The sequence below is a fragment of the Schistocerca cancellata genome, chromosome 1, assembly GCF_023864275.1.
Source record: "Schistocerca cancellata isolate TAMUIC-IGC-003103 chromosome 1, iqSchCanc2.1, whole genome shotgun sequence".
Lineage (NCBI taxonomy): Eukaryota > Metazoa > Arthropoda > Insecta > Orthoptera > Acrididae > Schistocerca > Schistocerca cancellata.
The window spans coordinates 773,600,393-773,744,571 of record NC_064626.1 but is presented as its reverse complement, the minus strand read 5'-3'; the positions used below and the strand labels follow the sequence as shown (position 1 = coordinate 773,744,571).

General features: G+C 41.9%; 1 protein-coding gene and 1 pseudogene across 1 annotated transcript; both read right to left on the bottom strand.

Moving 5' to 3' along the window:
* Positions 1-76,310: 76,310 nt before the first annotated feature.
* Positions 76,311-134,903, bottom strand: LOC126162249 (U-scoloptoxin(19)-Sm1a). Its single transcript, XM_049918632.1, has 3 exons — positions 134,805-134,903; positions 85,138-85,314; positions 76,311-77,175 (listed from the first exon to the last, which is right to left on the bottom strand). Exons 1-3 carry the CDS (start codon positions 134,896-134,898, stop codon positions 77,042-77,044), a joined length of 405 nt encoding a protein of 134 aa, XP_049774589.1. The 5' UTR covers positions 134,899-134,903; the 3' UTR covers positions 76,311-77,041.
* On the bottom strand, positions 84,718-84,835 carry LOC126098376 (5S ribosomal RNA; annotated as a pseudogene).
* Positions 134,904-144,179: the final 9,276 nt, after the last annotated feature.

Genomic DNA, 144,179 nt, shown 5'->3' with positions numbered 1-144,179 from the left:
ATCATTGAACAACTGAACTAAATTTGCCTGATTTCTCTTGATTTCTATCAGAAATGAATATACACAATAATTTTTGTCAATTTGTTTTATTCTTAATTTTGGTCTCTATACAAATGTTTGTGTTTTACAATTTAACACTTTCTTGAAAAATTAGTGTAAGTGGATACGTCAGCTATTCTGTTTGCTATTCTGAAATATGAATACTAATGCTGAAAGAAACTCTGCATTTTAATGTTGTAACATAACACTGATGGATTTTAGTGTTTGTATTGCATCATATGAACACACTGTTGCATTTAATACTTTGTTGCTCCACCACGCGCCTTAATCACCTCTTGGCATCTTGAAGGCATTGAAAGAATTAAATTTTTAATGTACTCCTCACTCAGTTTATGAAACCACACATGCGCAAGGGTCTCCAACAGCTTCCGTTTATTACGTGGCTTCTTTTTGGTGATAGCATTTCCCATAACCTTCCAACAGTTCTCAATAGGATTGACATCAGGGCTGTTTCCAGGCCACTCTAATACTCGAACCCCATTTTGTCGAAGGAAAGATTTTACCTGAAATGTAGAAGTATGTGATACTTAATCAAGAAAGTAATCTGCTTCATGTTTGGTACAAATATTAGTCATAGGACTCACCTTCAAAGCACTATGGCAAGGAGCGGAGTCATCCTGAAAAATGCAGTTGGAAACATCTCCAAACTGGTCTCTAATGGTTGGCATAAGCTTCCTTTCAAGAATGCTTTTGTAGTCATCTGCGTTGACAGTGTCATTGATGAAATCCAGACTACCTACTCCGTGACTGGAAATGCACCCCCAGACCATCTCCTCTTGTGGGTGTTAGTATGTGTTATGCATGATGGCAAAAATTCTTCACCTTTCCTTCGACGCACGAACACTTTTCCATCTGAGACATGCAGATTAAATTTGGACTCGTCTGCATAGATTACTTTGTTCCATATCTCTGGTGTCCATGTCGCATGTGCCTTTGCCCATTGTAGTCGCTGTTGTCGCATTATCTTGGTCAATAAAGGCTTCCTCCTAGGACGACGGGCTGAGTGTCCAGCATCCAGTAGCCTATTTCTTACAGTTCTACTGGTTACTGAGGCGTCGCACATTTCTTCCCAGTCTTGCTTTAGTTCAGCTGATGACAGGCGACGATCGTTGAGCGAAAGACTTTTCAATACCCTGTCCTGTTTGGCAGTAGACGCCCTTTTCCGACCTCTTCCTTTCTGACAATCAACTTTTCCGTTTACCCTGTATTTTTTCAGTAACCTCAAAATCGTAGACTTATTAAATCCAGTCTTAGAGGCTATCTCTCTGGTACCGAGACCAAATGATGAATTAGCAAGTATAGCAGCTTTCTTTTCTGGCGTTAATTCAACTGACCTGCCCATCTTCTGACTGCAAATTCTCAACTCAAAATGGCAGTACAAACACTACTTTCATTGTAAAACCAAACGACAACATCAAAGAGTTGTGTATTGTTGGAAAACATGCTTGAAGAAGTCAGGTTATTAAGGCAAGAATATGTCAACAAAGCTTAGCATCAACGGGACTGGTAAACTCTGAAGCAAACTGCTGCAAAAGACAAAATCACGAAGTAATTCATGGCGATGCAATAAATATTTCCACCACTGTAATACTCTTGCTTCCATTGACCCACTAACCTAATTTATGTTTACTTATTTATTTCCCCTGAATCTCTTTATTCGTGGCATTTTTATAAGGATATGCGAAACCATATAAAATCTGAATCAACGCTTACTTGACTCGCACTAAGTACAAACAACAGGAATCAACAACAATAACAAACATGACCAGAAGGAAGATAGTAGATAAAAGGGTAGGAAACCTTGACATGATAAAACAATAAAAGCAGAAAATGGCGTACAAGGAATATCGAAATGAGTGCATTTTTCTCTGCATAGCGCAACAAAGAAGGTGTAGCATTTAAATGCCAAATCGCACGGAGCATCAAGAAAACAGTTATAACTCACGATGAAATTGTGGTATTTACATGAAACAACAACTGTTTTACGCAAGGAATGGCGAGGTTATCAAATACACAAAAATCAAAATATCGATTTTTTGAGCCTGTTTTCCTTCCGTCCCCCCTTATCTTAAGCATTTATCCTTCTGAGAAACCTCCATCTCTCCCCCTACCCCTCCTACTCCCCATCTGTCTGGGAAATAGCCAACTCTCCCCCTTCTCTCATCAATACAAGCCCATATTGCCTATGAAATTATTTAACTAACTAACTGAATTGATCAAATAATTACCACCTCACCTTCTGGGAAATCCCCCAGTGCTTCCTCCTCCTCCTCCCACTCCCTTTCCCCCACCCACAAAATAAACTAGCGGTAAAATAGCTCAGTCTGTGCACAGCTGCTGGTGTGGAAGGTACAAGTATGATCTTGTCCAGCAACAAAAGGCCCTAATTGCATAATTACATTGCTGCAGATTGGAAGTGTTGTCTACTTGAAAACTTTTAGCATGTGAGCTCACCTTGATGTGCAGGGATCGACTGAGCTAGTGCACAATGCCACCACCAGTGGACGTCCACCCTCACAGAAAAAAAGTGGGGGGAGAAATCGCCGAGCTAGTGGACTAGAAGGTTCCTGCAACAGGTGATTCAACTAACTGCAGGAGTACAATAATATATCGTTTATTTATAAAATTCAATTTTCGGGGTTTGAATCCCTTATTACTTTGTGGGAAAAGCTCATCTTTTTTGCTGTATTGGAAGATGCAGGTCTTATGAAATACACTGAAAACAGTAACTAAACACGTAAATATATCGCTTTTTCCGTTCGTGCAAGGAATACCATCATGAAATCGATATCAACATAACACACCGAATGTAATTACACTGTTACTGATCGCACTGAGCATCACAATATCATCAGCAGATGATGCTGGGAGAGGCAACCTCCACACCCCCCTGTCCTTCCAATTCGCACCTCCCGTCCCCCTCGCAATACTCTCTTTCAAGTTCTAAAGGTGGCAGGGGTAAAATACAAGGAGCGAAAGGCTATTTACAATTTGTACAGAAACCAGATGTCAGTTATAAGAGTCGAGGGACATGAAAGGGAAGCAGTTGTTGGGAAGGGAGTAAGACAGGGTTGTAGCCTGTCCCCGATGTTATTCAATCTGTATATTGAGCAAGCAGTAAAGGAAACAAAAGAAAAATTCGGAGTAGGTATTAAAATCCATGGAGAAAAAATAAAAACTTTAAGGTTCGCCGATGACATTGTAATTCTGTCAGAGACAGCAAAGGACTTGGAAGAGCAGTTGAAAGGAATGGATAGCGTCTTGAAAGGAGGATATAAGATGAACATCAACAAAAGCAAAACGAGGTTAATGGAATGTAGTCGAATTAAGTCGGGTGATGCTGAGGGAATTAGATTATGAAATGAGACACTTAAAGTAGTAAAGGAGTTTTGCTATTTTGGGAGCAAAATAACTGATGATGGTCGAAGTAGAGAGGATATAAAATGTAGACTGGCAATAGCAAGGAAAGCGTATCTGAAGAAGAGAAATTTGTTAACATCGAGTATAGATTTAAGTGTCAGGAAGTCATTTCTGAGAGTATTTGTATGGAGTGTAGCCATGTATGGAAGTGAAACATGGACGGTAAATAGTTTGGACAAGAAGAGAATAGAAGCTTTCGAAATGTGGTGCTACAGAAGAATGCTGAAGATTAGATGGGTAGATCACATAACTAATGAGGAAGTATTGAACAGGATTGGGGAGAAGAGAACTTTGTGGCACAGCTTGACCAGAAGAAGGGATCAGTTGGTAGGACATGTTCTGAGGCATCAAGGGATCACCAATTTAGTATTGGAGGGCAGCGTGGAGGGTAAAAATCGTAGAGGGAGACCAAGAGATGAATACACTAAGCAGATTCAGAAGGATGTAGGTTGCAGTAGGTACTGGGAGATGAAGAAGCTTGCACAGGATAGAGTAGCATGGAGAGCTGCATCAAACCAGACTCAGGACTGAAGACCACAACAACAACAACAATTCCCCATCGCCTCTCCAGTTACTTCCTGTCAAATAAAGCAGCAATTTGGCAGCAACTCTTTGACATTGGTACATGAGAAAGTCCTCTCGAAACACAAGCCCTCCCTCCCTCCCTCAACTGGTAATTCCTGCTCAGCGAGGATCTGTCATGTGTCACACTATTTCCTTCTTTGTCGGCAACAAAGTAGCTGTGGATGTCTTTGGAGTATTCCTTCACTATCAGATTGTTTGAGAAATCGATACATTTTGTGTGCATGTAATTGTTCCTAGCATCGTATTGGTGGATACTAGGCCTGGTATACTTGGTGGGATTCGATCCTGCAACTGCCTGGTTTCCAAACCCTACTCCTCCCACTTCAGGAATTTGTTTCCTGCCTCTTATTGGTGGCTACTGGCATAGTTAGGCCATTTGGCAGGAAGTACATTACGCTGGAAGTAGCTGAAATTTTCGAATTTCAGCTCAGTTGCATGCTATGTCCTTAAACAATTTGCAGAGGGGTTGGACCGGTGTGTGTGTTCACAAAACCACTATCAGAAACAATAAATTGATCAATCGGGATTTTGATGTTGCGATCGGGTTTTTAAAGCACTGTATAATCCTTAAGTTGGTTCTCTTAGTTACACCAAGACGAAGAATGAGGAGGAGGAAGAGGAGTCTTATCACGTAGTCATTCGATAGTACACTGTTTTTGTTTTGTGAAGTGCAAAATTTTATTTTTCTGAAGATTTGAAGCAAAATGCCAATATTTACACCACTCTGAAACCTTATCAATATCTTACTGAATATTTATGCAGCTTCTTTCAGATATTATTGATAACTATAACACTTGCGAAGAGTCTGAGATTACTATAATATTGTTTTCAAGGTCATTAATATGCAATAATAAGAACAAGGGCCCCCTGGGGCACACTGAAAGTTACTTTTACATCTATCGACGACTCTCCGTTCGAGACAGCTTGCTGCGTCGTCTATACCAAATGGTCCTCAGTCCAGTCACATTTTCTTTTTATATCCCATACTATCGTACTTTCTATAACAAGCGTAAATGTGGTGCTGAGTCAAATGCTTTTCGGAAATCGACAAGTATTGTATCTGCCTGCCTGCCTTGATCCATGTTTTCGGAATCCATGGTATTTGGTATGGAGGAGGTAATTCTCTACGAGATACTTCATTACGTTTGACCTCAGAATATGTTCTAAGATTCTACAACAAAGGGACCTCGAGCATATTGGACCTTAGTTTTGTGCTTCACGTTTGATACACTTCTTATAGATAGGTGTGACCTGTGCTTTCTTTGAACCAGTGGGTTCCGTTGTTCATTCGAGAGACCATGATATCTTAAAATTTTAAAAATTTAAAAATTATGATAGGGGGTAACTCAGACGGAAATCTGGTATCGGATCTGATAGGTTCCATCGGGTCTTGAGGCTTTGTTAAATTTCAGTCATTACAGATGTTTCTCAACACTGATGAGCAATATTCACGTAGCGGTAAGCTACCTCGTAGATGGACTATACTTCCGACGATTCTCTCACTGAATCTGTCTGGGATCTGCATTCCTACCTTTCTTTTGTGTGGTCGTTCCCCTTTGAATCGCTGTTCAGCAAACGTCGATCATCCGCATATCTTCCTGTATATCATTACAATCTTCTAGTGCTGAGGCTTCTCTATGTACAACAGCATCATCTGCAGAGAGCATCATGGGGTCTCCGAAGTTATCCACTATGTAATTTATATACGTGTGCGAACAGCAATGGTCCTAGCTTAATACTCTCTTAGGATTTTCCAGAATTACTTTTAAGTCTGAAGATTTCTCTCTGTTAGAACGACATATGATTTTCTATTTGATAGGAATTCTTCAGTCCAGTCACAAAGCTGGTCTGATATTCCGAATTCTAGTATTTCGCTCATTAGACGACAGTGTGGAACTATATCGAACGCCTTCCAGAAGTCAAGGAACGCATCATCAACGTGGATTACCATATCATTTGCCTGTTGGTATCTTGTCGACGACCAGGGTGAATCTGTGTTGATTCCTGCAGAGGATAATTCAGTCTCGAGATACGAGTGCATTAAACATGTTTTAAAATTCTACCAGAGACCAGCGTCAGAGTTTGTTACATCCTAATAAAATTTTCTCGGGCTTCCAACCGCGTCAGCTGGTTAAAATCTCACGAGCTTTCGACCGAGCTTTCCTCGGTCATTGTCAAGTGGTAAGAATGACTGCTCTGTCGCCGTGGCCGCGTCGTTATAGAGCCGCACTGCTGGCTGTGACGTCACTAGTGCTCTGTCCCTTGCCATATATGGTAATGTTTTCATCCCGCGTCCGTCGCACTCGTTTTAACCTCGCGATGGGTGGGTCCCATGCTGTGCTGAGCTGCAACCCGCCGTCCTTGTTGATGGTGTTTTCAGAGGTTTTTATTTCAGTAGCTTCTTTTATGACGCTATTCCAAAATCCCTTCGTCCTCATAACGAGAGATGTTTCGTCGAATATAATTCGGTGTTCATTTTTTAAGGCGTGTTCTGCCACGGCTGATTTTTCTGGATAGTGTAGGCGTAAGCACCTCTCGTGTTCCGTACTGTTTGGCCGACGTAGTAACAGCCACACTGACATGGTATCTTGTACACTCCAGGCGTTCTAAGTCCTAGATCGTCCTTCACAGGCCTCATGAGCTGTAGAATTTTTGCTGGGGGCCCGAACACCGATGAAATTTTATATCTCTTCAGGAGCCGGCCAATCTTTCCCAACATTGTATCACAGAAAGGCAAAAACACAAATTTCTTGCTTTCTTCTTCGGTGGTGTTCTCTGCTCTGTTGGTGTGTTTCTTGCGTGTGACATCTGACGCGGCTGGAAGCCTGAGAAAATTTTATTAATTCATATCGCCGCAAAACCATGCATTCATACATTTGTTACATCTACTCGACGATCCTTCTTAAATACGGAAATGACCTGAAAACTTTTTCATTTATTATGAATTCTTTGTTCTTCCAGCGACCTACGGCAAACTGCTACTAGAAGAGCAGCAAGTTCTTTCGTCTAGTTTAAGTACAATCGTATAAGTAGCCCTTCAGGTCTAGACGCTTTTCTTCTGTTGAGCGATTGCAGTTATTATTCTGTCCTATCGTCATTTACTGCGAATTCTCTCATTCCGACTTTGTTTTGACAGCTGAAAGGCATACGATCTTCCTCGGTGAAACACTTTTGGGGAAAGATGTTTAGATATTCAGCTTTCTCTGTCATCCACATGGTCACAGAGCCTCGACAGATTGATTTTATCCGTTGAATCATTAAACAAGAGAAGAAAACTTTTTAGGACTTTCCTGCCACATCAGTAGGCAGAATCGTATTTTCGCATTACTTGACAGCTTCACACATGAGTAGCAGGGCAAAGAGAGCAAGAGTGCATCTTGTTAACGCAGGATGCATAGATTCAGGGACAAACTTGACTGAATTACGGCCCCCTCGCCTTAACCTATATGTTATGCTAATTGATTTATGACCCACTGGAGATAATCTATCCTTCTGAGAAGTCCCCACCACTCTTCCCCCTCGCCCATCTCTTTGGGAAACACTTTTCATATCAAATTGACTAACTAAAAAAATTGGTCTTTTAATTACCGCCTCCCTTCTTGAGATATCCCCTAGCCCTCCCCTCTCCCCACTGAGGAAAAAAAATTGATGGGAAAATTGCTCAGTCTGTGCACAGCTGTTGATGTGGAAGGTGCAAGTATTACCCTGTCCAGCAACTACATGTCCTAATTACATAATTACACTGCTGCAGATTGGAAGCATTATCCCCTTGAAAATTTTTTGCATGTTTGCACACCTCAAAGTGCAGGGATCGACTGAGCTAGTGCACAGTGCCACCACCAGTGGATACCCCACCCATCACCCCCTGGCCCCCCTCCCGCAAAAAATTGGGGGGAAATATCACTGATTTGAAAGGATCTCATGACAGGTCATTCAATTAAATTGCAGAAGATATAATAATATAGTGTTTATTTATAAAATTCAATTTTCAGGGGTTGGATGTCTCTTTTATTTAGCAGGATAAGCTCACCATTGTCTGCTGTTTTGGAAGATGCAGGTCTTGTAAATTACATCGGAAAAAGTAATTAAATACGTAAACAGATCGCTTTTTCACGATTGTGCAAGGAATACTGTCATGAAATCGATGTCAACATAACTCACTGCATGTTATTACACTGCTATAGATCGCACTAAAAATATCTGGTGAAAAAATAAACTTCCCAATTACACACACTTGCTGTTTCACACATGCCATCCACAGACTAACTTCTTGTTTGCATCCAAACACACATCTTCCATACAAGGTCGGTGGATGCAGATGCTGTATGTGCTCGCCCTGCCGTGTAGATACTGAGTTAGTTCACAATACCACTGGCAGAAGATACTGGGAGAAGCAACCTGGCCGACCGCTGTGGCCGAGCGGTTCTAGGCACTTCAGTCCGGAACCGCGCTGCTGCTAACGGTCGCAAGTTCGAATCCTGCCTCGGGCATGGATGTGTGTGATGTCCTTAGGTTAGTTAGGTTTAAGTGGTTCTAAGTCTAAGGGACTGATGACCTCAGATGTTAAGTCCCATAGTGTTTAGAGCCATTTGAACTTCCTCTCCACCCCTCCCTCCCTCTCTCTCTCTCTCTGTCTCTCTCTCTCTCTCTCTCTCTCTCTCTCTCTCTCTGTCTGTCTCTCTCTCACAAGTGGCCACTTCCTGCCCAGCAAGCATATGTGGTGTGCTACACTAACCACTCATTTGTCCTGCATAAAGTAGCTGATACCTGGTAAACCTCCAGCTGTGGATGTCTTGGAAATATTCCCTTAGTCTATCTGAGTACGAAATTGTTAAGGCTTTCGTGGCCATTTGTTGACAAACTGCCTATTGGCTTCTGTCTCGGGTTCTTTGGCCGGTGTTCATCTAATGATTTTACTGACATTTCGATAGCACGAGTGGCTGGCATTGTCAAAGCTTCACCCTCCATTGCCGATAGTGAAATGGCAATGGAGGGTGAAGATTTGACAATGCCAGCCACTCGCGCTGGCGAAACATCAGTAAAATCATTAGTGAACGTCGGCCAAAGAACCCGAGACAGAAGCCAATAGGCAGTTAGTCTATCAGATTGATTGACTAATTAATTAAATCGATACACTTTGTATGTGGGTAGTTGTTCCTGCCATCGTATTGGTGGATACTAGGACTGGTATGTTTAGTGAGATTCGATCCTGCAGCTGCCCAGTTTACAAACCCTTATCTTCCCCCTTCCGGATTTTTTCCCCTTTACCTCCTATGGATGGATACTGCCATAGAAGGGCCATTTGGTAAGAAGTACATCACGCTGGAGGTAGCTGACAATTTCAAATTTCAGTTCAGTTCCATGGTAGGCCCTCAAACAATTTGCGGAGGGATTGGACTGGTGTGTGTTCTTGCAACACCACTATCAGGAACAATAAGTTGATCAACTTGGAATTTGATGTTGCGACTGGGTTTTTAAAGCACTATATAATCCCTAAGTTGATTCTATCAGCTACACCAAGACAAAGAATGAGTAGGAGGAGGAGGAGTAGAAGGAGGAGGAGGAAGGGTCCACCATGTCACTGGATAGTAAAAACAATGAGTACCACTCCCACTTTTCCGCTGCAAGACAGTCCACCAGACTGTAATGAGGAGCAGTAAACATCACAGACTTAAACCACATTCCATTCCGTAGTCACGCATAGCCTCTGGAAGTTCTCCAAAACATCGCAAGCAAGCACACGTCTGTGTCTGTATAAAGCCATGAATACACTTCTAACGTGGAGATGTTCAATTTCCGCCAGACATTCACTGCATGCTAATACTCTGCATCCGCTATGCCATCGCCTGTAAGGATACTGGAGAATCCTGTTATGTAGGGTAGCCTGGTGTCATTGAGTTTTGGTATACTATCCAGACACTCCAGCCCCTTGCTAGTTACAAGTTGAAACTTTTCTCCACGGGAAATGCAACTAGTGCGATCTCCATATCCTCCTGAGGTAGAGTTTCAACGAGTTTCTGGAGTGGCACCTGCATTAAGCGTAGCTTATCAAGAAAGCAGAGCTTAATTCTCTTCATCATTCGTTTGGAGAATGAAACATAATTATCGCCGCCCTCAGGCAGGACATTGACGTGATTTTTCTCCCAGCCGAAATTAGTCAAGTGCTCAACAAGAAAGTGAGTGTCATACCTGCTTAAATTATGGAAGACAAAAGGTAATGGGTATGTGCCTTGGTAATTGATACTTGAAATTGAACATATTGTGACTATGCCACAGAAGTTGCCCATAAGCTGACAGTGGACTTTACGAAGAGTTTCCACTTTTCTATCTATCGGTAGCCCACAAATATGACAGTCAACCGCCTTTTTTGACAAATCTTCATTCATCTTTGATTTGGTCATGGTAACGTTGTTGCTGTAAAGCTTATCAACCTCCCATGAAAGTTTTTCGAGCTCAGTGAGAAGCCAAACCGCAGGATTATCCCTGACATAAGATTTGTGCAGTTAAGAATTGGATCACTGGACAATACCCTCTGGAATGCAGCTGCATATGGTACAAGCTTTTCTGTGAAGGCATGAGTAGTATGTGAGGCGGTGGGGTCGCCTTCACAATGGGTCACAGGAGCGAGGAGGCACTCAAAGTAGGCATTTTAAACATTATGACTTTGTTTTTATCTGTAGGTATAACAACACATACCCAGTCCTTGAAAGTACAATCTAGCTTTGCTAATACTTGTCTGACGGAAAGACATTTAGGCAACTTAAGCAAATATGCATTCTACCACTGTGATTACTCAGTTGGGAGGAGAGGAGTCTGTATATGTCTTTGATCCATACATAATGATAATTGCCTTTCTCTTTATTTTTCTCACTGGAGAATAGCAGGATGTTCACATTCATCTTACTCACTGGAAAAGTTTGCGAAATGGAGGGGCTGACAACTATATACTTGTTCTGCTCATCTGACTTGCATTTCTCCAGGCCATAAACATGAACCAATATTCTGGTATTCTGCGCCACAAATTAGGGTATGTCCTGGATCTTGATGAGGAACTGATTACTGTCAAAGTTATAACATCCACAGATATCAAGGTATCTACCTTATGGAGATGTGTGCTGCGGATTTTTCATGTCATTTTTCTCACAAGCCAGGATTGGCCTTGCAAAACAAGCCTGATCCTTGGACATGTGTACGGATGTCCAGGTGTAGTATTAAGCTGACTCCGTAGCATCGATACTGGAAAACTGGTCCAGAATAGTACTCAAGATGAAGTCATGAAACCATCCAGTGATTGATGTGGTCCCATTATCACACCATTTTCCGCCTAACGATAGTGAAGTCTCTTCAGTGCAAGAGGTCTGTTTGGTGGACGAGGGGGGGGGGGGGTCTGGGGTGCGACAGTACAATGTACAGCACTGCAATGCATTTAATGGAAGGATACTGCAAATCATTAATCATCTTAACGAACTCTGTTTTTACGACAGGAAGACATGCTTGTAGAAACCCTGCAAGGATGTGGTACCCTTCTGCTGCATTCTCTAAGCACTATGGGATTTCACATTTGAGGTCATCAGTCCCCTAGACTTAGGACTACTTAAACCCAACTAACCTAAGGATATCACACACATCCATGCCTGAGGCAGGATTCGAACTTCGATCCTGCGACTGTAGTAGCAGCGCGGTTCCGGACTGAAGTGCCTAGAACCACCCGGCCACAGCGGCCGGCACCGGATTCTCGATTCTAGTAAAAAAAGTTTCGCTCCTCAAAGGCGTCTGTAATCCCCGAGTATTCTAATTGTGGTATGATGCCACTGATCTGATGTTCTTCATAAAAGAACAGGAGAGGGAACTGCGACTGGCCACAGCATCATTGCTATTACTAGCACTATAACTAGACAATGATTCCATACTTCCTGTGGACGAAGATGTTTGTGCTGAGGTGTTGAGGGGTATGTGCCGTGGGTTGAAATATCGGGAAGGACGGGAAGGTAGAGGAGGGGGCGCTGCAGTATCGAGCCAGTACCAGCGACCTGGTTGCGGTTGCTGCTGCAGCCTTGAACCATTTCCAGTGAGGGGGTGGCCAACGGATGCTAGAGCGGAGCTGGTGTGGAAGGAGAAGGATGGGGTGGGGGTGGGGGTGGAGGCAGCAGCGGCAACTTCTTGCATGGCAAATAGTGGCGACAGTGCCAGGAAGGAACTGTGGATCCCATTTTGGCGAAGCAGGCTTTGCCACCCCCAGTATCCACGCCACTGCATACTCCATTGACAGCGGTGCTGTAGACAAAGACTAACAAGAGATAAATACATCGTTCCATACATCATCTGCTGCTGCAAGGAAAAAAAGAATGCAGATTATTACTTTCAAGTAGAATAAATACATGTATATAAATTACCTATATTACTCTGTTTCCATGGCATCTTCCTCAGATCATCGAGCATCTCCTCATGGCGACATACTCCTCTCCATCTCCTCCACCCACTCTGACATTTTGTCCTTGATCGAACCAGTGCCGAGCCCTTGATCCATATTATTGATACTACATATAATAGCAAAATATTGATTTTATACAAAAAAATGTACACACATCAAACTAAGAAAACTTTTTTAGAATGTGCACTTACATGAGGTCTGCAATGGCTCCTGCTTATCCTTGGTGCATACCCCTACCCTCTTTTCTTCCAGGAAATCACCAACAACAAAGAAAGTGCATCATAGTATATACATGATAACATGATATTTTTTAAGGAATATGTCTAATAGAAACATGCTACATACACAGGTAGAAAATATATATACCACTTACAATGCAGTCGCTGCCCCTATAGCTCCTTCTTAACATCCAACTGGTCAGTTATGCACTGGAAAAATACTGAAATAATAAGACGAAATGTATTCATTACGAAGTTCTTAGTGTAAAAAGTTATCCTGAAAAATCATCTAAATTAGCACTGAATATCCTATATATTGTGTGTACCATGAAATTTTTTTAGAAAGAAATTACGTATACTACGAAGAGGAAGAAAAATATATGTACCAATTCCGCAGCTGCTGCTGCTGCTGCTGTTGCTGGCGCTCATGCATCTCAGTACTTCGTTCATCAGTGAATTGGTGGATGTACTTTGAAACAATAAGATGACATGTATTCAATACTACGAAATTCTTAATGAAAAGAAAAGTTCAGTTTCCTATTTGAAGTTATGCTTACCACGATTAAAGCACATGAGAAAGTACAAGACAATCGACCTCACACAACTGTGGCAGATAAAGGCAAATTGAGACAGAGTGGAGGGAGTGCACTTTATATACCTTCACTGATTCAGCATCACACAATAGGAACGCGCTATTCTGGAACACCTGTCTCAGCATCAGCCTATAGAAGTGCAGACTTTTGAGGCACATTGGTCGCAACAAGCTCAATTTTGCCAGCTGCCACAGATCCGTCTCAGGGTGTTCCTTCTCCGAAGTGTTAAACAGGTATGGTGCTTAGATGCGATACAGAACAGTTCTGTGATAACATTATGGTATGCAAACGTTTCTCTCCCTTGTTACTTGGCCCTTGAAAATTAACCCTGAATGGACGTACTCTAGAATTCCGCACTCGAAATGACGTCTTAGTCGAGAAATTTGTATGATGCGGGTGTTAGGTTTATGATAGTTAAGCATTTAAACATGGCATAAGGCTCTAATGCACTAATGTGAACTGCAGATTTCCAGTCCGAATATATAAGATGCCACTATGTTGGGTGGATTTACAATTTTTAAAAATACGAAAGGGTTTCTTGTAAGTGTCGAAATTGACAAGATAAAAAACAATGACTTTTTTTAAACGGAGTTACACACCTAGTCATCAATGAATAGGTGGACGACAACGAAGATGTGGCGGTGGGGGAGGGAGGCGGGGTGCTTGCTACTGGGCAGTGCATAACGGCACCCAGCTTGTGCGAGTATGGACATGTGGTAATTTAAATGTAATTCGTATGTCTAGTCGTAAGGAAAGGATAGATTTGACGTGCGTAACTCTGATTTCAAAGCATTGAGGAGTATATCCGACTGTAAAGGGTAACAGATTCATTTCACAAACAGCTGCATAAAATTCCAGTGTGAGGGTTCAACTGGATCTGCTACAGTTTACAAACGGGTCGGCAATACGGCTGAACAAAATGGATACACAGAACATCCTGTCATCGGCTTCCCTAAGCAGATCATCATATGTTCTTTGTTGCACTATCGACTACAATGTTTATTACAGTACACCAGCCCTTATCGGTGATGACTTTGTAGCCCTTTCGTCCGTGTGATCGCTGTTGAATATCACATAGTGCCGACATCAGTGCTTTACAATATTTGTTTCAGAGTGTTTTGGCGAGATGCAGCACCTTCCAGAAGCGCTGACTGATAATACCAGCAATCTGTTCTCGAATATGACTGGCTGCAAGACTTAAATGTCAAATAATTTCCTACAACTGTGTGTGTGGACGTATCATAATTTTTTAATAATCGGAAATGTGTGTGTGTCAAAGTGTAAAGTTACTGTGGTCAGTGTTCCGACATGTGCAAAGAAAATCACTATGTCCGGTCATGAGGCCGGCATAATATTCATGTGGAAAATATCGATTTCAACACATAGATAGCCGTGAAGGGAATGAAACATTTTACGTGGAAAATTATTATGTCCAGTCATAATAATGGTATAGGTATTGAGATTTCCAGAGCCAAAGTCGTCAAGAGAAGGTGTTTAAGATACTTCGCTCATTGTTAAATCTCACCAGATTGGCGCTACAATCATATTTAATTGTAATTACACTCACAAATATGTGGCTGTGTTCCTAGGACGACACTTCCTGGATTCCGAATGTGTGGCGGAGATAGCCAGCGACTGGAACAAATGGATATTTCTGGCCTAAAATGCGAGCTACTGCAGCGCCTCCTGAAGTAGTCAGGCGGCGTGCACGCATGCACCTGACCTAATTGTGTCGCCCTCTGGGCAGGTGAATAACGAACTAATACTCAGTATGTATTGGGTAGCTTTCACGATCACGTGTGTTGTGAGTATTCTCCGATTTTTTAGGTGGACATTTGAGAAGATTCAGTATCCATCACTGAAAAGTGCTGGAGCTGGATTTATTGATAACATCCGAATTCCTACCACTCCAGTCATCCTGGACACCCTCCATGGCTGGGCAGTCCTCTCAGGTGGGCTGGGTCCAGCTGAAGGCCTAGTATAATGACTGAGAAGCGTGTCCACAGAAATGCTGATGTTAATGAAGAGCCAGGCGCTTGAAGATCGAGGCAAACTATCCCGAGAAAGATTACTTAGGAAGCTTCGAGAACCATCTCTAAGTTATGATTCTATGAATGTGCTACAACCCACTTCTTATCACTCACATAGGGGTCCTGAGGACACATTTAAATTAAACACTTCTCCCACTGAGGCGTTTAAGCTATATGTGAATGGAACAAAGAAACTTAAATAACTGGTACAATGGAAAGTATCGCCTGCCATGTATTTCACAGTGATTCGCACAGTATGGAAGTAGTTTTAGATGTAGAATTACTGTTATCAAGAAAATCGTTTTTTGTTTCAAGTCCCATATAGAGGATGCCTACACATAGCGCTAAGAGCTATGAGTGGGAGAAGAGGCTACGTAAACTCGTATCATCTACAGGATGAACTAAAACCCCATCGAGAAAATTTCTAAGGCTGATGAGGAATATTTTCCGACTATCTTGGTATGTTATTGTTACACACTAATGATGTAATTGCGATTTATTTGACTTTGTTGCCAGAATTATGTTTGTTTCTGTGAATATACTTTCGCAACAGTGGAAAAATTCTGTAATACTCGACCACCAAAACGTAGTAACATGAATGAATCCAGTTATTTCTGGGCGTCTGTGTACAGAGGCAAAACTATTGTTACGTGGTTGCCGTCCCTGTAGAAACAGCTGAGCGTAGTTTTTCCATTGCATTCAGTGAACCCATAGACGAAACGCACGTCGGCCCTTTCTTCATCAGTAAAGCTAACCGTACTGTTGTGTATCATTGTTAACGTGCAACTAACACTGCCGGAGAAACTAACCCGACAAAGGACCGAGCAGTAATGAATGCTAGTTTGAGGGCTAACACCCAACCCTTCAGATGTCAGACACTCAGATCGGTATGTCGATAGAGTATCAACCAAAATTCAGACTTAGTTCGTACTATGTGCTGTCGTCCAGCAGAACGGGCGTACACGTTAATTAATGGTAACACCAGAACAACGGAGAACATCAAAAGCATAACTGTGAATCAGTCACTTACTTTGCTCCCGTGGGGAAGCTGGTAGAGCATAAGATCGTCGTACCAAGAGCCCGAGTTCAAAACCCCAATGACGACAATTTTTTTAAAGTATTATGCATGAGTGTTATATGGGACAAAGTGTCTATGACATTAGAAAGGGCGTTTTGGACTTTACAGAAATGTTCTCTTGGCAGTCTGCTATCGCTTCGTTTCTTTTAAAAGAGTAAAACTGTAGAGTACATTTATGGTTTCACAGAATATACGATCAGAACAGAAAAATAAAGGAACAATTGCATCACGCGCGTGGAAGTAATAGTAATAATAATTAATAACACAAAATAATAAGATCAATAATAAGTACATAACGTTCAACTAACGAAGCGAAAGCAGACTGCCAAAAGAACATAGCTACAAACTCCGAAAAGTCATTTTACGGGACAGAAAAATATTTTCCTATATAACAGTTCCACGCGTAAACAGTTTAAAAAATCTGTGGAGTTTGAACGCAAGACCTTTCGTCCGACGACTGAACGCTCATCCTCCCCACCCACGCGAGATCTACAAATTCAGTCACTCACAGATACGCTTTTCTTGTGCTCCGTAGCTCTGGTGCTACTTTTAATTACGGTTTACGCACGTTCTACTGGACGACTGCACACAGCACGAACTAAATCGATGTTTTGGTTCATACTCTATCGACATACGACGTTGGGTACCGCACTGAGTGTCTGACATCTCGAGGTTTAGTTGTAAGAGTGAAGCAGGCCTTGTGCTGTCAACAGCAGGTACCGTGACTAAGTGGAACGTGTTTGTTTTCAAACGAGACACACTTCGCATGCCGTCGATATTTTCATTATTGTGCAGATGCTTTCAATGCAATAGCAAGGGGCAAGAAATCAAACGAAATGTAATTACTCTCTAACGAGGCAGAGGAGCGGACGCATCTGTTATACCAAAATATTCTGGAAATATTCCTGGACAACATCCGAAAGTTTGTCGTAGGAGCTCTGTTTTATCCTGTGGACATGCATAATAGCCTTTTCGTCATAATGACAACGCATCTTAGGTACAGTACATTACATGTACAATACGCTGTTCAACGAGTACAGGCCACATTTTATTTTAAAGTGTCCTCTATCGAGAAGAAGAAATACAGATTTTAAAATCTGTGTTCATAATTAGGTTTTAACGTTTCTCATTGCATTTTCTGAAGATCTGGTCATAAGTAAAAATTTGTTATTGGGTTCGACAGAAAATTACGAAAAATTATAATCACTTTCGGTTGTGAAAATTTAGGCAATGCATGCTAATTTCCAGGAGTCTGGACGGCATAATGTCAGCAACTGAATGATTTACCAAATTATGTAACAAATTGCAGGGAACCGCCGAAGTTGCAATTTTACTTTTCTTTATTACATGATGACTAGTTTCGAGCCCAATCTCGTTATCAAATCATCCACTGAGCTATGCAACAAGATCAATTACGACAGCCAAATGTGTGCACATTCCAGTAAAACTCCTCTTGTAAATCTGTGCAGGGCTCAACTTCATTCACCTGTCTAACTAAAGAATGAAGTTCGGCCCTGCACTAATTTACAAGATGCGTTTAACTAGAAATGTATAGCCACGTGGCTGTGTGATTGATCTTGTTGCATAGCTTAGTGGATGAATTGATGAAGAGCTTAGTCTCGAAACTAGTCATCGAGTAAAAAAGTAAGTAATATTGGAACTTGGACAGTTCTCTGCAAATTACACTACTGTCCATTAAAACTGCTACACTACGAAGATGTCGTGTTACAGACGCGAAACTTAACCGACAGGAAGAAGATGCTGTGATATGCAAATGATTAGCTTTTCAGAGCATTCACACGAGGTTGGCGCCGGTGGCGACACCTACAACGTGTTGACATGAGGAAAGGTTCCAGCCGATTTCTCACACACAAACAGCAGTTGACCGGCGCTGCCTGGTGAAACGTTGTTGTGATGCCTCGTGTAAGGAGGAGAAACGCGTACCATCACGTTTCCGACTTTGATAAAGGTCGGATTGTAGCCTATCGCGATTGCGGTTTATCGTATCGTGATATTGCTACTCGCGTTGGTCGAGATCCAATGACTGTTAGCAGAATATGGAATCGGTGGGTTCAGGAGGGTACTACGGAACGCCGTGCTGGATGCCAACGGTCTCAATAGCAGTCGAGATGACATGCATCTTATCCGTATGGCTGTAACGGATCGTGCAGCCACCTCTCGATCCCTGAGTCAACAGATGGGGACGTTCGCAAGACAACAACCATCAGCACGAACAGTTCGACGACGTTTGCAGCAGCATGGACTATCAGCTCGGAGACCATGGCTGCGGTTACTCTTGACGCGGCATCACAGACAGGAGCGCCTGCAATGGTGTTCTCAACGACGAACCTGGGTGCACGAATGGCAAAACGTCATTTTTTCGGATGAATCCAGGTTCTGTTTACAGTATCATGATGGTCGCATCCTTGTTTGGCGACATGGCGGTGAACGCACATTGGAAGCGTGTATTCGTCATCGCCAAACTGGCGTATCACCTGGAGTGATGGTATGGGGTGCCATTGGTCACACGTCTCGGTCACCTGTTGTTCGCATTGACGGCACTTTGAACAGTGGACGTTACATTTCAGATGTGTTCTGACCCGTGGCTCTACCCTTCATTCGATCCCTGCAAAACCCTTCATTTCAGCAGGATAATACACGACCGCATGTTGCAGGTCCTGTACGGGCCTTTCTGGATACAGAAAATGTTGGACTGCTGCCCTGGCCAGTACATTCTCCAGATCTCTCACCAATTGAAAACGTCTGGTCAATGATGGCCGAGCAACTGGCTCGTCACAATACGCCAGTCACTACTCTTGATGAACTGTGGTATCGTGTTGAAGCTGCATGGGCAGCTGCACCTGTACACGCCATCCAAGCTCTGTTCGACTCAATGCCCAGGCGTATCAAGGCCGTTATTACGGCCAGAGGTGGTTGTTCTGGGTACTGATTTCTCAGGATCTATGCACCCAAATTGCGTGAAAATGTAATCACATGTCAGTTGTAGTATAATATATTTGTCCAATGAATACCCGTTTATCATCTGCATTTCTTCTTGGTGTAGCAATTTTAATGGCAGTAGTGTATTACACAACTTGGTTAGACAATACAGTTCTCGTTAGAGCATCTCCAGTCCTCTTCAACAGCACACCACGTAAGGGCAGGAAGTGGGGGGTCCTCAGCTGTTCTACCTGTCGGGCAACTCATGGAATTGGGACGGGAGTATTAGTCAACCCTTCCTAGACGGTTTCTGGGTGCAGATTTCACTGCGTGCAGTTTACGTGAGACCGATCTCAGCTTTAACTAACAGTCTCCGCTACAGCACTGGCAGAGAAGAGGTGAGGCGTCTGATTTGTTGGGCTGCACCTGACCCTCCCGTGGACGTCCGCCGCCAGCCCACGTCGCCCCGGGCGCTGAGCTGCCGGGAAGTGGAAGGTGGGAAGTGGGCGGCTGGGGGCTGCAGGAGGGAGGCGGGCAGCGCCTGCGGCTGACGGGCGGCGCGCCGCGCCGGCAGACTTGCGAGTTGGCCATCACCGGCCACCGCCACGTGCCTCCTGGACGCCCGCCGCTGACGGCGCTCTGCAATCTAAGTCTCAGCTGCGCCAACTCCGTCCGCCAGCACGCTTACCACACTATTTCCCGACGACCGCTCGATAGCATCTGAATCCCGTTCTACCCGATCGACTTTCTGGTTAAAATCGACTACTCACGGTGGGCGCGCCTCACGTCTCTCCTGCCACCCACGCTGCGAGTGAATCAGTAATGCCAGTGATCAATTGATTGTACCGAGCGTGTTCTAAAGACGGGGGACCATGACAACGTCTGCTAACGTCGTAAGTTAAACGCATTCTCACCGTGCTCACTCCTACTGTAGTGGTGAATTTTGTCATTTTCCGTCTTCGTAATTCTTGTTTTGTAGGACATGAAATGTATTCGCAATTGCGAATACGAACAACTATCAGCTGCGTAAGTGAATGACGACGATAAAAGTTTGTGCCGAACCGGGACACGAACCACTATTTCCTGCTTTACGCGAGCAGTCGCCTTGACTTTTTTTAGCCACCAATGCACGACTCACGACCAGAACTAAACATCCATATGCCGTCTTTTCTGCGTCACAGTCTGTACTCTTACACACACATTATGTAATTCCCGTACAGGGGAAGACATTTTAATTGAAAGTCGCAGCTTGGTATTGGCGGATAAATACGATATTGCAGTGTCTTCATTGTTAAAAAGAACGATGCAGTGTTTCTTCGGACACACAGCATGTACTTATTTTATACTTTTACTGTCCTTCCATAATAGATACCAAACATCTGAACTGGAAAACACATTTGGTTTTCACAACAGTTAGATAAAAAGCCTATACGATGAATAAATGAGAAAGTCTTCTTTATTCGTGTCAGAGGTACACTAAAATGTACACATATACAATACATACAAAAAAATTATACAGTATTCACCCAGAATTGGGCAACTTTGATAGCATTGGGTGCAGGAGACGTTAAGTCCTTCATGGTACAGCTGGTTGGGCATGAGTTACACTCCTGGAAATGGAAAAAAGAACACATTGACACCGGTGTGTCAGACCCACCATACTTGCTCCGGACACTGCGAGAGGGCTGTACAAGCAATGATCACACGCACGGCACAGCGGACACACCAGGAACCGCGGTGTTGGCCGTCGAATGGCGCTAGCTGCGCAGCATTTGTGCACCGCCGCCGTCAGTGTCAGCCAGTTTGCCGTGGCATACGGAGCTTCATCGCAGTCTTTAACACTGGTAGCATGCCGTGACAGCGTGGACGTGAACCGTATGTGCAGTTGACGGACTTTGAGCGAGGGCGTATAGTGGGCATGCGGGAGGCCGGGTGGACGTACCGCCGAATTGCTCAGCACGTGGGGCGTGAGGTCTCCACAGTACATCGATGTTGTCGCCAGTGGTCGGCGGAAGGTGCACGTGCCCGTCGACCTGGGACCGGACCGCAGCGACGCACGGATGCACGCCAAGACCGTAGGATCCTACGCAGTGCCGTAGGGGACCGCACCGCCACTTCCCAGCAAATTAGGGACACTGTTGCTCCTGGGGTATCAGCGAGGACCATTCGCAACCGTCTCCATGAAGCTGGGCTACGGTCCCGCACACCGTTAGGCCGTCTTCCGCTCACGCCCCAACATCGTGGAGCCCGCCTCCAGTGGTGTCGCGACAGGCGTGAATGGAGGGACGAATGGAGACGTGTCGTCTTCAGCGATGAGAGTCGCTTCTGCCTTGGTGCCAATGATGGTCGTATGCGTGTTTGGCGCCGTGCAGGTGAGCGCCACAATCAGGACTGCATACGACCGAGGCACACAGGGCCAACACCCGGCATCATGGTGTGGGGAGTGATCTCCTACACTGGCCGTACACCACTGGTGATCGTCGAGGGGACACTGAATAGTGCACGGTACATCCAAACCGTCATCGAACCCATCGTTCTACCAATCCTAGACCGGCAAGGGAACTTGCTGTTCCAACAGGACAATGCACGTCCGCATGTATCCCGTGCCACCCAACTTGCTCTAGAAGGTGTAAGTCAACTACCCTGGCCAGCAAGATCTCCGGATCTGTCCCCCATTGAGCATGTTTGGGACTGGATGAAGCGTCGTCTCACGCGGTCTGCACGTCCAGCACGAACGCTGGTCCAACTGAGGCGCCAGGTGGAAATGGCATGGCAAGCCGTTCCACAGGACTACATCCAGCATCTCTACGATCGTCTCCATGGGAGTATAGCAGCCTGCATTGCTGCGAAAGGTGGATATACACTGTACTAGTGCCGACATTGTGCATGCTCTGTTGCCTGTGTCTATGTGCCTGTGGTTCTGTCAGTGTGATCATGTGATGTATCTGACCCCAGGAATGTGTCAATAAAGTTTCCCCTTCCTGGGACAATGAATTCACGGTGTTTTTATTTCAATTTCCAGGAGTGTACATTTGAAGAGATGCCGGGTTGTCTGCAATTCACTGCATTCGCTCAGTGTTGTGTTGGCATTTGGCAGTTGGAAGTTCCATTTAAGGAGATTGTCCCTCGATCTTGTGACTTCGGTCTGTAGTCTGTTCAAGGACTTCCAGATGACCCACTTGTCAATTTGTCCAGGCGGCAGGGATTCTCGAGGTGTCATCCAGTTTGACAGATGTTGGCATCTTTCTTTCCACTTGGTGAGTCGGGTAGCCGCAGCTGATCCTTCTAAGGGCTGTGAAGTTGTTAGGAAACTCTTCCTGGACTTCAGTCTTGGCTTGGCAGGTTGATGTCCGAAGAGTGGATGTGAGGTCACTGTATTTGATTTATGCCTCTCGATGTTAGGGGCGGCATCTCTTCTGATGTCACATGGAGCAATCCCAGTGAGACATTCAACTTTGTCCATGGGGTTTGGCCTTAGGCAGCCGGTAGCAATCCTACAGCTGTCATTTAAGGCTACTTCAACCTGCTTTGCATGTACTGAATTGTACCACACTGGGTTAGCATACTCTCCTGCAGACCAGGATAAGGCAAGAGCTGTTGTTCTTAATGTTTCTGGATGTGTACCCCAGTTCGATCCCGCCAGTTTCCGAAGAAGGCAGTTTCTGGAGGATACTTACTGCATGAGCTTCAGACGATGTTCCTTGTCGGTCAGTATGCGGTCGAGAGTGACACCCAAATAACTGGGATGGGAATAATATTCTAGTGCAACTCCATTCCAGAATATGTCAAGTTTGCTGTCAGCTTCTTTATATTTAAGATGCAATGAACACACTTGCGTTTTCTTAGGATTGGGTGCGACTTGATTCTTTTCATAGTAAGTACCAAGCTGTTGTAGACCGTGTGTAAGCATTATCTCTACATCTTCAAACCGATTACCCTGGGAAGCAAGAGCAAGGTCATCATCAGCATATATGAAACTTTTGCATCCTTGAGGCTGTAAAAGTTTCATATATGCTGATGACCTTGCTCTAGCTGCCCAGGGCAATCGGTTTGAAGATGTAGACATAATGCTCATATGAGAAGGTAAATAGATAAACGTTTTTTATAGAAAGTAATTTCAACATTGAAAAAGTCTATCCTATTGAAAGAGAAAAATAGTTTTCGATGTTAGTTTGTTCTTGTAAAGAAAGAATGCCGCCAGTAAATTTATAAGGCGAATGTTTAGTGCTCTTTCTCTTATTTCCACTCAAATGATACACCTTATTTCATACATAAACCACATTTATTGTATCAAATGGCAATATACAAAGCATTCTGCAAACTGCTGAGTTTTCGAGGCTCAGACATACACTATCAGATCAAATGTATGTGGGCACATATATTTAATGTGGAACTGACCATTAGATGTCACGAGAGGCTGACCTGCCAGTGTATAAGAAGGGTGGCAGAATTGTATTGTGAGCAGAGAAGCGGTAACGGTAGAATGCATGTCAGATCAGGAGAGCTCAGTGGCTTCGAACGAGAACTAGTCACTGGATGTCACCTGAGTGATAAGTCCATCAGACATTTCAACCTATCTAAAGCAGCCGACTGTTTGTGACATGTCTGAGAAGTGGGAACGAGAAGGAACAACCACAGCTAAAACGAATTCGGGCACACCACATGTACTGATGGACAAGGACTATCAAACATTGCGGATGGTGGTTGTAAAAAAATTACAGAAAACCAACGGAAGGAATCGCTCGTGACCTCGAAAAGCCTACTGAGAGTTCAGCTAGCACGTCGACTGTGTGTAGGGGGTTAAGAAGTGTGGGGTACAATGGTCGTGCAGCTCCTCGTAAGTCTCACGTTTCTGCAGTCAGTGCCAAGTGAGAGCTGAGGTAGTGTAAAGAGCGACGACAGTGGCTGAATGCAAACGAGCGGTGAGGAGTGATGAGTCACTCTACACCCCGTGGCAATCCGATGGAGGGATTCGAGTTAGGCGAGTCCCCGGATAACTTTACACAATACCACGTGTAGAGCCAACCGTGAAGTTCAGAGGAGGTGGCGTTACAGTATGGAGGTGTTTGTTGTGGTTAGTGTGGTCCCCTTACTGCTCAAAAAAACACTAAATGCAGAAGAATATGAACACACTTTGAAAGGGTACAGTACCGCCCGACATTGAATATAGGTACAACATACTTCAGTATTTTTGTCAGAACAACACTTTTTTTGTAAAATAACTCAATTTCAATTAATACAGCGAAGCCGGATACCAGTGTAGGAAAGAATGACAATTTATTTCTTTAATTTATCATATGTGCACTCCCACAAAATAAATCCCTACATCCAGTTTGGTGAGATCTTTTGAAATGAATGAATGTATGGTCGTCTGCTAACCACAGATAGTGAATGTGAATATATGATCATCTTTGAGTCGATCCTTTGGCCACCTTTGGTGGAACCAAAGAGATGAAATTTACCAGAGCTTTGAGCGCCTGAAATGTAGCTGGCCAATAGGGTAGTAAGGTGCTCCCCCACTTCAGCAGAGGTGGAGAGGACCTCGAAAACGGCCATGTTTTAGGTACTCTGCCGCTGGATCCTGTGCTGTTAACACCTGTTTTAGTTGTGCTACGTAATGACGAAAGAATGGAGGCATGGTATGCATGTGGAATATTTAAGAGTAGTTTGAAATAATAATTTCTCTATTTCAGGAACTTTTGTGGGGAGAATTAAATGTCAGGCAGGTAATATTAATGGGATTGTAGTAATCTTCGGAAGTGACCAACGGTCACAAAGAAACCACGTGTAGCAATAAGTTGAAATACTTCCGTGTGCTTAAGCTAAGCTGAATTACTAGCGTGTGTACAATAAGTTGAAATATTTAAGAAATAGCGTGTGTACCATAAGTTGAAATATTTAAGAAATGGCGTGTGCAGGACTTGAAATTAGAGACGAGTACTTCCACGTGGTGAGTACTGGGTGAGTCTCAATCTGTGTATGAGACAAAGGATAAAGAGAAGTACTCGTCCATGGCATCAGTTCGCGTGTGTGATGAATACATTAATACTACATTGCGTGTGACGCTAGATTCAAACTCTGAGAGAGAAGTAAGGTGAGTCGGCCGTCTATCCAGCAACGCCACATGGCTTGCATTGCACAGGAAGACGTGCATTTATCTCCAGAGTTCACAGTAGGAAAGTAGAATTACAAAGTGGGGCAGTGTCGTGTGAAACTGGGATCAATATTAATTGAAGTGGGAAAGCTGAAAGTGATAATGTTGTAACCATTCTCTGTGTAGTATTTCATATTGTTGTGTGGTGTATGTCATGTAATTTGGGTATGTGTGGTTTCCATGGGTGTGTGGCGAAGTAGTTTCAAAAGATTAGTGGGTTATGCTTGTTCCTTCTGTACCGCTCGGTCTGGAGGAAAGTTTCGTGATGATGATTGTGAGAGTCGAAGTGTGAGGTATAATAAAAGATCCACCATCCTATCCAGAAAGTGCACTGTAGCGTTAAATAAATTACGAGACCATAATATAGAGATTCACTAATGTAAAGCCATGCCCACTGGGCGGAATTTCTCATATGTTATTCTTGTAGGTTATAGAATTTGTGTGTTTAGGTTAGGGAATTTGTCAGAATAAATCAGATAGTGAAAAGAAAGAGATTGGTAGACTATTCCTTCAAATTGTATGTTGTCATAATGTCCCGAATATATAATGTGTGCGCCATTCATATTCAGTGGGATGGCCACGTGTTAATAAAAGCCGTCAAATAAAGGACAAAAAGAAAATGTGGTACTGCCAGTGCGTAGTGTACAGTCAGAGTTCTGTAAATCACTGATAGTCAGATATGCGTTTCCGTTGCGTAGTAATCATATAGGAGGATAACTTGTAACTTAAGTGTGAGTACTAGAGCTAATATTACTCGATAACTAAGAATGAAACCACTCGCTTGGCAGACCACTCATCTTGCAGGCCTGACTGCTTGATGCCACAGTATGAGCAAGGCATGTGGGTGCCTCTCAACTTTACAGCATTGTTTAGTGTGTACAGTAAAGGAGTAGTTCGGAGACGATGATTGTATCAGCATGACAACGCACCCTCTCATAAAGGCATGTGTGGGACAATGGTTTACAGACAATGACATTCCTGTCCTGGCCTCCCTAGAGTTTTCCGATATGCACCCACTGGAACTACCTCCTCTGGTTTCAGCTCTGGACGAAGAATGGGCTATCATTCTCACAGACATTGAGACATCTCTTTGAAAGTGTTACAAGAAAGTTCAAACAGTTATAAAGGCGGAGGGTGTACACACCCCATATTAACGTCCTTTAGAAGGTGTACGGATACTTTGATCACAGTGTTTATAAAGATAATATAGAGAAATTACAATGAAATTAATACCTCTACCTGCATACAGGCGTTGATATAAGTCAACGGGGACAGTTGAAAATTTGTGATCCGACTGGGACTCGAACCCGCGATCTCCTGCTTACATGGCAGACGCTCTATCCCTCTGAGCCACCGTGTATACAGAGGAGAGTGCGACTGCAGGGCTTATCTCTGCCACACCTCCAGTGAGACCCACATTCCCTACTTATTGTCCCGCACTATGTTAATAGTGCCCCCGCGCATTATACTCATTATACGCGGCTTTTTGCCGATTCCCGTAAGAGTTCGGGCACTGTTTGTGCATCCTCACAAAAGAAGATAGTCAAGTAATTGATACACAGTTACTGTATGGGGTTGTCTAGGAGGGGAAGGACTAGGCCTAAGTAATGGTTGAACATCATTCGTAACCAAAATATTTGTTTAACATTTTGTGCTTAAAGGATCAGTCAAACCAATAAAGAAAAATTTACTTGTAAGCTTTCACCAATTGATTAAAAAACACGTTAAGAACAGCAAGAAAAAGTCTCAAATGAATTTCATAAATATGTACTTCCCCAACATGTGCGGAAGTACTTACTTTGCATTTAAATAAGACTTTAATACACTGTCACAACGTCCCATATTATTCCTTTAAAACATAGGAAACCCAAATAACTATTTTCATAGACAACAAATAAGTTTTGCACTTAACAATCACAATTATGAAAGCCAATACTTCCAACAACACACATTACAGAGGTAAGGAAATTTGTTGTATTTCATTGAGAATTAATTGCTTATAACTAATTTTCAGTTCCTATAATGAGGTAATATATAATTATTAGGTCATCGAAAAATTTTAGTACAGAAGAACGATGCAAAAATTTCGTACAATACCTATACTTCAACACAACAGTTACAACAAGGAGAATTAGTGTGACAAACAACTTAATAGTTTAGCTTATCGTTTTTTCTGACAGCCATTTTACTGATTTACAATTTGCTTGGTATAACAGAATGTTCCACAACACCACTCGCCAAAGAAATAAAACCATATTAAAACAATAACCTTAGAATTTACATTCATTTCCCCCGAAGCACACACGGCCTCAGAATCCAACCGACAGCACCCAGGTAATTACTCAGCGTAAATCAGATATGGACACCTTACGGATAATCGAGACAATTCTGCGCAGGCGCTAGTAAGTGTTAGCATTACCTGGCAAGAGAAAGGATCTTGAAGTTCGACAAATAATTAAATTATAAATGATCTTTAACCCTTCAATCATTAAACTGAACATAATATGACTAAGAGCGTAATTACACACCTGCGTACCAACAAAGGGGCCGAAACCAAGCCCTCCAGTATTAATAGCAAAAACCAGTCGGGCCTTATTTCCGAACACACAGCAAAATCTCAATAAGGAGATATGATTCGCACGCCAATCGAAATTCTATTTCACAACAACGCCCGATGGCGTAACGGTAGCAAGGGGCCGCCATGCGGGACGGAAAATCAACAAGATTTGAATGGATACACACGGCTGGCCAACGAACTTATATTACATTAGGAGACGGTACCTTAAATACCAAGCAATTGGAACGAATCCTGTTCTCTCAGAATTAAAAAGTTAACTACCAAGCATCAAAGCCATTCACAGCAATAAATGAGGTAACTTAAAGTCGACAAAGCTATCATGTATAAGAAAGCAAAACACAGTATGTCTTAATTACAGAAAATCACAAATTTACTGGTGAAACAACGAGCAGCTTGTACAGACACGTGTAGCCCTCTTGAACTCGCACTAAACTTACCTACGACCGGGGCTTAAGTAAACACTCGTAAATAGTCGTGAAGGCGAGTAAGGTTCATAAGCAGACGGCGACGCACAGGGGAAGACAATAGAAAGGAACACTGCGATCCTCACGCCGTCACAGAAATCACTCAATAGAAGTTAGGTACCACACCACAGTTCTAAGACGCCACTCTTACATCTTAATCGAGGCATCACAGCTACAGACTTCCACAGGAGTAACGTCGGCTGCCTCGTGACCTCCAGACCGCCAGAATGAAAACGTTCTCGGCCACGCGGCCCCATGCGGAATACTGAAGCCCAGTCGTTCAATAGAGAAATTGCACGGCTCAACTCGCAACACGGCGTGCCTGAAGAGCCCTTCCTGTTCTGCTGCCTGCCGCCGTCCTGCTGCCTCGTGACACTGCCACTTGTTTGCGTCAAAACGGCTCCCTCTGCGCCAGAGGCAAAGATGGCATGCAGAAGACGTACCGCGAACCATCGACAGGGTACGGCTCAGTAATGCCTCCGAATTTTTTTATTCTGTCCTCAATATCGGTTGGGGTATTAAAAGTCATGCACATTACTCGGTCGACTTTCCCGCTTCGCTGACGCATGTTGCAATACTTTGCCACTACAGACTTCTGAATTGTAACGTCTCTATGGTGGTTTGTGACGTAACTACACCATGTGATCAAAAGTACCCGGACACGTGGCTGAAAATGACTTAGAAATTCGTGGCGCGCTCCTTCGGTAATGCTGGAATTCAATTTGGTGTTGCCCCACCCTTGGCCTTGATGACAGCTTCCACTCTCGCAGGCATATGTTCAATCAGGTGACGGAAGGTTTCTTGGGGAACGGCAGCCCATTCTTCACGAAGTGCTGCACTGAGAAGAGGTATCGATGTCCTTCGGTGAGGCCTGGCACAAAGTCGGCGTTCCAAAACATTCCAGAGGTGTTCTAGAGGATTCAGGTCAGGCTCTGTTCAGGCCAGTCCATTGCAGGGATGTTATTGTCGTGTAACTACTCCACCACAAGCCGTGCATTATGAACAGATGCTCGATCGTGTTGAAAGATCAATCACCACTCCGAACTGCTTTTCAACAGTGGGAAGCAAGAAGATGCTTAAAACATCAGCCTGTGCTGTGATAGTGTTACGCAAAACAACAAGGGGTGCAAGCCCCCTCCATGAAAAACACGAACACACCATAACACCACGCCTCCGTATTTTATTATTGGCACTACACACGCTGGCAGATGATGTTCACCGGTCATTCGTCATACCCACACTCTGAAATCGGATCGCCACATTGTGTACCGTGATTCATCACACCACACAAGGTTTTTTTCTCTGTTCAATAGTCCAGTGTTTACGTTCCTTACAGCAACCCGGGCGTCGTTCGGCATTTACCGTCGTGATGTGTGTTTGTCAGCCGCTCGGCCATGTAATTCAAGTTTTCTCACCTCCCGGTTAACTGTCATAGTACTTGCAGTAGATCCTGATGCATTTAGGAATTCCTGTGTGATGGTCTAGATAGATGTCTGCCTATTACACATTACGAATCTCTTCAACTGCCGGTGGTCTCTGTCAGTCAACAGACGAGGTCGGTCAGTACGCTTTTGAGCTGTACGTGTCCCTTCACATTTCCAATTCACTATCACATTGGAAACAGTGGACCTAGGGATCTGTAGGAGTGTGCATATCTCGCGTACAGTCGTATGACACGGGTGACACCCAATCACCTGACCACAGTCCGTGAGTTCTGCAGAGGGCCCCATTCTGGTCTCTCACGATGTCTAATGACTACTGAGATCGATGATATGGAGTACCTGGCAGTAGGTGGCAGCACAATGCACCTAATATGAAAAACGTATGTTTTGGAGGTGTCCGTATACTTTTCATCACATAGTGTTTGTAGGTGCGTGCGAAGACAACGAGCTGTAATCTAGTTTCTAATTGCAGGAAACTTCTTCCACACATGTAGCACCATTTCCTTCAGCATGACAATGCCTGACCACAGTAGAGCGCTGAGACATCTAAAACAATCCGACGCCTTGGGTTGACTGTCACCGATCATTCTGCGTGCAGAGATGAATTGGCATCCGACGTTCATCTGTTTCCAAAACTTAAAGATCGCCTTAGAAGACTTCACTTCGACAGTGATGAAGTCTGTAAGCAGAGGTGAGGTTGTGGCTCCGCCAAAGAAGTGCAGCATTCTACAGTGACGGTATCAACAAACTGATCTCTTGTTGGAAGAAATGTTTTCGTCGAAAGAGAGACTACGACGAGGAAAAAATGTAGACTAGAAGAATAAAAATGTAGAATGGTAATAAAGTTTGTTTTACTAAAAAAGGTTAGAGTTTTCACATAAAAAGTTCGGAGGCATTACTTTTCAGCTTGCCCTTGTAGATATTCTCGCTTCCCCCTGAACTTAAATGAATGTAACGTATTGTGCATAAGAAAGTAAGGAAATCCACTACTGTTCGATTGCATTATTGGCAACAGCTGATTGTAAACAGTAAATGTCGTAAAAACATAAGCTTAACCGTCTGGAGACACCTAACGTGCAATGATCGCACAAAGCAGATGCTAGGCAGAGAGTGATTGGAAAAATCTTAACGAAATGTAAATCACCCACGAAAGAAGTGGGTTACAAATCACTTGTTCCATCGCTCTTAAATATCGTTCGTCACTCATCAGTCTGGGACCGTTACCAACTTGGATTAACTGAAGAGACAGAAGAGCTAAGGAAGAACGACACGTTACGTCACTCGATCGCTTCTTCGGCACTAGATCGTTGCAGAGACGTTCAACAAACTCCACCGCAGGCGTTGTGTATCGTGGGGAATTTTCGAGAGCGTATGCCCCGGGAAGAAGGAGGCAACATATTAGTTTCTCCCACATTACGTCTTGGGACACGATCACAATAAGAAAATTCGAGAAATTGAAGGTAATACTAAAGTTTATTGACAATCATCCTTCCCACACGCCATTGGCAATGGAGCAACGAAAGAGGGAAAGTGTGTGTATGTGTACCAGAAGTATAGTCCGTCACACACCGCTGGATGGTTGCTGGGTATAGATGTACAAATAAATATAAACTCTGCAAAAAATACACAGCCTTTTTTGCGAATAAAATCGTCTAGATCGCTATTAAAAAGTTCTTTATTTATGACACAGTTTCCGCTGTCATGAATGTTTTTCTGCAAATTCAAAGCTTTTTGATGTCTGGCGACGGCGGTAGCCGAATCGGCGTTATAGTTAAAGAATATTTTACCAGTGCCCTAGAAAGCTTTAGTCACAAAACATTCACAATGATCGAGGAATCATGCAGGAGTCATTTCATTTAATAATTCATTGCTTTTGTTTGAGTATCGGTATGACAACAGTACGAGTAGATACCCTAGAGACTGTATGTGATACTTTTTAATACATTGGGTATAGTTAAATGTCTTTTGCTTTATGTTTTAACAAAAGTAACTACTCATGCACCCGTACCACGAACTTGAGAAAGAGCGCTAATGACCACACTCTTTAGCGCCAAACAATTATTTTAAATCCATCCATCCATCCATCAATCTATCCATCCATCAGTTCCTGTTGAGCCATGTGTCAGCTGAGTTGTATGTCTACCCACTAATGAATTTATATCTATACTGCTAATTGATTTCACGTCGTAGTTTCAAACATACGACAATTCGCATTCACCGACAGTGCTGAAGAACGATTGCTGGTTGAAACACGTTTCATTTAGCTCGACATTTCAAACACACTGTCCATGTACCCACTAGAAAACACGTCTTTCGTGATATGAAATTTGTTCGACGCCATGAACCAATTAACATTTTGCCATTTCTCTACAATTTTACAGAGTCTTAGAAGAAAATTTAAATCTAATACTAACTTCTGCAGAAATCACCCATTTAACTTCCATTTCAATTCGACTGATAATTGCATTCTAAATTCATCAATATACTATTTGCGGAAGGAAACACTTATCCATAGAATTAGTCTCTTAAACATGTTACGAAGTTGTCCCCATAGTTTTATATACATAAATCTATTCAAAACCCTTCCAAAATAACGTATATTATAGATTTACTCCACAAAATATACCCCCAAAACTTTGCTTATACTTTGTACGTAGCTTCAAGTCCAACTCCCACAAGCAGTTAAAGTTTTAATGAGGTGCGATGATCACACACCAAATTTTGTGCAGACAGAAATTAAAATAAACTATACATATTACACGAGAATTCGATAAAAAATAGTGGAAGTAACACATTTAACTAACCCCTTGAATTTTCCCCCCAAATCTTGCTTACAGTACAATTTATAACGAAATTAATTATGTTCTGTCAACACTCTTGCTTCCATACATCTTACATACATCTTAAAATCATCAAGTTTATCCTTTACACCAAACAGAAATATACCCCAGAATTCTTAAAACTACACATGAAATTACACTTATCTACACAGTATTAATACATATGACCCTCTTGTTTTACAATGTGCAATTCTGCCGCCGTTGCCGCTTACACTTACACCCATCCTCCCCCCAATGTCAGTACTTTTTGAATCTCACTTCCTTGCGTTTTTTCACCTGCTCAAATTCAAGCGCTCTTTCCTCGTTCACCAAGGGGCTCTTACTTTCACCGATAAAATTTGTGACTACTGTTGGCATACCACTTTTCAGTTCGAGAAACGCGCCCTTTTTTCATCAGTATCTGTTATTTCGCTAACGGGCTGCACATTTTTAATTTCACTCCTCTCTAAACACTGTTCCCACGAAAGATCTTTTTTAATGTCCCTTCCTTTCTCCTTCATATCTATTGCAACCATTACAACATCAGACCAACCTTCAATTTCATTATCACCATCAAACAATTCATTAAACACTTCCTTCGCCCTGGTTTCGTCTTTCCTCCGTTCAAGGCCTCTTGCTACTTTACATTTTTCCTGTGCCCACTAGTGAGACAGTAATTGACTTCAATATTTTTGCATCCCATCTTCAATCATTTATAGAGTAGTCAATTTCTTCCTTGACGTACCATCCAGTACTAATATAGTCTCCTAAACAAATACTTTCCCCATTATCCAATTCTATATTCCCATAAGCCTCCTCGAAATCATCTGTAGGTTTTAAACCGCCCTCAGATCCTTCATCATCCTCATGAGCATCAAATATACCGTCCTCTTCCTCCGAATTACTATATCGGTAGTTGTAATGTTCTCACAACTAACCACACAACTTAAAACTTCGTCTGTCTTACAGAAAACCTCACTTATTTCCGCCGAATAACTACAAATTTTAGCAGAAGTAATTCCATTAACATCTTCAGATAACTCATAAGATTCATTACTTAAAACATCTGTTACATCCGTCGATACATTTTAGAAATCTCTACCAAGTATTTCGTCAGCCTCATCCGATACGCCACTCAATTTTCCGTTACTGCACCGCACCAAATCATAATTCACAGTGCTCTCGAATTCCTCCAGAGTCTGAACTGTCTGTGTCTCCATAACATTTGTAAGTAGGCTGTTTAGGTTTTTATATTGGTAACGCCACATAGCGCTCTGTATGAAAATCACTGGCTGTGCTGTGTGCAGTCTGTGGCTTGTTTGCATTGTTGTCTGCCATTGTAGTGTTGGGCAGCTGGATGTTAACAGCGCGTAGCGTTGCGCAGTTGGGGGTGAGCCGCCAGCAGTGGTGGATGTGGGGAGAGAGATGGCGGAGTTTTGAAATTTGTAATACTGGATGTCATGAACTGCTATGTATATTATGATTTTTCAACACTATTAAGGTAAATACAGTGTTTGTTCTCTATTAAAATCTTTCATTTGCTAACTATGCCTATCAGTAGTTAGTGCCTTCCGTAGTTAGAATCTTTTATTTAGCTGGCAGTAGTGGTGCTCGCTGTATTGCAGTAGTTCGAGTAACCAAGATTTTTGTGAGGTAAGTGATTTGTGAAACGTATAGGTTAATGTTAGTCAGGACCATTCTTTTGTAGGGATTTCTGAAAGTCAGATTGCGTTGCGCTAAAAAATATTGTGTGTCAGTTTAAACACAGTCATGTATCATTTACCTAAGGGGACGTTTCATATGTCGACCCTTAGCTGAGGATACCTCACTGGAATCTTCTGATTTTTTCTTGTAGTTTGTGTAATTAGTGTAGATTTTGTTTATTGCTAGCGCGTAATTGTAGAGAGAATCTCCTTTGTAGTTGCAGTCTTTCATTGTTGTACAGTAAAACAGTTGTGGCATGCATGTAGATTTGCACCAAGTATTTCGCAGCTGCGCTTGCAATTAACTAGATATTATTTTCAATGTTATGTTAATGTGTTTTCTTATTTTGCTCTTCAAATTGTGCTTTTCTGTGCTGTCGTGTGAAATATTGTGACAATAATGGCGTGTGAAAAACGTAATACTAGGCTCCAAAGGAAACTGAGAAATGACAGTGAAGACGTAAGCAGTGTGTTAGCGCCACTGTGTAATGAATTAGGTAATGTTCAAAGTAGTAATTTGGTAATTGTGCATAGGGAAATGGAGCGGGCTGCAAATAATGGCGTAGACAGTCAAACAATTAGTGAACAGGGAAGCATTATCGATCGATCGGTCGGCAACAGCTCGCCTCAGGAATCCGAAATGACAGGACACAATCTCGCAAATATTGTAGATTCAGGTTTTGGGTCCTCACCATTTTCTCAAATAAGTCAAGACACATTTTTTGCTTGTCAAAATGTGAATGTTGCCGGTGCATATTCACTGCCGAAAAGTACTGAGGAACATGTTTCAGACACCAGTGCATTGTTATTACAATTAATACAACAAATGGGACAAACACAGCAAAAGCTTCAAAAGTTAGACACAATGGAACAAAATCTTCAAAAGTTAGACACAATGGAACAAAATCTTCAAAAGTTAGACACAATGGAACAACACCAGAGACAAACACAGCAACAGTTAGATGCAATGGAACAAAATCTTCACACCACGCTTGAACAAACACGTGAAGATTTAACTATTTAACTACTGAGTTACATAAAATAGAATCGAAATGTCAAAAAGTCTGTAATGACGTAGAAACACAAATTTGTGAGCATTTCCAACCTATTTTTTTCGTGTCATGAAAATGCATTACAGAATCACGAAGCAGCCATAAAAGAACTGCAAACTATTGTTCATGAAAATTACGATACCTTGCAAGCTAAAATTGACTCAGTTGCATCTACTGATTCGGTTACGCAACTTGCAAAAACTCAGGAAAACTTAAAGGACACAGTAGATACGATTTCAACACAAATGGACACTCTGAAACTTGGTTCAGAAAAACACACAGAGGAAATAATTTCACTACCGGATAAAGTAGCTGAACTTTCAGATCAGTTCACTAACTTATCTACAAAGGTAGATGATGATCTGAATGACACAAGACCTGTAGCCTTCACGGACACTGAAGAGTATGAACAAATTAGAAAATTCAAACAATATCAAAATCAAATCAATACACGGTACAAAAGAGAAATCCGGGAAGTACAAGATCAGTTGGCACAAGTAATACAAGAATTACATATTTCAGAGGACACTTGCGCTCCAACACGGGAAGAGGGACATAGAAATACGGAACAACCACAAAATAATAACTCAGGGCACTTCGGAAATTATGAAAGAAATTGGCAAGGTACACCGAATTTTGAGATGGAACCGCCGAAACGACGTAACAATGACCGACATGCGACTCGCCGACATGATGATTTTGACTACAAGCTGTTCATTACTACACGTAAATTTAAAACATTTAAGAATTCTGGCAATGACATTCATCCACAAGCGTGGCTCCATCAATTCTCTCATTGTTTTCCTCCCAACTGGTCATTAGAGCACAGATTAGAGTTTATGTGTGGCTATTTAGAGAATGAACCAGCTGTAAGAATGCGATCGGTCATTCACAATTGTCACAGTGAAGGAGAATTTTATCATTCCTTCCTCTCAGCGTATTGGTCTCAAGCTACACAAGACTGAGTAAAACATAGCATCATAATGATGAAACGTTTCGAACAATCTGAATTTTCCAGTCTTGTGAAATATTTTGAAGACATGTTGCATAAGAATCAGTACCTGTCAAACCCATACAGCCCCTCAGAACTCATCCGCATTTGCTTAATCAAATTACCTGAACATTTACGACATATGATTTGGGCAGGACGTTGCAAAGACGACATTGAAGCTTTTCAGGGACTCTTACAAGAATTAGAAATTGACACTGACAATCGCGGAACGCGAAAACAGGAACACAACAATTACAGGTCACATCCATCGCAATTCCGTGATGAAAGAAATAATAACTGGACACGACAAGGCTATTCTCACAACACAAATCGTGACCAAAACAGACACCACATGTATGACAACCGTTGGCAGAGTAGTAATAATTACAGGGAAAGATCACCTCTCCGCGATAGTGACTATCACAGAGACAATCAGAGAAATAGACAATTTGGGAACCAAAATAATTATTATCAAGAGCAACACAATAACTTTAGACACAACGGTCCAGCGGGCAGTTACGATTCAGGGAGAAATTCTCCACCACGTGACCGACAAGAAAGAAACTATGGAATCTACCGACATGACGACAGATGATATGATCGTAACGACAGAGCTGAATTGCATCAGAACTAGCAGGATTCAAACAGAGCAGGGCCCTCTCGACAAAGTGAATTTATAGAATTTAGGTCTCCTAATCCCAATAACGATGCACGCCAACAAAGGAACAGACAATGACTCGCACCGCAGGCAGCCGCATGCGCCGGCTGGCTCAGAGAAAAATAACATAGACACTAACCATAAGAAAAATTTTAGCATTCCTCACCGACGTATACCGCATGATAATTCCGTTCAAGTTGAACCTCTGCGTACTAGGAAGAGTTTACACCACATTTCACATGTAAAACCGTTTATTGAAAAATAATCTGCTTTTTAACTTTGTCTTTGCCATATAACTTTTCATTTTACATTACCAGTATGCTTTGTCAGACTTAGAATCTGTTAACATGTAACAATGTTTGAAGTTAAATATCCAGTCAAGAACCAAGAGAACTTATTTAAACAGAAATTACGAATGCATTGTTATAGTGAACAGATGACACAGTGTTGTTATTTGTACATTCCTGCTTGTTAGTTGCACGATCACATAACGACTATAAGGCTCACATACTTAGAATATTTGCCAGTACTGCTAATGAGATTTTAATGCAACCTTTTGGTTTACTTGAAAATACATTCTGGATTTAAAGTACTTTCTGTGAGATACCAGATGACACAGTGGTTAGTTTATTTGACAGATACACGATTATATCACAATGCTACTGATGAGTGACACAATTTATATTATTGCTTTTGCGCTGTATCTGCTTTATATCTGCACAGTTTTTCTGAATTATTCTGGAAAGCAAAACATGTTTTAGTAGTAACTTTTGTGGTATAGCTACAATAAGACAGCCTTTTTTTTTTGTAGCACAACAATACGTTACAGTGTAGTACTTTCTTGATCACGGTACTGTACGTAATAACTACGATATCTATATGCAAAGCATTTCACTTTTGTTTATTATGAGGTGAGTACATTGGCTTCTGCAGAACTTAGCTTTTGGAGGACAATAACTACGACACTTCCACAGAGATTATCTTACAGCAAGACGCACATTTAGCGCTACAGGACACGTATTTGAGTGATTAATTTTATACTTAAAACATTTATTTTTAAAGATTTTTGAATTACAAAGAAAGTTTTCCGTGATACATTTAATTCCATTGTTGTAATCTGTAACACCTGAGGGTATAATTACATTAATCCTCAGGGGGGGTACACGCTTACTTTGTGTACCATGTGTCTGGCAAGCACAAGGAGCCCTAACTAATATGGTATTTCCTTATACAACTTTACACGTCGGTACCATATTTCTGTAACACAGAATTACACAGCTATTTGATCATTTAACTGGGAGAGACAAACATTTATTTAACTACATCAGTGACAGATGTTTATGTAATTACACAGTTAAATAACTTCACACTTATGAAACTGTATTTTGTCTGTACTTTGTGAACTGTTCATATTTTTTCAGAACCATTGTGATACTATGAGAGCTTTGAATGATATATTTGGTATGAGATCATGATTTTTAAAGTACGTTTGAGGTAGATGACACTACTGAAATGAGTAGAGAATTTTTTTTAGATTTTGAAATTATTGCAGAAAGCTACGACGTTTTTGAGATTTGACTGAGGTTTATGATGATATTTTTACGACGACGATGTGTATTATGCTGTTGAGGTATGTTTATGATCAATAAGCTGATGCTATATGAGGAATTTGATTAAGCTATGTATTTATTATGATGAAATATTGAAGTGTCGTCGCAAGATTGATGTGTCGACGAATATATATGTGTGTAATAAGGTAAGGAGTAATTAATAGTGGTTAGGGACTGTGATTTTTGAAAAAGGATGTTGGAAACCAAGAACCGTACTTTAAGAGTTATGAAATGTGTGTAAATGCGTGAATGTATCACAATGCCGGCGAAAACTTTTTGGACACTGTTATATTTATAAGATTTTGTTTCTACACATTTGCAATGAAAATTCTCGAACCGTGAAATTTTGTATATGAGACTGCCACTGTAGCGCAGACTGGTGTTGTAAATATTTCGGTAAGAAAGTTAAGTGACCTTCACGTAATGCGTCGTGGGCATGACGCATTACGTGGGTATCTGCGCGACAGTCACCTGTAAAAAAGCCATTAGTGTGTGACTTTCAGAGACACAGGTGGAGAAAAAAGGAGGCCATTATCCTCGCTATTGACATTTCTTTGTAGAAAGCATCCTAAATACGACACGCTCAAACTTGAAAATATATGATAACACTGTGGAGCTCTTAATTTATGATATTTACTAAAATGCCTAATGAAATGATGAGAAACATTTTACATCTATTGTCTTTCTAGTTGAGAGATTGCTCATTTTGTTTGATATCTAGTTCCTAGCTGCACTGCAGCATTGGTTAAAATAAAATTTTATAGGTGTACTAATATAGTTATTTTATGCCTATAGATCCAGTCAATTATAAATTTATGATCTACTTCCAAGAAAACGAGGGCACATAAATAAACATTTCCCTTCACAGGAATTGCATAAATAATTTTTTTACGATTTGGTAACTTATCTGCTAGCGTAAGTTCTCATGATGCAGCACCCTAGTGTTAAGATGTGACATAGGTATTAAACATGGCCATTTTTACTGTAATATTTTTTCTGCTTGAGCTTTGTCATGTTTAGATATAAGTTACTGCATTTGCTGCTGCTGTTTGCCAGGCATAATGTTACAGAATTTGACTTTGTATTACGCTGTTAAGCCAGTTTTACTACAGATTTATTTTTCCTGTTTGCTGGACAGTGCTTTATATTAGTTGTAATATTGCAATTGCTTTGCCAATTTGTATTTTTTTGTCCTTGCGGTTTGTGTTAATTTGTTATGTGCTGCTGCATTGCCTCGTCCATTAGTATATATATCTGAGCTCAGTAGATTTAAGTTAGCTTAAGAGGGGTAGACTATATAAGAAACTAACTATGATGGATTGGAAGAAAAGCATTGAGAAGCTATAAGAAAATGGTTTGGCCAAAAAAAGGAGTGTACAGTGGAGAAAAACTATTTTTGAAATAGGATGTGAACAGAATACAGAAAGCATGCTTGGATAGGATTTTTTTTTGGCTGAAGCAAATGTCGAAATAAGAGGAACGATCTATGGAATCAAGTTTTGGGTTGGACTGCAGTACCAAATGTTACACTGAAAACAAACCCTGTCCTTTCCTTTTGTGTTATCCCACTATGTGTTTGTGTACCCTTGTGTATTTGTTTTCTTCCTGTCTCTGGGTAGTTTCATAGAATTTTTTCTTCTTCTAATACTAAGCTACATTCACTATGATGAGGAATACTGTTATCCTCAAACATAATTGGCATTAATAATATGTTATTTACCTCATAAATATGCTTAGACATTATTTATTCTGTTTTGTTTTAATGCTCATGTGTAAAGTTGATGTTTCAAAAGTTATTCTGATCTTTTATGTATTTACTTATGTCATAATTCCTGTAACACTGATGTATATGTTAGTTCGATTCTTTTGTAAAGCCTATACTACAAATGTTTCTGTATTGTTATGTTTTTAATGATGTATTTTGTACCTTTGTTATCGTATTCTTATGTTATAAAATTGTAATTGACACCAGTTCATCAAATTAAGTAACTTGTAAGTTACATTTCACTGCACACGTTTCTGTTGGTCATAGTATATGGACAATATGTGAGAAGTAGGGACTGATAGTGTTTGCACGTGTGTTAATAATTCAGCAAGGGACTGGATAACAGCATTGCTGGTTCGAAGGACATTTCAAAAAAAATTTGTGAGTGCACAAGTGGTGGTTCATGAACTTGCTATATTATCCGCAAGACTCTTCAATGGTGATTGTGCACCTCCACAGTCACAACAGATGGCTGCTGGCCATCTCTACAAGGACTCAGTGTGTGTGCATCTTTGATAACCCACCAATACCATTATTTCTACAAGGACTACAGTGGGTCTACACCTTTGCTGACTCACCAGTACCATTATTTCTACAAGGACTACAGTGGGTCTGCACCTTTGATGACTCACCAATACCATACTCTCTACCAGAACTACAGTGGGTCTGCTCTTTGATGACCTACCTACCAATATTCTTCAAAACTTCGACTGACTCTGCTGTGGGTTTGTTGTGTTGTGGCCCATTACCTGCCTGCATGTCAAGAGTCAACACTGTCTTTCCGTTGGAAGGACAACACTGCTTCTTCAACACTGCATGGAAATCCACTACTTCCATGTGCATTTTCTTTAATGCTCAGACTTTGAGGAAAAAAAACTGCAATTTTACTGTGATGAATGATCAGGACTGTCTTTATGGACTGTGAGAAAATTTTAGCTTTTGATGAACATTGTATTAATAAGTGTGTGCATTTGATATTTTTCTTACTGTAATTATGAAAATTTTTTTCAAATCTGTATTGGCCAGTGCCCAAAACAATTTGTAAAATTTTTTGTGGGGAGCATGGGGGCTATGTAAGTAGGCTGTTTAGGTTTTTATATTGATAACGCCACATAGCGCTCTGTATGAAAATCACTGGCTGTACTGTGTGCAGTCTGTGGCTTGTTTGCAGTGTTGTCTGCCATTGTAGTGTTGGGCAGCTGGATGTTAACAGCGCGTAGCGTGGCGCAGTTGGAGGTGAGCCGCCAGCAGTGATGGATGTGGGGGAAGAGATGGCGGAGTTTTGAAATTTGTAATACTGGATGTCATGAACTGCTATGTATATTATGATTTTTTCAACACTATTAAGGTAAATACATTGTTTGTTCTCTATTAAAATCTTTCATTTGCTAACTATGCCTATCAGTAGTTAGTGCCTTCCATAGTTAGAATCTTTTATTTAGCTGGCAGTAGTGGCGCTCGCTGTATTGCAGTAGTTCGAGTAACCAAGATTTTTGTGAGGTAAGTGATTTGTGAAACGTATAGGTTAATGTTAGTCAGGGCCATTCTTCTGTAGGGATTTCTGAAAGTCAGATTGCGTTGCGCTAAAAAATATTGTGTGTCAGTTTAAACACAGTCATGTATAATTTTCCTAAGGGGACGTTTCACATTTTCTCCCCTCTCCTCAGATTCCTCTGACATTTTAGATTCTGATTCACTACCTAACACTTTACTGTCACATTCATCCTTCCACATCGTCTCGTTACTCATGCTTTCATCGAGAGTCAGTGGTTCATTTTCATCAACAGAAATGCAAATATCCTCCGGCATATCTCAGTCAGTAGCCTCAACTTCCGCAACGTCTGCCTCTAAAACATCACCTTTGCTTCCCTTTAAAAGTAGATCACTTACTTTTGCCGATACATAATAAAACTCACCAGCAGCTGCTGTGCCGCGGTCTTAGGCGCCCTGCCACGGTCCGCGCGGCTCCTCCCGTCGGAGGTTCGAGTCCCCCCTCGGGCATCCCGTCGGGCATGGGGTGTGTGTTCTCCTTAGTGTAAGCTAGATTAAGTAGTGTGTAAGCCGAGGGACCGATGACCTCAACAGTTTGATCCCATAGGAACTTACCACCACCAGTTGACGGGACTATTGCTACGCCGCCTTCACAAATACCTTCACAAACTTCCGTCGATGCACCACAAAATTTATCTCCAGCAGATGAGACCACCGATTAGCCGCCTTCGCAGATATCCTGATATATTGTCGCCAATACATAATCATCTCTGTTGCTTTCATCTACGTTACAATAACTGATGCTGCTGACTAGTGCCTCATTAGAACTCATGATACATTTCACCTCCACCAAATTCAGTTTCACATCTGCTTCTCTTTTGATCAGTCTTTTAACAAACATACATTCATTTCATCATTCATTTTCCAGTCATAGAATAAATTTTTCATCCCCACAGCCTAATTATCAAATTTCTTTACATATTTTATAAGCTTTCTCGTGCCGTCTTTACGGTTGCGTTGCTTAAAATTATTCCTAATATTATTCTTACTTGTTACAACCTGCATTTCGACATTTTTTACACCCACAAAATTTTTAAAATAACATGTCCTTTTCAACGCCTGTTTATTGCGCTACCTTTGACGTGATCTCTAATTTCCCTACCTCGTATTCTGGCGTTGCATTTCGTGACGCTCCTGACCCTTCCATGTCTAAAATTTGGTATGTCCAGGAACTCATCCTGAAGTCGTATTTGCTTCGCTTCACTCCAGAATTTGTTCAGGGAACAATTCTTAAACAATTCATAGGAAGTAACTGAAGCACTCAGGCAAATGCCGGGATGGTTCCTTTGAAAGGGCACGGCCGACTTCCCTCTCCGTCCTTCCTTAATCCAATGAGACCGATTACATCGCTGTTTGGTCTCTTCCCCAAAACAACCCGACTGAACCACTCAATAAATTTGCACATGGTTGCGCATTGCCCTCGAGATGTCTTATAGCGAACATAATCTTTGCCTCTTCCAACATTCCTCTCACAAAACCATCTTCACGTGTAGCAAGGAAATCAACTGGATGATAATTTTCATCGTTTCTGAGTTAAACTATCAAATACTTATCACAGTAGTAAGCTGATTCGCTATTACAGAATTTAATCCTGTCCTCATGTCTAAACTGCTGTTCATGCTGCACAACTTCTTTATTTAATCTCGATTCAAGAGGTTCCCTATTTTTAAGCACCTCCTTTTCACTTTCTGGTACTCTACCTGGCAAATTGTTAAAGAGACTTATTGGTCACGTCCTCAAGCTCATTTTGCCTCTACACACATTTTCACTTCGCCGCCCAGTCCGTCCTGTATTTTTTCCAGCTTGTCCACGAAATCTTTTTTCCACTGTGTCGACTCTGGTGTTACCAACCTCTTCACAAATTTTGCCTACATCTGCTCTTGTAGTTTCTAATTTGGAGCTATCTTCCCTTCTGTGACGGATTTAATTTTCCTCACCTCACCTTATACATTTCCTGCTACACTTGTCTCTACAGAACCTATCTTTGTTATTATTGTACCTATCTCTGTATCCAATACAGTGCAACCTCGCATAACGAGCACCTCCCATAACGCACAATTTGCATAACGAGCAGAACAAATTGTAAAAAAAAAAATAACTCGCTTTTAAACGAGTTATGTTTCGTATAACTAGTGACAACGATTTAGTGCGACGTCACCAGCCGTTACCGAGCGGCGGGGAAACGTTCAACAATATGAACACCTCTCACTGCAGCCGCAGCGGTCTATGAACAATGTCTTTAGTATGTTCTGCAGTATGGGTTCAGTGCTCTTTCTGATACCATCTCAGAGCAGCTTGTGATCTCACTTTTTCTAAACTTGTGTTCACACAGTGTTATTTGTGTATAAATTTTAATAACCTTCGTAGAAATGTCCCCGAAGATAAAGCAGCAAGATGACCATAACAGAAAGAAAATGACCCTAGAAATGAAACGTAAAATCATGAAACGTGGTGTGAGCGTTGCTGATTTAGCACGCACATACAGTCGCTCTTCATCGACTGTTTGCGCTGTCCTCAAGAACAAGGCAAAGATTAAGGAGATATAAGCTTCAAAGGAAGTGACAAGAGCATCTAAACAACTGTTTCGTATCCTGGAAGATATCGAAATGTTGCTCTTTAAATGGATGATTGAAAAGCAATTGCAAGGTGACACTCTTAACGAGAACATAATTTGTGAGAAGGCGATAATGATTTTCGCCGACCTCGTTAAGACAACACCAGGATCATCAGCTGCCGAAGTAGTCTTTAAGGGAAGCCGTGGGTGGTTCGAGAAGTTTAAGAGAAGGACCGGCATCCATTGCGTTGTGAGGCACGGAGAAGCAGCCAGGTCCGACACAAAGGCAGCAGAGAGTTTCACTAGCAACTTCAAGATGCTCGTAGATTCTGAGGGTTATCAGCCGCAACAGGTTTTTAATTGTGACGATACAGGTCTATTCTCGAAAATGATGCCGAAGCGTATCTTTATAACAGCAGAGAAAATGAATTGACCGATAACAAGCCAATGAAAGACCGTGTCACCCTGCTATTCCGTGCCAACGCTAGCGGTGATTTGAAAATTAAATTTCTGCTTGTTTACCACTCAGAAACTCCACGAGCCTTCAAGAAGTGTAAAGTCGAGAAGAGCAGGTTAAATTTAATGTGGAGGTCCAACAACAAGACTTGGGTGACACGTGATCTTTTTGTGACTGGATCAATGAAGTATCTGGTCCTACGGTGAAAAAACATTTGAAATGAAAATGTTACTCCATGTCTTGCTTGTTATGAACAACGCTCCTGCCATTCTCCAGGGCTTCAAGACCACCGTGCAAGGTGGATTCGCATTCAGGAGGACGATGGTTCAAACCCGCTTCCGGCCATCCTGATTTAGGTTTTCCGTAATTTTCCTACATCGCTTCAGGCAAATGCCGGAATGATCCCTTTGGAAGGTCACCCCCGACTTACTTCCCCATCTTTCTCTAATCCGATGGAACCGATGACCTGGCTGTTTGGTCCCCTCCCCCAAACGAAACAGTCAACTTACCTACTAGACCACCACCTTGAAAAATTTCGATTCATCGAGATTCAATTTCTGCCTCTCAACACCACACCATTACTCCAGTCTATGGACCAGCAGATTATCTCTAATTTTAAGAAGCTCTACACTAAAGCATTCTTCGAGCGTTGCTTTGAGTTGACACAAGCTACCAATCTCACCCTCAGAGAGTTTTGGAAATATCGCTTCAACATCGTTCCCTGCGTCAAGATGATCGGAAAGAAGTGGGAACAGGTTACCACGAGAACTCTCATTTCTGCTTGGAAGAAACTTTGGCCAGGCTGAGTTGTCGAATCTGACTCTGAACCATTTGAGTCAGTACCTGCAGAGATTGTGTCTTTGGCTAAGAGCATGTATCATGAATAATAAAGTACGTAATACTGTATGTGTAATTTTCTTTGAATAAATGACATGAATAAGATAAAACTTTTAGTACTTTTTCTGATTGGAATACATTATCGCATTTTACATTAATTTATAAGGGATAAACTTTTTCGCTTAAGGAGTGTTTCGCACTACGAGTAATATTTTGGAGCAAATTATGCTCGCTCTTACTGGTTCCACTGTATCCCCATTTTAGAGTTCAATTTCGTCAGAACTTCCCTTAATCACACCACTGAATCACTCGCAGTTACATCTCCTTTCTCTGATTTCAGACTATGTGCTCCATTAATATCGTCCCTGTCAACACCAAAACGGTCAGATTTTGGACTAACTGGCCCACTAACATTATCTGAACTACACAGACTGGGTGACAGTTCAGTCGTTGGAAACTCCATGCCAGCCGCGGTGGTCGAGCGTTTCTAGGCGCTTCCGTCCGGAACCACGCGGCTGCTACGGTCGCAGGTTCGAATCCTGCCTCGGGCATGGATGTGTGTGATGTCCTTAGGTTAGTTAGGTTTAAGTAGTTCTAAGTTTATGGGACTAATGACCTCAGTTGTTAAGTCCCACAGGGCTTAGAACCATTTGAACCATTTGAGACTCCATCACTAACGACGACCCTGCGGTTTCACATAATTATGTTAACACTATCTGCGCAAGTACTTAACTTGTGCGTCATGCTGACTGCTTCTGCTGTACTGCTGTTTCGGACAGTGTAGATGCAGCCAATAAACTCTAAGCCACGCCGGTGGACCGCGTTGCCGTGGCCGCTGCAGACTCGAACACAACCAAAATGTAGCGACTGTCTCTCTGTGTACGGGCAAAGGACCTACATAATCGACAATCAATTTTTCCACAGGTCGTAGGTCAACATTCACGGGTGGACTGCAGTGAACCTCGCTAAGGGCTGGTATCAGGTTTCACCTTCTTACCTGGCTCACATTCCGCTACCAATCTACGAATGCCATGGTCCATACCATTATACTCTCATCCGTGATTTATGATACCCCAAATGCCCCCCCCCCCCACCCCACACATGGACTGAAGGAAGAACTTGATCATGCTGAGCGTTAAACTACTGGGTACAAACAGCTGAGGTCTCTTGCTATAACGAGGCTCAAAACGTAGCAAACCCTTCTGCACAGAGTAGCCCCCAATGGTTTTACCCTCATCTGAATCATTATAGATGAACTGCAATTCTTTATCACGTCTCTGGTCCTCCTGGCAAGCAAGGATGGTATCGCTATCGTGCACTTCACTTCCCTCTGTGGCTCCGGCTCTTGCTCGGCCTCAACCGCTTGGAACATGTGGCTTAAGGCATCGGAACTTGGTTTTGTCCATCTCTAACATGGAAGACATCAAACTGAAAGGCGGAAATCCTCACAGCCCACTGCACTATCCATCCGGTCTTGCGAGCGCAGACCCAACTCGACGCCTGTTAGTCCGTTTCGAAGCGAAACACGCAATGTTCCAAATAAAATTTGTACCTTTACATGGCTAAAAGAGCAGCCAAAGCTTCTAACTCATATACAAAACATTTAGACTCAGCCCACGATAACAACCTCGACACATACGCATGAGCCCATCTTTCGTCATCCCTTTCTTGTACTACCATGGCTACCACCCCTGTGTTGGACACGTAAGGGGGAGAATGTTGAAATCGGGAATCTCTAACACCAGAGCCGCGCTTACGCCCTGCTTCAACCCTTCGAACACTGCCTGTCGTGACTCCACCCACACAGGCTTGAGGCCCTTCCTACGCAGCTGGTTAATTAGTGTCACCAACTGGGTGAAACAGAGTAAAAAAAAAATTATCATGCCAATAAAATCAGCAATGGATTTGTTATCCGGCGGCACCAGAAACTGTTTGATAGCCTCAATCCGGCTTTGATCACCGACGGCTCCCTTTCGCGAGCAATGTCCTAAGGCTGAAATCTCCCTCTGAGCCAAGGTGATCTTGGTAGGCTTTACATCAAACCAGCCTCTCTAAGCCGTTCAGAAACTTGGCGTAGGTGATCAAGATGCTCATTAAACCTGGCGCTCTACACAACTACATCGACTAAATTGTTACACAGGAACTTGACTTGATAGTCGCCTAGAACAGAATGTTCGCACCTGTGGCCAATTCAAAGAGGACTCTGTTAAATTCAAAAAGATTATAATCTCTACAGAATGCAGTAATCGGTTTAGACTCTTCTGGAAGGGGAATCTGGTAGTATGTCTGGTTTAAATCCAGGACCTAGAAAACTTTGGCTGTCGCAAACCAGGTAAAACAATGATGTAACTCCGGTAGCGGAACAGACACCAAAACAATCTTCTGGTTTTTAGGCACGGTAATTAACCACAGGCCAAACTCCTTCGTCAGGAGGTTTAGGGAGTATAAAAACATTGGGCTGCATAGAATGACACTGAAGGTCGAATTGCATCGTCTGCCAGCAATTGATTAATAATCTTGCACAGTTTCTCCATTTTACGTGGGACAATTGATACAGGGTCTGACACACGGTGTTCTGTTCAGTAAGTCTTATATGATACTTAATTTTATTTGTCACGCCTTAACGATTGGTAAATACTTCTGGAAACGTGCCCAACAGATGGAGCAGCTGGGAGGCTTGAGCTTTCGGTAAATTACAAACGTAGACCTTAGCAGTTTGAACGCCCACTTTACGCACCTTGATACCTGCCCCATGGGAACACATTTAAAAACTTTCGCCAGGCCTGAAATTAAAGGAAAACTGATCATCAGCGTAGTCCACCAAACACTTAGTCAACTGCAAAAAATCTCATCCTACAATATGTTTAGCCGACAACCTCTTGACAACCCAACACTTGAGAGGACATGTAAAACTCTGAATTCTTAGCTTAAGCGAGACTGACCTACTATCTCCAGAGGCCGCCCATCAGCAGCGATACACAAATGATCCTCTGATTTTAGCCCCGACAACATGGCGATTCGCCTATATCTTTTATACCAGGCATAATTAAGAAGAGATACACCACTGCCGGAATCCGGTATGGCACAGACAAGTTTCACACCCAGTAAGATACACGCGTATGGTAGCGTCCCACACTTTACCGCTCGTACCCTCTGACAGCCCGCCATAAAGCCTCCGACACAACGCCGAAGACGCCCCTTTCTTTTGGCTTCAGCTGCTTCTTTGTCTATTCTTAGGGACTGGACATTCCTTAACAAAATGCCTTGGTTTGCTCCAACGATAACACATACCTTTAGTAGCCAAGGAAGACCTACCAGGTAGAACATTAATATCATTCACCCTTTGCCAACAAAAACCTACTTCAAATTCTCCCCGCTTACTGTTACCATAATGAATATCTTCAATGCCAAGCAGTAATTTGTCTAAGTCAGTGAAACACAACAGCTTGTCACAAAAGAGAACCCTTGATCTGTCTTCTGGTCTTGCCCCTTCGATGTTATTAGCCATCCCCTCAGCTTCAGAAATTCCTACACACAAGGCTAAGATGGCAAAACGTGCTTCATTGATATAAAGAGCTAAGGATTCATTTTTGGCTTGCACGCGATACTAATGATATTTTATCAATTCTTTCTTCTCGCGACTCCCAAGGCATTTATTTAAAAGCGACTTCCAGAAATCCCACAACGATTCCTCACTCTCTACTGCTTCTCTAATAATCCTGGCCAAACGACTCATGGATAACAGATAAACAAGTCTCAACACAAGGACCACCCCGCAACACGTTCACCTGTTCATGCAACTTAACTAATAACCACGAAAGTTCCATTAATTGATCAGTACTGTCAACAGATAAGCTCATTTCTCCTTTGAGAGTAGCCATTAGAGGATTAGGTAACCTATCGAACAGACTCTCAAGTTTCGGTTCATGTTTATCCTCTCTGAAATCAGTACCAGTATTCGGTTCATCATCGTACCAACTAGAGGATAACATGTCTTGTAAGGAGAAAACTTAATACTGCAATTTCTGAATTTCACTTCGAATGCGCACATCATCCTGGAGACCCCTAACAAATTTTTATACCTCTTTCACTGATTCGACCGAAATGTTTACTCGCAGGATGAAGGCAGCTCTCAAGCGCTGACCGAGTTCACCAACGCTGCCTTCCTCATCCTGTTTAGGTATACGCAGCTCATACTGGAGACATGGCTTTCTGGGGCTGGCCATACCAATGAATTTCCTTGCTCCAAAGGTACCTTCACTGAAACGTAACAGAACCAGAGCTCAGCAAGAGAAGAGCAAATATAAAATACAATAACAACCACACCAATGTTGTACTGATATGACTGTACAATTTTGTATCCTTAGCGCCATGAAACGGAACCACGCTCTTTGCTACCATTGGTAGCTAGGTAAGGAGGGCACAGGGACTGCTGGAGTAGAAACACAGAGTCCAGTAGAGAATAAGCGCTTTAATTTATTCCAAAAGATATAAAACAAGCTTCACTGGTATTACCATAAAAATTGGCTAACATCTAACATGATTAACTTATTACAATTAAATCAACATTAAATAAAGTGACAAGGCAACAATCTTACAAGAGCCTGCACTCTTAAAATATTTTCTCCTCCTTTTTTTAAAAAAAATAATACTTTGACAGCGGTTAAACAACAATATTATTGTTTCTCCCTTTTCTTTGCTCCATTACCCTTTAGCTAGATACAGTTGTTGCTCAATTTTATAAAAATAATTTCAGGTAGCTGTTAGCACCAAAGTATCAACTAACAACAAAAAGATTTCTGTTGATTGCTCAATTTAGCGAGGCATTCATTCTGAAAGATTTGAACATGGAAAATAATAATAAAGGAAAATTTTCTCACAGGCGTTGCGTTGCTCTGATCTCAATCTCAATAAGATCAAATTAAGAAGCAGGGAAGCAATCATTTTACAACTAGACACAAACTTAGTTCCAAAAAGCTTTCTGGTTACCCCACCACTTCGTGTTAGTTAAAAACAATGAGACCCTTTTCCCTTTTACAATTTTTCATCTTATGGACAACCTGCAATTACAAATACTACCAGCAATAGCGAAAACCTTCCTTAAAGAAAAAACAATCAAGAGATCGCAGGTTTGTTGTGCAAGGCTGGATACGACAGCACAACCTGTTTAGCCAATTCTGTCACACAACCGGACACTGCGACCTAGGCATGACACGTAGACGACGACTAGCTAGATCTAAAACATAGAACAGTCCTTTCTATATTCTTAACGCTGCGTTCAGAACAGCCAGGGCACAGTCAGAACCAAACAATGAGCTCGGATGAGGGATCAAATCGATACAACTGTTAATGCTAGACACAACGGCGTTAACATCCTAACAGCGTACAGCACGAGCCCACTAGACAGAGCCGGCCGGTGTGGCCGAGCGGTTCTAGGCCCTAAGGTCGCAGGTTTGAATCCTGCCTCGGGCATGGATGTGTGTGCTGTCCTTAGGTTAGTGAGGTTTACGTAGTTCTAGGGGACCGATGACCTCAGAAGTTAAGTCCCATAGTGCTCAGAGCAATGTGAACCATTTTGAACCACTAGACAGAAGTGGAACAATGAATGTGGTTCCGTTTGATATCAATTCGATCAGCGCAGCAAGGCAGGAACTCCGCCTCTTCCCTGGACTAGCTACGGCGGCCGCAGACAAACATTGACAGTCCTCGTAACAACCACCTCTGCTTCACACCCCTAGCTATACACCAGTTCTGCTATTAGGAAGACGCCAAACCATGTCGTCCCACAGAGCCGTGCTGCCACACCAACCGACGTGCCACTCAGTGTCCAATGCTTCGTACCGACCGCCATTCTCGCGAGCCGCCGCGCCCTCTCTTTTAGCCGCCGCCAACCAGCCACAACAAAATTCTGCGCTCGCGCAGATAAACTAGCGCGAACCTCGGTGACCGCTACGGCTCAAAACGCACTCTTCTGTCTTTTTCTGCTCGCTTCTCGGCCTTTTCGTGCCGTTAATGCTTCTTCTTTTGATCTTGTTGCAATACCGTGAACTGCTTTTGTATTTGCTCAACGTTTTCGATTCTACTGTTTACTTTCTTCACCTCTTCCCATGATTCCTTCATTTGTTTTCCAGTAATGATGATGCATTCTTTTGCTGTTTTCTTGGCTTCCTTCGTTTCTAGCTCGCCCTTCCATTAACCTAGTATTTTCTCACTTCTTTCATAGGTTCCTATACTTCCTATTGTTTTTCATCTATCTATCTTTGTATTTCATCTGCCTATTTCTGTGTTTCTTTTATGTGTTTTTCTATGTCGTCTGTCCATTTCCTTAGCTCATCTGCACTCTTCGGTGAATTCTCATCCATTTTCTTTAAAAATTCAACTATTCCAAAATTACCTTGGCTGATTACTATCTGTCTATTTGGAGGTGTGTGAACTCATCTGAGCATATCACCTCGTCAGCGTATCTGACCTACCGCTATCTTCTATCTCGTAATTTCGAATTATCACTATGGCTTCGAATGTCGTGAAGCGACCTTGTCTTCCTCCTCATTATTATTACCACGGACATCATGAAAGATAAGAAAGGAACGGAAATATTTTGGGAAGTACTGGGCCAACTGATATCAAGTGTCCCTGACATCCATATTAAAATCATGCTTGGAGATTTCAGTGAAAAAATTGGGAACGAAAGAAAATATCGCACTGTTGTTGGTAAATGGCCAGTACATAAACTGACAAACAAGAATGGTCAAAGACTAATTGAACTTTGCGTAGATCATGGACTTATTCTCGAAACTACAAAATTTAAGAGAAGACCGCACCAGTTAATGACCTGGAAATGCCCTAATTTTAAAATTGGGGAGTGTCAAATAGACCATATCGCAATGGGTCAAAAATACCACAAGCAATTCTATAACGTCAAAAGCCCTTCGTGGGGTGAACATCGATTCAGATCATTACACTCGAAAGATAAAAATTAAGTTAACCCCAAAAAAGAAAAACAAGCCATCAAATTCCACTAGGAGGAGAAAATATGACCCCAGCTATTTAATAAATAATGTGTTGTATTCAGAGAGATCCAAAACACTTCCAAGAGACGAACTGGGAACGATTATTGATAAACTGAAAAACATTGCTGAAGAGATTGCCCCTGTCAGAAGAAGAAAGAAACGTGCCTGGTGGAATGAAGATCGTGGTAAAGCAATACAGAAAAGGCACAAGGCGTGGCTGAATGACCAGAAAAAGAAAACTGAAATATCTCGAGAAGAGCTAACCATTGCCAGAAGAGAAATGGCCAAGGAAATCAGAAGAATCAAAAGAGATCATCAAAAAGAAACGCTAAACCTCATAGAGGAAACATTCAAACAACATAAAACAAGGAACTGTTATAAGACATTCAGAAAATATCAGTCAAAGTATACTCCACCTAAAATAAAAATGGGAAACCAGTGCACAATAATCAAGACAACGTCAACATTCTAGCTGATCACTTCAAAGAATTACAAAATGCCGAGGAACCAAAAGAATACCTAGATTTCGAACCACATCAAAAAAAAAAAAAACACATGCAGAGAAGATTACACCACCAGATCTGAGTGAAGTGATCGAAACAGCTAGATGGCTCAAGAATTACAAAGCAGCAGGGGAGAATCAACTGGTCGCAGAGATGTGGAAGAACGAAAATAAACAAACACTCCAGAAACTCCATAAGCACATAGTAGACATCTGCAATTCTGAAAAAATGCCAGTAGCGTGGAATACAGCTATAATCCACCCAATGCTCAAAAAGGGTGATAGATCGGATCCAAACAACTATCGGGGGATTTCGATGCTTGATGTCACTTATAAGATCTTGTCTAGAATTATCTTTACAAGAATTCAGGAACAACTCGACCAAGAAATTGAATAATATCAAGGAGGATTTCGTCCTGGAAGAAGATGTCCAGATCAAATTATCAGCCGTAAGTGGATCATGAAACATCAAAGAGTGAGAAACAAGAAGTTGGTCACCACTTTTTTGACTTCAGGAAAGCATATGACAGTATCCATCGTGAGTCATTACTTAAAATCCCTGCGGCATTTAGATTGCACCTGAAGCTCGTTAATCGTATTGGATTTACCCTTAAGAATACTAAATCAAAAGTTAAATTCAGAGGGGAAGTATCTGAATCATTTGAAATCCGGACTGGACTTCGACAGGGGGATGGTCTCTCACCACTACTATTTAACAGGGCACTGGAGAAAGTCATGCGAGAGTGGAATAAGAAATACCAACCAAACATCAAGATTGGCAGAAATATCAAACACAATTGCCTGGCCTTTCCTGATGATCTAGCGCTGCTCGCAAATAGTGTGGAAGAGGCTAAACACCAAACTGAAGACCTCAAAAAAATAGCAGCAAAAGTCGGACTACAGATCTCGTTTGAAAAGACAGAAATGATGCCATCCTTCAAGGTTGAAACACTAGCTATTACACTGAACGATAACAAATTAAAATTGTAAATAAATTCGCCGGCCCGTGTGGCCGAGCGGTTCTAGGCGCTACAGTCTGGAACCGCGCGACGGATACGGTCGCAGGTTCGAATCCTGCCTCGGGCATCGATGTGTGTGATGTCCTAAAGTTAGTTAGGTTGAAGTAGTTCTAAGTCTAGGGGACTGATGACCTCAGAAGATAAGTCTCATAGTGCTCAGAGCCATTTTTTGTAAATAAATTCAAATATCTTGGGGAGGTTATAAGATGGAATTCAAACGAGAAAATGTCAGTAGAAAGCAGAACAACTAAACTGAAATAAGCGCAACTCGTCACCTGGTCAACATAAAAGAAGAAATGTCTCTCGATAAATGCAAAACTCATACACTACCACTCTGCTATTAAACCTGAAGGAAGCTATGCTAGTGAAACACTGTTCAAGATGAACACCAAATCAACCACAAACTACAGAAGGCAGACGAAAGAATTCTTAGAACAATAACAGACAAAAATTAACCAAGTAGAGGGACAGTGGCGGCTATTGCCTGACGAAGTTGTGTACCAAGAAACTGAGTCAATAATTGACACAGTGCGGAAAATGAGGGTTGCTTTTTTCTGCCACATTTCCAGACTGCCAGAAACCAGGAAACTGAAACAACTGTTCACCTACTTTTGGAAAAGTAAGACCAAGAACAATTGGTTCAAATAAGTTCAGGATGATTTAGACGAGTTAGGCTTGACAATGCAATAAATTGAAGGCAGAGGTGAAAGAAGGTCCTGAAACACAGTGACACGAGGTTTAAACTAAAGACATTTACACGAAAAAATACGCCATAACTGATGAAGAAAGGACAGCCAGGTCGGAAAGGATGAAAAAGTTTTGGGAGCAGAAGAGGAAAGTCAAATCTACAACTAGTATTAAGACTTAAATGTATATGGATTGAATAAAGTGCTCCATGTGAGTGTAAAATATGTTAATAGATTAAAAAAGTGGCCATGAGGAGTCAAATCTTGTCTGTAGAGGTTAAGAACGATGTATTTTTGGGTGGGGGTGGCCTTCAGCCAATGAGAGTTGGACAGTGGCGGCACAACGCTGGAGGCGAGTAGAGACTGGGACTTCCCGAATGAAGCGCTAAAGCGAGTGGTTTTGGACACTTTGTGGCGATTTCTGTAAGAAGGCAGACCTGTTTAGAATAACGTGCGCGATTCAGTCGTATACGTGATTCGTTCTGGACGGTGAAAGGCCGCTACAATACTCTAACTTTTGAAGGGGCGTTATATTTTGAGAGGACTGTATGTGCTCCAGAATAGGACTAACTTCTTCCGATTGTGTTAAGAAACTGAGGACAAACAGAGTATCAGTTACTATTCTATGTATCGCGTGTGTTAATTTGTGAAACATCATGCTGGACTCTGAACTGTTTTGAGCTGGTTAATATTTCGTGTGTTGTGATTGCGAAATGGACTTAGTTTTCGCGAGTCTTTGATGACTTGTTTGAGGGATTTTGTTACCATTCTCGTGAAGTTCTTAACGTAACTTTACTACATTTAATAAGGGTTTTTCTGTTTGTATTTTAACTGAATATCGTAGGAACACTTCCCGTTTATTTGAGATGGCCTTTCTCGAATAAACGTTATTCAACATAATCTTTGTCGTCTACATCAATTACAGTCGTTAGAATAGAAACCTTTTATTAAATTATTCATTTAACTTTTATTCTGTATTTCTGTATATTTTATTAATTCGCAGTTCTAGCCAATGCATAGACTATTTGACTGCACGATCACAGCTACAGGTTTTTGTTTGCAGCTAATTAGCTAGTGGGGATTAAAGCAGACGTGCGCGGTTCGACCCAATGACTACGTCGAGCTATTCTTTTTAAACAGAGCCTTGCGTAGCCCAAGTATCTAAAGTACGAGTAACAGCAGGTAAAGACGCAACTGGTTTGTTCATATTATGATACCTCCGGCCGCAGCCGTTTTCGCGAACTCGCCAGTGGCCCAAGAGGAGGGGAGGGAGCCGGAAATCCTGCCGCGAGTGCCCGAGCAGATGACGCCCTCTCCTCGCTCAAGAAGGAACACAATGGGAAGGGCGTGGATCACAATGAAGAGTGTGCCGAGAACAGACGGACGCCTGCAGCCATTAGAACGGAACGTCAAGCGTGTGGGTTCTTCTGGCCTGGCGGCAGCCATTTTACCTGGCTTAGAAAGCAGAAATGTGCCGACAATTCGGACATCCCACTGGCACAAGGAGGAGCGTACACAAATCGCGGAGAATCCGTGCAGGGAGGCCGACGAATGATAACTAATAATGATGGGGCGAGTCGTCCCTCCCTCTTTTCCCTTAATAACTTAGTCGTTTCCAAGCCCAGTCAAATCGGTCCTGAGATTTGAAATTTTGTTTTGGTTTGTGTAAACAGCACTAAAATAAATACATTTCTTTCATGTTTTGATAATATAAACAATCTTTTACATTCATACCTGATCCTCTTAATTTCGTACCCTTATTCTTTGATTTTATTTAATTATTGACATAAATTAGTTGTTAGGTCATAACGGGGGAAATCTCATTAGTCATCTACTCGTTATTTCATGTCCGACAGCAGAGAAGAAATCTCAGTTCACCACAATATGAAATGCTGTTTAGAAGCTTCACGATAAAGGATGACAGCCAAAACAGTTGCAGGATAAAAATTTATTAAAATTCTTGACCGAGGTTTCGGCATATATAAATATACCTTCATTAGAACTAAAAAATCTAAAATTACATCATGCAATGGACATTAATAAAACAATTGTGCCAAAGGCGTCGTCTGTTTAGAAGAGCAACCACTGTGCAGTAACCGTTAAGTACCATCGCAATTAAGCTTTTCGTGTCCAGGATGCGAACCTAATCCATTTAGAACAGCAACTGTAATTCTAACATGTTACAGCATTCTGTGGTCCAGTTGCCAAATCTACTGCATGAGGAGTTGCTTGTGGGCTCTGAGCGTAAGGTTTTTCAGCAGTTATATGAGTGAGAAGCGGCAGCAAAAGTTAGGGTTGGGGAGGTTAGCTGCAGAACTTCAAGAAAGAAGAAAAAGAAGGTTACGCAGTTATTCTGAATTACGATGCGATGTTCCTTCGGCCATGCGTGCAGTCTGAAGGAACATTGCATCGTAATTGGGAGTAACACAGGCACTGCAACATTGTATTTATCCGTCGACACTGGGCAAGCGACTTTCGAGTAATATGTCTCCCCTGCACGGAAATATACATAATGGATGTAAGCGTCAAGGTTGTAGACACATAGATGACGACGTATGGATGTTTGGGGTCTGGCCGTGAGTTGCGCTCGGGTAGACAAATGGTGAGGCAATCACTCGCAATAAGCAGGAAATCCAGTTTGAAGTCCCGGTCCAGCATAAATTTTCATTGTTATTCCATTACAAAGCTGATGGTTGTCCATATTCGCAACTGCGAATACATTTAATGTATTTCATAACGGTTGTAGTCCCCGCAGTGCCCGTTCTTTCAGACATATATGCATGTCCAAAGAGACATTGCACCAAATGCGGAATAACAATACGGTGAAAATATCGTATTTATTCGTCGTCTCCGGGCAAAAGACTTTCAACTAAAATTTCTCCTCTGTAGAGGAACATACACATTGTACGGCGACTGCTCGTGACAAGCATGAGCCCGCATCTCGTGGTCGTGCGGTAGCGTTCTCGCTTCCCACGCCCGGGTTCCCGGGTTCGATTCCCGGCGGGGTCAGGGATTTTCTCTGCCTCGTGATGGCTGGGTGTTGTGTGATGTCCTTAGGTTAGTTAGGTTTAAGTAGTTCTAAGTTCTAGGGGACTTATGACCACAGCAGTTGAGTCCCATAGTGCTCAGAGCCATTTGAACCATTTGAACAAGCATGAAAACCGGTTTCGAGCCCCAGTCCTGCACAAAATTTCATTGTCGTCATTCCACTATGCAGCTAATGATTGCCCACATTCGCTACCTAAATACATTTAATATATTGCAGCAGAGTCAGTGAGCCGTGCGCGGGTCGTATTCATGCCGTTTATTGCTTGGCATCTTGTCATTGCGGTTATGGCATCTCGTTTCTTTCTGGCGTCACTAAGTTGCTGGCTTGCCTGCCCGTGAGTGGCAGCAGCAGCACTTATCGATACGAGTCCTGTGGTACTATCTTAGGAGCGACAGCTAGTATTTCCGGGCCACGTTGTGTGGAGTGGGTAGTTGCGAACCGACATAGGTCAGTTGGGGGCGCAGCAGCGAGCAGGTCCGTGCAGAGCAAGGGCAAGCCGGGGCCGCTGGAGGCGTACTGCAACTGCCGCATCGAGGAGGGGTAGCTGCGAGAGCGACGACTTCTTTGCACACCGAACCCTAGACGTTTAAGTTGAGTGAAGAGTTAATTGCTAATGCAACCTCGACTATTCTCACATCTCGCCTTTGGCCAGTGGGTTGTCGCTCCCAGGGCCGCTGAGCCTGGCGGCAACGCGAAGTGTTTTGAGGCGGTGAAATATTGCAGTCGTCTTTCTCTATTTGTTATTCATCATTGAATTTAGTATAATTCTTATCAGTGAAGTGCAACCAGCCACATTTTCTGCCTTGTGGCCGCTAACGCCGCAGTTACCTGCCCTGGAGATTAGCGTACTGTTCCGGCAGTGTACCTTTCCTCGTCGTGTTGATGCCGTCCAACATGGCGTGTTGTTCGACAGCCTCTTGTATTGTACTGTGCATATTTTTTTTTTTTTTTTAGAAATCTTCCTTGGTTCTAGTGTTTCCTTCGGCCTTAGATGTTTTCTGAAGACGTAGTGCTGTCTGTCTCTTCGCCCTTGCCTAAAAATATTCCATCGCGGTAACGGTGATCGGACGTTAGGCGGATTGGTTAGTCGGTCGGTCGGCGCTTAAGCTGCCCCTAGTTTGAGTTGCCATCCTGTTACGTGAGTACAACTCTTGGCTGCCTGTCTCACCTTACCTTATGTTTGAGTTACCTTCCCAGGCCGACCTTTGGAACACTTGCTGAGAACCGCTTGTCCTGATTCCTTAGATTGTGATGTTTGTTTTAAGGATATTTGTAATTTTCTAATTATTGTTGATGTGGCCTTCAGCGAAGCAATAGTTTCACTTCTTTGGTCATAAGGCCTTCAGCCGCGTAACAGCAAATTTTTTTAAAGCAACCCTTTTTTTAAAAGCAAGGTATTTATTTTAAAAGTGCTATTTGGAATTGTTCTTCTGACCTCTAATTCAGGCCTTCAGCCTTTTGTGACTGAAGTTGTGTGTGGCCTTCAGCCAAGCAATAATTTCTTTCATAATAAGGCCTTCAGCCGTGTTACAATAAGTTTTTTTTAAAGCAAACTTGCTATAAAAGCAAGGTATTTGTTGAGATGTGTGGTATTTGGAACTGTTTTCCGGACTTCTAATCCAGGCCTTCAGCTGTTTGTTATTTGAAATTGTTTGTGGTCTTCAGCCGAGTGATAATTTCACTTCTTTTATTATAAGGCCTTCAGCCGTGTTACAGTTGTTTTAAAACAAAGTATTTATCTTAATATGTGCTCTTTGGAATTGTTCTTCTGACTTCCAATTCAGGCCTTCAGCCGTTTGTTGTTTGAGGTTATTGTTGGAGGACTTCGGCCCTAAAATTGTAGATTTTTTTTCTATGATAAGGCCTTCAGGCATCATACAGCCAGTTGTCTTTTCTAAGAGATTGTTATAAAATTTTAATTTCTTTAAATAAAATTTACGTATTTGTTGGGCAACCGAGAGTAACTAATTACGGCCCCATCCACAATCGTAACCGTATCCTGCCCCATCCTGAGAAACCAGCTCTCAGTCAGGGTAGGAATTACTGAGAAGTTGTTGTCCAGATTCGTGGGACCTTAGGTAAGGTCTAAAAGGCTCTCACCGGTGAGCTCAGTGCTCCGCGATACCCAGTCTGGCAAGAGAGCACCTGAGCCAAATCAGGAATGGCTGCATGGGCGATGCACCTAAACCTTCGAGAGATGGGCGCTAGGACAAGAGATTTGCTCACTCCCTCCCTTTCCGCTTTAAGACGGAGAGGTTGAGCTGTAGCTCCCTCGATATCGTCTTTATCTGCAAGTCTGTAGAAGTTTGCTGGCAACCGCTGTGGTTGGTTGGTGCCGGCTAAAAGGGTGGGCGCGCCGCCTCATGAGAGATGCAGCCGGTAGCGAGCATTGAGCAGTGAGTGGCTTGGCGGTCAGTTTGTCAGCACGGCTCTGTGGGAAAACGTGGCTCGATGTCTTCCCGGATGCTGAGCGCGGTTAGGCCGTTAACACCGTTGTGTTCAGCATTAACAGTTGTATCGATTTGTTACCTCGTCCAAGCTCATTGTTTGGTTCTGACTGTAACCTGGCTGTTCTGAGCGTAGTGTTACGAGTAATAGTATTTCTTTCTGTGAGATCCCGGATGAGAGTTGTAAAAAACTGTCCCAGTTAACATGTTAAACAAATGCTGCTGAAGCAGACCAGAACTGTTTGGTGGGTTAACATTTATAGTGGTTATTTAAGTCATGTTTAAAAGGTGCTGTTAAGATAATACAATATTTGAAAATTGGAGGTGTAAAATTTGTATTCGGTGGCACGTTTAAGGGTCGTGCTTTTCTCTTCCTTTTGAAAAAATTTTGGAATAGGGACACTAACTATAATTTTGCAGTTAATTTAACCAGTAGTGCCCTTGTTCACGACAGTGTCCAAGCTTGTACATCATATAAAGATTGATATAGCAATGTTTAGCTGTTGAGGCAACTTTTGTGTGTTTTAGATCTAGCTGATCATAGATTAAATGTCCTTCCTAGGGCGCAATGTCTGGTTGTGTGACCAGGCTGGCTAAGTGGCTTGTGCTGTCGTAACCAGCCAGGCATAACAAGCCTCTGATCTCTTGATTACTTTTTTAACGAATTTTTTTCTGTTGTTGGTAGTAGTAGTTATTGCACTCTGACCATAAGGTGAAAATTTGTAGAAGGGGAAAGGGGTTTATAGTTTTTAAGTTACACCAAGTGGTGAATTAATTAGAAAGGTTTGTGTAATTAAGTCTGAGTCTAGCTGTAAAATGACTACTACCCTGCTTCTGAATTTGACCTTATTGAGATTGAGATCAGAGCAAGGCAGTGTTTGTGTGGAGATTTTCCTTTATTACTAGTTGTCGTGCACAAATCTTTCAGAACGAATGATTGATTAAATCGACTTATCAATAATAATCTTTGTTGCTGTTATCTGGTAATTGGGTGCTAATAGTTCTCTGAAACTATTTTTATAAAACTGAATAAAAATTTTATCTAGCTAAAGGCTAATGGAGCAAAGAAAAGGGAGAAACAAATAACATTGTTGTTTAACTGCTGTTAAACTTAATTTTAGAAAAAAAACGAGAGCAATAATTTTTTAAGAGTGCAGCCTCTTGTAAGGTTGCTGCTTTGCCGCTTTATTTAATGATGATTTAACCCGAATACGTTAGTCAATGTTTATGTTAATACCAGCGAAGCTTGTTTTGTGTCTTTCGGAATGAAACTCAGTGTTTCTTCTCCAGCAACCCCTGTGCCCTGCTTACCTACCTACGAGGTACGAAAGATCTAAGAAGCCACAAACTAATTACAAGTTCAGAATAACAGAAGAAGAGGTACAGAAAGTGGGAGTAGGCGCAGCTATTACTAGCCCAGTATCAGCAGGAGAGAGCCGGGAGGTACAGTCGCTTCTTGTGTTTCAGAACAAACAGGAAAGGATAAATGAACAGCAGTGGAGAAGAAACAAGGATTTGGATATAATTCACAGCAAAGTTCAAAGGACAGTTTCACTAGCGGTATGAGTGAAAACAGAGTCAAGCGAAACACATAACTGTATACCACTGAGCAGAAACGAACGTTTCTGAACACAACAACAGTGAAACCTTTTACGGAGAGTTCCAATGTGAACAAATATGAACATTAGAAACAGATCTTAGGCAGTGTGTAATAGAACATGAGACAGTCGATCGTAATAACGTTATCTCAGTCCAAAAGTTCCAAAATTAGCAATAAATTGGAAAATGCATCACCATAAAACTTTAATTGCAGATTTTTATGTATCTTTACCACCTTCTTGGTCTTTGTTATATAAATTAGAGTTCGTTTGCGCACATATTGAAGGAGCAACAGCAGAGAATATGAAGAGCATAGCTACAATTTGTACCTCATATCGTGAAATTAGAGACGCTTTCCTCATGAATTACTGGTTTGAGAAGTGCAACAACGTTGTAAGCACAAAATGATAATGTGCAAAACTTAATAGCATCAGATGCAAGAATCCAGTGCTGTCCTTTGAAGCTATGTTGAGAAAGAATTAATTCTCAGGCATTCCTTCTAGCGCAGGCGAAATCATTCGGTACCACTACATGAAACTGCGGAAGAATTACCAACAGCAACTAGCAGGACGACTGAATGAAGATATAGAAGACAAATGTTGATGGTGTTGAGACAGCAACCAGCCACAAATTTATTTTCAGTTTTTTATTCAGAGGGTACCGTTACCGGTTTCGAATCGTTATGATTCACGGTATTCATACTTTCATTACATGTGGTGCGTTTTTTTACAGATTAATTGTCCTAAAATATAAACACAGATGGTTGCGTTACGGATTTTCATTGGATGTGACCTACGTGAAATGTCGGTTTGGAGTGTTTGTTTTCATTAATTTGTCCAACATATGTGAAAACATTCCCACCGCATTCTTATCGTTACACGCGTAAATTTTTCTCACTGAACACTTTAGGTTTGTCATAGGCGAGATTTCTAACGCGCACCACGTGTTCTGATACATACAAAGTGCTTACAAACATATGAGTGTCAAAGATGCTACGATGTATCGTAACATTATGAAAATGTCCCATGTTTGGAAAAAGATCATATATTCACTTATGCAACTGAAACGCCTTTTACACTAGTACAGAGACACATTGATTTGTGAGCTTTAGAGCGAATACTGTTACATTAATTATATAATTGTTCAGTATTTTTATAGGTAAGACAGTACATTATTTGAAACTTCCTGGCAGATTAAAACTGTGTGCCGGACCGAGACTCGAACTCGGCACTTCTGGCTGTCTGTCCAATGTAGAATTTTGGACATGTATCGCATTTGAGTTTGCATATTCTTGATTTACCGTAGGAACTCTTGGAGATATTTACATCATGGATTACTTTTTGTTGTAATTTATTATTTGTGGAAAATCTGATTGTGCACTTAAGAACACACTGCATGAATTTGAATTCGGTTTCAATGAGTAAAATGTTAAGGAAAGAAATGGAGAGCGCGAACACAATTTCAATGGACCTTCATAACTATATAATAATATTAGGAATATAACAGAAATGGAGGGAGTATCAGCACAATTCTACCGCCAGAAGCGCTTGAAATTGGCAGGAGCCAATAGGAGAGCAGCATCCGATGACATCGCGACAGGAGCTCTGCAGCCTCAGTTGCAGTCAGTCAGCACGAAGTGCCAGCCGAGATCGTCCAGCACTGCCCAGCCGCAGCAGCAGCAGATTAACAAGAAGCCGCGGGTGAGTAAGTACCGCTTGCTTAATGTCTGTGTTTACTACCGTGGGAGGAAGGTAAAGTTTTTGTGCTTGTAACGGTTTTCCTCCTTAGCTCACGAGTGGATGCGACGTCCTCCAGCATGTTCGAGTCTCAGCGGCGGCAGCAGGATCCTGTCGCACACCTGATCAGCTTCATGGAGCAGGCAATCAGCTGTTATTGTCGGTTGAAGACATCCAGCCAGCCCCTGACTCGCTGAAGTGCACCGGGGATCCTCTTCAGTATGACGCGGGTCGGTACTGGACCCCACCATACGCGCCATCGCAGAATATTCCAATTATACTGCATGGACAAAGTGATGATGTAGTGGATGAGAAGATACCAATTAAGCCCTGTGCACAACTACTGTTCTCTTCCTATAAGTAAGAGAAGAGGGTCGCTACGCTTTCAGCTACCTACCAATTCAACTACTTTTCAAGGCCATCCAACCACCCTCTTCCACATCCAGAATACCTTCACATAGATCATTGTGTATAGGAAGTGTCTTAGGATTTTTGGTAGGTTAACGAATAAGACAGGTAATATTCTCGTACGAAACCTTTATTAAGTTTTGCATATACATTTACACATGGAAAACAACTCTTTCTATTTTTTTAGGTGTAGTTTTAATGATGTCCAACTTAATTTTCAAATTCAAACATAAATCCACATCTGAATTATCTATTTCTTTCTCCAACCAATAATGTGACAAATACAGAGAAGGTATGTTCTCGAATTCTAATATGTATCTAATTTTCTTCCTGTAAAATATTTTTTATGGCTTTAAATATTAAATCAGTTCCTTCGTGAAACTCTTCTAGGCGACAGCATTCGGGGATTTTAATTTTTCCTCTTATTTCCACCATAGCGCTATTGTTAAGCGTTCCATATCTTCCATTGTGTATGTCGGAAATTCTTCTGCTCCACATTCTTGCGAGATTTCTGTAAATAGCTTTAAGTTTACAACTTTTGCAAACAAATGTCCCTTAAATGTAGTTCTTCCATCATGGCTGTTCTGTTGCTAAGTGGACAACATCCAGCTCGACACACTTGGAATACAACTATCCTTTTTAAACCGATCCAAATGGGAACAGAACTTAATAAACACAGTTTTTGTGTATCCATTAATATAGTAAACATTCTCGATTCCATTGACTTCTGCCAGAACTCCAGCACATTACCAGTTTTCGTTGCTGTTTACTATAAATGCCAATATTTTATATTCCACCTTCGTAATCAGATTTCTTCATACAGTGTGTTTAAAACCATATGTAAATCTGGCCTGCACATCCGCAGTAGCTTCTTCCTTTCCCAGTTGCAGCTTATGTTTTTCCTTTATCGCAGCTTTCTTCTCCATATACTCCAGTTTTCTTTTCTTTACTTCGACATCCTCCATTTCCAGTTTTTTTTCCGTACACTTAGTACATTAACTAAACTTAAAGGAATAATTTATTTATTGGGGATTGGTTTAAGTCTATTTAATGCATTGGTTCTTTTTCTTTGTGGTATAATATTATTTGTAGGAACCAGTCCAAATTCGGTAGTATCTATTTCGGACGATATTATGGAGAACAGTGTTCTAGACTGAGAAAGATGTGTTTCTCCTGCTCTAACATAACACTTCTGTGTAATACCTATATTGTCTTTGTTGGAACCAGAGTTAAGAATCTCCACGTAGATTATTAAAACTGACCTTCCTGTCACACATTCTAAATTTGATTTTACTTGCAATCCAATTAGCTCGTAGCCGAATGCCGCTATGTTGTGAGCAAGGTGTCCGGGGGTGAGGGAGGGCTCCTGCTCCTCACGATACCACCCGCGCCGCACTATGCATCTATGATGCTCGGACACTACGGTACATTAGTCCGTCCAGCTATTGCGCTGAACCATCCCACCGAAAACATGTCCTGATACGGTGCTATACTCCACGGTACGAATACTGCGCTATACCACACCGTCCGAAGCCGAGTTCAGCTACAGCCTCCTACTCTACTGTGTCGATGTCGCGCTGTACTGTCCCGTCCAAAAACGCGTCCACATACAAAGCTGTACTATATATTCCAGCTGATGCGTTGGTACTACCCCATACACAAGGGTGATACTCGTGAGGGGCAGTCGCCCTCCCTCCCACAGACACCTGGACTTCCTTGTTCATGCTACTCAACAACTGTAAACTATTGAGCTATCGATGGAACCGCTGCCATCTCACTGCCATTGTACACTCAAGTTAACAAACACAAAAACATCCGTTAGTAACTCACAGACGTTTAAAACAAGCTGCAGACAGTCTCTGTGGACACAAGCACAGGCTACCTCCGTGCCAATACTGACGAGACACGATGCCTCAGACTTGTCCTCAGTGATGCACACTTGTCGCCACTGCTTTGATAGTCTCACTGTCACCCTGTTGTGGAAGATGCCTGCCGGAAGCAAGAGGTAATCCGCCGACTGTATCCAGCCCAATATAAGCCTGCCTGTCACACTACACCATGTCTACAAGCCATGACCGCTTACACGCTCTCAGTGTTGATACACACCTGCCGTATAAATGTATGGTAACTATGCGAAAACCTCTTTCTCGTGTGACAAAGTCAACAACTCTTTCTTGTGTGATGCCGTCTAAATGTGTGGTAACTATGCCAAAACCCCACGGTTCTCGCGTTACAGTGTTGCATTTGCAATCTCAGATCAGGTTCATGTTCACAGTTGTGTATATCTTTCTTCCAGCCGGCTCTTAATTATTCTCACGTCAATTTGATTCTTTTAACTGATTCATGTGCTTTATATTGTTCATTGTGTAATAATAATAACGAATGTTGATCTATCCTAAGAACAATATATGTTGTGTGCAAGTAATAACATTACATACTTCTTGAACGCTATTTTTTGTGTTAGCTTTACAAATAAATCTATACACCATGTTTTCATGGTCCACATATTAGCTTTAAACCTTCCATTAATTTTTCAGTTTTGTTTTACTACTTTTGTTCTGGAAGACATAGCTCACATATGAAATAAAGAGCAGTTATAAGAGGACAATATATCTATTTGTATAAATATTGAAATATTTATGTGGTACATTTATAGATGAGTACCCCATGACAAATTTGCGTACTACACGTTTTAAATTTTATCTTGTTTGTGATGGCTTAAATTCTTGTTTAGCAAGTAGTTAGCTAATTTATGCATTTATCTCGAGAGATATTCTAAGAAAAAATATTGTTAAATTTCTGTTCTACGAGGGTCGTCCACAAAGTAAGTTCCGTTTCTATTTCTGCCCGCAGCAGCGCTACGATCGCAGTTCCGAGCGTGCGCGGCAGCTACTCTGACTCAAGGAGAAGACATGTACGCCGTTCTCAGATCGCTGCTGCCGACGTGTGCTTTGTAGTGCTACTTTATGTCAGCCGTAATTGAAAATGCCGCCGCGTGTGAAATCAGATCTGTGATTCGTTTTCTAAATGTAAAGAAAGTTAAACCAAAGGAAATTCATTGGCATATCTGCGAGGTTTACGGACAAAATGCTATGAGTGATTCGTGGGTCAGACTGTTCAATGAAGGACGTGGTCAAGTGCATGACGAAGAACAAAGTGGACGCCCGTCTGTGGTTACTGATGAACTGGCTCACACAATTGAAGAGAAGATTAAGCATAACCGTAAGTTTATACTTAGTGCCCATACTGTGGAAGTTCTGCATATCTCACGATCCCTAATTCATGAAATTGTTACTGAAATACTGAAATTTCGAAAACTTTGCTCACATTGGGTACCCAAAATTCTTACTGAACAACACAAAAAACAACGGATAGGCAGTGCACCTCAGTTTTTGACACGGTACAATGGAGAAGGCGATGGTGTTCTTTCTCGGATAGTCACGGGGGATGAAACTTGGGTATCGTACGACAGCCCTGAAACAAAACGGCAATCAATGGAATGGGGGCACACTTCAGCCCCAATGAAGGTTAAGCCTAAGCAAATCTTGACATCTCGAAAAGTCATGTGTACCTTTTTCGGGACAGAAAAGGCATTTTGCTGATTGATTTCTTATCGCGAGATCCAACAATCAATGCACATGGTTACTGCGAGACCATTAAGAAATTGCGCCGCGCAATACAAAACAAGCCCGAGGATTACTGTCGAAAGGTGTTGTTTTTTCCCACGATAATTCCCGACCTCACACGGCGAAAGTGACCAAACAACTCTTACGGGAATTTCACTGATCACCCTCCATACAGTCTGGACCTCGCTCCTAGCGACTTTCATCTCTTCTTGCACCTAAAATCTGTCCTTGGTGGTCAACAATTCAACGATGATGACGAGCTGAAAGTACATGATACCACATGGTTGAATACACAGGCGGCAACCTTCTATGAAGAAAGCATACAAAAACTTGTGCCACACTATGACAAGTGCCGGCCGCGGTGGTCTAGCGGTTCTAGGCGCTCAGTCCGGAACCGCGTGACTGCTACGGTCGCAGGTTCGAATCCTGCCTAGGGCATGGATGTGTGTGACGTCCTTGGGTTAGTTAGGTTTAAGTAGTTCTAAGTTCTAGGGGACTGATGACCACAGATGTTTAGTCCCATAGTGCTCAGAGCCATTTGAACCTTCTATGAAGAAAGCATACAAAAACTTGTGCCACACTATGACAAGTGCCTACAAAATTTCGGAAGCTATGTAGTAAAGTAGTTTAACAGTTGTATATTTCTGTACACGTTTGTTTTATATAACCAAACGGAACTTACTTTGTGGACATACCTCGTAGTAATAATTGTGTTTATTGTAAAACAATTACATCTGTTATAATCGTTGATCCAGAATAGATATCAACATAGTATTTAATGATTTGTCTACTTAGAAGGCCAATCAGAAAACCACAAGTTGATAACATTTTTGTAACATGGTTCCAACTCTTGTCTTAATAAACTAGTGAATGTCTGACCAGCTGGGCATCTGATATGCATATTGTTAAATTATTGATGATCGCTTAACTGCCTTAAGAAAAATGGCCAGCTGTAGGGGTAAGTGGACAAGATGGTTTCCCTACGGTTGAATGTGTTTTCGTTTATCTTAATTTTGTTCTGGTTGGCCAAGATACCTTTCGCTTTACCCTCCGCTCTGCCATTGACTTTGGTGGTCTACTATATTAACTTGTTGACCTCTACGTATAAAGCCCTATGTAAATTTCTGCTTGTTGATGCCTCACTATTTTTCTGTAGAGGAACACCTCATGCACAAAAGCTTTGTGCAAGCAGGAAATAAAGCAGCAAACGCTTCGGCTCTTGTCTTCCCATTTATGCATCTTTAATTACAAATTGGAGGGGAATTGATTTAGTTCAAGAGGAGTCATTAGCTCACACTGATTACGTGAGATGTTTCCATTTCCTCTTCTTAACGTTCGGTAATTTAACTTGGTTCTGGGTGTATCAGTTTTCTTTATGTGCAAGCTTTGGAAGTGCTGTGAGTATGAGTCAGGCAACTTGTAGCGAGGCGCGGCGAAACAAGCCACGAGGAACCTTTGGCCCACCGGCTTTTGCAGAACTGTAGGGAGGAGAGCAGTGAGTTCAGATGCCTCACCATGGCAGGGGTGAAAGTCGCACTGCTGAACGGTGAGCAGGCAGACAGGCTATTCTGCACTTTATAGCGCGGTGTGCGAGACGGCCGGGATAAAAACCTTTGTTCCAGAGGATGGAACTCTGTCAGCGGCTGGTAGGCGCTAGGAGGATGTTAAAAGAAATACTTGAGCAGATAAACATCTCCTGGCTTTCCTAACAAGGGAACCTCCCCATCGCACCCCCTTCAGATTTAGTTGAAAAACTGAACACAGATCAATCGAGAAAACAGGAAGAAATTGTGTGGAACTATGAAAAAAATAAGCAAAATATACAAACTGAGTAGTCCATGCTCAAGACTGGCAACATTAAGGAGAATACTAGCTCAGTAGCGCCGAGGTCCTGTGGTTAGCGTGAGCAGCTGTGGCATGAGAGGTGCTTGGTGCAAGTCTTCCCTTGAGTGAAAATTTTAATTTTTTATTTTCAGACAATTATCAAAGTTCAGGCACACACACATAATCAACTTCGCTCTCCAAAATTCCAGGACATGTTCAGATTTGCTTGGACATATGCAGGATTTGACGGTGTACACACGGAAAAATTTGGAAACGTTAAAAATATATGTTTTGACAGAGCACAGGGAAAACTGTGCGACTGTGAAACTGTTGCATTCATTTGTTGGAGTTTATGTGACAAACTCTTATGTTTTCATCACTTTTTTGGGAGTGATTATCACATCCACAAGAAAACCTAAATCGGGCAAGGTAGAAGAATCTTTTTACCCATTCGCCAAGTGTACAAGTTAGGTGGGTCGACAACATATTCCTGTCATGTGACGCACATGCCGTCACCAGTGTCGTATAGAATATATCAACGTGTTTTCCTGTGGAGGAATCGGTTGACCTATGACCTTGCGATCAAATGTTTTCGGTTCCCATTGGAGAGACACGTCCTTTCGTCTACTAATCGCAAGGTTTTGCGGTGCGGTCGCAAAACACAGACACTAAACTTATTACAGTGAACAGAGACGTCAATGAACGAACGGACAGATCATAACTGCGAAAATAAATAAATTAAACTTTTCACTCGAGGGAGGATTTGAACCAAGGAGCTCTTGTTCCACAGCTGCTCACGCTAACCACGGGACCACGGCGCTCCTGATCACACACTCTCCTTGATGTTGCCTATCTTGCACATAGACTACTCAGTTTGTATATTTTGCTTATTTTTTCGTAGTTCCACACAACTTCTTCCTGTTTTCTTGATTGATCTGTGTTCAGTTTTTCAAGGCCTATCCACTGTGCCAACTTATAACTAAATCTGAGGGGGGTGCGATGGGGAGGTTCCCTTGTAAGAAAACTTGGCCAAACAGCTGCGACCTACCTAATGTTCGGAAGTTGCAGCAAAGTCGGCGACTAGCTGCATGGACGTTTCACAGGGCCTGGTATGTGAGTCTACATGGTGACTGCATGAGTACTGATTGGCCGGATGGAAGAGATGTCAGGAGGACGTAACACTTAGCGGGAAGTTGTTGTTGTTGTTGTTGTTGTTGTTGTTGTTGGAGGGGGGAAGGAAGAAGGAAACTCAGTTAATTGTCCTGTTGACATTTCGCCTTTTTTTTTTTTTATTTGACAAGATATTTTGTCAAGGAAACACTTACTCCACAGGCAGGTTTTAGTAACTTTTCAGGGGACTGGTGCACTCATTTAGTTGGCGGAAATAAACGAGCAAGCTGTGTTTTGGATTCTGGAAAATGTGTTGCGGCAGATGGTGAGCAGAAGTTGGGGTGTGGAAGTTATGGAGCTTAGAGGTGAACAGATCGGTGCTCTACGGGTTACGCTGTCAACTGGCGGAACTGCTGGAACTCGAGTGTTCGAGTCAACTGCAGGATCGTAGCGCTGCATTTCATACCAGAGAGGCGCGCTGTCTATACTCCGTACATATTGCTTAGAAGATTATGATAAATGTCGCTTACAGCTCTGGCTTATTAGGACAGATAAGAGTTTGCACATCAAATTCATGACAGAGTTCAATGTCTCATATTCATCAGCACATCCTCACATCTTTGGGAGTCGTAAGTTCTTGTTGCATACAGACGGTCAGGTGATCGTTATAGTCATTTTACAAAGCATATCACAGAGCCATATACGAAACGATTAAGCAATTCCACGTCAATGACTAACTTTGGCCACTCATAGTTTTAGTTTTGCAACTCTAATCGGAAAGTATGTCATTGTAACTTCAATATTCAAAATTGTTTTCAATGCTTTATTTTTCCATATGTCTTTTATACTAAACTGTAGAGTGGAATTAAATCTTGAATTTATTATCACAGTCTATCCTTTTTAATGATAAATATTATGTCAATTCCCCACCTTCATATTCACTGCTAGGGCTTAAAAAATAACTATAGCGTTAGCAACTCCGTTGCGTACACTAAATTCAGCGCTGAGTCACAAGGGTATGGCAGTTTCGCGATTTACTCAGATTCAGCTAACTTCACTTACACACGCGGGGTTTTGCAAGTCGAATGTGGTTTCGGACTGAATGAATGCTAAAATTCATTTACAATAAATGCTCAAAAGATTTAGTTTATCGTTTAACGGGGTTCTCAGACCATAAACCATGGCGGAAAGAAGGCCTAAATACGTCATTCAGTCAAGCGTTAGTGTTTCTTCGAAGAAAATCGTACCTCGATCACTCATTGTGAAGGTAGCAAGGTAAGGTGATAGATAAAAGGGAATCGAGGAACTAAAAATCAACTGAAATAGACCAATAAACGAGAAGCCACTAAATATGATGCTACACTAATACGAATCTGTACAGATTATGGGTAAGAACTTAACAACTTCAAGGGACAGTTTAGCGTACGTCGATAAAGTGACGGGTGTCCCAAACAACTGAAAAACACGCTGATCAAAACTTTTATTTAAAAAAAGGACGGGAATTCTAAAAATGCACTAATTGTGTAGCTGTTTCAGAGAGAGTGTGGTTACTCTAAATAAGTGCTCTACCCGCACAACTGAACATTATTCAGGTCTACGCTCCAACAACAGACAATAGTGATGAAGAAGTTGCAGAATTTTACTCCCAAATCTCAGGTGTTTTGCAACAACTACCGATGAAAGATCTTATAATAATTATGGGAGATTTTAAAGCCAAAATAGGAAGTGGATCCGAAGGCAACATTATAGGTCACTATGAACTTGGTGAAAGGAATTAGAGAGGCGAACTACTCAGTGCATTTGCAGGAGAGTGGAGATTCGTAATAACTAACAGATTCTTCACACTACCACCCAGACGTTTCTGCACCTGGAAGTCCTCAAGAGATTCAGACGAAAATATTACCCGGAATCAGATTGATTATGTCTTGATAAATCTAAGATATAGAAGCAGCTGTCTCTCAATAAAAACTTACCCAGGCGCCGACATTAACTCAGACCACATTCCTAGTTGGTGTCTTTAAAACCAGAATGAAAAGAGTTCAAACGAAAAAATTCAGAATGTATGATATCCGCAAACTGAAAGAATCTTCCACAAGAGAAAATGCAGGAGTCCATCTTAATAATGAACTAAAGTCTCTGCCAGGTAACTTGTGCACCGAAGAGAAAATTAAAAAGATAAACTCTATAGTGGAGCCAGTTAAAGAAGAACATCTAAAATCCATTGTCACCAAAAAGAAGTCATGGATGACTGAAGAGATACTTAAAATGATGGACAGAAGGAGGAAAGTGAAAAGTAATCCTGATGAATACAAGAATATCAACAAGGAGATCAGGAAACGGGTACGAGGAGCTAAGGAAAGGGAAACACAGGAACAGTGCAGTGAAACAGAGAAATGACAATTGAAGCATGATAGTTCGAATATTCATGAAAAAAGTCAGGGAAGTGGCAGGAAATTACAGAAAAGGGACAGGAAATAGGTTGGTGAATAATGAAGGAAAAATAATAGTTGGACAAGATGAGCTTACAGAAACATGGAAAACATACATAGAACAACTCTTTTATGGCAACCGGCCAGAACTTCCTCAAATGTATTGCGAAACAGGACCTAGAATTCTGCTGGAAAAAGTACAAGCTGCGATAAATGGAATGAAAGACGGTAAATCACCTCGTCCCGCCAATGTGAATGCCGAAATTATCAAGCTGCTCTGTGAGGATAATTTAAAATGGTTGAGTGCAATATTCAGTGACATCTACGACTCTGGTAACATTCCACGGGAATGGCTTAAATCCGAATTTATTACAATGCTCAAAATGCTCGGAGTTAAGACTTGTGGTGAATATAGGACCATCAGCCTCATGAGTCACGTGCTAAAGATTTTTCTGAGGGTCATTCATCAAAGAATTTACAAGATCTGTGAAGAATAAATTTTTTCCACACAGTTTGGTTTCAGAAATGCAGTTGGCACGCGCGAAGCATTATTTAATATCCAGGTACTATTTCAAAGGTGCAGAGACGTGAATTGCGACATTTATGCCTACTTTATTATCAGAAGGCATTCGACAGAGTAAAACACCAGAAGATCGTTGGCGAAGCACTGGTTTGGATGATAAAGACCTACGTATAATTGTGAACCTATGTTGGAACCAGTCGGCTTCTGTGAGGCGGGACAGAGAAAATACAGAAGACATAGACATTCTATGAGGTGTAAGGCAGGGTTGTGTATTATCCCCACTGATTTTCAACATCTATTAAGAACACATCTTTAAGGAAGCTCTTGATGAAGTAGAGATGGGAGCGCTGTTAAACGGAAAATATATCAACAACATCCGATATGCTGACGACACTGTAATATTTTCTGATAGTGAGGATAGTATGCAGTACCTTGTCGATAGCCTTGCACAAAAAAGCTCTGAATGTGGTCTAGATGTCAACCCTCAAAAAACCAAAACAATGATAACCAGTAAAAACAGAGTCCCTGCATGTCACATTAAGGTAAGCCAAAATTACATAGAGCAAGTACATAGTGGGATCTTTCTGATGAGGTGAGAACTCGAATTGGAAAATCCAGGGCTGTCTTCTATAAGATGAGTAACCTTTTCAGGCATTATGGCTTAGCAGTGACGACGGAGATCAGACTTCTACGCTGCTACGTGCTTTCCACCCTCTTATATGGTGTTGAAACATGGACTCTGAAAGAATCATTGGATAAGCTGTTGGAGGCTTTTGAGATGTTGCTGTACAGGAGAACGTTAAGAATACCGTGGACAGCGCATGTCACAAATGTCGAGGTTCTACGAAGAATGAAGAAAGATAAAGAAGTACTGGCCACCGTGAAAGCAAGAAAGATCCAGTACCTGGGACACATCTTGCGAAACAACAACAGATACCATCTCCTCCAGTCTATCTCGCAAGGAAAAGTACCAGGGAAGAGAAGCGTTGGCCGGAGAAGAAATTCCTGGCTTAAGAACATCAGAACGTGGACCTCTACAACATCTTCAGAGCTATTTAGAGCTGCAGGTGACAGAAAATCATGCCAAGATGATTGCCAAAATCCGGAACGGATAGGAACCAGGAGAAGAAGAAGAAGAACTTTTCAAGAATAGTGGAGAAATATTAATTTCTTTCCTCTTACATATCACGAGATGGCCACGGGGTAAAACCACAGAAGTTGTAGCTGATACAGAGTGAAACAAACCATCACTAGCTCTTTCCGCGCGCCATTTGTGAATGGAGAAACAGGAACGTCATGAGAGTCCTTAACGATTTGTCATCCACATACACTATGAGATAGCTTGCGGAGTACAAATCTTCATGCAGATCATTGGAAACTGGGATCTAGTTCAGTTATATCTTCCTACAAGTAGCCATCACAGCATTTGCAAACATGGAATAGGTTGGCTGATATCGTTTCCAATTGCTGTTTCCTATTGCTACGTTCTACGCTATAGAACATATGAAATGAGGGCATGGCAGGGAAGAAGGAATAGATGTAGTTACAAACACATGCCATTAGTATTATGTACGGCTGATTTTTCTCTCTGGCCAGTTAAGCAGCTTCTGTAAATCTTTTAGAACACCATTCATTAGTCATTGTAGCGTTGGAAACCTTTAAAAAACTAGTTTTAAAGGAGGGATAAAAAATATTCGGCCTTTCTGTCTGCGTTTCTTGCTCTCACACAGGTAATTACATTCATTCCTTATGGATGGCTCTCTTGTAGCTGTTCTTGTATGTCAATTTTTTTTTATGAAACACGTATGTATGAATCAAAAGATACTGATCTTTTCTACTCGTTGAAAACTAATCCACTTCGAGGCTGTATATTCTGGAAGGGATTCAGATGGGCTTTACCATCTGAGTAGCCATATTTGAAAGAATTACTATTATGCTCACGTCATTTATGTTTATTATTATTCGTGTGTTATCATATTAGAGCAACGATTCGTAATGTAGAGACTGAAGATTCATTTTTTCAGTGTCTGCTTCAAATATGGACTCGTAAAGAGCAGTACAGCAACAGGATGAAAACATTCAAACACTCACAACGCACAAATGCAGCAGAAGACAGCTTTCGTCAGCAATTTGGAACCGAGTTTGCTCTTTGTGCATAATATTTTGTAGTGCTGTCAAAAGAATGGGTAGAAAAGGAGACATGAGCGAGTGGTTCATGACCAGTCAGACCATGAAAATACATTTCAATGGAAGAAATACAATTTAAAATTAGGTTTTTGTCATTTTTATAAGCACATGTATACTCTTCAGGTTGGATGGGAGTAACTGGAGTTAGAAACGAAAATAAATATATGAATAACAAGAATATTATATTTTCTAAATAACAATTAATTACAAATTGTAAATAATAAAGCTATTATATTCTAATCTCTAACTAATAACATTATTATTTCGCCGAGCTTCTAATAACGTCACAGTGGTACAAAATGAGGGCGAAGGATGCAATTGGTTGTAATTTTGTATAAGACATACCGCGAGCAAGATTCTCAAATTGATCATAAGACTGTCTGAAGCATCGCTTGCGACAAGAGGAACAGAATTGTTTACTGCGCAGTATTAATTCTGAAGGGAATTAGTTGTACACTCAGGGCACATGAAAAATGAAATACTAGGTAGAGTTTCTTTACAGACGATATTTTCTCCTGGGTCAGAAAGCAAATGAATAAGAAAGAACGGCATCTGGTAGTAATGCATCTCAAGTGGCTTCAAAATAGAACCATTGCCCTGTTCTCTAACTTCGCTAGTTTAGGGGATACTAGAAGAAAAGAAAATGACGTAGTCTCTGTTACACTGCTAATTCTAAAATAAATGTGAACTGAGCCCCAGGCATTAGTTGTAGCAGACATGCTAAGGCATCTAAATTTCTGCAAAGATTAGGTGTACAGATAATGATTTGGTCGTTTTGCAGCAAACAGCAAATGTATTCGTACTGAAGAGCAAGAGTACTGTTAGCTTTGCTAGAGGCAGTCTGCGTCATAGACGGCCTGTGCTGAGTACAGCTGGACAGGTGGGAGTCCCCGTTGCTAGGAGACGAGTATACAACAGGTGTCGGTGGGCCCGCAGTCCTCAGCTCTCTCCTCCCACAGCTGGCGGCCGCACTTGTGTTTGGGCCTGCACACGCCCCCGCGCGCCGAGCAGCGCCGCTCCTGCACCGACACTGGAACACGGCACGAGGAACCACTTCAGTTCATCTTACTTCAGAAATCTAGCAGATAGTTCGAATTCTGTGAAAATTACCACTGACTTAAACGATCTTCATGTCACAGCTCACGTACGTGACAAGACACAAACAGCTACGATTCATTAGTTAGTTGGTTACACCTTTCATACATCATTTGAACGATTCTTCTATCGAAACGACATCGGACGAGTCAATTTACATGATATGTATATGTGATTAGTGTTAGCATCAATTACCACACTATTATTTTTACTCACACACTCGTCTTCAAGTAGAAATTCGTCAATGAATAGAAGGAGCTGTCCAGAAGAAATAATTTTAAATTAGATTTACAACTTTCTCCACTACCGGTCAGACATTTTATGTTTCTGAGCAAATGATCAAAAAATTTTTGTCGCTACATACTGAACATCTCTCTGAACTATTGCAGCTTTCATAATGGGTACCAAAGGTCATTTTTTCCTCTGGTGTTGTAGGTATGTACATCACTGTTATTCTCAAATTGTGATGGATTATTAATGAGGAATTTTACTAGCGAATATATGTACTGTGACGGTGCAGCTAAAATGCCTATCTCCTTGAAGAGGTACCTACATGACGTCAGTGGGTGAGCACCACGTATTATTCTTACTGCTCGCTTTTATACAGTCAATACTTTCTTTCTATGTAATGAGTTACCGCAAAATTATTCTATACGACATTGTTGAGTGGAAATATACAAAATATGTCAGGTGGTTCATACGTTTGTTTACAAGATTAGCAATTATACGAAGAGCAAAAGTAGCTGAGCTTCATTGTGTGAGAAGTTCAGTTTTTCATTAGTAGGTACATCCAAAAATTTGGAGCATTCTACCCTGCTTACTGACTACTGCTCACGTGCTGCATCGGTTGCTGGTACCGCACTATCTGTTCTACAGAACTGAATGTAGTGCGTTCTTCCAAAATTTAGGGAGAGTCAATTTTCAGAGAATCACTTAATAATTCTTGGGAAAATATCATTTACCAGCTCTTCTGTTGCTTTCTCTTTACTGGAATTTGTTATAACACAAGTATTGTCTGCAAAAAGTACCAAATTTGCTTCTTGGACGTTAAGTGGAAGGTCATTCACAGATACAAGGAATAGAAGTGGACCCAAAATTGAACCCCGTCTGACTAATTTTGTGACTTCTTTTCCCAGTCACTAAAATTTTCTACCTTTCCAACATTATCTGAATTATTCAGCACAACATTTTGCATTCTGCTTGTCAAATATGATTCAAATCAGCTGTGTGCTGTACACAATCAAACGCCTTGGAAAGATCACAAAAAATACCAACTGGCAATATGTTATAACGTAATTGTACTATTTGATGAGCGGTTGTATAATTAGCATTCACAGTGGTGCAGCCTTTCTGAAATCCAAACTGTGATATGTTAAGTAAATTGTTTGCGACTACTCTAGAGTACATCTCTTTCTAGAATATTTCTTGGAGAAAAGATCTCATAAAGGAAACTGCACGATAATGGTTTAAGTCTGTCTTGTCACCTTACTTATGAAGTTATTTAATAATTGCGTGAGATGCATTGCACATATCAAGAAGGACATCACTCATTAACCTGGAACAACTTCTCACAATTCTGTTTGAAATTCTATCAACCCCAAAAAGAGCTTTTGTTTTTTTTTTTACAATTTTTATAATTGTATTGATTTCAGTGAAGGATACTGGTGCTTCTTCTAGTTGCGTACAGAACAGTAGAACAGTACACGATTTTTGACTCGGTGTGTGGTAACCCCTCCCCCCCCCCCCCCCCCCCCCCACGTACTACGTTCAGGATCTCTAATCGTCATTATATGAAATGATGGAAGAGGGCCTGGAGACGTTTCTAGGTAATTTCTCCCCATGCGGTTTGAGCATGCGGGTTCGCAGAACACTGACAGTGGTTTCTGGAGGATTGTCACACAGACATACTCCTTGAATGACGTATCGGATGAATGTGTAGTGAAGAGAAGCAGTGGTACCTTAATTCGTCGATAACGCTGTAATATTTTCAGAGCTACAGGATTTCGTTACGCGGAGTGTTGGTAAGTTCACTTACTTTCGCTGACGCAACGTCAGTAAGTTCATTTTGTGATTTTGGAGTGACGCAGATAATGTTAGTTTTCTATTTGTATTTTCTAGAAGCAAATTTTGTCGGAATTACAAATATGTACTGTTCTGACGCATCCTAGTCATTTTCTTCGTAATATCTATAATTTCGTCACGTTGTAGGGCTTCTATACTGTTACCGGTGAGTTTGTAACACAAAATATTTCGAGGGAAATCCAAAATGTGCTCGTAAACAATAATGTTAAAGATGTTATAATTGCAATAGCTATGGTTTCCACGCCATCTTTGACAGTGACATACCTTCTGTGTTCGGTACAAGTAGTGAACCAGATTAGCTAGGAGCCGATTAGAAGATGGGATTGCAGGTTGAATAAATTTATTGCGAAGAATAGAAACAAATTTTGTATTTACCGCGAATTTAATCAGAAACTGTGTCTGTTATTTAAATGTGAAATATTTCCTCACTATGACAGATGTGAATTTAGTAAGGTACCCGACTTTTCTTGGGACGCTGTTCAACGACTGCCTATAATTAACTATTGTCATCAACAAGAGAAACCAGATAAGCGGAAATTTAACTGTATTACATGTTTTCAATTATTCTTTAAAATGTGTATAATATTTGTCATACGGAAATTAAATGCTCGTATAATTGATAAATGCTGTATGGTTAAGTGACAATGAATAAGGTTACAACATCCACCACTAACGCTGGACACCGTAGTGTTGAAATATGGCTTATGAAGTTGCATGAATGTGGCGAAATGTCTCGAGCTCTAACACCACACCGATGTAACTGTGCAGTTCAGATCACCCTTAATAGATGGAAGTCCAGACCACCGTGCTGCATATAATAACGCCAACCATTACAGTTGCTATTTCTTTCTGTATCAGTTTCACGTCACATTTATTACCGAGTTATCATCAAATGATCTGTTTAAAGAGGAAGAAAAAAGGATACACTAAAATAATAGGAAACTTAATTTCAAGTCAAAATAAGTTCTACATACAACCATGTGCACTTCAGTACGTTATATTGTAACTCGTTAACTGACGAGGCCCGAAGAGGAGTTTACAGTATAACATGGCGCCCTGATTCTTGGAGCTGAAGACTACAGCTGACAAAGAAATTCCTAACTCGCATCTTCATAACTAAGAATATTCAGAACAAAAATTAACCATAAGAGAAAGACTTCTCAATGTCAAAACTAGAAAAAAGTTGCTGAACTAGTGATGAAGATAAGCTAGATGCGCACTAGAAGCAAGTAGATGACGCCCTCATGCAGGCGCCATCAGCGCTTAGTACACGGCAGTCGTAAGTGTAACTAAACAGCCATTAAGAATGAACTGATAAACCACGCTACTGTTAAAAAAGTGCAATGCGGCAGAAAAACGAGACGCCAACATAGGAATGAGACAAAATACAGGAAGAAGAAGACACATCCTAACAGATCAGAAAGTGCTACAGAAAATCTTTTGTTACGGAAATCGCACCGTACATTTAAGAACTGTTGTAGATATTTTTTTAATCAATTATGTTTTTCAGTTCTTCGCGGGTGTCCACGCTGCACGCTTTTGGAACATAATGACAGATATCAGGATGTGTAAATGGCATCATTTAAGAACATAATGAGAGATATCAAGACGATCTACCTGTATAAGATGGTTGTCTACAACATATAGAGGGTGAGCACAGTATACTGTTCTTATGGCACGATTTTGACAACAGGATACTGTCCATTAAAAACGAATTATCCCAGAATGCTTTTCCGTATGATATTACTGAAATGAGAATAAGCAAAGTATGTTAGCTTACGAATCTGTATCTTTCCCAGGCGTGCAGTAAAATGAAGTGCAAAAGTAGCTGAAATGAGCTGTTTAAGAAACTCTTTTTTTTTTAACTAAATTCTGTTCGAAACGTGTTCTCAAAAAATTGCAAGACTCTGCCATGCTCACTAACTGCTGTTCATGCTGTAAACGTATTACGATCTGCTGTTCAGAGTGGAATATTCTGTATTTTCTTAAAATTAAAGGTAAGAGAGATGTATCTTGCAGACAATATTTAACAGCTCTTCTAAAAAAATTTTTTTCTACAATTTTCTATGTTGCTTTATATCTATTAGTGACGATTATAACGGTTGCATCGGTGCAAAAAGAATTGCAGGGGTTTGACAAAACTTGGAAACAACTCGACAAACGCATTCTTGGACATAAATGCAGACGCCAGACGGGCCAAGTAGCGCTGTTGTATTTGACCACGAACGACACCTGCGCAATGCCCTCAATACGTAGCAAGTTCAAATTGCTCTGAGCACTATGGGACTTAACATCTGAGGTCATCAATCCCCTAGAACTTAGAACTACTTAAACCTAACTAACCTAAGGACATCACACACATCCATGCCCGAGGCAGGATTCGAACCTGCGACCGTAGCGGTCGCGCGGTTCCGGACTGAAGCGCCTAGAACCGCTTGGCCACCGGGGCCGGCACGTCGCAAGTATCAGCCGTAGTCAGAACAGTATTTGCGTAGTTGTGAGTGCATTATGGTAGAGCTAAGTGAATTCGAACGCGAGCATGTTGCTGGTGCGGTTGTGGTGTGTGCTTCCGTAACCAAGATAGGCGAAGTGTTTGTTCAAAACGCGCCGTATTTAAGAAGTGTTTGCTCTATTAAGAGACAGCGTATCGGAGATTTACACTAGATACAGGGAAAACAGGGAAACCTCATTCGCTAAGTCACAACGCAGGTGAAAGTGTGTGTTGAGTGATCACGACGGAGTGTGATTAAACAGGATTGTGACGACAGCAGCAAAAGTCACTGCAGGAATGCATGTCGGTTTCGTGAAACTTGTCAGCACCAAACTAACACTACACTATGTGATCAGAAATATCCGGACACCTGTCTGAAAATGACTTACAAGTTCGTGGCGCCCTCCATCGGTAATGCTGGAATTCACTACGGTGTTGGTCCACCCTTAGCCTTGGTGACAGCTTCCACTCTCGCAGATACGTTCACTCAGGTGCTGGAAGGTTTCTTGGGGAATGGCAGCCCATTCTTCGCGGAGTGCTGCACTGAGCAGAGGTATCGATTTCGGTCGGTGAGGCCTGGCACGAAGTCGGGTTACAAAAATATCCCAGAGGTGTTCTATAGGATTCAGATCAGAACTCTGTGCAGGCCAGTCCATTGCAGGGATATTACTGTCGTGTAACCACTCCGCCACAGGCCGTGCATTATGAACAGGTGCTCGATAATGTAGAAAGATGCAATCGCCATCCCCGAATTGCTCTTCAGCAGTGGGGAGCAACAAGGTGCTTAAAACATCGATGTAGGACTGTGCTGTGACAGTTCCACGCAAAACAACAAGGGGTGCAAGCCCCCTCCATCAAAAACACGACCTCACCATAACACCACCGCCTCCGAATTTTACTGTTGGCACTACACACGCTGGCAGATGACGTTCACCGGGCATTAGCCACACCCACACCCTGCCGTCGGATCGCCACATTGTGTACCGTGATTCGTCACCCCATACAACGTTTTTCCACTGTTCAATCGTCCAATGTTTACGTTCCTTACACTAAGAGAGGCGTCGTTTGGCCTTTACCGCCGTGATGTGTGGCTTATGAATAGCCGCTCGGCCATGAAATTCAAGTTTTCTCACCTCCTGCCTAAGTGTCATAGTACTTGCAGTGGATCTTGATGCAGTCTGGAATTCCTGTGTGATGGTCTGGATAGATGTCTGCCTATTACACATTACGACCCTCTTCAACTGTCACGGTCTCTATCAGTCAACAGACGAAGTCGGCCTGTATGCTTTTGTGCTGTACGCCTCCCTTCAAGTTTCCACTTCACTATCACATCGGAAACAGTGGACCTTAGGGATATTTAGGCGTGAGTAAATCTCTCGTACAGACGTATGACACAAGTGACACCTAATCACCTGACCACGTTCGAAGTCCGTGAGTTCCGCGGGACGCCACAGTCTGTTCTATCACGATGTCTATCGACTACTGAGGTCGCTGATACGGAGTACCTGGCAATAGATAGCAGCACAATGCACCTAATATGAGAAACGTATGTTCTGGGAGTTTCCGGATACTTTTGATCACATAGTGTACATATGCTTGGAATTGCAGGCCGAGCTGGAATTGTGAAACCACTCATCAGAGATGCAAATGTCCGTAGCAGGAAAACATCGTACCGAAGCCATAAAATGTGGACTATGGAGCAATGGAAGAATGTGATGTGGTCGGATGAGACTTGTTACCTACTGTTTACAAATTTTGGCCGAGTTTACGTCCCAAGAGTTAGACATGACGGATAGGGGAGGGGGTCGGTGACGATTTGAGCAACCACATCGCGATATTCCATGGGCCTCACTGTTACTCTATAAGATCGTATTACTGTCAAGAATTATGTGCTCATTTTGGCCAATGAGGTCCATGCCAGTGTTTATTCCCCAATGGTGATACGGCGTTCTGAAAAGACAGGGCCCCTGTTCACCTGTTCGCAAATCTCAAAAAATGATTCAAATGGCTCTGAGCACTATGGGACTTAGCATCTGAGGTCATCAGTCCCCTAGACTTAGAACTACTTAAACCTAACTAACCTAAGGACATCACACACAGCCATGCCCGAGGCAGGATTCGAACCTGCGACGGTAGCAGCAGTTCAAAATGGTTCAAATGGCTCTGAGCACTATGGGACTTAACTTCTGAGGTCATCAGTCACCTAGAACTCAGAACTACTTAAACCTAACTAACCTAAGGACATCACACACATATCCATGCCCGAGGCAGGATTCGAACCTGCGACCGTAGCGGTCGCGCGGCTCCAGAGTGTAGCGCCTAGAACCGCTCGGCCACATCGGCCGGCCGCAAATCTCACATCGTCCAGCACTGCTTTTGTGAGTACAAGGATGAATTGCTGCATCTCCCCCGACCGCCATAGTAATTACGTCTGAATATTATTGAACCTCTGTGGCGTACTTTGAAAAGAAGGGTGCGTGATCGCTATCCATCTCCATCATCGTTACCTGAACTTGCCACTGTTTTGCAGGAAGAGTGGTGTAAGATTCCGTTAAAAGCCATAGAGTACCGGTACCTGTATTAGCGTCTTCCGAGAAGACAGGAAGCTGTTTTGAATACCAACGTCTATTTCTACTCCTTATTAGAAACGGTAATATTTATGCCCTGCCCCTGTAATTCGGCTTGATTTATACGAAATGAAAGATGATGAAAACAGCACTCCGTCGTCAGGCCACGAGTGGCCTACCGGGACCATCCGACCGCCGTGTCATCCCCATATGAGGATACGGATAGGAAGGACGTGGGATCAGCACACCGCTCTCCCGGTCGTTATGATGGTATTCTCGACTATTCGGTCGAGTAGCTCCTCAATTGGCATCACGAGGCTGAGTGCACCCCGAAAAATGGCAACAGCGCATGGCGGCCTGGATGGTCACCCATCCAAGTGCCGACCACGCCCGACAGCGCTTAACTTCGATGATCTCACGGGAACCGGTGTGTGCACTGCGGCAAGGCCGTTGCCCAAAGATGATTAACATACGTGATAAATTAGAAGACCCCGTATTAAATCTTTTGTGTGGAACACCACTAATCGAGACCAACCCCCGCCCCCCCATCCTCCCCCCTCTCCTGTCTACAGCTGATAAACTACGAAGTACAACAACGTACTCTCATTTAGCTCAATAACGCGTGAGTCATCTGTTTTTTATACCTTTAATCCCATAAAACCTCGGGCTAAGCTGTTCGCATGTCGGGCGCCAGCATTGCAGCCGGAGAAAGAGGTGCGGCTCGTAGTGTGTACCGTGTACAGTGGTGTATACTTACGGCCGTAGCAGCACTCGACGCCCTGCGGCTGCTGCTGCGGACAGAGGCCGGTGGTGTTGTGCAGCGAGCCCGGCGGGCACTCCGCGGCCAGCACGCACAGCCCGCCCTGGCGCGAGCACGCCGCCTCGGGGTGGAACGTCGCCGCCGTCGCCACCGACGCCGGACGTGGCGTCGCCTCTGCGAACACCACGACAGCCTCGTCTCACACACTCTGCACGCAGCTCAAGTGCACTTCATATCGGCGTCAGTACAGGCGCCGATCCCGGATTCAGTTCTCACACGCACATACACACATGCACACACACAAACACACACATGAATAAACAAGCGGCCCCGCCGTTACACCCACTTTTAACGACTACAGATGCATGAGGTATTGGTAATAAAAACAATAAAATATTTGTTTTGATATAATAATAACAATTTCTTGATACTTCCTGGGAGATTAAAACTGTGAGCCGCACCGAGACTCGAACTCGGAACCTTTGCCTTTCGCGGGGAAGTGCTCTACAAACTTTTTTTTGCGTTTTAGACCGTTTTTTTTTCTTAATCTCAGTTTGTTCGCTTTATCTGCTCTGAGCGGACGTCGTAAGCCATCCATCCGTTTAAGTTCTTTGTTGATCGATTAACTCTTTTTTTTATATATATACATATATACAGAGGGCGACTGACCCTCTGACCGAACACGCTGAGCTACCGTGGCGGCAAATTGCAAGTCCTTTTTAGCTGACGCCAGTTCGGTGATGATGAAATACACACAACACCCAGCCAGTCATCTCGAGGTAGAGAAAATCTCTGACCCCGCCGGGACTCGAACCCGGGAAGCGAGAACGCTACCGGAAGACCATGAGCTGCGGACTTACCTCATTTTGCTCTATATTGGTCGATGAATCTGTTCGTGGCGGACGTCCGCTGACAGCCGTTCAGGTTCTTTGTTGATCCGTTCACTCCGCTTTTTTTATTACAGCGGGTAGCTAACCCTCTGAACGACCACGCTGAGCTACCGTGCTGGCTTTTTTAAAATCTCATTTTGTTCTACATCTACATCTACATCTACATCCATACTCCGCAAGCCACCTGACGGTGTGTGGCGGAGGGTACCTTCAGTACCTCTATCGGTTCTCCCTTCTATTCCAGTCTCGTATTGTTCGTGGAAAGAAGGATTGTCGGTATGCCTCTGTGTGGGCTCTAATTTCTCTGATTTTATCCTCATGGTCTCTTCGCGAGATATACGTAGGAGGGAGCAATATACTGCTTGACTCTTTAGAGTCGCGACTCAAATTGACTTGAAGTGACGTGACGATCAGTGTGAATTGGCCTTATATGCCACTACTTGAAGTGCTCTGTGGGATGTTTTGACATTATGTGACCTGGTATGATGTGACAAGTGTGAATTGGCCTTCACAATTCATTTGTTTTGTATTGAGTTAATGTGCTCTTCCGAAAATAATGATTCCTGTAATTCCCTCTAATAAATAGTTGTGTTGCAGAACCATTTTTTCGTCATTTAAAGCCATAAAACCTTAATTATTAAATAAGAATCATGACATGCGAATGTGAAGCTATAAATATATTTTGTACTTGCAAATTTTTAAACTAAAAAGTCAATATAAGCTGACCGTCACGCCAAAACATTCTGCAATGTTTCAAATGGCGACATCCGCATTGGCCGGCCCGTCCCGACACGTAACTGGCAAGGTTTCTCGGGGAGAAAGTTTTGATGGATGGTGTTATCCCAAGTTCATAACCTCCCAATACATGGCCATGCACAGATCTCCATATTTCGTTTCATCGTGGTTGTTCGCTTTCGTTCGTTACATCTGCTCGAGGCGGACGTCGTAAGACATCCGTTGAAGTTCGTTGTTGATCGATTAACTCAGTTTTTTTTTTTTTTATTACAGAGGGCTGCTAACCTTCTGACCGAACATGCTGAGCTACCGTGCCGGCTCCTCACAGCTTTACTTCTGCCAGTACCTCGTCTCCTACCAAACTTTACAGAAGCTCTCCTGCGAACCTACGGGGACGGGGCGTGAGTGGTGCTTGGGTAGCTCAGTTGGTAGAGCACTTGCCCGCGAAAGGCAAAGGTCCCGAGTTCGAGTCTCGGTCCGGCACACAGTTTTAATCTGCCAGGAAGTTTCATATCAGCACACACTCCACTGCAGAGTGAAAATCTCATTCTGGAATAATTTCTTATTACTATAACAAACACAAAAATAGTATTAAACAGCAAACACTTTTCATTGTCCCGAAAATTATTTTTATTGTGCCACGAACCGGCTTCGGCTTCGTAGGCCATCGTCAGCCGACAACTGAATGTCGCAAACACAGATAAAATGACGTGCGACTTACACAGATATTATTTATACACAAGAAACAAATCATAAATTATACACTGAAGAGCCAAAGAAACTGGTACACCTGACTAATATCACGCAGGGTCCCCGCGAGCATGCAGAAGTTCCGCAACACGACGTGTCGCGGACTCGACTAATGTCTGAAGTAGTGCTGGAGGGAACTGACACCATGAATCTTGCACAGCTGTCCATAAATCCGTAAGACTACGAGGGGGTCGAGATCTCTTCTGAACAGTACGTTGCAAGGCATCCCAGAGATCCTTAATAATGTTCATGTGTGTGGAGTTCGGTGGCCAGAGGAAGAGTTTAAATTCAGAACAGTGGTCCTAGAGCCACTCTGTAGCAATTCTGGGCGTGTGGGGTGTCAGACTGTCCTGCTGGAACTCCCCAAGACCGTCGGAATTCACTATGGACAAGAACGGATGAAGCTGATCAGGCAGGATGCTTACAAACGTGTCACCTGTCAGAGTAGTATCTAGACGTATCAGAGGTTCCGTATCACTCCAACTGCACACGCCCCACACCATTACAGAGCCTCCACCAGCTTGAACAGTCCCCTGCTGACATGCAGGGTCCATGGATTCATGATGTCTCCACACCCGTACACGTCCATTCGCTCGATACAATTTGAACCGAGACTCGTCCGACCCGGCAACATGTTTCAGGTCATCAATAGTCCTATGTCGGTGTCGTCGGGACAAGTCGAGGCGTAAAGCTTTTTGTTGTGCAGTTATCAAGGGTACACGAGTGGGCCTTCGGCTCTGAAAGCCCACATTGATGATGTTTAGTTGAATGGTTCGCACGCTGACACTTGCTGATGACCCTGCACTGAAATCTGCAGCAGTTTGCGAAAGGTTTGCGCTTCTGTCACGTTGAACGATTCTCTTCAGACATTGTTGGTCTGGTTCTTGCTGGATCTTCTTCCGGCAACAGCCACGTTGGAGATTTGATGTTTTACCGGATTCCCGATATTGGCGGTACACTCGTGAAATGGTCGTACAGGAAAATCCCCACTTCATCGCTACCTCGAAGGTGCTGTCTCCTATCGCTCGTGTGCCGACTGTAACATCACGTTCAAACTCACTTAAATCTTGATAACCTACCATTGTAGCAGCAGTCACCGATCAAACAACTGCGCCAGACTCTTGCTGTGTATGGTCTTTCCCGACCGCAGCGCTGAATTCTGCTTGTTTGCATATCTCTGTATTTGAATACGCATGCCTATACCAGTTTCTTTGGCGCTTCAGTGTATGTAAGTGTTTACAAAGGAAAGTATTACATTTTTAATACTACGCAAAAATAGTTACACTAGCTAAAAGTGAAAACATAAAGTTTTTTTTTCATTTGCAGATACAATTAACAAGTGTTGAAAAATAGAGTGGAATTTAAATAGTAATCCAATATTTGTATAACTGAAACTTAATTTTTCAATAGTAGTTAAACGTACCTGCACAAGGAAAAAAACTTCGTTTTATTTTTTAGTTAACGTAGCTATTTCTGCGTAATGTTAAAGAAATGTAATACTTTCCTTTGCAAGCACTCTATACATCATAGTTCTTGTATCTTTCGTATCTACTGTATGGAGATAAAACAAAAGAAGGGCGATGGCACTACAGACCTACGCTGTACGTTGTTTTGAAAGCTGAGTGGTCTGGACCTGCCGCCATTTTAAGTAGCCCAAAAGATTAGCAGACTACTGTTTATCATTGCTCCTCGTTCATTATTTCAGTTGTGTGCGCGCAACAGCTATTTTAAATACTAAAATTACAGTGCTTAATGAACAAAATAGTGTAAGAAAGGCAATTTCAAACGTTTTCTGTTCTTGTATGCACAACATTTTTAGGGTTCACGTTTGCAAAAAACTTACCTAAGTGTTCTTTGCTAGCTCATAAACGTGTGCAATTACTAAAGAAGCAAGCGATGCTATCGTATCTTGGGCACGTCTACAAAGTGAATGATTACTGAAATGTCAAAGAAGACATAGAAGAAGGTATAGATCCATGCAGAATGGAGTTATTGTTTTATTATATTGCCACTGTACTAGTCTCCCTGTAGTTTAACCATCTTCTCACTTTGAAATCTTACCTATGACGTGTCATTTAGTGTGTGGCCAATAACAGAAATTTACAAGGTAAAAACAGACATAATTTTTTAAACATCTTCCAGCATTGTGGAATGCTATAAATGTGATGAAGGGAATGATCGCAAACGCTTAACACCTCTTAAAATGGATAGTTTTCTTTAACATGTTTGTCAATAGCTTTTTAATAATGCTAGCCTAGCCTGCATAAGATGTAGGCCTACCTTGCCAACAGTAACCTATTTGCTTCTTTTCCCGAAATATTTCTCGCCTGTAACTCTGTCAGTTTTTCAAGAATAGCACAATTGGAATGTGCTTCTACTTTGATCATCTGCTTCACTTTAGCATATAAGTCTATACTTTGCTTTGTAATATACCAATAGTTAGTTGCTTAGTTTCATGTTCCATGTATCTTTTGCACGATAAATAGTAATGATATGGAACCAGTAATTATATATTGACATCATTTATTTTGTTAACATGCCCGCTGATCATTATAAGTTTTACATTTTCTAATTAATGACAGATAGACATTAGGCAGTAATTCCTACCCATCACCATTTGCATATAACAGTAATCTTCCGCGAAATAGGACGAGTTATCAAAGAGAAACGTTTTCAGTTCAGTTTCTAATTTTACTTTGCTGGGTGTCAGGCATTTTATATCAATGGCTAAGTGATCAACACTTTTGGTTGCAGCACTGTGAACCCCTGTTTGTGCTACAGACAACCTTAGTGTGGCGTAATGAATGACATTTTTTCTCCTGGTATTGTAATTGTTCCTGCTGAAGTGCAGTGGATTATTTACAACAAACTTCAAGAGGGAATAACTACAGTGTGCAACTGGTAGATTGCTACTCACACGCCAAGCATAAAGCAGGCACAACGAAAAGAGTGTTCACATAAATTTTCAGCCAAAGCATTCTTCGGAAAGGAAGCACAGCACACATACACATTCATATAATAACATAGACAAAACTCACGCACACATGACCGTTCTCCGGTTGTTCTAGCCAGAATCTTTTTTAAAGGGCGGGGAAATGTGAACAGTGAATGATAATAACGGGCGGGTAAGTTAGGCCATGAGATGCTGCCCCAGGAATCAGCGCGGTTATGGAGCCGTGTGTTGTGCGGGGACGAGGCCGTTGATACAGCGTGGCTCGGATGTCGGAGCGTTTGGGACTTGGAAGGCAGTGAAAAACACAGGAAAAAAGAGAACGAACGGACAATGAGTAAAGTAGGACAAATCTAAAGTCAAATGGCAGACATAAAATCATTTCAATAAAAGTAAACAGTGCAGCAATAATTCATGTATACAAAATAAGATACTGCTTGAACCGCTCCACTTGTGGATGAAATATGAGCAGACCGTCAGCAAGCAAGTGGAAAGCATTCTGTGATTCATTGGCATTTTCGAGACCTTTGGTTTTCATTCTACACCCCCTTAGCCCTGAGTTGACACCTGCGACAGTGGAAACTACCTCATCAATTGATGGGCACCTGTAGCTGTTAACAAGCATTTAACTAGTCGATGTCATTACACTTATCCCACCATCGAGGCAGGTTATATAGAGCAGCCGGAGTGGCCGTTGATGATATACTCCCTGATAAACTGAGAGCTCAGTTTTTAAAGTTTTTAATTGTCCAGTACTTCTTCCGGTGAGTGTTATGCGTAAGGTAACGTTGTAGGTCGTTTTAAAGCCACAAATAACAATCAAGTGGTATATTACTTGCATATGGAAATAGGGTACGTCTTACAGCACTGTTTCGTGTCTGTCTCCATTCCATTCTACATAATGTTACATCGATATAAACTCGTGTTGTATGCTGGGACTGTGGCGACAGTCTGTGAACTAAATATTCGCAGCAATTTTTATAGATTCGGTTCAAGGTGATTTACTGATTATAACTGTTATGACTTACATGACATACATAACTTGTAAAAGCAGAAGTAAAAATGACTTCAAGATGCAAGAATTTTAACTCTAAACGGTAATAGTGGACTATGGAAGTTAACAGGGAATACAGAAACCGTATAGCTGCCTGGTGGAAACCCAAATAATGTCTGTAAAGCATATATTTTGTTCTGTGATTAATGGTGTCAAATCAATAAAATTTTGTAGTACACATTATAGAAGCTGTTGTTGCAATGTAGAGGGTGGTCCATAGGTGTAGAATTGAATTTATAAAACAGAAACAGGTGCATAAATAGAATCACGTAGTACGAGATGCGAGAGGAGGAAACAACGCGTTGCTATGTCGTCAAAATGGGGGCTATTTTGGAAGCAACAATCTTGGGTTCAACTAGTAATTTTCAAATGGAAAGCGGTCCAAGTGGCATACCAGACAGCTAGAGAATTACGCGTAGGACATTATGGTGTCTTTCATTTGAGCACAGATTTATTCAGTTTCGATTTATATCGAATTTTGTTCAGAACAGGGCAAATGTTGGTGTTATCTAAAATGGCTACAAGATGTGCTCCACGTGTAAATGTTAAACAATTTTTAGGAGTTGCTCGTAACTCACGAAATCTAGAAGCTGATTGCTCCTCGAGGACAACAGAGGGCACATTTTAACAGCCTGTGAGAAGCAGCATGGAGTCAGACACCAAGAACGCCTGCAGATGGCAAGAAGTCGGCTTGACGAAATATCGCGCCATTTGGACGACACTACCCGGCTGAATACCCGAGAAATTTTCAAGATTTATGTGCGCCGGGAAAACCTCAGATCACACAAGAAGCATGGAGATGTTCATTTTCAACTGTTTGTCATGTTGTTAAGACGAAACATGAAACTGATAGGGACAGGCAAAATTACGAATCAAATTGTGATTCTCAAAGACAAGTACACAGAGGTGAAGTCATAGGACAGTGATAAGCACATATAAAGAAGGCGGTAGTATCTCGAACATAAGGTGTAAAAAGGCTGTGCATTGACGGAGCTGTTATTTGTACTCAGGTGATTCACGTGAAAATGTTTCCGACGCGACTTGACTGTCCTTGAACGCGAAATGGTAGATGGAGCTATACGCATGAGACACTGCATTTCGGAAATCGTTACGGAATTCAGTGTTCCGAGATCTACAGTGTCAAGAGTGTGCCGAGGATCTCAGGCGTTACGTCTCACCAAGGACAACGAAGTGGTCCAGCTGAACCTATCATTGATCATATGCACCAATTCATGGACTTCATGTTTCCAAATAACGATGAAATTTTTGTGGATGACAATGCTCTATGTCACCGGACCACAATTGTTCGCAACTGGTTTAAGGAACATTCTGGACAACTCAGGTGAATGATTTGACCACCCAGATCGCTCGACGTGAATCTCGTCGAACATTTTTGGGGCGTAATTGAGAGGTCAGTACGTGCACAAACTCTGCACCGGACCACTTTCACAATTACGGACGGCTGTAGAGGCACCATGCCGCAATATTTCTGTAGCGAACTTCCAACGACTTGTCGAGTCCGTGCCACGTCCAGTTGCTGCTCTACGCCAGGAGAAAGGAGGTCCGACACGACACCAGGAAGTATCCCATCACTCAGCGTATTATGAGTCAGTCCAGGGGTGCGTAATTTTTCAGCGACTTCACAGTATTAGGCTGTAGAGCTAATAGCTAACAGAAGAAAGTCTTGGTCAACGTATCGTGCTCGGCGACGGTTGTTGAAGCCGATGTAAATCATGTCTTCTTGGCAACTTAAATGTTTGATTTCGTGTGAGTTTGATTCTCTCACATCTGAACTGGGGCTATTATTACGAACTTTTATTTTTTGTTGCAAAGGACTTTGCAAGGAACCAAAGGATAGATCAAAAGAAGACTTTTCGCGATGTACGATTTGCGGTCCAGTGATTGGATCTTGGAGTTTCTCATGCATAATCAGACAGGGTTCATACAAACTGTAGGGAGTTGTGACCATCTAAACTTGCCTCGTTAGTCAAAGAGATGATGACGACCTTTATCCAAGCATTTTTCCAGAAGATTGACATAGGACTGCAAATAATACGTTTTCTTCGTCGTCAATATTGTAAACACGTCGTCGGAAATTGCCTGTAACATTTGTAAGGGACAGGTGGAAGTTTTTCTCACAAATGGGCTACAAGAAGAGAGAAAACAACATGACACTAGTTGTTGCTTTTCGATGGGTATTTTTGGACGACATGCTTCTCTTTCAACGCCAGTCCAGACGTTGTGCAGACATTATTGCAGTCCTGTAGAAAGCCAAGCGGTAGTTACTATTATTAATAATACCTATGAGGAGCCGATTGTAGTGCATCCCGTAACAATTTCTACTGGTGACGAACTGCAGCGTAACTATCTCTTACAGAGACAGTTTCTTGTGAGAATTTTCTGCCGTTTACAGAGCAGAAGTAAGATTAGTGCGGAACGAATTGTTATGAGTCACGAGGCGACGTGTCAATAGACACATTATACGGATGTGCGGATCCGAAAACTCTGGGAGAGTAGTAATACATACTGTACAGCGACTGCATCACTCATAGACGCCGCGCGGATTGGCCGCGAGGTTTGAGGCGCCATGTCACTGAGACATACCATAGCAACAAAAAATAAGTTTCTTTTGTTCCATTTACAAATGACTCCTTCGCCTGTGGGACATGGCAGCATCACACCGACAGACCAGTGCGGACAGAAGGAGTGGTGACAAGACGAACTCAAGACGAGTGGTCGCAAGAGCGGCACGGGTCTTTCCAAATGGACCTCACCATTAGGAGATCGTGCTGTTCGTCTAGCTGCGACGATTAGACGAATGACAACAGTCGAAATACGGGTAAAGTGGCACCGCGAACGATCAGGTGACTGGAAATTGTGTTGAATTTCCGAAGTGTCATGCGTTGTTTATCGTTGATATTATCCCGCAGACAGTAGAGGGTTGCGTTGTGTAGACCCAGAGACTTTTGGGACAGTGAGTGTCATCCTGTGACGTTGATCGATGACTCCTGTTACTGTCTGTGTTGGTCAGCAGGTGCCAAGGTACCCATAGACGACCTGGCGAAGGATCAAATAAAGTAGCGATCCTCGAGACCTATACCTCTCCATCTCCTGGGATTATGATGTTGGAATCTATATGATTTGAGAACAGGACTGTTTTGGTAGTTGGTGAAGAGTACTGAATGGTCGACAGTACGTGACAAGAATGGTAAAGCCCTCATGTCTTCTCTTCATGACCAGGGTACCAAATGGCATATTACAGCAGGATAATGCAAGACCCGTACACTGCAGCTCACACCGCAAACGCGTCGAGGAACGTGCGTATCACTGAGTGAGATGCTCGATCCCCTGAATTGCAACCTATAGAGTATGTCTGGGATACAGAAGAAACGAGTATATTGTCGTAACATCCTCCAGCCAGCAATCTACATGACTTGGCACAGCATGTGCTTCAGGCGTAGGAAGATATTGTTCAAGATAACATTCAGAGACTGTTCTCATGCCACACTGAAAACAAGAGTACATTTGTTCCTCATATTAATGTTGATTGCGGATTGGAAGTTTAATTATTAATATTCGTCACGTGATAAACATATCTACAAATGACAGACTAATATCTTATGGTGTAGCACTTCCGTTTTTGCCAGTGGATCAACGGACATGCATAACTGAACTAGATGGAACATCGTTTAAAGTCATATTTCACTCTGGAGGATGAGGTTAATACGGCTAAAGTAGAGGGTATCGATGTAAAGGAATCTGGGAGAGTAGTAATACGTACTGTACAGCGACTGCATCACTCATAGATGCCGCCCGGATTGAGTGGCCCCTCCTGCCGAAGGTTCGGGTCCTCCCTCGGGCATGGAAGTGTGTGTTGTTCTTAGCATGAGTTAGTTTAAGTAGCGTGTAAGTCTAGGGACCGATGACCTCAGCAGTTTGGTCCCTTAAGAATTCGCACACATACTGACAGATATGTCCGTATTTGTTGTAAACTCGCGTGAAGTGCCTAACATCGTTTCTTGCGAGACAGATTGAGGTCCCAGCGCACGCTGCTGGAAGCTTCGGTCTCGTGACGCCAACACAATGCGTGCTGCGCCAAGAGGGTCTAGGCCGCGCTTTCACTGAGCCCCACCAGTCCGTCCCGTGCTTGTATAGCTCAATGCATTCGCCGGCCTCATTCGCGAATTGAGACGTAAAACGCGGGGACGCTGTGACCCTTTGTAGCAGACTGTCTTCTCCCACCCCAGCTGTAGCTAAGAGGCTCTCATGAATACCTCCTCGGCATAGAACCAGGGGCAATATATTAGGGCGTTCCTCAGATAAAAATTGAAACGTCTGTCCTCTAGGATCATGGAGAGCGATAATGAGGCACTATTAAGCTTGGTTCGTCCACGGGACAGTCATGGTGCAGTCATGGTCTAGGCAAAGGACTCTTCCTCGAGAGAAACGTGGTGCAAATTTCCATCAGACGATCCTACCGTAGATTTTTCTTGATTTCCCTTATTGTTGCTAGCAAATTCGAACATAGTTACTTCAACAAACAGTCGATTCATTCTCACTTTCTTGTCCAATGGAGCTTTGTTTATATTGAGGTCGACGTCAACAGATGCCTTTGTTTCGTCCGAGCGGACTAGGTTCCACCCTCCCTGCCTCGATACACATTATCGCAGTAATAAAACTTCGCGATATACTTCGTGCCGATATTCGAATGCAACCCACAATGAAAAGTTACATTACGCCAGTGTTTAAAAGCCTTCCACCTTCAAGACCATACCCTCCAATGGACAGAGGAGGGGCTGTCTTATGGTTTACTGCACAGGAATTTTTGTCTGTATTATACACCTGGTAAGTCTGTCTTACAATGTCTCTCAAGGAGTGACGTTTAGATAACAGCACAACAGCTATCAAAAATCTTCAAACATGGCCCACAAATTGGATCCTGAAAATAAAAAAATGTTTCACATCTGTGGAAAGAAAGTGTGGTGATAATGACTACAGCGATGTAAACAGAATTAATTCTTCTTTCGTTTGCGAATGTTTGCAGTTATTGATTCCTGTGAGTTGAAATTTGACTTCTCTGTCTGAATAGGCACTAAACTTGAAGACGAATTCAGGTGCATGTCTGTTAGGCAATTTCGTATATTTGGAGATGCACGCGTTATTGTTGTTATTGTTGTGGTCTTCATTCCAAAGATCGGTTTGATGCAACTCTATATGCTATTCTAACCTGTGCAAGCCTCTTCATCTCCGAGTAACTACTGCAACCTATATCCCTGTGAATCTGCCTATTGTATTCATCTCTTGGTCTCCCTCAACAATTTTTACCCCCCACGCTTCACCCAGTACTAAATTGCTGACCCCTTTATGTCTCAGAATGTGTCTTACCACAAATTTCTCTTCACCCCAGTTCTATTCAGTAACTCCTCATTGGTTAAGTAATCTACCCACCTAATCGTCAGCATTCTTCTGTAGCACCACATTTCAAAATCTTCTATCCTCTTCTTGTCTAAATTGCTTAGCGTCCAAATTTCACTTCCATACGTGACTACACTCCACACAAATATTTTCCGAAAAGACTTCCTGACACTTAAACCTGCACTCAATGTTAACAAATTTCCCTTCTTCAGAAACGCTTTTCTTGCCATTGCCAATCAGCATTTTTTTTATCCTCCCTACTTCGACCATCATCAGTTATTTTGCTTCCCAAATAGCAAAACTCATCTACTACTTTAAGTGTCTCATTTCCTAATCTAATTCCCTCAGCATCACCTGATTTAATTCGACTACATTCCATTATCCTCGTTTCGTTTTGTTCATGTTATTCTTATATCCTCCTTTCAAGACACTGTGCATTCCGTTCAACTGCTCTTCCAGGTCCTTGCCTGTCTCTGACAGAATCACAATGTCATCAGCAAACCTCAAAGTTTTTATTTCTTCTCCATGGATTTTAATTCCTACTCCGATTTTTTCTTTTGTTTCCTTTACTGCTTGCTCAATATACAGATCGAATAACATAGGGGACAGGCTACAACCCTGTCTCACTCACTTTCCAAGCGTTGCTTCCCTTTTATGCCCCTCGACTCTTCTAACTGCCATCTGGTTTCTGTACAAATTGTAAATAGCCTTTCGCTCCCCTTATTTTACCCCTGCCACCTTTAGAATTTGGAAGAGATTATTCCAGGCAACATTGTCAAAGGCTTTCTCTAAGTCTACACATGATATAAACGTATGTTTGCCTTTCCTTAATCTATTTTCTAAGATAAGTCGTAGGATCAGTATTGCCTCGCTTCTTGCTACATTTCTCTGGAATCCAAACTGATCTTCCCCCAGGTCGGCTTCTACCGCTTTTACCATTCTTCTGTAAAGGATTAGTGTTAGTATTTTGCAGGCATGATTTATTAAAGTGATAGTTCGGTAATTTTCACACCTGTCAGCACCTGCATTCTTTGTAATTGGGATTATTATACTCTTCTTGAAGTCTGAAGGTATTTCGCCTGTCTCATACATCTTGCTCATCATATGGAAGAGTTTTGTCATGGCTGGCTGTCCCAAAGCTATCAGTAGCTGTAACGCTACGTTGTCTAGTCCCGGGACCTAGTTTCGACTTAGGTCTATCTGTGACCTGTCAAATTCTTCACGCAGTATTATATCTCCCTTCTCATCTTCCATTTCCATAATATTGCCCGCAAGCGTATCTCCCTTATATAGCCCCTCTATATACTTCTTTCACCTTTCTGCTTTCCCTTCTGTGCTTAGGACTGGTTTTCCATATGAGCTCTTGATATTCATGCAGATGGTTCTCTTTTCTCCAAAGGTCTCTTTAATTTTCCTATAGGCAGTATCTGTCTTACCCCTTAGTGATATATGCTTCTTCATCCTTTCATTTGTCCTCTAGCCATTCCTGCTTAGCCATTTTGCGCTTCCTGTCGGTCTCATTTTTAGACGTTTGTATTCATTTCCGCCTGCTTCATTTACTGTATTTTTATATTTTCTCCTTCCCTCGATTAAATTCAATATCTCTTGTGTTACCCTGTGTACTAGCCCTCGTCTTTTTACCTACTTGATCCTCTGCTGCCTTCACTACTTCATCTCTCAAAGCTACCCATTCTTCTTCGATTGTATCCTTTTCCCCTGTTCTTGTCAATCGTTCCCTAATTCTGCCTCTGAAACCCTCTACAACCTCTGGTTCTTTCAGTTTATTCAGGCCGCACCTCCTTAAATTCCTTCCTTTTTGTAGTTTCTTCAGTCTTAATCTGCAGTTCATAACCAATAAATTGTGGTCAGAGTCCACATCTGCTCCTGGAAATGTCTTAAAATTTAAAATCTGTCTAACCATTATATAATCAATCTGATACCTTACAGTGTCTCCAAGTCTCTTCCACGTATTTTACCTTCTCTCATGATTCTTAAAGCAAGTGTTAGCTATGATTAAATTATGCTCAGTTCACAGTTCTACCGGGCGGCTTTCTCTGTCATTCCTTTCCCCCAATACATAATCCCCTACCACTTTGCCCTCTCTTGCTTTTCCTTCTATCGAATTCCAGTCCATCAAGACTACTAAATTTTTGGCTCCCTTAACCAGCTGAATAATTTCTTTTATCTCATCGTACATTCCCTCAATCTCCTCCTCACCTGAGGAGCTAGTTGGAATATAAACTTGGTACTACTATGGTAGGTGCGGGCTTCGTGTCTATCATGGCTAAAATAATGCGTTCGCTTTGCTGTTCATAGTAGCTTGTCCGCGTTCCTATTTTTTTACTCATTATTAAACGTACTCCTACATTACCCTTATTTGATTTTGTGTTTATAACTCTGTACTCATCTGATCAGAAGTCCTGTTCCTCCTGCCGCCGAATTTAACTAATTCCTACTATATCCAACTTTAACCTATCCAGTTCCCTTTTTAAATTTCCTAACCTACCTGCCCGATTAAGGGATCTGACATTCCACGCTCCGATCCGTAGAGCGCCAGTTTTCTTTCTCCTGATAATGACATCCACCTGAGTAGTCCCCGCTCGGTGATCCGAATGGGGGGATATTTCACCTCCGGAATATTTTATCAAAGAGGATGCCGTCGGGAAAAATTATCACTGTAGTTTTCCCTTGCTTTCGGCCGTTAGCGGTACCAACATAGCAAGGCCGCTTTGGTTGATGTTACAAGGCCAGATCACTCAATCATCCGGACTGTTTCCCCTGCAACTACTGAAAAGGCTGTTGTCCCTCTTCAGGAACCACACATTCGTCTGGTCTCTCAACAGAAAGCTCTCCGTTGTGGATGAACCTATGGTTTGACTGTCTGTATCGCTGAGGCACACAAGCCTCTCCACCAATGGCAAGGTCGACGGTTCATGGGGGCGGATGTTCTTCATAAGAAAGAGTAAACGTTTTTCGTTTTACCAAAGCAATAAAACTTTCTGCAAAACTTGGTAGCACACTATTCTACGTAGAGAATTAGGCTTTCCCTGCATGTTCTACACTCAATGTCTTCTTTTAACGAAACGAAACTTAACTATTTTTCATTCTGATACCTTCTCATTTATGATGCGCGCTACATCACTGTCGGCGAATCTCTCATTCTGCCCTTCTTCCTTGCCAACACCTTGTAATGTTCTAGCGAAACAGCATATGTGGTTGTCGGATCGAAGTTTTTTGAGTTTAAATTATTGATTGAGTATTGGCTGTCTCCTTTTAATTTCTCCCGTCATTGTTTCATAATTAAACAACAATATAGTGATGTTGTACTATGTCATAGAGTTACTCCGTCTCACAGTGACGATAGTGATCATCTTCTGCCTCCATCATATTTCTGTGGCTTAGAATATGTACATCTCATTTCAACTTCACTTTATCAAAGATTTACTCGGTATTATATACAATTAAATATAGTATTACCTGTTTAGAATGCATCTGCTTAACATAAAGTTTCAAATCCACACTATGTCTCTAAATCTTGGCAATTAAGCCCGTGTAGAAAACTGTCCGGAAAAGAACAATATCGAAGGTATTCAAATACTATACATGTAAACGATTTTGTCCTTTTGAGATGGTTATAAACTGTGTTACCTGTGAAGGTGCCTAACAGTAGGTCAGAATGTTTTCTCAGGAGACATTAATTTGATATTACACTGGGTAATACCAGCCATCAAGCAGATAGTTCCTTTACAATTGAAAAAATACATTGTAATAAACTTCCGCATGAACGGCCATACCCAGAATTTAATACATCGTACAGCGAGCGGTAAATGTCCTTTCCGTGTCCAGAATTGGCATCTCGGAAATAAATTAGCGAAATTATGTACAGTGACGCCTCTTGAGGCCTCTTTTACTCATATTCTTTTTACTCAAAATTCAAGAAGCAGTGCTGTATTTGACGTAGACGATGGGCACAGCTGAACTGTTGACAACCACGCATCACCAATACATAGTTAATATTTGCGCGCCATTGCGATATTCTGATTATACAATGGTGCTTGGCGATAACTTTTTGCTGCACTGGCTTCACCTTAAGACCTTCAGAGATTACGTCGCTGCATGATTCCTGTGACTTGCATAACGTGACCCGCCCTGTTCTACATTGTAAACAGATTGGCTACAGAGGCGCACTGTGTCAAGGTTATCTTCAGTTCTCAGAAGCTGCACGACTACAGTTTTCCACACGAATCAGCGAAGTCATCGTTTTAGAAAAATAAGAGAAACAACACGACTTACGCTGTAAACAAAGAAAGAAATAACTTGATATATAGCTGCGGTCATACTGTGAGTGGAATACAGGATTTGAGTTAAGAGAAGATGTAACTTACAAGGGAACATTCCCAAGTTTCAGTAAACGATATTGATTAAGCTTAGCGAGAGGGTAGAGGGGTCAAAGTAGTGCGATACGTATTTTTTTGTTTGTGCCCAATTTCCCTTTTAAGGGGTGAAACACACTCCGCCATTTTAGGTTTAGAGGGAATATCTTTGAATCGGTGATGGTATAAAAAATGTTTTAACATAAAAGTTGACATGTAATAATGTTCTTGAAAACTGTATAATCAACTACTGAAATTTTGCAAAATACCCCACCACCATTATTTAATCCTGAAAAAGGAAAACTTTTCTCACAACATAAATTAAAAAAGCTTTCACACCAAATAAATCTCTGTATAATAAATCTGTTTCCTGAAACACCATTTTTGGAAAATGAACTGTACACAGTGTGCTTTCGGAGTATTTTCTGCGTACCTAATTAAAATATATAAACATTAATTACTAGTCGAATTATTTGTTTTACTTTTATGTGTTGTATGTTGTAAATTGTTATTTTATGTTTTACATTTATTGCTTTTTGTTTTATTATTTACCATTTCACATTCATGCTTTTGTTAACTGAAAAGAATAAGTAGTCCCAATTCATTATTACGGTACAAAATAATTACAATAACGATAATCTGTAAGAAAATACTTAAAGCATGCACATAAAAAGAATGAAATTTCTTCACGTAATATACATGTCGGGGAAGCTAATATAAAACAAAATTCAGCAAGATTTCTTATTTCACAGGTGATCCTTATCCTGATTTAGTATCAGGAGTATTTCAGTACATTGGTAAGCCTTGGTGAAGAGAATTGATTATGTACTAGCTACTGCAGCTTGACTATATTGTTTCTCGAGTGGAGATTCGCATCGTAGTCATTCAGCATAACCAGATCTGAAGGTGTTCTCACAAAGTCCTTCCAACATCGAAAGCCGTACACGTCCCACGGCTGCACCTGTGCCGTCGAGTCCTTTGGGATCACCAGATGAACAAGTTCCTTGTCCTCAATGGTTCTTTCACATTGACACTTCAAGAATCTAACAATAATACAGACATTTCTCCCTGGGAAAGAAGTCATCTTTCAAATGCCTTTTGACCTGGTCAGATGTTTTGTTTAGCAGATTTCGATGTTGTCACAAGGACTTTGGGGCTTCACAAAGAGCTTAAATTCTCGGTCCAAATTCATCATTAATTTTTCTTAAAACTATGAAAAGGTGGGTGATCAATGTGAATTAGAGCGCTTTGAGGGTCGTACCCGAGAACGAGAAACATATGGTGATCCCACAGGGCTCGATGGCGCAGCTACAGCCGTGGAATGAATATGGCTATCGATGTTCGAGGAACTTTGTGAGAAGTCTTTCAGATCTAGTTCCGTTGAATGATTATGATGTCAATCTACACTTCAGAAACAATTCAGTCAACCTACAGTCACTGGTATATAGTTAATTTTCTTCGCCAAGGCTTACCAATGTATTGAAATGTGCCTGATTCAAATCAGGAAATTTACAGGTTCACCTGTGACGATTTGAAATTCCGCTAAATGTTTTTGTGTATATTACGTGAAGAAATTTCGTTCGTGTTGTGTGCATAGCGCAAAAAAACCGTTATGATTTAAGCATTTCATTATCGTAATTATTTTCTGTCATAATAATGAGTTACTTATTATTTTCAGTTATCAAAATACACGTATGTGAAACGGTGATCTGAACAACAAGAAACCTATGAATTTAAAACGTAAAAAGAATCATTTAAAACATAGAACAAATGTAAGTAAAATAAATAATTAGAATAGTAATAAATGATTAGATATTTTAATTAGGAACGCTGAAAATACTCCGACAGCACATTATGTACAGTTTATTTTCCGTAAATGGTGTTTCAGAAACCATCTTTATTACACAGGGATGTATGTGGCTTGAAAGCTTCTTTAATTTATATTGTAATTAAAGTTTTTATTTTTCAAAATCAATTAATGGTGGTGGAATATTTTGCAAAATTTTAGATTATTGGAATAGAGAACATTAATTATTTATCATGTTAAAAACATTTTTATATGTATCATCGTTTCGAAGATATTCCCTCTAAATCTAAAATTGCGAATTACCTTTCGGGGTGTGTTTTACCCCTTAAAAGTGAAACTGGACACAAACAAAAAGATACTTATTGCATTATTTTACCCCCTCTATAGTCTGCCAAGTTCCATCAAGGTCGTTTATTGACACTTAACAATGTCCCCGTGTCAGATCATTTCCCTTGTTAGATCATTTCAATGCAATAACTACACAACTGCATTTACTTGCTGCCGCCATCACCTTCCGTTTCTAGGTGCTCTACATTTGCTTGGAAGCTGGTAAAAGGAACGACAGAGCAAAGAACATTCTTTATCCTCCCCCCCTCCCCCAAAGAAGCTATCATTGGAGATAATAAAGAAATTAAACAATATTGTGTAGAGCAGGAAGTGAATAAGTGTTCCGCGAAAAACTATTAATAACATAGGGTTTTGTTTACCATTTTGATGACACTATTTTTTTTAATTTTAGTATGGTTTTTACGTCATTATTTATGATTATAATAGAAGTAATCGCTAATGAAACAAGTTTTTCTCTTTTTTAAAATTTCATTAACCTTCGGAACAAAGAAGGTGTTCAATCAAAGTACAGTATTCTCAAAGTGTTCACATGAGGACAGCCCCGTTGGCGATGGTGCCACTAGCATAGAAACTGCACCAACGGGTATTTGGGTTGCGTTTATGGCTGAGTGCAGATTCATTCTGAGTAGTGATTCTAGAGGTCAACGTAATTGTGACAACGTATTCCACCGCCTTGTGCATATTTTTAGGTTACCTTCGACCCTGACGTAATTTTTATGGTCGAAAATGAGCGACCGCATCTAACAGCGCTGGTGCGGCAGCTCTTGGAACTAGAGAAGAACTGGTGAATGGACTGAACCTATCCTTGCCCCCGACTTAAATCCTATCGAGTACGTGTCGGGTACGTTGGGCATACGTATTGCAGTACGTTCACGTGCACCAAGAACCGTCCAGCAGACCGAGCGAGGTGGCGCAGTGGTTAGCACTCTGGACTCGCATTCGGGAGGACGACGGTTCAATCCCGCATCCGGCCATCCTGATTTAGGTTTTCCGTGATTTCCCTAAATCTCTCCAGGCAAATACCGGGATAGTTGCTTTGAAAGGGCACGGCCGACTTCCTTCCCTAATCCGATGAGACCGATGACTTCGCTGTTTGGTCTCTTCCCCCAAACAACCCAGCCCAACCCATCCGGCAGTTGTCAACCGCGCTGGTAGAGGAACAGTACGCCTTATTAGAAGAGTTCCTTCCCAACCTTGTGGCCAGCATGGGCTTACGATGCACAGCATTTATTGTTGTCCTTGATGATCACCGTGGTAGGAACCTAGTCTTGCTTTTTGTAATGTCCAGGGGACGATCATAAATCGCAGTGACTTAGGTGTAACTATTGTGGTTGGATAAAAGTGTCATTTCTGTTCGTCTCATTGCGTATTTCTTTCAGTTACCTTCTGTACTATACCGTAGCAGTTGTTTCTATGTATGGCCTAAGTTTCATCGAACTGTGTTGTTTGGCAGAGACACATTACGCTAAAGTTACTTCCATCCTTAAGTTCTGCACACCAGTATAGTTGTGTTGACAACTTCGGATTCATACCAAGAATCCCCGAAGAACATAACTTACAAACACTTTCTTTTTTATGGGACCAGCAACATATATTATGTCAGCCTTGAGTAAACTATTACTGGTACCCTTAGTTCCTGGATGTAATATTTTTTTTAATGCCATTTTACAGTTGTTCGATGATTTGATGTTGCACGCGTATTACGTTTTTTTATTATTTTGACACTCGTAGAAATTCACGTTTGACAGTTAGTTGTTTATAACGACCCGCAACAACATAAACATATTAAGTAAACAACTATCTGTCAAACTTGAATTTCTACGACTGTTAAAATAATAAAAAACGTGTTATAATATACGTGAAACATCAAATCATCGAACAACTTTAAAGTGTTATATTACATCCAACAACTACGGACAGCAACTCAAGGTTGGCATATGTCCGTCTACAACGTCAGGGCGTGAGTAGAATATCCGAGGATAAAAAGGCTTTATAAACTATATATTACGTAAAATATAAATAAATACGATTATTTGCAGATATAGCGATGAAGCCAACGAAGCCGAATTAAGCTTATACAGGGTGGTCCATTGATCGTGACCGGGCCAAATATCTCACGAAATAAGCGTCAACCGAAAAAACTACAAAGAACGAAACTCGTCTAGCTTGAAGGGGAAAACCAGATGGCGCTATGTTTCGCCCGGTAGATGGCGCTGCCATAGGTTCAAAAAATGGCTCTGAGCACTATGGGACTTAACTGCTCTGGTCATCAGTCCCCTAGAACTTAGAACTACTTAAACCTAACTTACCTAAGGACATCACACACATCCATGCCCGAGGCAGGATTCGAACCTGCGACCGTAGCGGTCGCGCGGTTCCAGAATGTAGCGCCTAGAACCGCTAGGCCACTCCAGCCGGTGCTGCCATAGGACAAACGGAAATCAACTGCGTTTTTTAAATAGGAATCCATATTTTTTATTACATATTCGTGTAGTGTGTAAAGAAATATTAAAGTTTTAGTTGGACCACTTTTTTCGCTTTGTGATAGATGGCGCTGTAATACACTCAAACGTATAAGTAGGTAGTATCACGTAACACTCCGCCAGTGCAGACGGTATTTGCTTCGTGATACATTACCCGTGTTAAAATGGACCGTTTACCAATTGCGGAAAAGATCGATATCGTGTTGATGTATGGCTATTGTGATCAAAATTCCCAACGGGCGTATGCTATATATGTTGCTCGGTATCCTGGACGACATCATCCAAGTGTCCGGACCGTTCGCCGGATAGTTACGTTATTTAAGGAAACAGGAAGTGTTCAGCCACATGTGAAACGTCATCCACGACCTACAACAAATGATGATGCCCAAGTAGGTGTTTTAGCTGCTGTAGCAGACAAATTGCGCGAGAATTGGGAATCTCAAAAACGTCGGTGTTGAGAATGCTACATCAACATCGATTGCACCCGTACCATATTTCTATGCACCAAGAATTGCATGGCGACGACTTTTAACGTGGTGTACATTTCTGCCACTGGGCAGAAGAGAAGTTACGGGACGATGACAGATTTTTTGCATGCGTTCTATTTAGCGACGAAGCGTCATTCAGCAACAGCTGTAACGTAAACCGGCTAATATGCACTATTGGGCAACGGAAAACACGATGGCTGCGACAAGTGGAACATCAGCGACCTTGACGGGTTAATGTATGGTGCGGTATAATGGGAGGAAGAATAATTGGCCCCCATTTTATCGATGGCAATCTAAATACAGCAATGTATGCTGATTTCCTACGTCATATTCTACCGATGTTACTACAAGACGTTTCACTGCATGACAGAATGGCGATGTACTTCCAACATGATGGATGTCCGGCACATAGCTCGCATGCGGTTGAAGTGGTATTGAATAGCATAGTTCATGACAAGTGGATTGGTCGTCGAAGCACCATACCATGGTCCGCACGTTCACTGGATCTGACGCCCCCGGATGTCTTTCTGTGGAGAAAGTTGAAGGATATTTGCTATCGTGATCCACCGACAACGCCTGACAAAATGCTTCAGCGCATTGTCAATGCATGTGCGAACATCACGGAAGGCGAACTACTCGCTGTTAAGAGGAATGTCATTACACGTATTGCCAAATGCATTGAGGATTACGGACGTCATTTTGAGCATTTATTGCATTAATGTGGTATTTACAGGTAATCACGCTGTAACAGCATACGTTCTGAGAAATAGTAAGTTCACAAAGGTCCATGTATCACATTGGAACAACCGAAATAAAATGTTCAGACGTATCTACATTCTGTATTTCAATTTAAAAAATCTACCTGTTACCAACTGGTCGTCTAAAATTGTGAGCCATATGTTTGTGACCATTACAGCGCCATCTATTACAAAGCGAAAAAAGTGGTCCAACTAAAATATTCATATTTATTTACGTACTACACGAAAAAATAATAAAAAGTGAGGGCTCCTATCTAAAAAACGCAGTTGATATCCGTTTGTTCTACGGCAGCGCGATCTAGCGGTCCAACCATAGCACCATCTGGTTCCCCCTTCAAGCCAGACAAGTTTCGTTCTTTGTAGTATTTTCGTTTGACGCTTATTTCGTGAGATATTTGGCCCGGTCACGATCAATGGACCATCCTGTATACAAAATAAAACATCAAGCAGCATACTGTCTAGTAATTCTTTTCATAATTACAAACACTTGTCCGACAGCTTATTTAGTTCTTACCGTCAATAAAAGATACATGAAGTTTTCAAGAGGAAAACCCTTGCCCCTTGCCCATGGGTTTCTTTGGCGCCACAGAGATGCTTTTCATAGGGAAGTTCCGGTCTCAGCTGGGTGCAAAGTGTCATCTTGTTGGTAGTTCCAGAGCAATGGACGTTGGAGCAGGGGACCGAGCGACGTGGCGCACTAGTAAGACATGACCCGCATTCGGGACGCCGACGGTGCAAATCCCCGTGAAGCCATCCAGATTCTAGTTTTCCGTGATTTTTCTAAATGGCTTAAGACAAATGCCAGGATGGTTCGTTTGAAAAGGATACGCCACCATCCCTCCCCAATCTGAGCGAGTGCTCCATCTCTAACGACCTCGTCATCGACGGGTGGTTAAACGTAATTCTTGGATTTTTTGTTGGAACAAGTAGCGTTATCCAGCTGCTAATCTTGCGGTGATCTGGCTTAGTTGTTGTCCGTCGCGAGTGCTGACGTGTGTCACAGGGAACGCAGTGAGTGTGAGGGGAAGGAACTGCAAAGCTATAAACAAAGCTTTGTTCCTGGGCACGACCTGATTCCCAGCATCCCGTGCCGCCGCGTCCCATCACGTCACGTTACGTCACCCCGAGCGCCAAGCGCCGACGGTCACGCGAAGCGCTCCGCCCGTGTGTTTCCCCATGCAAATGAGCCCAACACGGGTAGCAATCGCGGCACGAGCTTTCAGCCGAGTATGGGAATTAGGACATTCTCATACGAAACATTCCAATAAGGCGGCGCGCCCGTAAGCGCGGACGACCCAATCTGCCGCCGGGTTAGTAATTTATTCGCCGCTTACTTCACTCTTTTTTGTCGGGATTTCTCAGCGATTTGTCTCGTATCCGCCGTAATTTACCACCCTTGCTGGTAGTGGATCTATCAATTTTCCCGACTAAACGTTTTATTTTAATAACCATCATCGCGTTGCACGCGAACAGTAGCGCCCCATCGCCGAAGATTTACTGGCCTTCCGAAAGCCAACTGGCGCCAGCAGTGTCTGTGTCTGTCAGACGACACTGCCTCGTTTTCTATTGCCTTTACACTTCTGAATACTAACAACGGTGTAGGCCAGCCTTGACTTAAAGAAGCTGAACGCTGTGGCGGGATATTCCCTTCTTTATTTTCGTTTCAGAAAAAGGGATGGTATGAAATGTATCATACATCGTGCAATAGCTGTTACGATAGTCTCGCTTAAGAATCCATTGTGGGTGAAATTTTCGTATCAGCTTAGCGAAGTCTATTTTATATCAATTTACATACATGGTTCTTCAGCAGGCGCTTCACAGGTCTGCTGTTGAACTTACACCTAACATGATGATTCACTGTATTGATTGTAGTGTCATTCTTTGGGAAACTACAGAAAATTCTGACTCATGTAGCGTTAAGATACAGCTGTAAGTGTCGTAATACCTGTTCCCACTAGTTCCACACATGTGTTTTGGTTCGAATTCTCTGTCACTAAATCCTGAAAAAACACATTATACACAGTTCAGTTGTAAGATATTTCCTTTCAGTATGTGCTTAAAATATGTCGACAATCACACAGAAGAGGCTGACAGAGTTTAATTCCTCGGATTACAATTTTACAGTAAAATCAAGTGGAAGCAGAATACCACAGAACTTCTGAAGTACCGAAACAAATCTTTATTTGTAATGCGGTTGTTGTCCAACATAGGTGATATAAAAAAACTAGCATACTTCATTTATTTTCATTCCACAATATCGTGCCTTTTTTGGGTCACTTTATCAAGCCTAATTAAAGTTTTGCGGGTCCTAAAGGATACAGTATGAATTATTTGCAGTGTGAACTCAGGAACGTCCTGCTGAGGCCAATTCAACAAAAAGGCGGTGCTAGTTACTGCATTCCAATATGTTTACTCCTGAATTAAATTTGTTATGATTATCTACTTTTATAAACGATAACTCAGCTCGTGGATTCGATAATAATAATCAGAAGAATAAGAATACGCTACAAAGAGATTTAAAGACATTTACTTTGGTCCAAAAAGTGTCCATTATTCAGGAACAAACATATTCCATAACTTTCCACCAGCCACGAAATGTTTAGCTACTAATACGAGTAAACTGCAGTTTAATAGAAGCCTAAAGGATTTAATGACAGCCAACACATACACCATTAACGTATCTCAGTTAACTTATATGTTACTAATAATACCGAATAATGTGAAGTTATATAAAATCTGACTTCTGCACACCTCATCTTCTACATCAACATCTACAGCTACACTCCACAAAACCATATAATGTTGTGCAGTAAAGTGATCAGCGTAAATTGAATTTCTCTTTTATGGTGTGTGGCTACAAAAGTCTAAGAATTGTCTTATGCACCTCCATTTACTTATTTTGTGATAAGTTTCTTACCTCTCAAATTAAAATTTGTTTAAGATTTTTGTCTTGTTCCGCATCCATAAGGACAATTTCATTTGCGGTCTGTGGAAGGAACATTAGCATATCTCTTTTTTGCATATACAGGGTGTTTCAAAGTCTTTGCAAGAAACATCTTTTTGTGATATATCACGTCATTGGAAACAGCTTTTGTTAAACACAAAATGTTCGCTGACGAATCCCAGCGACGCGACATTATGCGTTGTTTAAGGCTGGTTATGCCCCTGAGAGACGGCAGAGTGTAGGCACTCTGTGGCGTTCGTATGCCGTGTGTTGCCTATCATCCAGTCGTCTGCTTCAAATGAAAGGCGGAAGGTTGTGTAAAATTGAAGTTTCTGATTCACTTCTAAATCTCTAAATCTCTATATCTCTTTCACCCCATTCTATCGCCTTATGTCTCTGCTCGATGAGAATAACTCACAAGCTGCAAGAATATAACGAGAAAATTCCCAACTAGCAATAGGACTGACATTCATAAAAGAAAAATATGTTTACTTTCATATACATAGTCATTACTATTATTATTATTATTATTATTGATTGTTATAATTATTTTTTGATTGTTATAATTATCATTGTACTACTTTTATAATCTCTATTTTTTTCTGTAACATTAATACTGTATAACATGTTATATGTCCCTAATGTTCTGTAGAAACTGAAATTTGTCCAATCTGAGTATGCCTGGTTAGGTGTAAGAGAGGGCCTGAAGGCCCTAATCTTGCCGGTAAAATAAATGCATAAATAAATAAATAAATAAAATAATTTTATCCACATAGAGACACAAATTTTTAAGGATTTCTTGTTGAAAACCACTCTTCCAATTTACTGTTGTAGGTAATACACGGCAATACCTGGTTAGTAGACCCTGCTAATTTGACGAAATCTACAGTTGCATTTACATGGATATTCTGCAAAACAAACTTAAAGTCCTGCCAGAGGGTTCATCGAACCACCTTCACAATAATTCTTTATTATTCCACTCTCGAATAGCGCGCGGAAAAAAGAACACCTGTTTCATTCCGTGCGAGATCTGATTTCCCTTCTTTTATTATGATGGTTGTTTTCCCGCGAATAGGTCACCGTCAACAAAGTATTTTCGCGTTCGGAGGAGAAAATTGGTGATTGAAATTTCATGAGAAGATCGCGCCGCAACGAGAAACGCCATTGTTTTGATGATGTACCCCAAATCCTGCATCATGTCTGTAACACTTTCTCCCCTGTTTTTCGATAATGCACAAACTGCTGCCTTCTTTGAAATTTCTCGATTTACTCCGTTAATTCTATCAGGTAAGGATCCCACACCGCGCAGCAGCAGTCCAGAAGAGGACGGACAAGAGTAGTGTAGGCAGTCTCTTTACATCTTGCATCTTTTAATCGTTCATCCAATAAAATGCAGCCTTTGGTTCCTCTCCCCCACAGCATTTACAGTTTGTGCTTTCCAATTTGTGTTGTTTGTACTCGTCATTCCTAGTTATTTAACTGAATTCACGACTTTTAGATTTTATTGAGTCATCGCGTAACCGAAGTGTAGCAGATTGTTTTAGCACTCAAGTGGATGACCTCACACTTTTCATTATTTTAGGTCAATTGCCAATTCTCGCACGATTCAAATATCTTTTTTTTTTTAAATCGTTTCGCAATTTGTTTTATCTTCTGATAACTTTACTGGAGATAAGCAACAGCATAATCTGCATACAACCTAAGACGGCTGCTCAGATTTTCTCCTAAATCAACAACAGAGGGCCTATAACACTACATTGAAGAACGCCAGAAATCAATTCTGTTTTACTCGGTGACTTTCCGTCAGTTACTACGAACTCTGACCTCCCTGACTGGAAATCACGAAACCTATCGCGCGTCTGAAACAATATTCCATAAGCATGCAATTTTATTACAAGTCGCTTGTGTGATTCGGTATCAAAAGCATTCTGGAAATCTACAAATACGGAATCAATTTGAAATACCTTCTGGATAACACTCAATACTTCATATTAGTAAAAAGCTAGTTGTGTTTCACAAGAACAACGTTTTCTAAATCTGTGTTGACAGTGTGGCAATAGACCGTTCTCTTCGAGGTAATTCACAATGTTCGAACACAATATTTATTCCAAAATCCTGCTGCATATCGCCGTTAATGATATGGTCTTGTAATTTAGTGGGCTATTCCTTTTGCCTTTCTTGAGTACTGGTGTGACCTGTGCAACTTTCCAGTCTTTGAATACGAATCTTTCGTCGAACGAGCTGTTGTAAATGATTATTAAGTTTGGAGCTATTGCATCAGTATGCTCTGAAAGAAACCAATTGGTATACAGTCTGGACCGGAAGACCTGATTTAATTAACTGATTTAAGTTGTTTCACTACTTCGAGGATATTTGCTTCTAAGTTACTTGTGTTGGCAGCTGTTCTTGATTCGAATTCTAGAATATTTACTTCGTCTTGTTTGGTGAAGGAATTTCGGAAGGGTGTGTTTAGTAACCCTGCTTTAGCAGCACTGTCATCGACAGGATTTCCATTGCCATTCCGCAGAGAAGGCATTGATTATGTCTTGCTGCCAGTATACTTCACATGCGACTGAAATCTATTTAGATTTTCTGCCAGGTTGTTGGAAACTCTTACAAGCATCTCGCATTGAAATCCACGCCGAATTTAGAGCTTCTGTAAACTAAAGCCAATCTTGGGAATTTTGTGTTCGTGGAATCAACTCTGTGGTCCCAGAGTCACCGAATGCTAAAGGATGATGTTGAGAAGCGTTAGCGAACATTTTGTCGCCAATAAAAGTTGTTCCCCATAGCTTGATCTACCAATTCTAGACGTTTGTCTAAAATACACAGAAGTACCCTGTATACATAATGTATTCTTCAACTCCGCCACAGCCGATACAAAGCCCAGTTGAGACAGGAAAGGGGGAAGGGGGGGGGGGCAGTAACATCTCGACAAACAACCTTGGCTCACATGGCCTGGGTGAGGTAGCCCAGCTTTTATGGCTCAAACGAAAGAAACGCCTAAAGCCACTAGTGTCTGTTCTGGAATCAGTTGGTTAGTGGTCAGCGTCTGTTCACCTACTTGGTGCGGCTGCTACATGCGCTTTCTGATCTCAACAGTAACGTCGTAAACATGTGATCTTGCACGATCATCACAAAACTAATTTCGAACTTTAATATGCCTTATGGAACAATAGGAAATAATTCCAAAACCCCAGGGATTAATTTTGACACCGAATTTGTCATCGTATTCTAGAGGACAAGGAACATCATGAGCAGAAAAGTCAGAGCTGCCCCAAAATTTCCAAAATGAAAAAAGTAGATGGTAAAAGCTAAACAAAAAAATCCAAAATAGGTAAAAACAAACAAACACTATGGAAAAATTCCACATAAAAATCCTTGCGATACAAGAAACGCGGTTTACCGGTGTGAATCATTTTCATTCATAATACTTCAGAATCTATAAAGCAAAACATGCAGTACAGCTGAACAAAGGACCCAAACAAATTGTCACAGCGTTTGCTGTGCACAAATCCATCACAGATACGACAAAGAGAAGAAATTCAGGAAATCATGTCCACACAATTCTCTAAACCCGGAAATAAACTTAAAACACGGAAATTTCAAAACGCCACTTATACGAGTTCCAGATAGACGACGTTGCTATAGCCAATAAAAATACGAAAGAAATGCTCAACGTACGAACAAGGAACGATTTGTTGTGTCGGTTCACCATCTCCTGCCAATACAGATTACAGTTGAACCTTACAGAAAAAAACGAAGAGAAAAACTAAGGTGTGATGTATACTGGCCTAAAGAAACTGAACAACACTTTAACAAAAAGAACCTAATCTACACTTCCGACGACCCGACGGATCACTACAAACAAACATGAAAAATAATTGTCAATTTTTAGCCATGTATCTTCGCTCACTTCTAACTGCGAGCCCCCGCAGAAAAAATATATTTTGAAAAGCTTTCTACGTTGCAGAAACTATGTTAATAAATGACCACACACAAATAAGACAGATCCAGAACAGAAAAGAAAAATTCTGGAAAATATTCGGATCAGTTTTTCGTGTAGGAATTTGGATAAGGAGACGTCGAGAGAGATTTGCAAACACAGAAACATTAACGGGCATCATTAGAAAAAGGATGACATTTTATTGGCGTATCCGCTGGATGAGCAGGAACAAGCTCGTAAGACAAATCTTCCGGACAACAAATACTAGTTAAAAGAAGACAAAATGGTTCATTGAACAGCAAAGGATACTGAAGAAATGGGAATCAGGCAAGGAAACATAATCAATTAAGAGCAGAAACATTACAAAACATGCACTTAAATAAAAACACAAGGAAAAGAGAAAAAGAAATAAATGGTCGGAAGAGCGCACGAAAGCACACAACCAGCGTATGAAGGAAATTTGGGAAGAACGAAAGAACAAGACAAAATTGTGACTGCTCCAGTTCAAACGCTTTCTTAAAAGGGAATATTCGAAAATAATAACAATCTATTGTTTTACAGCACGATCTACATCCTTGAAGATCTCCTCCCAATGATATGGGAAAAAGAACTATACCTAATCTAATCTAAAAGAATACTCGAAGTCGCGTCACACGTAGCAGAGATCACTTACGAATGACACAAGCGATTAGTTGACATCAGTTGTTCATTGCGTCATAACAAATTCTCAGGGCGTTCACGAATGCCATACGTTTTCGTTGAGCAACCGAGGGAAGTTTCATTAACAATCATTCAAAATCGAACCTGCATTCACTTCTTGAGCTTGGCATTTCATGTTTGATGATATGATCACTAAAGGTCACATGAAATAGCTCGTACGCAGAATTGTGACGATGTTTCAAATCATTTGGATGACGAAATTGAGTTTACTGGAAACACTATCTGCAGTGATAAGTGAGTTTTCTAGTTACATTGCAAATGAGTGCTCACGAAAGTTGCATTTGAGGCACCGAAAACCTGCACAGTCCTCGGAACACATTCATGACAGCCCAAAACTTGCTTATTTTGTGAATTAAGCTCTGTCTGTGTTCAGCAGAGAAGGGTCATCATATCAGTGAACATTTATATCATGGAAATTTTTTTATTACACGAAGTTGATCAATATAATCAAAAACGCTTCCACTATGACTGCCCTACCTTAATGAAGACTGGCATTATGCCAGTGGCTGATTTCTTTCTCAGTAGATAGAACGAGATGGATCCAGACCGGACACTACTTGATTTTTAGTTCTGCGTATTTATCAAAGGTGGAGATTTACAATATCTTGACTGGCGTGTTGATTGAACTCAGAGAAATATTCAGTTCCACCATTGCAGCATCGAGATGGACTAGAAACCTAACAACATGTATACCTCGCGGAATACTTCCTTCTGGCCGAGCGGTTCTAGGCGCTTCAGTCTGGAACCGCGCGACCACTACGGTCGCAGGTTCGAATCCTGCCTCGGGCATGGATGTGTGTGATGTCCTTAGGTTAGTTAGGTTTAAGTAGTTCTAAGTTCTAGGGGACTGATGACCTTAGATGTTAAGTCCCATAGTGCTCAGAGCCATTTGAACCATTTGAATACTTCCTTCATGACCCACATTTGAAACTTAAGGAAAATACAAACTAATCTATGTGTTATCCTCTTACATTTGGGATGACAGGCCACTATGTGGAAGAATTATTACGACATTTTTAGACTGGGACGAGTAAAACACTGAGACTTTAGAAGCTATTCGACAATGGCTTCGTGTACGCTAATATAGCGTGTTTCTGTACGAAAAAGTGACTTGGTACCGCCAAGGAATGTAAAACCTGTTACGCACTTTGACAAGTGGTTGCTTGTACTAGTATGTCGATGTAATCGGTCTTCTTTGTTCTGACTTAAATAGGTCACTTTGCATACAAACTAGAAAGGACAGGTGCTTCTTGACATTATCCCGTCTAACTGACAAGACTTGCGCAAAACGCTGATGAGAGGGTATTTCCCAGGGTTATCCTTCATGGAAAGGCGGACGGACGGGCGATAAGGCCTTCCTGCGACGACCTGAAACTAGCCACGTGACCGTAGCAACTTACGTTCCACCGCTAATGTAAGTTGCGTACTGGCACAGAGAAAAGCTGTTCATCGTGTTCCTCAAAGTGGTAGAAAGTTATTGCGCAAATCACCTCCAAATGTTCTGTAATACAATCCCATTACGGTCTTCAGAGCTGATTGCAACGAGTCGCTTTTTGTGGTGGTAGGAGTCCATTTTTGACTAGCCAGAACATTATGACCACCGACCCACTGTTGATATAAATCCGCATCCACCCAGGCGGTGGCAGCGTCATCTGGCGAGGAATGACTGGTAGTCAGACTCACGCACGGTGCATGGACTATCAGTAGAGTGCTGTCCATATGTAGAAAGTGGAAGGTGCGCAATTTATCTGAGTTTGATCGAAGGCAGATGTTGATGGCCTGGAAGCTCGGCACGGGCATTTCGGAAACTGCACGACTTTCGGATGTTCGAGGAGTGCTATGGTGAGTGTCTTCAATTCATGGCTAAACCACGGTGAAACGTTCAGACGTGTGGTGTTGGGCAGCCACCTCTCATTACAGGTGTCGGGAGTCTAATGCTGGGCAGGCTGGTGAGACAGGGCCGGAGGAGAACTGTGGGGAAAATAACATCAGACTTTAACGCTGGGCAGAGTACAAGTGTGTCAATACACTCCTAACGATGGGCCTCCGCAGCCGACGACGCATGCATTTGCCAACGTTAACACCACAACATAGGCAACTACGACTGAAACGGGCACGTGACCATCGGCACGGGACGTTGGCGCACTGGCAGAGCGTTTTATGGTCTGATAAATCCCTATACCTTCTTCATCGTGCCGAAGGGAGGGCGCGAATCCTTCATCTTCCAGGAGAACAGCTCCTTGGTACCTGTGCTGTGGGACGGAGACAAGCTTGCGGCGGCTCCATTATACTCTGGAGAACATTAATGTGGGCATCCGTTCAAATGGCTCTGAGCACTATGGGACGTAACATCTGTGGTCATCAGTCCCCTAGAACTTAGAACTACTTAAACCTAACTAACCTAAGGACATCACACACATCCATGCCCGAGGCAGGATTCGAACCTGCGACCGTAGTGGTCACGCGGTTCCAGACTGAAGCGCCTAGAACCGCACGGCCACACCGGCCGGTGGGCATCCGTGGCTCCAGTGGAGTTCGTGCAAGACACCATGATGGTCAAGGAGTATCGTACACTGGCTGCAGACCACGTACACCCCTTCATGAGGATCATGTTTTCCGACGGCTATGGCATTTTTCAACAAGATTATGCGTCATGTCATAAGGCAAGGAGTGTGATGGACTGGTCCGAGCAACACAGTGGTGAGGTCCAATTGATGTGCTGGCCAAATCTGAACCAGCTCGAACACATCTGGGATGTGACTGTATGTGGCGTCAGAGCTCATCGCCCCTTCCCCGGAATTTACGGGAATTATGTGACTCGCATGTGCAGATGTGGTGCCAACTTCCTCTAGCGGCCTACCGAGGCCTCATTGCTTCCACGTCACGACGCGTCGCCGGTATCATCCGTGCCAGAGGTGGACATACCGGCTATTAGGTAAATGGTCATAATTTTCTGGCTGATCAGTGTACTTTTGCGTGATTGTTTACAGCATTGCGGGAGTCGTTGTGTAGAGTTATTTGAATTCATATGGTTAATCCTGGAGTACAAATCGCCTTAAAAAACGTAGTTTAAATTTTTGAATTATGTCTCTTTCACAGCACTCACAAACTTTGCCACGCGTAAAAGCACTAGTCGCAGGAAAGGTAGATGCCAGACAGATTCATTGGAATAATCGACAGGAAGTGACCACTCATAAAGGAGTTACCTTACAAAACCCTCTTTCGACCATTCGAGTATTGCTGTTCAGTCTGGAACCCTTATAAGATAGCGCTGTAGAGCAAACATAGAACATCCAAAAAAGAACAGCTCGTTTTGTTACAGGATCATTCAGTAAGTGCGAAAACTCCTCAGAGATGCTCATCAAACTTCAGTGACAGACGCTACAAAAGAGGTGCCATAAACCACGGTGTGGTTTGCTGCTAAAATTCCTAGAACACGCGTTCCTCAAGTTTGATGATGTTTGGTTTGTAGGGCGCTCAACTGCGCGGTCATCAGCGCCCATAAAAAGTCCCAGTTTTGACTCAGTCCAATTTTTACACAATCCAATCTAGCCACTGTCACGAATGACGATGATGATGATGATGATCATGAAATGATGAGGACCAGAAAAACACCCAGTCCCGTTCCTGAAGTCAATCAATATATTGCTTCCTCCTACCTACATATCACGAAAATACCACAAAGGTAAAATTAGAAAGGAGACCGGCTGGTGCAAGTCGCCTCTTCGGCGACTTCCGCGTCGATGATAATGATGATGAGGAAGAGGAGGACAACACACATACCATATGAAGATAGTATCTGTTCTTTTGAAAATGTCCGAAAAAACAGATACCATCTTCATATAGTTAAGGCTAACCGGCCATTGACCTTCTTCTTTTGTGCGGATGCACACGCATTGCCCGAACTCTTACGGTAGTCGGTAAGATTGTCTGCCGCGAGTAATGAGTGTAGTGGGCAGGGGCACTACGAATGTAGTGTGTGGACATTAAGTTGGGAATGTGGGTCTCACGGGGAGCGTGCAAGGATAAATCCCTGCAGTCGCACTATCCTCTGTGCCCTCGGTGGCTCAGATGGATGGAGTGTCTGGCATGTAAGCAGGAGATTTCGGGTTCGAGTCCCGGTTGGGGCGCACATTTTCAACTGTCCCCGTTGATGTATATCAACGCCCGTCGACAGCTTTGGGTCTTGATTTAATTATCATTACACACAAACCGAATCTCGAGTGGAGGAAATCTCCAACACCGCCGAGAATCGAAACGGGGGCCTCGTCATCGACAGTCAGCAACGCTGTCCATAAGACCACGAACTACTGATGGTAAAACTAGTCTTGCTCACACAGAGACTTACCATCAATCGTTCTTTTCACGCACCATTCGCGAATGGAACAGAACAGACGGGGAGTGACAGTGGTACACCCACTAAACACCATTACTTGACTTGCGGAGTGTACATCTAGATGCAGATGTAAGTAAACTTGCTGAATTGAGGAACAAACGCATCTCCAAACTCTAACGTCATTTTAATCGATTTTAGCTTTTCAAGCTAGAGTGCTTTCCTTGTTAGTAATAAGGGGCTATCAACTCTGGATTCATCCAACTTCGTTGAACTGCCTCTAGGAAACTATCCGAAGCTGTCATCTCTACACACATACCACTGACATCCTGGCAGTACTTCTGTCAAAGAAGACAGCATTGTGCTTTGTGCGTGGCAACCTGAGACAGATTGCGTGTATTGCGGGACCTTTTTCTTTTCTTTCGAGCTTTATTTTGACTGCTGTTGCCCGCCATCTTATTACTTTATGCAAGCCGTGTACTTCATACAGACCCCTTAGCCATAACCCACCACCGCGCAGCAAAATCATGCTACGCAGTTGAGGCCACGGGCACTGTTGCCCAGCCAGCACCACGTGCAGGTGGGGCTGCTTGGAGTTCTTTTGTCTGCTCTTTGGTATTATATTTCATTTACTTACGGCAATTAAACTTAATTTTTGAAAGAAAAATACATGAATTTGGAAGTGGAAAACTGTAAATTTATGGTATAATTTAAGAAGAGAAAAAAAGACAGGAAAGAGTAGACATAAATGTCCCTTCACCAACACCACTTGGGAAGGGGACTTGGTACTGAACTTCATGTCCAGTGTGCCTGTGTGGTGTTACCCATTTTAGTATTATCTGCATGAACATCTCTCCTCGGGAAAATTAGATTTGTTCAGTCCATGCAGATGTAATCTAATATATGCTTGGGGTCGTTTGTTAGGGTGCTATGCGAGTTAATGTTTGTTTTGTTACATAACAACTACTAATACTTGGTTAATTAGTAAAAAAATTTTACATGGCTTTGGAATAATATGCTGCCTCGATGTACTCCAGTTAAGTTATACACAGATCTTATGCCGCTGTAGCAGAAATAACAAGCCACAACTAACCCAGTTATTAACCTTGAAACAAAATGTTTGTGTGACACAGCTACTTTCTCAGAGTAATGCACTTGTTAATCTAGCATATATAGCATAATATGCATGATCTGTTACTCAGGTTACCTTCCATTGGGAAAGTGGGTGCACTCATCGACTGTTATGTGATTTGTAAATTATAGAGCGCAGCAATCAGTCGTCCTTTTCTTGTAGATTTTATTACGCAAATCCAGATTTCGGCTAGCGCCTAGCCATTATCAATGCAACATTTTCTAATCTCTATGCACGTTAGTCCCCTGTTGTTGACTGACGCCCGAACAACAGGGAATTAACAAGCATGGAGATTAGAAAATGTTGCATGGATAGCCGAAATCTGTATTTGCGTAATAAAACCTACAAAACAAGGACGACTGATTGGCGCGCTCTATAACTTATAAATTTATATGATCTGTTACTGTTGTATATTAACACTTTGAATTACTGCTTACATATCTTATATTACATTCTTATTCATTTATATTACTACTTAACAATGATGAGCACAGGTTTTCACGTGGATTCTAGAACAATATCTGTTCAGGGACTATTCTAATTACATCTTCTTTTAATTTCATTCATGCATTAGGAGACATAAATTGCGATCTTTGACTTATGTTCACGTCAATGCATGTTTTATGTGTTTATGTTACGTGTGTTTTGTGTGCCAGTGTCATGTCAGTGTTGTAACTGTCACTGGTTTCATCATCAAACACATTTCCACACTCTAACGTCATTTTATTCGGTTTTTAGCTTTTCGAGCTAGAATAATTCCCTTGTTGGTAATAAAGACACCATCGACCCTGGTTTCACCCAACTTTGTTGAACAGTCTCTGGGAACCTATTTGAAGCGATCGTGTCTACACGCACATCACTGACATCCTGGCACTATTCCTGTCGAAGAAGACAGCACTGTGTTTTGAATGTGGCCACCGGAGACACGGGGCTAGGGCGCTCTGACATATGTTGCGGGACTCCCCAGTTCTGCGTAGGCGGCGAGGCGAAAGCGCACTTTCGCTGCTACGTCACGCTACGCCTGACGCTCACGCGCACTCTCGCGGCAGCCGATGCGCAGGACACGTAACAGGGCAGCGCTCCAAGGGCAGCTGGCCATCCCAGCCTCGAGCGGGGAATCACCACTTACTGCTAGCCGGGGGAATTCTCGGCCATGCCCGCCTTTTATCGCCTTGTAAGGCGTGAGTCTTACCGCGTAATACACTTCGTAATGCTCGATGTTTCAACACATACCAAGCTATTCATCCTTGTCAGTCTTGAGCTGCACAACAACGAAACTGTCAGACCAGTACCCGAAAACTACGCTTTAATCGTCTATTTTCCTCCACCTAGGACCTCAGCAAGACTGTACGAATACTGACGACAGATATCCTTTGATACTTTGCAGACTTCTCACAGTTTTTTCAGACAGACTGCTTTCTGTGTCACTTCAATACAGTCCTGAGCGCTAATCTTTTAGACATTCTTGCCACAGATCAGTCCTCTGGAACCTCCTGCTTCTCCACATATTTCTCACTCTTTCCACCTACTGCAGTACAAAGATTTTTGTGTGCTTATTACGACACGGTCGTCGTAAAATACGTCTTATGAGTTTTATGGTGCACAGCGCTGTAAGCATTAGGTGATAGAGTGAAAATTAGCCGTACAGACATTCAGCGACATATTCGGAGACTTCGCAATTTAGAATTCGTTCAGGACTGGCGGCTGTTGCTGGGAAGAAGTCAGTAACTATCACATCCGCAGAGGCACCCAAGCCTTGGTGTGCATAAAGCGCTTGCGCTGTTTTTAGACATCTCGGTTTGACGGGTTCTCTGTGAGGTAGGTTCCGTAGAGGGGAAACAGGCCGGGAGTGAAAATGCCAGAGATAAGAATCATTAACATTTATTCGCCTTCTTCGCTAGGTCTGCGAATAATGCGACCACTCTCTGATCTAAATACACTAGATTTGTTGAACATTCAGAAAAAAATTGCGTGTATTAAATTATCAGTAGCCAGCGTATTGTTAATGCTGCCTCACCTGATTATACCTGCAGTCTGATCAAGAGTATATCGTTCACAGCTATAGGAATTTCAGAATAACTGAAATAATATGTAAGATTTTGTGTAGTTGCTCACGGGACTAAGGTATTTGAGAAACTTCTCTACGATAGTTCTTTCAGGACTGCATGTAGAATAGGGTAGTGTCTAATAGTAGATCTGCATGTCAGACAACATATCCGTAATTTTGCGAGTTTTTTTTATTTATAATACCATGGAGTGATTGAGATTTTGTAAAACAGCTTCACGTATAATGCTCAGCTTATTATCTCTATATATAAAAGGCAATGTCCCGTGGCTGACTCTCATAGCCCAGCCCAAATCGATAAGGATAGAAACATAAAATTTGGAGTAGGTGTGGATCTTATACTGCAGTCGTCGTTTAAAAGAGGATTTTTCGAAGTTGCAACCCTAAGGGGGTGAAGTAGGGGAAGAAGGTTTTTTTAAAGAAATATCACTATTAAGACAGTTTTGAAGCTAGACCTACAGTAATTGGCATTCGGTCAGAAATAAAGAAATACATGTTCCAGCATTTTGGGAAATTTTACCCAGTGGTAGTGGAATAGTGGGTGAAAGTTTTTTGAAAATAAATCATTATTAAAGAACTAATAAAACATTTTTAAAGATACGTCTATAAACATTCGACTTCTCGTTTACAAATAAAAAAACACGTGTTTCAGTTTTTGGAAATTGAACCCCCTGGGGGACACGGAGATTTTTATTTATTTTTATTTTATGGAAATATTTCACTGTGCAAGCATTTTTGAAGATAAATCTATGAAAATTTGTATTTGGCTTCTCTGTTACGGTTTTTGGAAACTAAACCCCTAAGAGGGTGAAATAGTCAGATTGATTCTCACCATCGCCCAGTCCAAAGAGCTCAGGACAGAAACTTGACGTTTAGAGAGAGTGTGCATCTTATACTGTAGGCATCGTTTAAGAAGGGATTGTCCGTAATTCCACTCCTTCGGGGATGAAGAAGGGGATTAAAGGCTTTTAGAAAGTAAGTCGCTATTAACGGAATTTTGAAGCTAGAACTACGAAAACTGGTAGTTGGCTTCTCAGTCAGAAAATAAAAATGCACGTTTCAGCATTTTTAGAAACTCAACCACTAAGGGGGTGGAATAGTGGGTGAAAGTTTTATTGAAAGGATTTTTAAGGCTACATCTATGACGACTGGTATTTGACTTCTGGCTTAGAAATAAAAAGAAATGTGTTTCAACGTTTCTGGAAACTCAACCCCTAATGGAGTGCAATTGTAAATTTTTTAGAAAATATTTCGTTACATTAAAAAAATTTTAAAACTAAATTTGTGAGAAGTGGTATTTCACTACACGGTTAGATATAAAGAAATATTTGTTATGGGATGGAAGTTGCTACGGAAATATCTCCACAAGAACGCAAAAGGCATGATTAACACAAACTTTGGACTCCAGCTATCAGAATCGCTTTTTCATCAGAAGTACATTCGGAAAAGACCAAGCTTATGCAGCCTTCATTAACATGAAAAGCCTAAAGTGTGTTGCAATTATTAACAACATAAAAATTCGATTAAATACAATCAAAGCAAAAATTTCTGCAAGCCATAAGTCTACTTGAGCGAAGCAACGAGCGCGAAGCTAGTTTCTTATATAATATTGTCTATAAATTATTATGTGACCTGAAGAAGAACTGACCGCTACGGGATGTTTAATAATGTAAAAGTAAATCTGTGTGAATCTACAAGGAAGTTAATCAAGAAATAACATCTTTATCAAACGCAGGCATCGCCCTGCAGGGGAACAGTGATTGTTGGGAATTATTGCACAGATCAATAGCGACAGGTCGGCTATTAGACATAACTAGTTCCCTCATCAGACATATCTTAAGATATTCATTGCCCTCATACAGTCATGTGTATAATTTCACCGTATATGATGCAACTGAATTAATATAAGAAGAAATAAGTGTTATGTGGCGGAATTCGCGAACAAACAACGGATGATTAATGACGGAAGCGGAAGGATTTTTAGGCTTCCGATACGGTAGGACAATAGTTGAAGTCACCACATTGGAAATGACAGCAACCAGAGGCGCACAAGGGTAACGAGTCCCGAAGTCATGTTACAAAGAGGCCGCAAGCACGTTCCACGTCGTCGTTCTGAGAAGGGCTGACGTGAGAACAGCCTTGACGCTGCATCGTAAATCTGGGTCACCATCAACAGCGATGGTTGGCGCTAGGTCAGGCGCTTTCGGGTTGGAGGACACGTACTTTGTTAGGCAACATTCAAGAACACACAATCACCGTAGTTTATCACATAAGCACGCTGCTGTAAAAGAAGTGTTACAGTTTTGACCCATTTGTTCTGTCTGCTATCCCGGTGAGCTCTGCACTTGAACGTTCACTTTTCTACTGATGACGATTATTGCCTAAATTTATAGAGTATCCTGAGTAAGTTTTGAATTGCAAATTTTTCAATATGGCAATATACTTAAATGAAGCGAAATTAGACAGGTCTGAGTTTATAACTGCAACACAATCTTTCCCAGAATTTACAGTAGCATTATTTACAACTTATAAACGTCGGAAGAGCACAATTCCTGTATGATCATTATCGTTCTATGGAGCGACCCAAAAGCAAAAATGGTTCAAATGCCTCTGAGCACTATGGGACTTAACTTCTGAGGTTATCAGTCCCCTAGAACTTAGAACTACTTAAACCTAACTAACCTAAGGAGATCACACACATCCATGCCCGAGCCAGGATTCGAACCTGCGACCGTAGCGGTCTTGCGGTTCCAGACTGTAGCGCGTAGAACCGCTCGGTCATCCCGGCCGGCCAACCCAAAAGCAACTAGATCCTTCGCACAATGCGTGATCTCATACAGAAATTCTTTCAATCTCTCTCTCTCTCTCTCTGCCTCTCTCTCTCTCTCTCTCTCTCTCTCTCTCTCTCTCTCTCTCTCTCTGTAAGTGTGTGTGTGTGTGTGTGTGTGTGTGTGTGTGTGTGTGTGTGTATTTGTAGTACACATTCGTACTCTGAGAATTATTTTCTCATTGTAGTGCGGTAGGTGATAACATGACGAATAATACGGGGAAGATCAGTTTGGATTCCGTAGAAATGTTGGAACACGTGAGGCAATACTGACCTTACGACTTATCTTAGAAGAAAGATTAAGAAAAGGCAAACCTACGTTTCTAGCATTTGTAGACTTAGAGAAAGCTTTTGACAATGTTAACTGGAATACTCTCTTTCAAATTCTGAAGGTGGCAGGGGTAAAATACAGGGAGCGAAAGGCTATTTACAATTTGTACAGAAACCAGATAGCAGTTATAAGAGTCGAGGGACATGAAAGGGAAGCAGTGGTTGGGAAGGGAGTAAGACAGGGTTGTAGCCTGTCCCCGATGTTATTCAATCTGTATATTGAGCAAGCAGTAAAGGAAACAAAAGAAAAATTCGGAGTAGGTATTAAAATTCATGGAGAAGAAGTAAAAACTTTGAGGTTTGCCGATGACATTGTAATTCTGTCAGAGACAGCAAAGGACTTGGAAGAGCAGTTGAACGGAATGGACAGTGTCTTGAAAGGAAGATATAAGATGAGGATAAAAACGAGGATAATGGAATGCAGTCGAATTAAGTCGGGTGATGCTGAGGGAATTAGATTAGGAAATGAGACACTTAAAGTAGTAAAGGAGTTTTGCTATTTAGGGAGTAAAATAACTGATGATGGTCGAAGTAGAGAGGATATAAAATGTAGACTGGCAATGGCAAGGAAAGCGTTTCTGAAGAAGAGAAATTTGTTAACATCGAGTATAGATTTAAGTGTCAGGAAGTCATTTCTGAAAGTATTTGTATGGAGTGTAGCCATGTATGGAAGTGAAACATGGACGGTAAATAGTTTGGGCAAGAAGAGAATAGAAGCTTTCGAAATGTGGTGCTACAGAAGAATGCTGAAGATTAGATGGGTAGATCACATAACTAATGAGGAAGTATTGAATAGGATTGGGGAGAAGAGAAGTTTGTGGTACAACTTGACTAGGAGAAGGGATCGGTTGGTAGGACATGTTTTGAGGCATCAAGGGATCACAAATTTAGCATTGGAGGGCAGTGTGGAGGGTAAAAATCGTAGAGGGAGACCAAGAGATGAATACACTAAGCAGATTCAGAAGGATGTAGGTTGCAGTAGATACTGGGAGATGAAGAAGCTTGCACAGGATAGAGTAGCATGGAGAGCTGCATCAAACCAGTCTCAGGACTGAAGACCACAACAACAACAATACGGGTTGAAACTAGAGCACAGTGGCTTGAATAACCCCCCCCCTCTTACCACCCTTGCAAACCCTTTGTGGACTACACGGTTTCTGACTCTATTCTGGAAATTCCTTTCGTAGTAGTTGCGGACTAACTTAATCTCTGTACTCATAAATTGCCATGATGACGATTAGAAGCGTTCCACGTTGTTTTTTTGCCAAGGTCATGTAACTGTTTTGTTCGAATGACTAGCGAATGCTCATGCAACGAGTGCTCATTAGGATAAATATGGAGACGAAAGAAAAGGAGAGAATGAAACTCGATGCCGCCACGTTGTCCTCGCCCTATGAGGCTACCGACAAGTTCTGAATTTGTCACAGGACTTTCACTATCATTTTAGTGACCGCGAATTGTCCACCACTGGCTCGCGTGATAATACGATCCCGTAATCGAAATGAATAAAGTTAAACAACTTACTGGGACCAGCACTTCGAAGAAGTACAATTTATCTTCACGTTTGGTGTAGTTAAAATTCTTTTGCTCTGATCATTGTCTAAATGATACTGAAATGCAATTTTCTCGTCCTAGAGGTTCCGTTGGCCAACGGCCTTGCCGCAGTGGTAACACCTGTTCCCGTCAGATCACCGAAGTTAAGCGTTGTCGGGCTGGACTTTCACTTGGATGGGTGACCATCCGGTCCACCGAGCGCTGTTGGCAAGCGGGGTGCACTCAGCCCTTGCGAGGCAAACTGAGGAGCTACTTGATTGAGAAGTAGCGGCTCCGGTCTCGGAAACTGACATACGGCCTGGACAGCGGTGTGCTGACCATATGCCCCTCCAAATCCGCATTCAGTGACGCCTGTGGGCTGAGGATGACACGGCGGCCAGTCGGTACCCTTGGCGGTCTGTGCGGGAGGAGTTTAGTCTTTTAGAGGTTCCGTTGTATGCAATGTGATATCTCAGAACCACAATCTACAGCGTTCTAGTCGTGGACCTTTGAATTCGTGGAATGACCCTCCAACGTTCCCACCACCACGGCCAGTGTCACGTTGTTAGTCAGTTATGACTGGAAATAAAAAAAATGAGACCGTGCAGCACATACAGAACAATACTGCCGCAAACGTTAGCCACGTTGACCTTGCTAATATCAGACACAGTTTTCCAGAGACAGCTGAACGACAGCGAACGCACGATAAGCTAATGAGATGACGTCCGTATCGGAGTGACGCGGCATAGAGTCGGTCAATATACGACGCCCTCGGACACACGTGTGACATTGACACGTGTGGCTTAACGAGATCTGGGCGGCTACGAAGAGAAACTATCCGACTGTATTATGTTTAGTTTATTTAATCTTTACTCAGTTCAACACTTTTGTCAGGAACGGAGTGCTATAGAAATTAATCAAATACACGGAAACGAAATTGATCGAGCAAATAAATATATACGAAACTTATTGAAAGAAAACAATAAATCATGATACCGCGGCATGCCAAAATCAAAATAACAAGGAAAACAACAAGAATAACGATAACAACACACAGGACTAGAATTTGCTTCTGTTAACAAAAACAATGTGTGATTTGATAAGGAGAAGAACTGACTTGACTTCGGCAGAGTACACTAACCGTATACAGAGTAGTTACTATTTAACTCTCACTACTTCAGCCAGTGTTGACGGAAAACTATTTACGGTACAGGAACCCAACTTTATAGGAATGATTTTCAGAATGTGCGCTGTAGGATTTGCGTTATTGGCAGCGATAGTGTCATGACTTGGTGCGGTGGCCGTACAGCACTTAGGGTTGAAACACAGGCAGCAGCGCGCATTATAGTTGCAGTCGACATAGATGAGCGTGGATTTACTCGCACAGTTGTTTTATCAAAACAACAGCAATAGTGCTGCTGCTATTCGCGTGTATTCTTTCCGCAACGGGGTTTAAGAACACGTTTCGGAAGTTATAATTAAGTGGCGATTTGGGAGTTGCCTCTGGAATAATCTAACGGCCAACTGCAGCAAAAACTGCTGAGGAAGTTGCTGTTGCCACGGTTGAGAACGCTGGACGCAATGTGCGATCTTCAAGCGATCCACGAGCTGTGTCAGGACAGCTTTCGACAAGTGCTGCGAACAACTGGGAAATGGTACCTCTAGTGCGGCTCCACGTTGTCGTCGATGCAGATGGTCGTCAGATTGAGCAACGCCTGTAACGTGTAAAGCAAACGTGGTACGTAATTAACAAATGTTACCCACTCGTGTGGAAATTAAAATGTATTTCTTTCAATTGTTTATTCGATAATTCTCTTCCGCGTGTCCTTACCGGCTGGCTCTGAGCACTATGGGACGTAACTTCTGAGGACATCAGTCCCCTAGAACTTGGAACTACTTAAACCTAACTAACCTAAGGACATCACAAACATCCATGCCCGAGGCAGGATTCGAACCTGCGACCGGAGCGATCGCAGACTGAAGCGCCTAGAACCGCTCGCCCACACCGGCCGGGTGTCCTTACCGACGTTTCCGAAATGTTTCATCGTCCTACAACCATTCGTTTTTCATGGGGGCCTTCTGAAGAAGGAAAAGTGTAATTATAACTAGCCTATATTTCAGACAAAGGCCAAAATGGAAAGAGAAGTATAAATTCATCATCATCACATTGAAAATGTGAAAACTGCATCGTCTACAGTCCGGAATAAGACAGAAATCGAAGAAGACCTCTACTGTCATTACACGCGAACAGATGCCTGATTTGTTCTACTTGAATCGCTCTCCAAGTTCTATTTTTCAGTTGAGATATCCTATATACTCCTTGCCCGTTAAAAAATTATTTACTAATAATTTTTATTGTGGAAGTCATCCTGACGCACAGAATAAACAATCACAGCAGGAGGTAATCAGGTGAAGTGCCGTGAACAAAAGGAACTTCGTGCGTTATTCAATAAAAAAGTTTCCTAAAATACTGATAACCATTAGGCACATGTACACGCGTAAATTGAAATCTCCTGACGTATTAAATCGTTTCTTTCTTTCTGTTCAGCTTATGTTGAGATTGCTTGTTCTAATGGGTTTCGCGCATTGATACGCAATTTAAAAATTTACAATACATCCAGCGGTGTTACAAATTTGGCCTGTGCAGGCCCTTGACCATAAACAAAGATATAAATCGGAAAACTTCGTAAGTTTTGTATCAAAACAGAGTGAAGTAAATAAAAGAAATCGAAGCTTCACAGTGGTTTGCATCGCATGTTAAACTGTACAACATTCTCAAGTCAACGCCATCTGTAGGTATCCACCAGATCAATACAACCGATCTGGTCGTCACATCAAGTTTCACGATAAAGCACTCCTTTCAACTTTCCTCCAACTGTTTCACGAAATAACGGTGTCATATGAACCAACATGATGGATGCACAGAATCACGCTCTGTTCGAACTCAGTTCATTCTTTCGTTGAGTCGTTCTGCAGAGACTTTATATCATCAGATGTTGATTCTTTGCATCTGCGCTTGTATGTATAAATCTCAAGATGGGTAGTCTGGCACAGAAGAATTTCGGTCGAGTATCTGGTAACGTTTGTTCACGTGGTACGAGATCGGAACTGGTACAGTCCTGTACGATGACGTAACAGGCTAACGATAACGTTCTCCCCATTGAATTTTGCTTGTAAACTAAAGTACTGAATTCCTTGCCTAGGTCGGTGTATTTCAGGAAGTGCCATTTCAGAAATCAGTTCAGGCCATTGCTCAGTTTTCAAGTCTGCATGAGCATTACGTCCTATTACAAGGTATTATACTCTGTGGAACACCTGCTGAGACGGTGACGATGTGTGGGAGAACAGTTATCTTTCATGGGTATGAAGAATATTCCTAGCTAACATACAAAGGCTCTGCTGCACTCGCTAGCAGAAGAAGTCGACCACAACATCAAGGTAAGAGAAAAAGCTACATGTGGCGCTGTGACGGGAAGACTGAAATTTAATCCCCTTTCCGAGTGGTTTGAGTCGTGTGTCTCGTTAAACCACTTTCTCTAGATGCTCGGCGTGTTGGTTTCTGCAGACTTCGTGGGAAGATTTTCTGTACGACTTGCACATTCTCCTCGGTGCTGGATGTCGAGGAGCGACTTTTATGGAACAGCATTTCTGTGTCGCCTATGCAACTGCCGGAGAACACGCTATTATAACACCATGTAGTCCCCTCTGTGCTCGTATCAACAGGCGACAAATATCGAATTGTAGCTCCAGCTGTGATCAAAGCTCAGAGTGACATTAAATGCTGAACCTTGATTGACTACTAATATTTCTTGTTAAGGAAACTGTAACAGGGTGTGAAACAAGGATCCTTTTTCATGCGACTCTTTTGATTAATAAAATAAACAAAAGAAATATTCTGTACGAGCCACATTCCATCTATTGTACTGCTGTATGGATCTTTCTCTGCTGATAACATCAGTCGCTGAACCATGGTCTGCAACTAAGATTTCATATTAAAGAAATTACACCAGTGTACGGAACAAGGTTCCTATTTCATAAGACTCTTTCAAATAATAAAAAAGGAAATATTCAAGTAGGAGTTACATTCCACACATTGCATTGCTTTCGAGACATACCAATCCTGATAACAACTCATCAGCGACTATACCTACCGTGTTAATGTTTACTCTTACAATGAAGTTTTAACTTCCTCTCTGTATGAAGTGGGAAAAAAAAACATTAGATTCAGTGGTGAATGAGTTTTCAACGTCATTTATGACAGAGACATTATTTGACGGTGGATTAAAAATAACTGAACGCAAACTAATGTAAAATGACATGATGAAAGCGCAGTGTAGCCACGGAGGATGGAGATGTAATTTAGGGACACTGTTTGTCTCTTCTTACTATTGCGCAGTCGGAGGATTTTCCAGTCGTTAGAAGTAGTTAGGGATACATAAAAAAAATCAAAATAGTGAAAATGTATCCCAGTTGTTACATGCGAATATTCATCACATCACTTCCTTGAGGGGTCTAATCAAATATCCCACATAATCGCATATAAGTAATGAAACTTTCCATGTCCTATTTACGAATTGTACAGCAGGACAGCTTCACTTATCAGGCAAGGGAAAAATTTCTCAGACTCTCACAGAGATAAGGTTGGCAAAACTGATGTATTTTTTCCTCGCGTTGATATATATTGCGCAAATCAACAGTCAACTTGATCAGCGGAATAGTTTGGTTCATAGTCAGTTTCAAAAAGTTCGTGTTGTGTGTGGTTTGTTATACGGATAAATGGAATATCGTACCATCATTAACTCTCTCTTTCCTTGTTTTCTACTTCATTTTCAGCATTTCAGAAATGAATGGTTGCGTTCAAACACGACGCACCGCTTTCGAAACTGATCCACAAGAACAACATTCCGAAACTTCAGACAAAGATATAAGATATTATTGAGCTGCACAGCATGAAAGATGGGCATATCAGAAAAATACAGTTCGTTCTGCATGAATAATGAACTATGAAAACATTATGCGGAATATTGTTGCCGCATTCGTTTAATGTTGGCGAAATGGAAGTATGAAAATATCTCTGCAATGTTTGCACAGTTTTAAAGTGGATACAGCTGTATTTGTGCGTTTATTTGTAACTGCATAGGAAAATTTGGCTTCTTCTCTTGGAAAAGTTGTGAGCAGTGTTTTCTGGAATATATCAAAGACTGTTATTTTTGATTAACTTCCAAAGGATGAATAGGTTAGCACACAAATCGTCATGACATTGTGGATCTTGAAATGATACGTGCCGGGACTGCACTGCAAAAGAAAAAAAAATCAGAACTACTCATAAGCTTAAAAACGTGCTTTGTCATTGGGAAAACTGGTGAATTTGATGTACGAATTATTCGAGTATCCGTCCTGTTTACCAGTTTTGGCACTGTGTATATTCGATATGCAGGTATTCCCACATGCAAGGTATTCGTGGTCGCACAGCTATCCAATTTCAATGAAGAGATTAAGGCGTCACTGGCTGGTTATTTCATAGGCGTTGTAGAACTATACTTCAGCGATGAATCTAGTTATTGCAAAACCGTTCGACAAAGTGCGCAGGTGCAAAAGGAAGGAAAGGAAGCAAGATGAGGATCTAAGTCGCGTGACGACATGGCCGTTGGAGGTGAAGCGGCAGCTCGTGTAGGGAAACTGTAACAAATGAAATACACAATGTAATTTTCAAAAGAACTACCCCTGCATTCACCGTATGTCATTTAGAGTAATGATGGGAAACGCAAATTACGGTAGTCAGGTAGAGAGTGGAGCCCCTACCTCCACAATGAGAATGCAATGCTCTATTGTGCCACCTCGAATGGTTACATAAAAGGAGGTCATGTCGAAAAGTAGAAGAATTTTACCTGTAACAAGCAGACTTTCCCTGGTAACGTAGCCTTACCATTCCTCTATAGTACTGGACTAAACCAGAATTTTTAAATTGTTACGATTTGTCAAGAGTAATTTCGTAACGTGAAACTGATGATGAGTTCCAAGATCGAATTCTCAGACCAGACTGTTTGATTTTCGTTCAGCTCCTTCCACGCCAGTCCTGTAGGGCTTTTGAAGTTCTATCGTATCTACTGACAGCCTTGGGAAAGCCAGCCCTGACAAAACTCTACCATCTGGTGGGCAAGATGTATGAGACAGACGAAATACCCTCAGACCTCAAGAAGAATATAACAATTCCAATCCCAAAGAAAGCAGGTGTTGACAGATGTGAAAATTACCGAACTATCAGTTTAATAAGTCACGGCTGCAAAATACTAACGCGAATTCTTTACAGACGAATGGAAATACTGGTAGAAGCCGACCTCGGGGAAGATCAGTTTGGATTCCGAAGAAATGTTGGAACACGTGAGGCAATACTGACTCTAAGACTTAACTTAGAAGATAGATTAAGGAAAGCCAAACATACGTTTCTAGCGTTTGTAGACTTAGAGAAAGCTTTTGACAATGTTGACTGGAATACTCTCTTTCAAATTCTGAAGGTGGCAGGGGTAAAAAAAAAGGGAGCGAAAGGCTATTTACAATTTGTACAGAAACCAGATGGCAGTTATAAGAGTCGAGGGACATGAAAGGGAAGCAGTGGTTCGGAAGAGAGTGAGACAGGGTTGTAGCCTCTCCCCGGTGATATTCAATTTGTATATTGAGCAAGCAGTAAAGGAAACAAAAGAAAAATTCGGAGTAGGTATTAAAATCCGTGGAGAAGAAATAAAAACTTTGAGGTTTGCCAATGACATTGTAATTCTGTCAGAGACAGCAAAGGACTTGGAAGAGCAGTTGAACGGAATGGATGGTGTCTTGAAAGGAGGATATAAGATGAACATCAACAAAAGCAAAACGAGGATAATGGAATGTAGTCGAATTAAATCGGGTGATGCTGAGGGTATTAGATTAGGAAATGAGACACTTAAAGTAGTAAAGGAGTTTTGCTATTTGGGGAGCAAAATAACTGATGATGGTCGAAGTAGAGAGAATATAAAATGTAGACTGGCAGTGGCAAGGAAAGCGTTTCTGAAGAAGAGAAATTTGTTAACAGGGAGTACAGATTTAAGTGTCAGGAAGTCGTTTCTGAAAGTATTTGTATGGAGTGTAGCCATGCATGGAAGTGAAACGTGGACGATAAATAGTTTGGACAAGAAGAGAATAGAAGCTTTTGAAATGTGGTGCTACAGAAGATTGCTAAAGATTAGATGGGTAGATCACATAACTAATGAGGACGTATTGAATAGAATTGGGGAGGAGTTTGTGGCACAACTTGACTAGAAGAAGGGATCGGTTGGTAGGACATGTTCTGAGGCATCAAGGGATCACCAATTTAGTACTGGAGAGCAGCGTGGAGGGTAAAAATCGTAGGGGAGCTGAAGAAGCTAGCACAGGATAGAGTAGCATGGAGAGCTGCATCAAACCATTCTCAGGATTGAAGACCACAACAACAACGACATCGTGGTAATTGTAGTCGGCAAATACGTATGTAAGTAAGTACCAGTTTCCATTCGCTCCATCCTCAAATAGAGGTATATCTACAGATTGGGGGCGCAATAAAAAGTAACATCCGCAGCGCACTGTAAAGAGAACAGGTTTATATAGACGCTGATGTCTTGCTAAAACGCGAGTACAAGTCCTAAGTTCTCTGAAGCTGTCAATAACGACAGTCCAAAATCCATAGAATAAGCAGGTGTCTGGCTGCTGAGCACCTGGTTGTCAGTGACCCTATGCGCACCACAGCCGAGAGCAACACGAGGCCGGCGCTCACCTGCAGAGTCGGCTTCCAGCGGCGCGGCGTAGTCGCCGGCGAATAGTGCAGCAGCTGCGAGCAGCAGCAGCAGCGCCGTAGCCTCGGCAGACATGGTGATGACTCGGCGGCGGCAGCGCGGGGGGCGCCTCATATAGCGGCGGCCGGGCTGCCGTGGGAGGGGGCCCCCATCCCGGCGGCAAACGGGGGCAGGCGGCGGGAACACCCGGGTCGTTCACCACGGCCGCTGTCGCCTCCCCGGAGAAAGCGGCGGGTCGGCCACTCACCCCTGCGTCGCCTCTCTAAACATGACGGCTATCTCGAGAGCAACTTCGGTTTGGTTACCAACAGTGGCACGTCATGACTTTTCACTACCTGTGTTGACGCTATTGTCTACAGAGAAATCGTAAAGGCTAGATAATTATAACAAAATGCGCAACAGCAGTGCCCTCACGATGCAATGGCCCTGCATGTCCGAAAGAACAATGACGGTACTTCTTAAGGGAGACGTACGCGAAAATGATCAAAGTTGTTAAAATTTTCTAAATGGTATTCAAATCGAGGTGGGAATTTAAGGAGATAGGGCCTGGACCAGAGGTTGTGGAGAGTTTTAGAGAGAGCATTAGGGAACGATTGACAAGAATGGGGGAAACAAATACAGTAGAAGAAGAATGGGTAGCTTTGAGAGATGAAATAGTGAAGGCAGCAGAGGATCAAGTAGGTAAAGAGACGAAACAAGGCCCCGAGGGTAGTCAACGTTCTGTTAGAACTACTGATAGCCTCGGGAGAGCCAGCCCTGACAAAACTCTACCATCTGGTGAGCAAGGTGTATGAGACAGACGAAATACCCTCAGACCTCAAGAAGAATATAACAATTCCAATCCCAAAGAAAGCAAGTGCTGAAAGATGTGAAAATTACCCAAATATCAGTTTAATAAGTTACGGCTGCAAAATACTAACATGAATTCTTTACAGACGAGTGGAAATACTGGTAGAAGCCGACCTCGGGGAAGATCAGTTTGGATTCAGTAGAAATGTTGGAACACGTGAGGCAATACTGAACCTACGACTTATCTTAGAAGATAGGTTAATCATTTGTAGACTTAGAGAAAGCTTTTGACAATGTTGACTGGAATACTCTCTTTCACATTCTGAAAGTGGCTGGCGTCAAATACAGGACGTCAAATACAGGGCGTCAAATAACATGGAAATAAAGTGTTTCCGGACACATGTCTGTGTATCACGTTTTATTCCTCTATGAGTGAGGAATGTTTCCTGAAGGTCTGACCATACCTTTTTGTTAAACACTGTCGATTTAGAAATAGATCCGCCCCGTACTACCTCAGTTCACCCAGACCAGGGTTTTCAGTACAATTGTGACAAACATTAGTCCCTCGTCCTAATCCGGGATAATGTAATGAGATGCGTGCTGAAACCATCATCGTTTGTTCAATATTTGCAATGCGTATGAACTCTTGAAACGATCACAAAAATTAAAAACACATAAACACCTCAAAAAGTCTTTCACAAAATAAATGGTTCAGATGGCTCTGAGCACTGTGGGACTTAACTTCTGAGGTCATCTGTGCCCTAGAACTTAGAACTACTTAAGCCTAACTAACCTAAGGACATCACACACATCCATGCCCGAGGCTGGATTCGAACCTGCGACCGTAGCGGTCGCGAGGTTCCAGACTGTAGCGCCTAGAACCGCTCGGCCACTCCGGCCGACAGTCTTTCACACCTTCAGTACATCTGCAAATGTGTGTGGGCTTAGATTCAAGAGCAGCATGAAATGGAAGGTTAAATCTTATGACATTATAAAAATAACTTTACTATGATTGACACGGTGCAACATAATCAACAGCTATAACTGACACAGTGAAAATAAACAATAATATACAGCAACGATAACAAAACCGAAAACGTTCCAGTAAATTTGGCTCCTCTTACGAGTCGTTTGCGAGGTGACTGCGAATGTGCAGTTACAACTTCTCTATGAAATATTATCGTAGTTACTGCAGATGGAACTGTAATTTCAACTTTTCGATTAAGTCCCCATATAATTGTGCTCAAATTTCACCCACGGCCAATAGCTGGGGAAACTGATACATGTGTGATGGGGTACCACCACATTTTTCTACTGACGTAAGACAACATCTAACGTACCAGTATGATCCAAGATGGACAAAGCCCTATAATGTCCTTAGAGGAGGATTGAAACGTCCGAGGATGTCGACAGTGTCAAAGTTTGTCAAGGACGTCTTCTGTAGCTTATCGCACAGCAAATTGTTGTTTTAGACTGGATTTTTCTGTCTGGGGTCTACATCTACATCTATATGTACATCTATATGCGTACTGCACCATTCACAATTAAGTGCTATCAAACGGTTCACCGAACTACTTTCAGGGTATTTCTCTACCGTTTCATTCTCGAGCAGCGTGTGGGAGAAAGGAACACTGAAATCTTTCCGTACGTACTCTAATTTCACTATTTTATTTCAATGATCATTTCTCCCTGTCTTGGTTGGCGTCAACAAAATACTATCGCATTCAGAGGAGAAAGTTGGTAATTGACATTTCGTGAAAAGATGTCGCCGCAACGAAAACGCTTTGGTTTGATTCTCACTCCATCTAGCGTGTCATATCTGCGACACTCTCTCCGATATTTGGCGATACTAAAAAATGTGTTGCCCTTCTTTGAACTTTTTCGATGTCCTCCGTCAATCCTATCCCTTACGGATTCCATACCGAGCAGCACTATTTCAGAAGAGGACGGCAGGTGTTGTGTAGCCAGTCTTTTAGTAAACCTGTTCATCTTGTAAGTGTTCTGCCAATAAAAAATCTTTGGTTCGTATTCCCCTCAAAAGCGAAGCGGACACCTCTCCAATCGACACGGTTGTCGAACTGAACAGCGAATTTTACAGTCTTTTGTGTAGAATAGGTATTTATTCTGCTCACTTTGAAATTAATTCCAAGCAGCTGTGTTTGATAATGTTCACTTATTATTATCGATTTCGAAGCTCTCTGATGGTTTTATCAAAAGTCACATGCCACGACAGTCAAATTGCTGCGCAGTCGCTAAGTACCGGGTGATCAAAAAGTCAGTATAAATTTGAAAACTTAATAAACCACGGAATAATGTAGATGTTGTTGTTTGTTGTGGTCTTCAGTCCTGAGACTGGTTTGATGCAGCTCTCCATGCTACTCTATCCTGTGCAAGCTTCTTCATCTCCCAGTACCTACTGCAACCTACATCCTTCTGAATCTGCTTAGTGTATTCATCTCTTGGCCTCCCCCTACGATTTTTACCCTCCACGCTGCCCTCCAATACTAAATTGGTGATCCCTTGATGCCTCAGAACATGTCCTACCAACCGATCCCTTCTTCTGGTCAAGTTGTGCCACAAACTTCTCTTCTCCCCAATCCTATTCAATACTTCCTCATTAGTTATGTGATCTACCCATCTAATCTTCAGCATTCTTCTGTAGCACCACCTTTCAAAAGCTTCTATTCTCTTCTTGTCCAAACTATTTACCGTCCATGTTTCACTTCCATACATGGCTACACTCCATACAAATACTTTCAGAAATGACTTCCTGACACTTAAATCTATACTCGATGTTAACAAATTTCTCTTCTTCAGAAACGCTTTCCTTGCCATTGCCAGTCTACATTTTATGTCCTCTCTACTTTGACCATCATCAATTATTTTGCTCCCCAAATAGCAAAACTCCTTTACTCCTTTAAGCGTCTCATTTCCTAATCTAATACCCTCAACATCACCCGACTTAATTCGACTACATTCCATTATCCCCGTTTTGCTTTTTTTGATGTTCATGTTATATCCTCCCTTCAAGACACCATCCATTCCGTTCAACTGCTCTTCCAAGTCCTTTGCTGTCTGATAGAATTACAATGTTATCGGCGAACCTCAACGTTTTTATTTCTTCTCCATGGATTTTAATACATACTCCGAATTTTTCTTTTGTTTCCTTTACCGCTTGCTCAATATACAGATTGAATAGAACCGGGGAGAGGCTACAACCCTGTCTTACTCCCTTCCCAACCACTGCTTCCCTTTCACGCCCCTCGACTCTTATAACTTCCATCTGGTTTCTATACAAATTGTAAATAGCCTTTCGCTCCCAGTATTTTACCCCTGCCACCTTTAGAATTTGAAAGAGAGTATTCCAGTCAACATTGTCAAAAGCTTTCTCTAAGTCTACAAATGCTAGAAACGTAGGTTTGCCTTTCCTTAATCTTTCTTCTAAGATAACCCGTAAGGTCAGTATTGCCTCACGTGTTCCAGTATTTCTACGGAATCCAAACTGATCTTCCCCGAGGTCGGCTTCTACTAGTTTTTCCATTCGTCTGTAAAGAATTCGTGATAGTATTTTGCAGCTGTGGCTTATTAAACTGATTGTTCGGTAATTTTCACATCTGTCCACACCTGCTTTCTTTGGGATTGGAATTATTATATTCTTCTTGAAGTCTGAGGGTATTTCGCCTGTTTCATACATCTTGCTCACCAGATGGTAGAGTTTTGTCAGGACTGGCTCTCCCAAGGCCGTCAGTAGTTCCAATGGAATGTTGTCTACTCTGGGGGCCTTGTTTCGACTCAGGTCTTTCAGTGCTCTGTCAAACTCTTCACGCAGTATCGTATCTCCCATTTCATCTTCATCTACATCCTCTTCCATTTCCATAATATTGTCCTGAAGTGCATCGCCCTTGTATTGACCCTCTATATACTCCTTCCACCTTTCTGCTTTCCCTTCTTTGCTTAGAACTGGGTTTCCATCTGAGCTCTTGATGTTCATACAAGTGGTTCTCTTATCTCCAAAGGTCTCTTTAATTTTGCTGTAGGCAGTATCTATCTTACCCCTACTAAGATAAGCCTCTACATCCTTACATTTGTCCTCTAGCCATGCCTGCTTAGCCATTTTGCACTTCCTGTCGATATCATTTTTGAGACGTTTGTATTCCTTTTTGCCTGCTTCACTTACTGCATTTTTATAGTTTCTCCTTTCATCAATTAAATTCAATATTTCTTCTGTTACTCAAGGATTTCTACTAGCCCTCTTCTTTTTACCTACTTGATCCTCTGCTGCCTTCACTACTTCATCCCTCAAAGCTACCCATTCTTCTTCTACTGTATTTCTTTCCCCCATTCCTGTCAATTGTTCCCTTATGCTCTCCCTGAAACACTCTACAACCTCTGGTTCTTTCAGTTTATCCAGGTCCCATCTCCTTAAATTCCCACCTTTTTTGCAGTTTCTTCAGTTTTAATCTACAGGTCATAACCAATAGATTGTGGTCAGAGTCCACATCTGTCCCTGGAAATGTCTTACAATTTAAAACCTGGTTCCTAAATCTCTGTCTTACCATTATATAATCTATCTGATACCTTTTAGTATCTCCAGGGTTCTTCCATGTATACAACCTTCTATCATGATTCTTAAACCAAGTGTTAGCTATGATTAAGTTGTGCTCTGTGCAAAATTCTACCAGGCAGCTTCCTCTTTCATTCCTTACTCCCATTCCATATTCACCTACTACGTTTCCTTCTCTCCCTTTTCCTACACTCGAATTCCAGTCACCCATGACTATTAAATTTTCGTCTCCCTTCACTATCTGAATAATTTCTTTTATTTCATCATACATTTCTTCAATTTCTTCGTCATCTGCAGAGCTAGTTGGCATATAAACTTGTACTACTGTAGTAGGTGTGGGCTTCGTATCTATCTTGTCCACAATAATGCGTTCACTATGCTGTTTAATAATGTAGATAGAGAGGTAAAAATTGACACATGCTTGGAATGTCATGGGGTTTTATTTGAACCACCCCATATTGCTAGACGCGTGAAAGATCTCTTGCGCGCGTCGTTTGGTGATGATCGTGTGCTCGGCCGCCACTTTCGTCATGCTTGGCCTCCCAGGTCCCCAGACCTCAGTCCGTGCAATTATAGGCTTTGGGGTTACCTGAAGTCGCAAGAGTATCGTGATCGAGCGACATCTCTAGGGATGCTGAAAGACAACATCCGTCGCCAATGCCTCACCATAACTCTGGACATGCTTTACAGTGCTGTTCACAACATTATTCCTCGACCACAGCTATTGTTGAGGAATGATGGTGGACATATTGAGCATTTCCTCTAAAGAACATCGTCTTTGCTTTGTCTTACTTTGTTATGCTAATTATTGCTATTCTGACCTGATGAAGCGACATCTGTCGGACATTTTTTGAACTTTTGTTTGTTTGTCTTTTTTTTTTTTTTTTTTTTTCTAATAAAACCCCATGTCATTCCAAGCATGTGTGTCAATTTGTACATCTCTATCTACATTATTCCGTGATTTATTTAGTTTTCAAATTTATACTGACTTTTTGATCACCAGGTATATATCTACATATCTGCGTGTGTCATAGTTTTATAAGTTGGTTTTATTCCCAGTACTGAATTATGAATTGCGTTAATGATTTCCGTCGCCTTCTACCGCTAGCTCCACTCATCTCGTTATAGCGCTTTTATCTGCAAAGAGAGGCTTTCTAGTTATGTGTATGCACTGTGAGTTGCGTAAAATTAGACTACAACATTCTTACGTTTCACCTTAATTCTCAACATAATATCATTGAGCCAGGTGTCGCATTGTTTAAGAATGTGGCCACGCAACTAGAAGGAATGGGTTCATATCTCCGTTCAGTCACACAGATTGTTTTCTGTATACTCTATAAATCGATTAAGGCGAGTGCTGTATTGGTTCCTTTTGTCCCCTCCGAGCTTGTGTCCTGTCTCTTGACCGCGTCGTCGAATGAACGTTAAATAATAGTCTTCCTTCAGCTTTATATTGTGTGACTTTCTTGGGCCTAGCGCAGCGCTGGACACTGTTCTGTGTACGCCCATCGTGGTACTTAGATGGCGTTTTGAAGCTATTGATAATAGACGAAGCTCTACACAGTAATCAAAATTGGTTCGAATGGTTCTGAGCACTATGGGACTTAATATCTGAGGTCATCAGTCCCCTAGAACTTAGAACTACTTAAACATAACCAACCTAAGGACATCACACACATCCATGCCCGAGGCAAGATTCTAAGCTGCGACCGTAGCGGTCGCGCGGTTCCAGGCTGAAGCGCCTAGAACCGCTCGCCGGCCGACAATAATCATTTTCTTCTTTCTTGAAGAGGTGGTAACCACTGAAAGTCCAGTCACAGCTGTAAGGGGAATAGTCAAGCAACTTACATTTGAAACTTGACAAGTTTCCCAAAATTTTTGTGTCGGTATACGCGGACGACGTTGTGAGGAAGTAAACTACACGTGCGCTCAACATGTGAAGTCTTATTTCTATTTTTCTCCCTGATACTGTGTTGAACTGATTGTTCTGCCACAGACCGAAACCTGCCGTACTTTTTTGTCACGAAAGACGGCATAGCTTTCTGCTATGGGGACGGGGAGATGGGGTGCAAGAGAGGGCCCTCGTCTCCCGCTTTTCCCTCTCCTCCTGAAACCTGGAGTACTGAGTTTTCATGCACATCAAAGTTCTCATAGACTTGTACAAGTGAGTGCATAGACACAATTATCTGGGATATAATAAGTTATATTTGTCTCCTATAACCTTTAGTTTTTGCAGCATAACACGTCTCGAAATTGGCTAACTAATTTGAAGCAAAAATTTCCGTTTTAGACTCTGCCCCCCCCCCTCCCCAGTTCTTGACTTCCTAGTCCGGGCACAGATTCGTGAACCGTCATCAGAGTATAGTGCGAAGAAGATCCTTCCTTATACAGACTTCTTGCCCAATGGTTGTTGTCTATCTTTTATACTTTCACAAACCTGGATTCGATAAAGGGAATATTTCTTTCCTTGTAATCTTCTACGACTTGAGTCATGAGTTTCATAACTACCATTTTGTTTCAACGTAAAGACATTTATGTTAATGATTAATTCACAAATCCCCAAAGAATGTATACTTCTGTTCTACGTTTCTTGCCTTGATTCATTTCGACATCAACAGAAAAATTACAGTTGCTGTTGACATTTGAGTTGCTTTGATACAAGGCTGAGAACTTTCCAGTGAACATCGTTACGAAACACCATAATGAGCTAAGTCATTTACGTTAGGTGCTTGTCAGGTACTACGTAATACGCAAGTTGGAAAAGATATCCTGTTACACGCTCTTAGCGTATGAATTTTCTCAAATGGACGAATATATGTTGTTGTTGTTGCTGCAGTTGTTATCTTCAGTCTGAAGACTGATTTGACGCATCTCTCCAAGTTAGTCTCTCCTGTGCAAGTCTCTTCATTTCTATGTAACTACTGCAGCCTATGTATTTGAACGTAATTACTGGACGTTCGCTTAGTCTCTCTCTACTGTACACTATCCCGAACATGCCTCCATTATCATATTTAACTATTTCTTGTTTCTTCAGGAAGTGTCCTATCAACTAATTCCGTCTTTTATTCAAGTGGTGCCATAAAACTCTTTTCTCCCCAGTTTTATTCAGAACAAAGACTTCGACAAACTTTGGGTACAGGATCGTTACAGTGAAATGAGGAACAAAGTATCATGTAAACTTATGTCTAGAAATATAAACCTGTCGTCAGATGTACCTCGTTCGTTAGATGTTACTGAAAAAGCAATTGATAGTGTCACGTTATTGTTTGCAGTTCTCGGATCACAGGAATTTTACAAATTATCATCAACTCACACATATCGCATTTTCCGGGAACGGGCACGTCCCTTAAGAAGCTTCGAAAATTCCATGGAAAATAATGAAACTCTCATTCTTATGGAATGTGCATTACGCAAACAAGTTCTCTTTGGTAGTTCTGCCGATAAATATAACAAAGTAAAAAATATAATCGTCACTGCATTTGTCATTCCGCCCTATTTGTCAGACATCCGAACTGGGATTTGTCAGCCATCTGAACTGACATCATCTTTCACGGAATCGTTGCCTTCCGTTGTTCACTTTTACCTATAGATTTTACAGTCATATTAGACGAGTACCCGGCATTGCCTTGGTATGTATTTATTCCACTCTTCTTTTAGTCCACCTCCTCCTTCCCGCTTCTCTGACCATCTGCTTCTCCCCCCTCCCCCCTCGTCCATCAACTGCTCCTTCTCCCTCTGACCCCCCCCCCCCTTTTCTCTAAGGCCATCTGTAGAAGCCAAAATGTTACGGTATAGAAAATTTCTTCTCCCAGAAACCGATATTACAGCCCAATCAGAAGCTGATATTGCGTTCTTGAGATCGACGACCCACAGTGGCAATTGTTTTAACGTCGTTGGTGGGAACTTCCGCGGAAGAGTGTTACATAAAACACACGAGATAGAGCATTGCTCAGTCTATGACCTGTCTGACTCATTTATTGCTCCTATGCTGTTTTATACAGAT

Excerpts from the sequence above, each read along its gene's own strand:
- LOC126162249 (XM_049918632.1), bottom strand. The coding sequence starts at position 134,898 with ATGTCTGCCGAGGCTACGGCGCTGCTGCTGCTGCTCGCAGCTGCTGCA. Across the intron at positions 85,315-134,804 it reads GCTGGAAGCCGACTCTGCAG|AGGCGACGCCACGTCCGGCG; the intron begins GTGAGCGCCGGC and ends TGGTGTTCGCAG. Across the intron at positions 77,176-85,137 it reads CGTCGAGTGCTGCTACGGCC|TGTCGGTGCAGGAGCGGCGC; the intron begins GTAAGTATACAC and ends GCCGTGTTCCAG.